General features: G+C 47.8%; 1 protein-coding gene across 1 annotated transcript; it reads right to left on the bottom strand.

The window, feature by feature from the left end:
* Positions 1-31171: 31171 nt before the first annotated feature.
* Positions 31172-138184, bottom strand: LOC138473467 (deleted in malignant brain tumors 1 protein-like). Its single transcript, XM_069612113.1, has 5 exons — positions 138109-138184; positions 127958-128287; positions 127239-127267; positions 34951-35230; positions 31172-31284 (listed from the first exon to the last, which is right to left on the bottom strand). The coding sequence occupies exons 1-5, from the start codon at positions 138182-138184 to the stop codon at positions 31172-31174; spliced, it is 828 nt and encodes a 275-aa protein (XP_069468214.1).
* Positions 138185-144179: the final 5995 nt, after the last annotated feature.

Here is a 144179-nt window from a genome sequence, read left to right as displayed (position 1 = left end):
AGTCTATCTCCTGACACAGTGGGTTCTTCAGAGAAGCGGCCAAAATTCACTTGAAACTGTCTGCAATCGTTACCAGTAAGACCAGTACTTGACATAGGCTTATGATGTGCCACCAATGACTGATCAACAGGGTGGTGTAACTGGCATGCTCATGAGGCCGCCTATTGATTCCGATGATGGAATAGGTGACCAGACTTGGTGGAAGCTGAATGTATCACAATTTAGGATTGGAAAGAACCATGTAAGAGGGGGGCATTATGAAGCACCTCCCGATAATCGCAAGAAAGGATAAAATATCCATGTTGTAGGGGAGGACAGAGATTGCCACTAGCAACTGCTTTGTGTTCATATGTCTGTGTTAGAATAAGTCTTATTTATGCATCCTGTTGTTGTCGTTCTACCTTTTCCAGTGCAGAGGCGGATAGAACCTGATCTTTGCGTGCATGTGAAGGGTAGTGGCTCTTACTCGGTGTATTGACGTGGGTGTAACAGGCACAGAAAGGGGCCCCAGCACCTAGAGGGGTCAGACAACAAGAGTGTCATTCTGCTTGTTTCTGGGACCCTGCAGTGGGCTAGGCCAGCCAACCCTTGTTGGATGGAAGCGACATGGTCACTGAGTATAGTGCTCTAACTGTCAGCCCTTGGGAGCCCCATGCCGTGTGATGTGACGTCATCTCTTGTAGAAAAGTTATAAAGTGTTTCAACAGGAGATGTGCTTAGTGGGAAATTAGTGGAATGTCCCACACTACCATTATTTGAGTGTCAGATGATCACTGGGGGAAGCAGTAACGACATGGCTGGATTTGTCAGAGCAAATTTTGGGATATTAAAAAATTAACATCTTGAACTTGGGCCATCTAATTTTCTTGAAATTGAAATATTAAAATATGTGTCCTGTTTCTTTTGGGACTAAGGAAAAACCAATACAAAAACCCCTGCTTTCCAACATGGAAATTGCCATGAAACTTGAAATTTAACATAGTGAACGGATCAGTTTCTCGTCACATTTTGTGATCTTTGATCAGCGACATCAAAGGTTACTGAGAAAAACGTTTTCTGAATGTCAGCGCCATATGTCTTGGACTATAGCATAGCTACCGTGACACTTTCAGATGCACATTAAGAGAGAGGAGAGGAATCTGTACATACCTATCTTCTAATACATGGGAGTCTGGTCTCTCTAGAAAAGCCTGCAGTGTATTTTATATTATGAGCCAGTTGTGATGTCCTTCATGAAAACATGCATCCATCATCAGCCCATCAAATACCCGCTGATTAATTCACCCCAAAGTCTTCCTCGCGTGTACTTCTCTCAAAGCTTCAAATCTTTCCGTTTTCTTTACTCTTTGAAGATGCTTCGGAAATACATTATTTTGTACAATAGGAGAAATCAAAATGTGATGTACCTGAACAGACAACCCCAGCATCATTACTATGGAGACAGTTGTTGACATTCCACCCTCGGTTGGGGCAGTCCCACAGGTGCACCTCTTGTCCTTTGCAGAGAACATCGTCCAGAAGAATGCTTCCAGTGCCCTGACCAAAGAAGGCCCCACCACGAGAAGCCACGGCAGTTCCACATCCCATTTGTCTGCACACGACCTGCGAATTCACCAAAGTCCAGAAATGGTCACACACCGTCCCCCAGGCTCCTCCATAGTAAACCTCAATGCGCCCGGTACAAAACTGCCCGCTGCCAGCAAGGCGCAAAGCCAGGGTTTGGGTGTCTGGAGGGGGTAAGGAGACAAAAATAACATGTTTTTGTTATCAATTGCAAAAGATCATGCAAAACTCTTGAATCAATAGGAAACATGCATGTTTATTCACTCATTATGTCAGCATTTAGTGCAAGAGTTGCTTTAAGGAAGTTAGTTAGGAACACAAAGGAGTACGTGTGGCATTAGCCACTCTTAGACCAGCAAAAGTAGGTGTCCCAAAGGATGTGTCTAAGAGTTGCCAAGACTGTGTATAGTTAACACAAACATTCCTTAAGGTGCAGCTTGACTTTTGTTCAGGAAAGTTAAAAGGTACATTAGAAAAGTCAGGGAATGTACTTAATTTTAACCCAGACGTTCTAGCTATAAGTGACGCATGAGGGGCATCAAAGTGAAGATGTAAATGTGTGAGGTAAGTGGAGTAGGGGCAATTACTTACCGGTCATTTTCCTTCTACAGATTATCTGCCAACAGCTTCCTCATCTGACGCTACGGATGGTGCGGATGCTACGGATGGCCCAGATGCTACGGATGGTACGACGATGTGGATGCTGCAGACGGTGCGGATGCTGCGGCAGATGGTACAAGCTGTATCTCCTATATATGCTATGTACCTGTATCACCGTGTTATCTTTATCACATGTTTACCCTATCCATCCTGTCGCTTTATATATGTATGTCACTATGTACGCCCCACTGTCCTGTTCTCGTACGTGGTCGCAGGTGCTTTACTGATAACCACCATATCACACTACTACGCTTACTCTCCCCTATACACCATCACTCAACTAGAATACAGCTAAACCATGGTAAATTCGGGCTAGCTGTTCTCATACTAACATGACCCCACGAACACCTCATCATCCTAATGAAACACAGCTAGTTGAGCACATTCTGGGTAGCTTAGGCGTCTCCTCAGGCGAAACGCAGCCAGAACTCAGTCTGGGTGTCCACCCTCCAGACTGAACACATCCAAGTGATTTCCTCAGCACCACACCTACCGCTATGAAGCAGCTATCATGCAACAACCACCCCAGCTGCACACATATCCGGTGCGCCCACACACCATACAACACTCTCTCTCTGACTTGAACTGCGGTTCCGGAGGGCGTTCAACCTACCAGCGCTTTGAGGTCATACCAGTGATATATAAGGCGCTATATAAATGCCAAGTAACATAACATAACATCTGGATAGATATCCACCAACGTCAGCTGTTCTCGGAAAAACAGAGGGCATAGTGCAACTTGACTCATTCACGTTGGCTCTCATGCTCCTCGACTCCAGACGTGATGTCGGCTTTCATACATAAAGTACACACTATGCCCCGTACCTCATTGTCTCACCTTTTTCCTCTGTGCTCAGAAGCCAAGGGAATCGATTCCCTTGTTAAGAAAACACATATACAAAATGGGACCCCTTTTTTTAGTGTGGAACTATAACCAAGAATAACAAATGTACCTTATCCTGGCTCAATTTTTGCACCTGGACACTTTCCCTTTTTATTTTTAAACTCATCTTAGAACTCACCCACAAGAAAACTTTCAGAAGTGGGGAAGGCTTGGAGAGTGATGAGGAATCTGTGGGGGGAGAATCCATAGAATGAACATTACTGGTAAGAGATTTTCCCTTCAATGCATTGCAGCCTCACACAGATTCCTCATCAGGATAGACTCCCACAGCAGTAGATGAGGAGGAGGCGGGCTGAACGCTTTGCAAAACAGCCATGCCAAAGCGGGTATCTCTGCCCCTAGACAGATATAAACTGCAGTGCTTTGTGAAAGTCTGAAAGGATGCCCACATGGCAGCCTTCAGATGTCCTTCAATGGCACCCCTCTTTTCAGAGAAGAGGAATCAGCCACCCTCCTTGTGGAGTGGGCCTACAGACTCCTATGGTCCTCCCTGCCCACCTTTTTATAACACTAATCTGTACACAGCATGATCTAGCGAGATAAAGTCTGTTTGGTCACTGTAGGCCCTTAGACAACCACACCTGCATCTTACTTACACATTCGGCCGATGTAATTGCCACTAGAAACATTTTCTTCAATGTGAGAGACCTGATCGACACATAGTGAAACGGATCAAAGGGACCTGTCGTCAAGTGGAGAGAGAGTGCTTGATAAAGATCCCAGGTTAGGACTAAAAACTGAACTGGGGTTAACACATTCACATGCCCTTAAGGAATTGGGAACGATAGGCCCTGAAAAAAAGAACCCCGGACCAGTAGTCTCTTAAAAAGAGAAATAGAAGCCAGGCTACCCAAGGTACCCTTTCCCTCTGCCCAGCTGTAGCCCTGCATGTCCAGGGACACCAGAAACTCCCAGACCACCCAGAAGGGGCACGATATCGGGTCATGTGCCTCTCTCCCTACACAATGACACAAACTTTCTCCATCTGCACGCATGGATGGGGCCCGTAGAAGGTCTGTGCGTAGACGGCAACACCTCCAATACATCATGCCTCAAGTCCAAGCCATCTTATCTTAGTCTCTCAAGAAGGATCAGGCAAGCCAAAACTTCCTGAAATTCCTAAGAACCAATGAGATGACTGGAATTTAATGCATAGTGAAGTAAAATTCAAATGTCAAAAGGCGCGCACCGTGGGAAGTACGAGGAATTACTGTTTACTGGCGTGCCGTGCTGTGTTGGACCTGCATTGTACATCGAGCATCTTTTGCTCACACAGAGCTTCGTGTCTAACTGGCATTTTGGCCGGAGGAAGTCTTTGTGGTGAACACCCTGGACTGCCTGACCTAGCGGCATTAGAAGAAGTTGACTTTTCAATTACCTGTGCGCATAGCGGGCACGTTTGGTGTTCCTTCGTGCACGCGGGAAGCACGTCTACACAGTTTATACTGTGCTTATAGTTTAGCGTGTACGCCTAGCATTTCCATCGAGCACGCGTGAAGCGCTCTAACTTGGCTGTGTGTGGAGCGAAATTCTATGATATTCATTGCTTGTTTTTTCTGTTTCATCTTTTTTTCCTTAAAGGTCTGTTTGGCTGGGCTCCGCCCTGGTGTACTGTGACTACCCCCTTTTCTTGGCAACCTCCTACTTATACCCAGCAGCCAGCGCCCTCGCGCGTGCACCGTGGGAAGTACAAGGAAGTACTTTTTACTGGCGTGCCGTGCTGTGTTGGACCTGCGTTGTACATCGAGCATCTTTTGCTCACACGGAACTTCGTGTCTAACTGGCATTTTGGCCGGAGGAAGTCTTTGTGGTGAACACCGTGGACTGCCTGACCTAGCGGCATTAGAAGAAGGTGACTTTTCAATTACCTGTGCGCATAGCGGGCACGTTTGGTGTTCCTTCGTGCACGCGGGAAGCACGTCTACACAGTTTATACTGTACTTATAGTTTAGCGTGTACGCCTAGTATTTCCATCGAGCACGCAGGAAGCGCGCTAACTTGGCTGTGTGTGGAGCGAAATTCTATGATATTGATTGCTTGTTTTTTCTGTTTCGTCTTTTTTTCCTTAAAGGTCTGTTTGGCTGGGCTCCGCCCTGGTGTACTGTGACGCCCCCTTTTCTTGGCAACCTCCTACTTATACCCAGCAGCCAGCGCACTCGCGCGTGCACCGTGGGAAGTACAAGGAAATACTGTTTACTGGCGTGCCGTGCTGTGGTGGACCTGCGTTGTATATCAAGCATCTTTTGCTCACATGGAGCTTCGTGTCTAACTGGCATTTTGGCCGGAGGAAGTCTTTGTGGTGAACACCGTGGACTGCCTGACCTAGCGGCATTAGAAGAAGGTGACTTTTCAATTACCTGTGCGCATAGCGGGTACGTTTGGTGTTCCTTCGTGCACGCGGGAAGCACGTCTACACAGTTTATACTGTGCTTATAGTTTAGCGTGTACGCCTAGTATTTCCATCGAGCACGCGGGATGCGCGCTAACTTGGCTGTGTGTGGAGCGAAATTCTATGATATTGATTGGTTGTTTTTTCTGTTTCGTCTTTTTTTCCTTAAAGGTCTGTTTGGCTGGACTCCGCCCTGGTGTACTGTGACGCCCCCTTTTCTTGGCAACCTCCTACTTATGCCCAGCAGCTAGCGCACTCGCGCGCACACCGTGGGAAGTACGAGGAAGTACTGTTTACTGTTCACTGTGCAGTGTGTGGTGGGCTGGCTGCTGGGAAGTAAGGTGGGTTGAGTGCATTAATAGCAATAACTAAGGTGTTGAACTGTCTAACTAAGCTTTGGGTAGTCACCAAACTCCTTGCTGATATATCATGGTGAATGGTCTCCGTAGCGGGCGAAAAATCTATGTTAAGATGAGTAATGATATGAATGATCCCATGGTAACACACGCAGATAATGAGGAAATGGGGGACTCTGAGAGCGAGGAGAATAATTTATCTAATTAGAAACCCAGGGGGATATGTGTAGAAACCCAGGGGGATATGACCTGCAAAATAACGCCGCCCGAGACATCAGTGGAAAGCATTCCCGAGATTAATTCTGAGTTGACACTAGAGACCTTTAGGCTTAAAGCAATGAACCATGATTGTGATAATGGGGTCCTGGGTGCAAGCTTAGGAGAATATCGGAAAGGTGACTTATTAACGAAAATGGGTGTCACTACCACGAAACCGAGATTCTCCGATGTCTCGATTATTGCTCCAGCAATTGAGGCACTTTTGGATAGGAGGATGCGATTTTCTAGTGGGCCCTCCACCCCAATCAAAGTGAATAAGTACAGCATGGAGGATGTACATGTGCATATCGATTCTGATCAAGTAGTCAGTACGAAGGCCCAGATGCATGCTTTTTTTGATGGCCAAATTGGTAATAATGATGTGAATAAGGAAGAGAGAGTGCTTGATAAAGATCCCAGGTTAGGACTAAAAACTGAACTGGGGTTAACACATTCACAAGCCCTTAAGGAATTGGGAACAATAGGCCCCGAAACAAAGAACCCCGGACCAGTAGTCTCTTAAAAAGAGAAATAGAAGCCAGGCTACCCAAGGTACCCTTTCCCTCTGCCCAGCTGTAGACCCTGCATGTCCAGGGACACCAGAAACTCCCAGACCACCCAGAAGGGGCACAATATCAGGTCATGTGCCTCTCTCCCTACACAATGACACAAACTTTCTCCATCTGCACGCATGGATGGGGCCCGTAGAAGGTCTGTGCGTAGACAGCAACACCTCCAATACATCATGCCTCAAGTCCAAGCCATCTTATCTTAGTCTCTCAAGAAGGATCAGGCAAGCCAAAACTTCCTGAAATTCCTGAGAACCAATGAGATGACTGGAATTTAATGCATAGTGAAGTAAAATGCAAATGTCAAAAGGCGCGCACCGTGGGAAGTACGAGGAAGTACTGTTTACTGGCGTGCCGTGCTGTGTTGGACCTGCGTTGTACATCGAACATCTTTTGCTCACACAGAGCTTCGTGTCTAACTGGCATTTTGGCCGGAGGAAGTCTTTGTGGTGAACACCGTGGACTGCCTGACCTAGCGGCATTAGAAGAAGGTGACTTTTCAATTACCTGTGCGCATAGCGGGCACGTTTGGTGTTCCTTCGTGCACGCGGGAAGCACGTCTACACAGTTTATACTGTGCTTATAGTTTAGCGTGTATGCCTAGTATTTCCATCGAGCACGCGGGAAGCGCTCTAACTTGGCTGTGTGTGGAGCGAAATTTTATGATATTGATTGGTTGTTTTTTCTGTTTCATCTTTTTTCCCTTAAAGGTCTGTTTGGCTGGGCTCCGCCCTGGTGTACTGTGACGCCCCCTTTTCTTGGCAACCTCCTACTTATACCCAGCAGCCAGCGCACTCACGCGCGCATCGTGGGAAGTACGAGGAAGTACTGTTTACTGGCGTGCCGTGCTGTGTTGGACCTGCGTTGTACATCGAGCATCTTTTGCTAACACGGAACTTCGTGTCTAACTGGCATTTTGGCCGGGGGAAGTCTTTGTGGTGAACACCGTGGACTGCCTGACCTAGCGGCATTAGAAGAAGGTGACTTTTCAATTACCTGTGCGCATAGAGGGCACGTTTGGTGTTCCTTCGTGCACACGGGAAGCACGTCTACACAGTTTATACTGTGCTTATAGTTTAGCGTGTACGCCTAGTATTTCCATCGAGCACGTAAGAAGCGCGCTAACTTGGCTGTGTGTGGAGTGAAATTCTATGATATTGATTGGTTGTTTTTTCTGTTTCGTCTTTTTTTCCTTAAAGGTCTGTTTGGCTGGGCTCCGCCCTGGTGTACTATGACGCCCCCTTTTCTTGGCAACCTCCTACTTATACCCAGCAGCCAGCGCACTCGCGCGCGCACCGTGGGAAGTACGAGGAAGTACTGTTTACTGGCGTGCCGTGCTGTGGTGGACCTGCGTTGTACATCAAGCATCTTTTGCTCACACGGAGCTTCGTGTCTAACTGGCATTTTGGCCGTTGGAAGTCTTTGTGGTGAACACCGTGGACTGCCTGACCTAGCGGCATTAGAAGAAGGTGACTTTTCAATTACCTGTGCGCATAGCGGGTTCGTTTGGTGTTCCTTTGTGCACACGGGAAGCACGTCTACACAGTTTATACTGTGCTTATAGTTTAGCGTGTACGCCTAGTATTTCCATCGAGCACGCGGGAAGCGCTCTAACTTGGCTGTGTGTGGAGCGAAATTCTATGATATTGATTGGTTGTTTTTTCTGTTTTGTCTTTTTTTCCTTAAAGGTCTGTTTGGCTGGGCTCCGCCCTGGTGTACTGTGACGCCCCCTTTTCTTGGCAACCTCCTACTTATGCCCAGCAGCCAGCGCACTCGCGCGCACACCGTGGGAAGTACGAGGAAGTACTGTTTACTGTTCACTGTGCAGTGTGTGGTGGGCTGGCTGCTGGGAAGTAAGGTGGGTTGAGTGCATTAATAGCAATAACTAAGGTGTTGAACTGTCTAACTAAGCTTTGGGTAGTCACCAAACTCCTTGCTGATATATCATGGTGAATGGTCTCCGTAGCGGGCGAAAAATCTATGTTAAGATGAGTAATGATATGAATGATCCCATGGTAACACACGCAGATAATGAGGAAATGGGGGACTCTGAGAGCGAGGAGAATAATTTATCTAATTAGAAACCCAGGGGGATATGTGTAGAAACCCAGGGGGATATGACCTGCAAAATAACGCCGCCCGAGACATCAGTGGAAAGCATTCCCGAGATTAATTCTGAGTTGACACTAGAGACCTTTAGGCTTAAAGCAATGAACCATGATTGTGATAATGGGGTCCTGGGTGCAAGCTTAGGAGAATATCGGAAAGGTGACTTATTAACGAAAATGGGTGTCACTACCACGAAACCGAGATTCTCCGATGTCTCGATTATTGCTCCAGCAATTGAGGCACTTTTGGATAGGAGGATGCGATTTTCTAGTGGGCCCTCCACCCCAATCAAAGTGAATAAGTACAGCATGGAGGATGTACATGTGCATATCGATTCTGATCAAGTAGTCAGTACGAAGGCCCAGATGCATGCTTTTTTTGATGACCAAATTGGTAATAATGATGTGAATAAGGAAGAGAGAGTGCTTGATAAAGATCCCAGGTTAGGACTAAAAACTGAACTGGGGTTAACACATTCACAAGCCCTTAAGGAATTGGGAACAATAGGCCCCGAAACAAAGAACCCCGGACCAGTAGTCTCTTAAAAAGAGAAATAGAAGCCAGGCTACCCAAGGTACCCTTTCCCTCTGCCCAGCTGTAGACCCTGCATGTCCAGGGACACCAGAAACTCCCAGACCACCCAGAAGGGGCACAATATCGGGTCATGTGCCTCTCTCCCTACACAATGACACAAACTTTCTCCATCTGCACGCATGGATGGGGCCCGTAGAAGGTCTGTGCGTAGACAGCAACACCTCCAATACATCATGCCTCAAGTCCAAGCCATCTTATCTTAGTCTCTCAAGAAGGATCAGGCAAGCCAAAACTTCCTGAAATTCCTGAGAACCAATGAGATGACTGGAATTTAATGCATAGTGAAGTAAAATGCAAATGTCAAAAGGCGCGCACCGTGGGAAGTACGAGGAAGTACTGTTTACTGGCGTGCCGTGCTGTGTTGGACCTGCGTTGTACATCGAACATCTTTTGCTCACACAGAGCTTCGTGTCTAACTGGCATTTTGGCCGGAGGAAGTCTTTGTGGTGAACACCGTGGACTGCCTGACCTAGCGGCATTAGAAGAAGGTGACTTTTCAATTACCTGTGCGCATAGCGGGCACGTTTGGTGTTCCTTCGTGCACGCGGGAAGCACGTCTACACAGTTTATACTGTGCTTATAGTTTAGCGTGTATGCCTAGTATTTCCATCGAACACGCGGGAAGCGCTCTAACTTGGCTGTGTGTGGAGCGAAATTTTATCATATTGATTGGTTGTTTTTTCTGTTTCATCTTTTTTTCCTTAAAGGTCTGTTTGGCTGGGCTCCGCCCTGGTGTACTGTGACGCCCCCTTTTCTTGGCAACCTCCTACTTATACCCAGCAGCCAGCGCACTCACGCGCGCATCGTGGGAAGTACGAGGAAGTACTGTTTACTGGCGTGCCGTGCTGTGTTGGACCTGCGTTGTACATCGAGCATCTTTTGCTAACACGGAACTTCGTGTCTAACTGGCATTTTGGCCGGAGGAAGTCTTTGTGGTGAACACCGTGGACTGCCTGACCTAGCGGCATTAGAAGAAGGTGACTTTTCAATTACCTGTGCGCATAGCGGGCACGTTTGGTGTTCCTTCGTGCACACGGGAAGCACGTCTACACAGTTTATACTGTGCTTATAGTTTAGCGTGTACGCCTAGTATTTCCATCGAGCACGTGGGAAGCGCGCTAACTTGGCTGTGTGTGGAGTGAAATTCTATGATATTGATTGGTTGTTTTTTCTGTTTCGTCTTTTTTTCCTTAAAGGTCTGTTTGGCTGGGCTCCGCCCTGGTGTACTATGACGCCCCCTTTTCTTGGCAACCTCCTACTTATACCCAGCAGCCAGCGCACTCGCGCGCGCACCGTGGGAAGTACGAGGAAGTACTGTTTACTGGCGTGCCGTGCTGTGGTGGACCTGCGTTGTACATCAAGCATCTTTTGCTCACACGGAGCTTCGTGTCTAACTGGCATTTTGGCCGTTGGAAGTCTTTGTGGTGAACACCGTGGACTGCCTGACCTAGCGGCATTAGAAGAAGGTGACTTTTCAATTACCTGTGCGCATAGCGGGTTCGTTTGGTGTTCCTTTGTGCACACGGGAAGCACGTCTACACAGTTTATACTGTGCTTATAGTTTAGCGTGTACGCCTAGTATTTCCATCGAGCACGCGGGAAGCGCTCTAACTTGGCTGTGTGTGGAGCGAAATTCTATGATATTGATTGGTTGTTTTTTCTGTTTCGTCTTTTTTTCCTTAAAGGTCTGTTTGGCTGGGCTCCGCCCTGGTGTACTGTGACGCCCCCTTTTCTTGGCAACCTCCTACTTATGCCCAGCAGCCAGCGCACTCGCGCGCACACCGTGGGAAGTACGAGGAAGTACTGTTTACTGTTCACTGTGCAGTGTGTGGTGGGCTGGCTGCTGGGAAGTAAGGTGGGTTGAGTGCATTAATAGCAATAACTAAGGTGTTGAACTGTCTAACTAAGCTTTGGGTAGTCACCAAACTCCTTGCTGATATATCATGGTGAATGGTCTCCGTAGCGGGCGAAAAATCTATGTTAAGATGAGTAATGATATGAATGATCCCATGGTAACACACGCAGATAATGAGGAAATGGGGGACTCTGAGAGCGAGGAGAATAATTTATCTAACAAGGTGGGAACGTCTGCGTGTGTAGAAACCCAGGGGGATATGACCTGCAGAATAACGCCGCCCGAGACATCAATGGAAAGCATTCCCGAGATTAATTCTGAGTTGACACTAGAGACCTTTAGGCTTAAAGCAATGAACCATGATTGTGATAATGGGGTCCTGGGTGCAAGCTTAGGAGAATATCGGAAAGGTGACTTATTAACGAAAATGGGTGTCACTACCACGAAACCGAGATTCTCAGATGTCTCGATTATTGCTCCAGCAATTGAGGCACTTTTGGATAGGAGGATGCGATTTTCTAGAGGGCCCTCCACCCCAATCAAAGTGAATAAGTACAGCATGGAGGATGTACATGTGCATATCGATTCTGATCAAGTAGTCAGTACGAAGGCCCAGATGCATACTTTTTTTGATGACCAAATTGGTAATAATGATGTGAATAAGGAATTCAAAGGTTCAGAGACTAGTTCTCCTTCAGAAGTAGAAATTCCTCCTGAAGTGTCTTCTGGGATGTCTGGATTTATTCCAGTGCTGGTACCCTCCCCTGTTGAACCACAAATAACTTTGTCTGTCCTAGAAGGTGAGGTAGAACGCAACCTAATTGATTCCTCTGATATTGGAGCTGAGTTTCCGGTATTGTCCAGGATCCTGAATTTACTGGATAAAGGACATGACCAGACCCATGTCCAACTTGGATACTCACACAGTATGCTAACAGAGCTTCTTACAAAGGTCAACAGAATAGAGGGGTTATTATTTACTTGTGACATTATAGCGGCCCTCTCTAGTGGTAAACAAAGGGAGTGCCCTTCACTGAATAATAAAGCTTCTCAAACTCCTGCTGACCCACGATTGGGCCCTAATGCGACAACTACCTTTGCAGCAGTCACTGCTGGTGATCCTACCAAAAATGACATACCAGCCGCAGTAGAAATTAAACATCTCACTGAGATGGTATCGGCTAACGCAGCGGCCATACAACAGATACTAGTCAGTATAACAAGGGGCAGTCCGAGTGAACAACTATTGGATGCTCAGACGACTGATGCTGAGGTGATGGCCGCTCCGGTCCCATCAACACCAAATTTAACAAAAGAGGAACTCTTGGATAGCCCTACAGTACTAACTAATTTGATTGACTTGGAAGACGAGGCTCAGTTAGGTCAGCAGGACTTGAGAACGCTGAAAGCCAAAATGATTTAGGAACAGGTATATGAACCTGTCTTGTCAAGAAAACAGAAAAAAATGCTGCTGAGAGCCACAAAACGCAAGATCAATCAAGCAAAAAACATAAAATCAAAGAAAAATCAAATTCTCCCTAAAGTCACTTTAGACTCATTGAAAGTCGATTCTAAGAACTTGTCACATGAAGAAGAGAGGATTGACCTTTTGCAACTTAATAAAGAGTCAAGGGCAGTATTGAATATTGATGCAACACAAAGTCCTGTCGACTTACTGAAGTCGCTGATTAAAAATAACAGAGGAAGTGACCTGGGGGGCATTGCTGTAGGAGAGCATGGATGTTCTCCCAAAAAAAAACAAACGGACTTGATAAAGTTCTTTCCTGCTTTATATATGAAGAAGGCCTCTAATAAAATCAAGGTTGCAGTGACGAATAAAACCACGAAAAAAACAGTTGCGAATAAATCTACTCTAAGTAAATCCAAGATATGCATAAATGGACAGGCAGACCAAGATCGGCCATTGATTAATTATTCCCCCCCCCAAGGTGGGACCCTCTAATAGTGGCATCAAAGAACTTGTAACTAAAGTAGTCACTGATGATGGGGATGTAGTTGAAGAGCTGGGTGCGTCACGTGGTAAGCATAATGTAAATATGGACCTCAATAGGTCTAAATTAGAACCCCCAAGCCAAACTGATGAGGTATACTCTGAATGCTATCCTAATGACCAAATGGTAAAAAAAAGAGGGAATGTTCCTAACTCCAGAGATGCCACCTATTATGGGATGGGAAACCAAACAACTAAACTCTGCAAAAACGAGTCTAAATCGCTCTGCAATGTTGAAGGCCTTTCAAGAAATACCGGCGCTACGTACCATCAGAAGCAATGATATTGACTGGGTTCGTTTGGTACACAATAATCCCACGCGGATGATATGTGGTTATCAGTCACATATCATCACAAGATTGATTTGGGCGCAGCGAGAAGATCTGGAATTATTGGGACTCTATCCTTGTCTCTTTATTACCAGCAAACTCGCTGAAATGTTCATTGCGACTGTTCCTGAACCTCCGCAAATCGCTAATTCAGTGGGTACTCAACCACTGATTAATGAGGAGGTTCTGAAGCAATTTATAAACTTGGCAGCTTCCCTAACGGGTATGATGAGTATGGGGGCGTTGACTCCTTCTGCCCCGAACATAAAAATGGGTGGCAAATAGGATGAAAATCTAGGAATTAAGATCTTTTCCTGGAACTCTTGTGGAAGTGCCAATTTAAGGTTATGGAATGCAACCTTAGATAGGGACAGTCGCCCAGGGATCTGTTTGATACAGGAGACTATGTCCATTGGCAATCTAGTGCTAGAAGGGTTCGATACTTATCACCAGCCCGCGAGAAGAGGTGATGAAGGCCGCCCTGTTGGAGGCCTTGCAATATTGATTGATAAGCAGTTAAAACTAGAATCCTCTATTGTGTGGGCTGATGAAGCTTTATTGGTGGTGGAAATTGCATGCAAAGATCCAGTGTGTCGAGAGTTTTTGATTGTTGATTTATACTGGAATGAGGTCACGGTGTCTTTTGAAATAAGTATAAATCGACTGAACCTTATCTTTGAACAGGTATTGATGCATAAACTAACTTTGAATGTAATAATTGGTGGCGATTTCAATTCCATTTGTGTGGCCATAGATCATAATGGGAAATATGCCATGCATGACTTGAAAAAAAAATCTCATGTTAATGGCTTAAAGTGGTTGGAATTCCTTCTATCATGGGACATCCAATGTGTCCCGTTCGAAATGGGAAGCTGCCAGTATACCTGGGCAAGAGGTACTTGTGCGTCTCTCATTGATTACATCTTTGTATCAACGGGGCTGCTAAAACTAATTGACCCTATAGCAATTCACAATCTTGGGAGTGGGGATCATCTAGCTTTAAATTGCAAGCTTAGAGTAAATACCACGATTTTTGATAGTATCCCTATGCTAACTGCTATTGAATTTGATTGTGTAGGAGCTACAATCAAGTGGACTTCTAGCAGTTGCAATGAAGTTACCATCAAAATGGAAAATGATACCTTGATTAATAAGAGTTCTGTGTCTAGTGGAATCTCGTGTGTCATCGCTGAGATCCAGAACTCCATAAGAGTTGCACTCCATATGGTACGTCTGATGAAATCGAAGGCCGACAAGCCTCCGATCACGCATCGTCATCAGTTCAACTTTAAAGTAGTTGCTTTAAGGAAAGAGAAACGCCTATTGCTCAAACAATTTACCAAAGCTAATTTTACCATCAATGAATTCAATGAGAGCAAAGCTCAAATCATCATGACCTATAAAAGACAACTACAACTGATGAGGTATGAACTGATTAATATGGATAATCAGAACCTAATTACTCTATTATTAAAGAATAACACCAGACAGGTGTGGGCCACCATGCGTACCCTGTTTGATAATACTGAGTCGATCGGAGAATCAGCAATATCTGCAGTAGTTTGGATGACGTACATCAGGGCTAAATTTACCAAGCCAACTGCTTTTTGTGTCTATGGGGATACTTTAACATTTAAGCCTACCTTGTGGGGTTGTCCATGGACGATAGAAGATATAATTACGACCATCAAGAAATCAAAAGGATCTAGAGCCCCAGGTCCTGATGGTATTCCTCCTCGCCTGATCAAACTCAACCCGTATTTGTGGGCAAGAATTTTTAAAATAAAATGTGATGCTATTTATTCATTGGGCTACATTCCGAACTCGTGGTGTATGGCTAATATTATCCCCATTTATAAAAAGGGCCAATTGAATGAACCGGCGAATTATAGACCGATAGCATTGATGGATGCTGCAGCGAAGATCTTTACTGGCTTATAACTCCAACATATTAATCAGCATATCATAAAGTTCCATCTGCTCTCGAAATATCAGACTGGTTTTCGTCATCATATGGGATGTCAACTTAATGCAACGCTCATTGCTCACGTATATCAGCAGACTAGATCTTACAAGGCAGGGCCGGTATATATGGCGTCACTGGATCTTACTGCTGCATTCGATTCTGTAATTAGACAAATTTTATGGACACAATTGATTAAATTTGGTTTTCCGGTGCAGCTTGTTTCAATCATTGCTGCTCTTCATAGACAAACCACTTATCAAATTCGTTTGACAAGAAATGGGGCATTTACTGATACAATTCCCACTGAGATTGGCCTCAAACAGGGATGTAACCTTGCTGCGGTACTATTTAACTTATATTTATTAGATTTAGACAAGCAATGGAATGACGCCATCATTTTTCCTGTCAAACTGGGGGGAACTGCGATTAATTGGCTGAGTTTTGCAGATGATTTGTTATTTTTTGATAGGACCCCATTTGGGTTACAGACAAAACTGGCTTTGTTTCATTCCTTTGCCAGTAACCATAATCTAGAGATCAATCTAAAAAAATCCTTCATAATTACGTTCATTGAAGTTCGGAAAAAAGCTATTACATTTTCCTGGGGTCTGAATGGTATTGCTATTCCTACATCTACTGCCATCCGCTATTTAGGCTACCATCTAGCAAGCTCATATTCCAGTGAGGGGTGGAAGATAATTTTGTCTAATAAGGCAAAAATGCTGACAATCCAGATGAAAATGATTTATCATCGCCTGGGGGAATACTCAATGATCCCTATAATTAAATGTTATGCTCAAAAGATCGAACCAATTCTATTGTACTCTCTAGATATATGTTTGCATGATGTGGAACAAACTCTTGACGTGATCCAAGGTAAAATGTTGAAAACTGTATTGGGTCTGGCTTACTCCACCCCGAATGCTATCGTGTGTCATGAGCTGGGTTTACTACCATTATCGGTGAAGTGGCACTGGCGACTACTTAGATATTATGGAAAAATGCTAGCGCCCCCTAAAGATTCCCTTTATGAAGATCTTGAAACTATGATAAAGAAAGGGTACCCTCCCTCAATTCTAAAATTTAGGAATAAGATGGAGGAGTTGCTAGCTAGCGCTATGATTCCTCAGGATGATTTGGTACTGGGTTTGCCTTCTTGCAAACTTAAATATTGTAGATACCATTGGTGCCTATTGACTGACAAAATCAATGAATATCAAACCTTCTGTGAATATGCAAAATTTACAAAGCAGTGGGGATGTCGACCTAAGTACCAGGTCATTTTTCCTTGTGATCGAGCCAGGAACACGTATTTGAGATTTCGCTTGAATCAGCTACTTACTAATGAAAAATTGATGTCGTGGAAATGCTATAATAACATACTTAATAATGGTCAATGTAGATTCTGTAAAGGGAATAGTACAATGGAAACACTGAAACATCTTACAGTTTACTGTTCATATTTTGAATCCACCAGAACTCATATATTTGGTAAATACCTCTACACAGTATTGAGCCTCAGTAGAGAGTCTCTTTGGCAAAGATGTATGGTAGGTACAAACCAAAGCCTCATTATAGGTTTAATAAATTTTTTATTAATTCTTGAAAAAAAACTGTCTGAAAACTACTAATTGTATCTGATGAATTATCACGAATCATACAATAAGATTGCCTCAATGAGGAGTGTGGCGACTCTTACAAATTTCATATCAGCTTGTGTAGCGCCTTTCTATGCTAGAATTTGTATGTGAGTGTTGTGTTTATCCTATTGGGTTTAGTAAAGTGATTTGACAAATGAAATACCAAAAGAAATGAAGATTTTATATTCCTATTAAGTTCCATGGATGGAATCTTATGGTTTTTATTTATGTGAAATAGTGATTTCTAAATACAGACTAAGACATGTTGTCTGTTATTTGTGATGTCAATGTGTAATTTATCGTTTTATATTCTGAAAAATTATATTATGCAGAGAGGTTATCTAATTTTATTATGTGATGGATTGTGTTTGTTATGATTCAATTGTATTATGTGAGATATTGTTTTTGTTCGTCATGATTGGAAAGAATTTTTGTAAAGATTGAAAAAAAAAACATAAACAATAAATTAAAATAAAATAGTGAAGTCAAAGGCCCCATCCGACTGAAAAGGCATCCCCCAGAGCTCCCCTTTGGGGAAATTTTCTCAATTAGAACAGTTAGCACTAGTTACCCAGAACGGTTCCCCTGCCATTTCATTCCCCTGGCTGCACCATCAGGACAGAATGTTGTCCACTGTCCTTGAAACCCTGAGAACATCCAATAGTTCACTGGAAAACCGTGCTCTTTTTTTGTCTTGTGGTGGCTTGAAGCACTATTTGATGTATAGGTGCTTTATAAATACACAATGAATAAATCAATAAATATATCTTTAGTTTTACTATGCCATATTCTAGGTAGTTATACAATGTATTGATTGGCTGTGGGCTTTAGATTCCTAGTAATAAGTAGGAAAAAAATAGAGTGTTCAAATAATATCTCTCCATAGAATTAATATACATAAAGGGTAGAGTTAATAGTGCAAGCATTCTTTATGTGTTTCTATTTATAAGTATAATGATGCAGTATTTTGTTATTTTAGTGATAATACTGGTTTTGGAAGGTCTTGATGACTTATGATGTCAATCATTCATACACTGGTAATAATAGTTGGTTCCTAGAGGCTTTGGGGATAGGCCCATGGAAATAATGGAAAAAATGCTGCCTAACAGTGTGTGTTTCGGGTAGAGGATTGGGGAGGCAGGTGGCAGGGTGTGGTGGTGGAGGTAGGTTAGAGATGGGTTGAAAAAAGAAATTTGTCGAAGTGGGCCCTCAGTGAAAAAAACATGGTGAACATGCAAACGTTCAATATAGCTGGGATGAAAACACAGGAAGCCCTTGTGTGCTAAGCACTATACCTTACTCCAGAGCCTTGTGTCATGTATATCAATATTCCCTACTGCAAAACCTGCTTTGGTGGGCATTTGGTGGGCATTTTGACCTCGTCTGGGTTACAAACTAGAGTCTAACAAGTGGGTTATGATGAAAATGAGATGGCATGATCCAAGGATCTGAAATGTTAAAAGTATAATTTAAACAAAATACATACTTTTTATGATAAAAACGAATCATTGCAAAGTTAATGATCAAATGATTGAGGAAAATCAACGTTTTTTTGTCTCATTGATCATCATTGTGCAGTGTGTGAGGCTGCAGTTACCTGGATTTAGTGTTGTTGATGTAGGTACTATAACTGCCCCTAGAATACAAAGAAAGAAAACAATGTTTTAATAGCATATAAACTGTAGAAGTTTTTGAAGGCATAACAGAGCACCAAAGAGCTGTTATATATCGTGGAACTCTTTATTCCATGACTCACATGTCATTACCAAACATTGCCCTCTCTTACCCTTATCACGCGGTCCTCAGGTTTTTTTATACAAAACGCATGACTAACATATTTGAAGATATTACAAGCAACAATATCACTAAAACTTTGGTGCCAATGGAGGAATAGTGAATCAGAACCTCTCGAAGTGCAAAGCAACCCCATCATCAGCTAAGGAGTTACAGTCAGAGTGGCAGTAATGGGAAGGGATTCTAGAGTGCATCTAGAGATCATTTCACAGAATTGCCGCAAATTATCACCTAACTTGTGATGAGGCTGTACGTAAAGATGTCACCTAAAACCCCTCAAAGCCTGGCACACTAACACAACACTGTGTATTGTCAAGGATTTACCGATGGAAAGGTTGGTGCTAGAACCATCACATTTGCACCAGCGAGGGATGTGGGGATACTAGACTAGGGAGCAGACTCCAATTGGGCAGCCATGACCTGCGGGTAGTCACAAGGGACCTAGAGACGTATCTGACAGAGATAAATCACACCCTTCTGCTGAATGCATTCCAAACCAGCATTATATGAAAATATATGAGGTTGCATTTACAGTGACAAAGATGCAGACGATACATAGAATACTGATAATAGAAGTGTTATGGTGTAGCTTTATTGGATGTTTAATTATAGCTTAAATGTGTATTAGGATATTCAACAGTACTGGAATGTAGACATGTCATGGATGGAGTGTAGCTAAGTCATCTGATGGCATGGCTGGAGTGTAGCTATGTCATTTTATGAGGTAGCATTACAGATATCTATGAGGTAGATGTTTACTTTCACAAATGTTCCAATTTAGTCAGTTGCTGCTTTCCAGTGTGCCTTGATGTAATGTTATGAGGCTGGAGGTCTTTGTTTGAGATATTAACTTAAATAAACAGATAATTTTATATTACGTGCATCCAGGCCTATCAATTTAACATTGACGACGAGGATTCAAGAAAGAAGAAAGACCAGGCCTCAGCCGCGTGCCTGCCTCCCTGTTGTGACACTGCGGTCTGAAGCGGTGCTGCTCCGTGTCGCACTACGGCCGCTCCATTCCGTGGAACATTGTAGCGGCCCACAAGTTAGTGCTACGCCCCCCTGCTCTCCACCTTACCCGTTTTCACTTGTGTGCGTACGTAAGCCCCTGCCTCACCTCACCCAACGCGGCTCCCACCCCACTCATTCCTACGCAACGCGCTAACTGCGAAGCTGCCGCTGCTCCTCCCCTCGTCGTCTTTGCTACCATATTACACGGTATAGCGGCGTAACATGAAGGGAAGGGTGCCATTGAGTTAAGAATGGAAGTTTAAAGTGAAGGACATTGTGAAGTGAGGTGTGGGGTGAGGAGGGGTGAAGATTAATGATAAGGAGGCCCTTGGGAAATAGGGTCAAAGGTGCCAAGGAAGTTTTGGATTAAAGCACCAGTGGCTGAAGTGCAGGAGGGGCAGGAAATACCAATAAGCAGCAATAAAATGTCAGTGGCCCACCTATGTTTATGGCAACTCCAGGACCAGTGAAGATCAAGTGGGCACAGTGGAAGAAAGGCTTTATGCATTATTTGAAAGCGGCTGGTGGGAATTCCTTTTCCATTGACAGAAAACTTGCCCTACTGATGCATCATTTAGGATACGAAGGACAGAGGATTTTTGAGACCCTTCCACAAATTGCAAGTGATGGTGAGGGAGATACTATGTCTGTACTTGATGGTGCTGCACTATACTTGAAAGGTATAATTTTTGCATTAGACTGCAGGAACCAGGAGAATCAGTAGAAGAGTATGTTACTGCACTCCGCGAATTGGCATCTTCATGCAAGTTTTAAGGATCCTATGATGAACATTTATGTGACCAGTTCAAGACACATTGCAGCTCTGACCGGATACATGAGGAATTATGGCTCAAGGATGAGCCTACGTTGGATGAGGTTTTTGCCATTGCTCGCAGGTTTAAACATTCATTAGCTTGCATTGCTAATTTTGTGAAGCGAGACACTAATGAGATGAAGGCAGAGGTGTTGAATGTCAATGAACAAAAGAGCAAGAAAAAGACTAAGGACAAGGAAAAACAGTCATATTGGGGTGGAAAGGAGACCAAAAACACAAGCAGAAGGGAGAGAGGAGAAAAAGAGGAACGCTTATGTTATCGTTGTGCTAGTAACACACATTTTGCTGCCTCAGTAGTATGTCCAGGAAGAAGAGCAGTATGCTCAAAATTCAAGAGGAGGGGACATTTAGCAAATTGTTGCAAAAATTACCAGAACAGTCAGAAGAAGGTCTTATATGTCACCGAGGAGGAAGGACGAAAATCATCAGATGATGAAAATGAGTTCCCTGTGAAGAATGTTATTGTTAACACTATAAATGCTGTAGGTGATGTGAACGATGAAGATGATGAGTGTGAGAGTCCCTATGCGAGTGTTAAAGTGAATGGGAAAGAAGTATGGATGATGGCTGATTCGGGATCAAAAATCACTCTCATGTCAAGAAAGGTATTTGAAAGGGTCGTAAAAAGGTGATGTACCAAAAATCTTGAAGCCCGACATTAGACCTGGTGGTTATAATCAAGACCCAATTGATCTTTTGGTATACAGAATGAATCGGTTCGAATTTAAGGATCGGAATGTGAAGGAAAAATATATGTAACCAAGAGAGGGCTTACTTTGTTGGGGTGGAGGGAGCAGAAAAAGTTGAAAATCAAATTAGACCCCAACGGACCTGAGCAGGCGTTGCAAGTAGGCAAAACAGTCATTAGTAGACATCTCATGGTATTTAAGAAAGGTATTGGCAAATTAAAAGGTGTACAACATCAAATTGTTTTAAGTAAGGGAAGTGTGCCTGTAGCAGTAAAATTGAGGCCTGTGCCTTTGGCAGTGAGAGAAGGGGTCAAGGAGGAGCTTACAAAACTGTTGAAATTGGGTTTTATTGAAAGAGCGGGAAGGGTGGACTGGACTTCTCCACTGGTAGTTTCCAAGAAAAGCTCGGGAGAACTCCGTTTGTGTGTGGATTTACGTCAACTTAATAAGTGTGTGATGGTGGATCGTCACCCCCTCCCGAATATGTCAGATATGCTTTCAAGGATTGGCCAAGGGAAGGTATTTTCCAAATTGGACATGGCGTCCGCTTATCACCAGGTGGAACTGGAGGAGCGGTGCTGCAAATTGGTGGCATTTTTCACTCATGAAGTGGTGTTTCAGTTTAAACGCATGCCTTTTGGACTTGTCTACGCTTCAGCGGTTTTTCAAAAGGTCAGGTTAGTTTGTTGAATCAGAGCTGTATATTGTTTTCAGGATGATGTGCTAGTTTGTGGGAAGAATGAGGAGGAACATGACATCCTTGATAGGGTGCTAGTTGTATTTGAGAAGAATGGCATCGTGTTAAGGGAGGAGAAATGTAAGTTTGGAGTTTCTAAAGTTGAATATTTATGGCATGAAATATCGATCAGTGGAGTAAGACCAAAAGAGAGTTTGGTGAGTGCCATAAAGGATACAAAAGCCCAGAAGACAAAACAAAGTTCAGGTCGTTCCTAGGGATGACCGAGTTTTATCAAATGTTTGTGTACAATTATGCCAGTAAGTTAATTGAACTAAGAAAATTGCTAAAGAAGGGGAGTGATTTTGTGTGGTCTGCTAAGTGTGAAGATGAATTTGTTAGATTAAAGAAGGAGATTGATTTAGCACAACCTTTAGGTCATTTTGATACTTGTCAGAGCAGAGTCACGGTGGATGCATCAGAAATGGGGATTGGAGCAGTGGTATCGCAAGTGGATGACGACGGCAAGGAAGTAATCATAGCGCATGCGTCTCGAGGTTTAAGGGATGCTGAGTTTCGAGACTCAGTGCTGGAAAAAGAGGCATTGGCTTGTTATTGGGCCATGAAGAAATTTAGAAATTTCATTTGGGGGACGTGTTTTGTGTTATGTACAGATCCTAAACGCTTGAAAACATTTTTGGAAAATAAAGGTTTAGATAAAGTGTCCAGAAGGGTTGCTGGATGGATTACCCGCATGCAGTGCCATCGTTTTTCAGTTAAAGTAATTCCAGGCAAGGAGAATGTACTAGCGGATAAATTGTCAAGATTGAGGAGAAATGAAGTTGCTGATTTATGTGTTGAGAACATGGAGATGGAAATGGTGTTAGTATACCATCAGTATTTACAATCAAAGGAAGAATAGTTGGAGGAGATTGGCAAAGATGAATGTTTAAATTTGGTTAATGTGTATGTGGAATCGGGTGTATGGCCCAGGAAAGCCGATTTGGAACAAGATATGGTACCATTTGATGGCATCTTATTCAGATGCTGTGGTACCCAGAATGTTATGAAATAGAGTAGTTGATTTAGCTCATACAGGACACATTGGCATTACCAAGACAAAGAGTGTTTTGCGAAATGACTACTGGTGGCCTGGATTTGATAGTGATATAGAGAGAAGGTTGCTGGAGTGTTCTATGTGTAAGAAAATTGGGAAGGGAGAAGTTGCAAAACAACAACCCCTGGTAGAGGTAGATGTACCGGGTGGGATTTGGGGAGATTTGGCGATGGATATTCTAGGTCCAGTCGATCTAGGGTATGGAAGGGGAAAATATGTGGTTGTAATGATTGATCTGTTTACGCGCTGGTGTGAATTTAGTATTGTAAGAGAGATTTCTGGAGAGGTCATGGTGAAGGAATTGCAACAAGTGTTTGCTAGGGAAGGTATTCCAGAGAGCATTCTTACAGACAATGGTCCTCAATTTACTGGTGGCTGTTTCATCAAATATGTCAAAGAATGTGGGATCAAACACAAGAAGACAGCTTTATATCATCCGGAAACAAATGGATGTGTAGAAAGGGTGAATAGATGCATCATGGAGAGTATTCGAATGGCGACTGAAACAGGATGAGACAGGAAGGTCGCTATTCAGGACAGAATATTTGGTTTGCGTAGTTCACCTCATTCGATCACGGGGATAACCCCATTTGAATTGATGAGAGGCCGTAAACCCAATACTGCAGTTAGCCCACAGTGCTTGGGAAGAAGTAGGGATAGTGACTATGTGGTGGATGGTGTGAAGAGAGACTTGAAGAGGAAGAAAGAGGAATGGGTGGCACGTGAGAATGCAAGGAGAGGCAAGAAGACATTGAGGATTGAGTGTGGAGACATGGTGAGGATAAAGAAGGGAGTGTTAAGAAGAAAAGGAGAAGCGCTATCCTCTGATCCCGTGAGAGTGGTGGCTGTGTTGCGTGGAGCGATTCGTGTGGTGGGAGGACAGGTGTGGAACATGAATCATGTTGCTCTGTTGAGGAAAGGTTGACACTGTGTGTGTGGCTGAATAAAGCAGGAAGATGTGTTATGGTGTAGCTTTATTGAATGTTTAATTATAGCTTAAATGTTTATTAGGATATTCAACAGTACTGGAATGTAGACATGTCACGGATGGAGTGTAGCTAGGTCATCTGATGGAATGGCTGGAGTGTAGCTATGTCATCTTATGAGGTAGCATTCCAGATATCTATGAGGTAGATGTTTATTTTCACAAATGTTCCAATTTAGTCAGTTGCTGCTTTCCAGTGTGCCTTGATGTAATGTCATGCGGCTGGAGGTCTTTGTTTGAGATATTAACTTAAATAAAAAGTTAACTTTATATTACGTGCATCCAGGCCTATCAATCTAACAAGAAGCACAGGTACTTATAGCTGAGGTGCATGCTATATATAAAAAGGCACAAATGGATGCCATTATAACATGTGTTGGTGCACTTATTTTACCAAATAGCCCTTATATATTAGCAGCATTATGGTTGGTGTTCATTTGCTTATATGTACTACACATTATCACATTCGAACAATGTGTTATTAATCTGGCTGTGTTAGAAAGGCATGGTATCAAGCGAGACACAGACTCGAGGATGTTAGTTTCAAAACCTGTATTTACTACGTTTCCTGGGTTAGTGTAATGCTTACCTGGCCCTAACTCTAAAGGTATGGTTCCCTTAACTGATGTTCCTAAATACTGTCGATGTCTGATAGTCCAAAATAAAAGTCTGTCAGTATCTAAACCTTTGCTTGCCCTCACTCTCTACAAAAATGTGATACAAAATCTTTAAAAAAGAAGAAAACAGTGGTTCAACAAAAATATTGCAAACCAAGGTTGGTTTCAGGTGGTCTTCCCAAAAGGTGTAGTTTGGTCAATGTCACAAAAATGAATTCAATCAAAAAGGGATATTCTTAAGACCTTCTCCACAAAGACCTTGCAATATTCTCAAATACTTTCAGTGTCAGATCTATGAACTCCTCATATGGTCTCTGTGCACTGCCCTATCTCCTCCTCTCCCATTAATGGTGGCACTCGCTTGGATGTCTCATGGCTTCCTTCGACTCATCTAAAGTCATCATTAATTTCTACCTAAATGGCACTGTCATGGTCCAACTCCCTCAGGCCAATCTCCTCCTCTTTGATAGGCACTTCCCTCGCCTCATCAATTTCCTCTCATCTCCTGCTGTCCCCTTCTCTCCCCCCTTGGCTACCTTGCCCTCTCTCTCCTCCTCCTCCTCTGCCCCTTCTAAGGCTCTTTCTTGTCCGCGGGGCGTACCTCTGATCTGTACCCCTCCTGGGAAGGTCTTTAAGGCTGGCAACCTTCTTCATATTGCCACTCTCAACTCTCGCTCTGCTGTCAAACACTCCTGTGACATCTGCCACCTCCTTGAAGAACTAGACCTTGATGTCCTTGGTCTTACTGAGACATGGTTCACGGCCAGCTCTGTCACAAGCTTTGACACTCTCTTCCCTGATGGCTACAAGATCCTCTCAGCACCCAGATCCTCCCGGTCCCGTGGGGGGGGAGGGGTAGCCTTGATCTTTCCTGAGTGGATTCCTGCCTCTATCATTCCCACTCAGACCTACTCCTCTTTTGAATTCCGTGTCTGTAGGCTTCCTCTCGCCTACCCATTCTCTTACTGTGGTTACCATCTACCGGCCTCCTGGTCATATCACCTCATTTCTGTCTGAGTGGTCACACCTCTCCTCCTCCCTCCTGGCCTCTACCACTCAACTCTCCTCCTCGGTGACCTCAATATACATTTAGACTCTCCTTGCTCCTCCTCTTTACTCTTCAGTGACCTCAGCGACTCCCTCTCCCTGTCCATCTTGCCCCGTGGCCTGACTCACTCTGCAGGGCACACACTCGATGACTTGATCTCCTCTGACCTCCCCCTCTCCATCCCTCTGACCACTCCTCTCCCCTGGAGCGATCCCTCCCTCATCTCCTCTCATCTCTTCCTCTCTTCCTCCCAAGCCAAGCCTACCCCAAACCTGCCACCTACCTTCTCGGACATCCGGCCCATGAAGCGTGTGTCAGTTGAGGCTTTTGCCGCCACTTTCTCCCCCCCCCCCTCCACCTTTGGCTGTCTCACATCCTGACACAGCCCTGTCTCTGCTCTACTCTTCAATTTCTGATACGCTTGATGCACTTGCCCCTGTCATGAGGATCCGTTTGAAGTCCAAAGCCAAGTGCAATTCCTGGTATGACTCTGACCTAGCTACACTTAAACGTAAGTGTAGGGCGACTGAGAGGAAATGGAGGACTTCTTGTTCATCCTCTGACAAACTAGCCTGTCGCCTGCTACAAAGGCAATACCGACTCTCTGTCCTCACCAAGAAGAGAGTCCACATTGAAGCTCATGTCTCTGCGGTATCTAACAACTCGGCCAAACTCTTTAAAACCTGCAAGGAGCTGGCCAACCCTGCTGAAGTCTCAACCCCTCCTGTTGCCTCCCAGGCTCTTTGCAATGTCCTTGCCTCTAACTTCATTTAAAAATCCCAGGACATCCTGTCCACTCTCTCCACCCACCCCCCTCCTCTCCCTCTCAATCTGTGCTTGCTGACCCTCCTTTAGCCACCCCCCACCATCCTTCTCGTCCTTTCCTCTTTTCTCCCCTGACAAGGTTGCTAGACAAGTCACGATCTATGAAAGAATCGTCAAAAAAGGTTCATCCCTGTTCTTCTAAAACCATCAAGGACCACATTGACACCCTCGCTCCGGCCCTTGCTGATTTTTGCAACCACTTTTTTACCTCGGGATCCTTCACCTGCCCTCTGAAGCACTCCTTTGTGCATCCTCTTCTCAAGAAACCCACAGCTGATCCGTCTTGTCCAGATAACTATTGCCCAATTTCCATTACTGTAACGCTCACCTGGTATCCACAGGGACGCCACCCAGACGGGTTACTCGCTGGTATGCTTCTCAGCTTTGCCTTGATGTGGTCTGCGGGGAAGGTTCTGCCTTGTGGTAGAATTAGGCGTGCTCTCCGTCCTGCTTTCTTTGCAGGGGCACGTTGTCTTTCATGGGCGAGTGCGGTCCAGTTACTTCACTGACGCCGGCCCGTTTGATATTGTTCAGGTAGGTCTTATTGCTGTTCTTTAGTTTTGTTGCTATCCTGCATGCCTTTCTTTGTTTAAAATTTCTCTTTTTTCTCCCTTAGGTATGCAGAGCTTCAGCGCGGCGAACTGGCTTGGTTGAGCCCCGCTGGTAAATGATGGCGCATTAAGAGCGCTATCATGTGGTAAGTAAGCGCTATGCGCAGCGCTGCGAAGTCTTGCCTTTGCTAACCTGTGTTTTCCTTCCTTGTAGGTCGTGGTGTTCTTCGGGGCAAGTGGAATGTCCGGAGTGGTGCCAGCCGAGAGGCGACCAGCCAGGAAAGCCTTTTGAGCAGTTTGTAATTTGTAAATGTCTCTACAGCTTTCTTTAATGTTGCCTCTATCTTCCTCTTTCAGGTCGTTCTGTCCGGGAGGCGTGCAGATTCGAGGAAGCTGTTCTCAGTAGCTGCGAGTGTTTAAAGATGAAGACTGCAGGTAAGATGCTGCTGCTAATGATGTTCCTTTTGTCTCCTTGTAGTTTCTGCTTCTCCGAGGTTCGAGGGAATAGCTGGACACAGTGAGCGTCACGTTGCAAGCTGGAAAATAACTTGAAGCAGATTCTGCATTCAGGGTGTGGTTTATATAGCCCAGGTAAAGTAGTACCAGGGAAAGTAGTTCCAGGCCTGCCACACCCAAAACACTAGACCGCATAGCTTGGTTCTTAGGGAACAAAGCTATGTGGATGCCTCCATGTTGGCTGACAACACAATAAAGTCGTTCCCAAGCACATTGTTGTTCATGGTGTATGAGCCTGGCGCCATGGGCGCCAGGATTGGCCCCATGAGGGCTTTTGAAGAGGATGCCAGGCTCTAGAGGCCCGAGTCCTGACTCCACCTGGCCAATGGGTTTGCCAGAGGGGGTTTTGGGCGAGGGTTGTGACATTTACTCCCTTTCTGGGCAAACTCTTGGTAAAGTTGGCCATCTCTCAGCATAACCTTCATTCCAATTCTGTTGGCTGTCTCCATGACCACCAGTCTGGCTTCAGAGCTGCCAGAAGCACGGACACTGCTCTCCTGAACATCTGTGAAGATCTGCTCTCCAACCTTGACTCTAACATTAACTCTGTCCTCATCCTCCTCGATCTCTCTTCTGCCTTCGACGCGGTCAACCATACCATCCTGCTCAACCGTCTCCGTGAAACCCTGGGTATCACTGATCAGGCTCTGGCCTGGCTGACCTCTTTCCTCTCAGATCATCCCTCCCAGGTCCAACTTGGGTCCTTCCTTTCATCTATCTTCCTCTCTACCTGTGGTGTTCTCCAGAGGTCTAACCTCTCGCCCTGGCTTTTCAACCAATACCTGGCAACTCTCGCCCACTGCATTGCCACTTTCTGCTCATATTTCCAGTGCTACGCTGACGACACAACTCATTTTCAGGCTGCCCTCGGCCACCTCCTCTCCCTCTCTGATTGCCTAACTGCCATACAAGATTGGTGATCTTTGTCTGAATGCCAGCAAGACAGAGATCCTCCTCATCGGCACACCTTCACCATCCTTTCCCCTCACTATCTGGCCGGCTTCCCTTTGCCCTCCTCCTACCCACACATGCGAGGCTAAGAACCTCAGGGTCATCTTTGACTCCACCCTTTCCTTCTCATCCCACATCTCTGAGGTCTCTAAAAAGTAAAATTTCCTACTGCACCTCCTCAGAGGTACTCTACCTTTCCTCTCCTTCCCCCAGAAGCTCATGGTATCCCAAGCTCTGGTTCTCTCTAGATTGGACTATTGTAACAGCCTCTTTCGAAATCTACCTGCCTCTACTCTCCGCCCTCTGCAACTAATCCAGAACAGGACTGCGAGTCTTGTCCTTGGCTTCAAGCCCTGGGATCGTATCTCTACAGCTCTGAAATCTCTCCATTGGCTACCAGTGGATGCAAGGATTAAATTCAAAACCCTCTGCATTGTCCACAAGGCTGCTTGCTGGGCCTGGGTCCAAAATACCTTCAGCTATCCCTCCGCAAATACCTCTCCTCTCGAGCTCTTCTCTCCTCTACCTCCAACTCCCTCAGGGTCAGCCGTTTTTCAAACAAACGAGCTGGGGGTAGATCTCTGTCTTCGGCTGGGGCCTCCCTCTGGAACAGCCTCCCTGCCACTCTAAAACTTGAGGAGAACCATCTCCGGTTCCGGAAGCACCTCAAGACCTTCCTCTTTTCTTCTGCCTTTGCTCCCCCTCTCCCCTGCTGATCTGTTCACTTGGCATTGTGCACCTGGCCACCCACTGTCTTCCGGGCCCAGGTACCTGCTCACCCTGCCACCCTTCGGCACTGCCTCCTGGCCACCCCTGGGGTCTGTATCTGTACCCATACAGCCTCCCCTTTTTCTTCCTGCACTTATCAGACCTACCATGTCTGCTGCCTTAAACCAAGCACTTGCAAATTGCTGGCTGCACTACCACTGTTTGTTGCCTTTAATATTTATTTATTGTTATTTATCTGTTTCTCTTCTGCTTCGCACTTTCCACTTCTCCCCCCTTCCATGCACTTTTCCCCTCCCCCTCTCCCATGCACTTGCGCATTCTCAATGTCACCAGGCCTAGTAAGATCGCTGTTTTGTTCTCCCCTGTTCCCCGCCCTTGCCTTGTCGCGCTCTGAAACACTTGTGTACTGGCGCGATAGAAATAAAATATCAATATCTTTGGCTCCTTGGGGTTCCCTTGTCCAATCTTTAACTTGTTCAAGTTCCAAACACCACAAAAGAAATACCTGGGTCCATTTGAAGCTTCTCAGGGTTCCCTTCCCCAAGCTTCAATCCGTTCAACAATACAACTTGGCTAGGCCTCTCAGAGTTCCCTTCCCCAATCTCAGGCGCCTTTCAATTTCCAATACAAATTCAGTTTTGTCAGGATGTACTTTGCTTTTCCTTCAATATCATGACATCATAGGTATTCCACTGTGTTAGGGCTCTCTGGGTTCCATTCCCCAAGCTTATGCCCCTTTTGGTTTCAAACACAGGTTCATTTTGTCAGGATGTACCTTTCCTTTCAGTTATAGTTCTTGCACACACACTTTTCTTGTGGGGGTACAATCAGAGACTTTCAAAACCGCCTGGTTCTTTGCTCCTCCTAGGCATGACCACTCTGATCTGTAACAACTCTCTTTATCCCTTGCTCCTCCTTTTAAACCTTTCATCTTTGCGTGCCCCCTGTACCCTTTCTTGTTCTTCGCTTCTTCCTCTGCACACTTGCACCTTCCCTTTGCTGTTCCATTTTTCCACTGTGCACTCTTGCCCCTTACTTTGCTTTCTTATCGGGCCTCTTGCGCAACGTACATACTTTCTTTTCCCTTAACGTGCACACTTGCACTTGTCAGTTTCTTTCTCTTTCTTCCTGCACACTTAACAGACTGTCCTCTCTTTACGGTGCACACTTTGCACTCTTTAAAAGTCTTTATTCCACTTTTCGTTATTTGCACGGTTCAAATGTCTGCCTTTCACTTTACTTTTCTTGCGTGCCTCCAGGGCAACTTCCTTCTTTCTATTTCTCATATTCTGATTATCTCTTATACTTTTCTGTCCTTCGTACTCTTTATTTCTCTTTCCACTCTGTGACGCTTTAAAACTGTGTCTTTCTCCTGTTTCGCTTCAGTCAAACGCACATTCCCGAGTTTCTCTCTCTCACTCACCAGGCAGCGTCGCCTTAACAAGCGTTTCCTCTGGATACACAGGGTTGAGGTCAGGGTCTCACCACCTGACCCTCAGACACACTTGGGACAAGCACACATCCCTAGGGAACGAGCACTCCACTGAACGCACCCAGCAGGATCCAGGGTGCCTTACTCCGGCTCCTTGGAGGCAGAGCTCCGAAGCCATGCTGCGGCCCCTCACAAAACCCGGCCAGCGTCTCGGTACACTGTGCTCCTCCAGGTTTCCATTTCTGCTGCTCTCTGTTCCTTGGCTTCTCGGGTCCGGACAGCATCCTCAGCTTGCTCTACTCCTTGTGAAAAACCACACAGTAAAGTGAGTCAGGTTTGAGTGGTCATTATTAAATGCCTGACCCTGCCTGACTTTACTAGTGGGACAACTTGTATTCTTTCTATACTATGTTCCCCTTACTTTCCCCGTGTTGTTTCTATGGGTATCTTTACTGCTCTTAGTTGCCTCTACCTTGTCTCGGTATTTGATGCAAATGGGGAGGGGGAGAAGGGGTAGATTGAAAATACCCCATGAAGGCTGAGGGAGAGTGGGTTGCGGTAATATTGGGACTGAGGGAATACCATGTCTCGCCCTTGGGCATCCTCCTCCCAATCCCTCGTGACCCTCCACTTAGGTGATCCTCGCTCGCTTGTCCACCCCCAGGGTCCGGAGTGATGGCGCTTCCCTGGCCACCTGAATGGAAGATCCTGAGGGAGTAGGTGGGTGAATACCATTAGGTTTCTCGTGGCTGCCTGAAGAAACTGTTTAGCTTGCTAAAAGCTAATCAGCTAAAAGAAAGATTGGAATGTTTAAATAAAATAATGGAAAACACAAGAGAACAATTGTGATGCCTTAATTCCTAGATGAACTTGGTGATGACGTGTTGTTTCATTGCAGTAGCAGTTGGAGGAAACAGATGTGGGTCCAACACTTGTGATGCAGACAAATGATTGTTGTATGTGTGTCTCTGCTTGTGTCTATGTGTTTGTATTACAAAAGTAATATGAACCTTTCAAAATGTTAGGAGTGAAGTTCTCCAAGACATGAAGTATATCAGAAGATGTAACATGATGTGCATGTTAAATTGTTGTCACTCCATATGGATAGCATGGGTAGAACCTGGGATACAATAGAAAATGTGAATGTTTGCTGAAGTTTGATAAAGGGTCCTGGCTACCTGGTTAGGTGCCACAGGAGATTGGGGAAGCTTGGGGACACCACGTTGGATCACGCGATCCATGAAGCTGGGAAAGTGTAGAACAACTCGCAAGTGCTTTTTACTCATCATACACCAGGTTCCAGGCTGGAGGATTTCCCCGACAGAGAAGAAACCATTTATGATTCCAGATTAATGTACATCTGGAATACCACTGGCTGACAGCCTAGAATGGTGAACTGGGGGATACTGTTCTTAGAAACCAGCATAGTAGAGAGAATGAATAGGAGTTAGCAAAAATAACCTTATAAGGTAGACATTTTTCACCTCATTGGCCCCAAGATCAACTGTTTGACGGCCACCGCCCACCAAATCCAATCGCTGGAGCATCAAACATCGACCCCTCACAGTGGCAAAAGCCTGACTCGGCCTGGCCCACCTGCAAAGAGATCCTGGGACCCTGGGACCGAACCGACCTGCATCGTTGAGAGCCCCCCTTCGACCGCGCAGAGCGACAGCATTCGCTCCCATCCGTTGCTCCCGCTTGCTGCCTGGGCTTACACAATCAAATGTTCGGCACTGGGTCTGACTTTGTCAACCCGCCAAGAACAAAATCCAGATCCTGTTTACCACAACTGCCTCCTCGGTACACTTTGGCACTAGAGACTGGTTAGGTCACAATCACAGCTGTTTTCTGAAACAACATATCCTTTTCTTCCTAGTAACCTACCTACCACCCCCAGAACCATGCTCGGAGTGCCACTTTTCTCAGTCTGTCGCATCTTCTCTGTTCTCCCTTCAGGATGGGTTTTTGTACAATATTCTCTACCCTTTCTACTGCAGATGGTGTGTTTAATTAGTATATATATTTTCATAGAACCTTGATTGAACGTTCCCTTTTTTTTGGAATGTGTTACTGTGTTGTTGGGATCACTACTGGTTCACCTTCACACCCCTTTTAAGAGTATACCCTTCCCCCAGCCCACGTTACCACAAAAGGCGAAAGAGGAATATCGCTTAACTGTGAGGGCTGAGTGCGCCATTTTACCCCCACTCGCCCTTTTACTCCTGCTGAGCAGAATCCAATTTGTCACACCCTGCTTTGCGTTAGTTGTCACCTTGGCATTGATACCCAACCACCTCATCCTTCCTTCCTTCAGTTTCCCCTTTGGTACTGTGCCTTCCACCTGTTCTGCAGTCCTTCTTCTGCCGTTCTTCTGACTGCTAATGTCTTGCTGCTTACCTTACTTTTCAGGACTTTCCATATCGATGGCTACTCAGACTCCCAATCTTCAGGCTTCTATTCCTCAATCCTGGGTTCTTCTACATGAAAGATCTACCTACCATTGTTACAATAGAGGGTTATCCCTTCTGGGTTTTCCCATCTTTATGAGTAAACGGGCTGGCAGTCTATCTCCTGACACAGTGGGTTCTTCAGAGAAGCGGCCAAAATTCACTCGAAACTGTCTGCAGTCGTTCCCAGTAAGACCAGTACTTGACATAGGCTTATGATGTGCCACCCTTGACTGGTCAACAGGGTGGTGTAACTAGCACGCTCATGAGGCCGCCTATTGATTCTGACGATGGAATAGGTGACCAGACTTGGTGGAAGCTGAATGTATCACAATTTAGGTTCGGAAAGAACCATGTAAGAGGGGGGCATTATGAAGCACCTCCCGATAATCGCAAGAAAGGATAAAATATCCATGTTGTAGGGGAGGACAGAGATTGCCACTAGCAACTGCTTTGTGTTCATATGTCTGTGTTAGAATAAGTCTTATTTATGCATCCTGTTGTTGTGGTTCTACCTTTTCCAGTGCAGAGGTGGATTGAACCTGATCTTTGCGTGCATGTGAAGGGTAGTGGCTCTTACTCGGTGTATTGACGTGGGTGTAACAGGCACAGAAAGGGGCCCCAGCACCTAGAGGGGTCAGACAACAAGAGTGTCATTCTGCTTGTTTCTGGGACCCTGCAGTGGGGTAGGCCAGCCAAACCTTGTTGGATGGAAGCGACATGGTCACTGAGTACAGTGCTCTAACTGTCAGCCCTTGGGATCCCCATGCCGTGTGATGTGACGTCATCCCTTGTAGAAAAGTTATAAAGTGTTTCAACAGGAGATGTGCTTAGTGGGAAATTAGTGAAAATGTCCCACACTACCATTATTTGAGTGTCAGATGATCACTGGGGGAAGCAGTAACGACATCGCTGGATTTGTCAGAGCAAATTTTGGGATATTAAAAAATTAACATCTTGAACTTGGGCCATCTAATTTTCTTGAAATTGAAATATTAAAATATGTGTCCTGTTTCTTTTTGGGAAAAACCAATACAAAAACCCCTGCTTTCCAACATGGAAATTGCCATGAAACTTGAAATTTAACATAGTGAACGGATCAGTTTCTCGTCACATTTTGTGATCTTTGATCAGCGACATCAAAGGTTACTGAGAAAAACGTTTTCTGAATGTCAGCGCCATATGTCTTGGACTATAGCGTAGCTACCGTGACACTTTCAGATGCACATTAAGAGAGAGGAGGAGAGGAATCTGTACATACCTATCTTCTAATACATGGGAGTCTGGTCTCTCTAGAAAAGCCTGCAGTGTATTTTATATTATGAGCCAGTTGTGATGTCCTTCATGAAAACATGTATCCATCATCAGCCCATCAAATACCCGCTGATTAATTCACCCCAAAGTCTTCCTCGCGTGTACTTCTCTCAAAGCTTCAAATCTTTCCGTTTTCTTTACTCTTTGAAGATGCTTCGGAAATACATTATTTTGTACAATAGGAGAAATCAAAATGTGATGTACCTGAACAGACAACCCCAGCATCATTACTATGGAGACAGTTGTTTACGTTCCACCCTCGGTTGGGGCAGTCCCATAGGTGCACCTCTTGTCCTTTGCAGAGAACATCGTCCAGAAGAATGCTTCCAGTGCCCTGACCAAAGAAGGCCCCACCACGAGAAGCCACGGCAGTTCCACATCCCATCTGTCTGCACACGACCTGCGAATTCACCAAAGTCCAGAAATTATCACACACCGTCCCCCAGGCTCCTCCATAGTAAACCTCAATGCGCCCGGTACAAAACTGCCCGCTGCCAACGAGACGTAATGCCAGGGTTTCGGTATCTTGAGCGGCTGTGGAGACAACAATAACATGTATTTGTTATCAAGTGCAAAAGATCATGCAAAACCGCGGAACCAATAGAAACCATGCTTGTTAAATCACTCAGTATGCCAGCATTTAATGCAAGAGTTGCTTTAAGGAAGTCAGTTAGGAACACAAAGGAGTAAGTGTGGCATTAGCCGCTGCTAGACCAGCAAAAGTAGGTGTTCCAATGGATGTGTCTAAGAGTTGTCAAGACAGTGTATAGAAAACACAAACATGCTTTAAGGTGCAGCTTAACATTTGTTAAGGGAACGCACTTCATTTGCACACGGACAGTCTAGCTATAAGTGACACACGAGGGGCCTTAAAGTGAAGGTGTAAATGTCTGAGGTAAGTGGAGTAGAGACAATTACTTAACGGTAATGTTCTTCCTATGGATTCTCTGCCAACAGGCTCATCATCTGGATAGAAAACCACCAGCATCAGCTGTTCTCAGAAAACCTCACCAGGGGGCACATTGCAGCTCGACTCTCATGCACCTTGGCTCTCATGCTCCTCGACTCCAGACATGATGTCGGCTTTCATACTTAAAGTACACACTATGCCCCCAAGCTCGTTGTGTCACCTTTTTCCTCCGTGCTCAGAAGCCGAGGGAATCGATTCCCTTGTTAAGAAAATGCACATAAAAATAATGGGATTACTTTTTTTAGTCAGGAACTATAACCAAGAATCAATGTGTTCACCGGGACACTTTCCTTTTTTTTTAAACTCCTCTTAGAACTCACCCACAAGAAAACTTTCAGAAGTGGGGAAGGCTATGAGAGTGATGATGAATCTGTGGGAGGACAAACCATAGAATGAACATTACTGGTAAGAAATTCTCCCTTCAGTGCATTGCACCCTCACACAGATTCCTCATCTGAATAGACTCTGATAGCAGTAGATGCGAAGGAGGCGGGCTGAAAGCTTTGCAAAACGGCCCTGCCAAAGCGGGTATCTCTGCCACTAGACAGATAAAAGCTGCTGTGCTCTGTGAAAGTCAGAAGGGATGCCCACATGGTAGCCTTCTGTTGGGGATAACTCCCAAGTATGCCAGAGCGATACTGCAAGTTTACGGACTTCGAGGGCCGAACACCTTCTCCCAGATACACAGAGGACTCAGTCAACGGCAAAGTTCAAACTGCGGTTTATTACAGCCAAAACCACAGGGATCGATACAAGAATTCCAGCATGTCACACAGTAGAAGGCGCGCAGGCCATTTTTGTCTAGAAAACACGTCACTGCTCCGTCAGTACTTGGGCATCTCTCCAAAAACCTATTGCGGCGTGGGATTGGCCGTCGGGAGCACAATAACCTATATGGGTATATATACATGTGATTCTACTGGCTAGTCCATGCCAGGTGGCTGGCCTGTTCCATCCCAGTTTACTAACTATACCATTGTTGCAGAGATATGGGTTTACCATTGGTTCTTGCCCATTGCTACCCAACCATAAAGTACTAAACTGTGATTGGCTGGAGCTGACGTCCCCAGGCCTGGGAGCCGGAGTGGTTCTCAGCTCACTGTGCACCTTTTCAAGGTGATGTGAACAATTACGTGTCTGTATTGTAAGTTTTGTGCACCACCTTTGCCTTATGAGGAATATTCCCCTGTTCGGCGCAACACTTGTTGCATACGTGTTGCATACTTGTTGCATTTTGTGTCTGGCTGCCTGGGATTGGGTCTCCTTTCTCCCCTCTGATCAGCTGCATCACGTGTTTGGAGACCACGAAATTGAGCTCTGCAGCTCAGAATTTTATGGATTTATTCCCTTTTTCTGCAGCCGGTCCCTTTGTCGTCTCGGGTTTGGAATGTCTTCCATATCTCTTGACCTTGGTTGCGGGTCCTGTCTCACACATTGTGCTCTCTGTCCAGCCTGAATCAGCTCAGCTCGCCCCTTGCTCAGTGGTCTGAGGACTGCTGTCATTTTCCTAAACAATGCGGTTTCTACATTGTCCACGCTATATTATATTCTCCATAGGTTAGTCACACTTGGCTCTGTCAGGTCGTTCCATAGGGTTATTTGCGTTTAAGCATCTACAAGCTTTGCTCAGGATCTCTTATGCTTTGCGGTTTTTGCGTTGCTGCATTTGGCTAATGGAAAAAATAATGAAAGCAATGACAGTGTGTATATGTAGTTGTCCTCTGACAATTTATTTTTTATTTGTGTCAATTGTACAAATGGTACATTTACACAACCTTTTATAACAATTCATAACAAAAATCTATGTACATCATCACATTTTATCATACAATTGAAGCAGGACAGTATACTATTCAACATGACACTCATAAATAATGAATTTAAAAAGCAAAATAAAGAAAGAAAAAAGAAATTAGGAATTTAAAGTAGAAACCTTTCAGAAAGCGGAGTCACGATGCTAATCCTCCTTAATTCAATTGATCACCTTCACATTAACACACATTATTTAAGTCAGAGATTCCTTGCTCCGTCACTTTGTTGTTCTCAATGAAGATGTCGATTAACATTTTTACTAATGCAATTAATAATGACAATTGAGATGTCATTAATCCATGCCATAGATCATTAGTCAAAACTGTACCTGTTGAGTGAACAAATCATTCAAAGTAGTAGTTCTCTGATGTTGAATTTGGGAAACAACATCACCAAATGGAAAAGAAACTCAGTCTAGTTCTCTGATGTTGAATTAGGGAAATAACATCACCAAATGGAACAGAAACTCAGTCATATTCGAATCACACATTCTGCATCGTCTCAGCTCACGTGTTACTCCCAGCTTGGGGCCTACAACCTACAGGGTTGGAAGGCAGTTAAACCGAAATTTCAAATACCAGTCACTGTACTTTGAGCTAGGACATTTTGCCAAATAGGGTCTTAACTCAATGGGAGGTAAATACAGTAATTTGTTTCCCTCGTAAAGATTTAGTCAGCTCAGATCCAATAGATCACAATGTTGATCCCATTGTTTAATTTTGTTTTTAAATTTTGTTTCAGACTCTGAGCCGTCCAGACCCAGCATGTTTGTGAACTTATCGCCTCTCATTTTAAGTTTTTTCATGAATGGATTTGTATTTTTCAAAAAGAGAATATTTAGGTGGTACCACAATGTGTTCTCTCCTGAACTAACCAAGGAATAAATTAGAAACAGAGACTTACTAACAAATTGTGACCACCAGGATGTTAGGCCTAGCTCAAGTCTGATGACACTTATGGGCACCAAAATGGGGAGCCCCACCACTTGTTTCAGGATTTTCCCTTCCAAAACATCGAAGAATTTCCTATCAGTGATGTGCATCAGTTTGCATCCGTAAAGAATCATGGGCAAAACTTTGACACAATTTAATTTGTATTCTTTTCATCAAGGAAAGACAAGAAGAGATTGTTTCATCTATTTTGGCTAGGTCCTTCTCCCTTTGTTACTTCACCCCAATCTCGTAGCCTACATATCATATGGAGTCAACTCGCTGCATGGTGGCATTGTTCAATTTCCACATATATTCCCTACAAATTTTCTTGTTGGCACTAACCATTACATACGATTTAGTGATGTTTATTTGTAGAGAATTCTCTGTGAAGTACTGATTGACCCCGTCAAGTTGACGCGGGAGGCCGGCAGGAGTATAGTCCATTAAAAGGAAATTGTCCACACACGCGATAATATTTAATTTAAATCCTGATCACGTCAGCATGTATCCTCCCAACTCTTTACTAGCACCACAAAGGTCTGCTAAATAGTAATTGAAAAGAGTGGGGGCGACTACACACCCCTGCCGGACTCCTTTGGTCAACAAAGTTTTACCTTGATAGATCTCCCAGAGCATTAAGTCCAACCCTAGTAGAATTTTTGGAGTAGAGTAATTGAATCATAGCCAATAGGGCCGGATCAATACTGTTTTTCAACATTTTAGAGCACAGTCTATTGATGTAATCATTATCAAATGCGGAGGTAAGATCAATTGCCACTACATATAATGTTCTCCCTGAATAAGATACATCGTAAAGGCAGGTTTTAAGGCCTAAGCCACTCATAATTGTTCCAACCTCCTTCCTATATCCTGTCTGTAGTGGGCTGAGAAGATGAATTTTTTCTGCCCATTGTTGTAATTCCTTTAGCACCAGATAAAATCTGCAGTGCTCTGAGGGATCAGCGTGATTGCCTTTTTAAAATATTGGTACTAAAATTGAACCCGACCGAGACATGGGAGAGATGTGGTCACTCATGATGTGCGTAAACAAGTTGAAGAGGATGTCTGCCCAAAGTACAGGATTGTTCTTAAAAATCCTGTTAGTTATTCCATTAGGTCCACATCGAATTTAGTTGTTTAGTTTACTGATGATAATTTCAATATCGAGCCGTTCAAAGGTGAGCGGATGATTTTTAGAAGCAAGTTGGTGTACTTCTAAGATCTATGTGTGTACATTCCTGCTCTATATTTAATATAAAAGAAATCGACCCAATCTCCCTCGCTTACACTAGTTGATTGAACCACGTTTTGCACCATTTCTTTGCTGTTCAGTGTCCACCATATTGCCTGAGTGTCTTTCTTAATTATGTTGTTCAAGAGCACTTGGCTGATTCCAACATATATTTCAATTGGATGTAATTTGCACCAAAGCCTGTATCGTTGTTTAATTTTTTATTCTGTTTCTCTTTCTCCATAGGTACAAGGTCAATACGTTTTCGCAAATGTCTTATTTCTTTGCGCATTGCACATTTGCGCTTCTGGATTTCAGGATCATGTTTTTCCCTGCTAAGAAGGAAAGGCGCATTTATTGGTTTGCACAGCGTTTTCTGCTTTGGTTTCTCAAGTCGCGCTAATATATTAGGGATATTTCCTGGCATAGATTGTGCGATTTTCTCATTGACACTTAGTCCAAGCCGCCACTTATTCATCCCTGAGTTTATTATACTAGAATCTATGCTATATTGAGCTACTTTGTTACTTGAGTTGGACACAACCAATGATTTTTCTAACATGTGTTCTCTAAACCTTCAAAAGTAAATGAAATATTTAGAATACAATGATCACCTTTTTTAGATTTAAAAATATCTAGGGGACCAATTAAATCATCATCAAATTTCTTAACAAAAATATAATCTATGATCAAGATCGCCCCAGTCAGAAGTCCTTAACAAAGCACTGGCAATTAAAATTGCCCACAATTAATGTACCAGCATGTGGGTGGTCATTTGACCAGGTTACCAGTACCTCTTCAATTTCATCGAGCTTCTCCACAAGTGTGGTTCGCCCGTGTAATTGACACACTTGCCTCCCTGTTTAAGACTGAATTATGACCACGAGAATTCCAATTTAGAATATGCCATACACTAATTAAAACCTTGTCAGCCTCGAGCTGAGGTTGGGAAAACTGAGGAAAGCCAACCCTAGCTTGATGCGTCACAGTTTGAAGGGAGTTCCTGCCACCTATCTGAATCGAAATGACGTGCTATCTTCATCCTTGGTCTGACAGGTGCAGGCTCACTGCAATTACCCTGGCGGCCATAGTAAGATTCGAAGCTGCTGTTCTATGACTAGTGTTCTATGACGAATTTTCCACCATTTCTTAGTGGAAAAAAACTGCACATTTCCCCAATCATTCATGATCAAACAGGTGAACAAACTTTAGGTCCTCATATGTGATTGAACTACTGAGTTGATCAATAGAAGTCAAGAGTATAAAAGATTGTAGCACCATTTTAAAGCAGCCAGCCAAGTTGAGTCTCCTTCCTTCGAGTCATTACAGGTTGAATCACTGCCTTGAAAAGGAAGTGAAGTGCGGTCTAATGATGACGCTGGCCCCGTTATCCCACTTCTTCCAGATATTAGGGTGCCAGAAATCACCTCGTTAGAGGTGTCCTGTGAGATGAATAGTCCTGGAGACACACTTAATCGTTCCTGCAGGCTTTCCTGCATGTTCTCAATTGCTTTTATTTAATTTTCGAGACTAACACAGGTATCAAAAATATTAGTGTTAGCCTGATGTTCCACATTAGTCACCTTGCAAGGGGCATTGGGATTCAATTGTGTGTCAGTAACAGTTATTAAAGTATTATCCGATATCAGACACTCCTCTTTAGTAACCTGACTAAAGAGTTTAGGTGGTTGATGAGGAACACACTCTGAGATCTTTCCTTTTTTTAAATTCCTGGTGACTCCATTTGTTGTGCATGGTTGGCTTCAATGGTAATGCCAATAGTTTTCTCTGTAGATTTCTCGGCTGCACTGCGCAGCAGATAGCGTTTCGATTTTCCCTTCACCGTGAAAGCCGGTGTTTCGGGGGTCAAAGCGTCTTGCCCCACAGTCTACCCGCACTCTACACGCTCTCACAATAGAAGGTTTCTAAGTTGCATTGGTAAAAACATTGATGGAAAAGAGGGAGGGGGTCGCATATGCGATTTTCTACACAGTCGCTTAATCCACTTTTCACTGTTTCTCCACTCATCACTTCGCACAATTTCACTTAGCTTCCCTTCCCCCAATACTCAACTGTGAGCTCTCACCCACCCAGGGCTTCAATAATCTTGTGTGCCCACAAACACTATTAATAGAGAATAAGCGTGGGAGCGCAGGAGTTTACAAAATCGTTAAGCTAATCTTCAAGCCCGGAGCCCTCGAGCAGCCCTCTGCTGTGAAAAGAGGATCTGGTGTGGCTGCATTGACTACTTGCCCCACTAACCTCCAAGTCTAGGCCAAGGCTCTCTGGAAAGCTCTTACCAGTCGGAGTGGGGGTGAGGGTGGGCATGGGGGAGTCAATGAACTCAGAATTAAGGCACTTTGTTTGGTGTCTCTGACGCGTCTCTGCGGATCTGCTTGCAGCAGCGTGTTTGTGCTGTTCGTTCATGCTCATTGTCAGTTAGAGGAAAGGACCTCAAGTCTCTTGCGTTTCTCGTCTCTCGCTGTCAAGCCGCACTGCTTCTCCAATGCTCAACAACTCAACAACAGCAGCCGCTTCCGACAGCTTCTGAGAGTTAAAAATTGATAGCATGTCTGACTATAGAATGGTACGCTTGTGTTCTTCATGTATTCGAATGTGCGTTTGTGTCCAGAAGTGCGGATGGTACATGTGCTTCACATGTGTTTCATGTCTAACGCTGCTATGTTGTGGTGTCTCTAATGACGTCAGCACCATGGCTCCTTGGTGCTTAGTCAAGGCTATCCATATAGGTCTCTCTGACCATGGCCTCCAGTTCTTCATTCACACATGGGTAGATCTGCACTGTGACAAGTCGGTAGGGCTGACTGAGAGGATACCTCTCAACATATTTATCGATCATTGGTCCGTTAGGAATTCGTCCGAAATAGTATGGATGTTACAGTGTTTTATGGCCTTTCATCTCGCCATTAAATTTGGTGGGGGAGAGGGTGGCAAGAACCCAACTCACTCTTCACTTCGAATGTCCTTCAATGACACCCCTCTTTTCAGAGCAAAGAAATCAGCCACCCTCCTTGTGGAGTGGGCTCACTGTCTCTAATGTTTCTCCATGCCCGCTTTTTTGTAACACTAAGCTGTGCACAGGATGGTCCAGCGAGAAAAAGTCTGTTTGGTCACTGCATGGCCCTTCGATGACCGTACCTGCATTATACTTACATGTCCGGCCGATGTAATTGCCACTAGAAACATAGTTTTCAATGTGAGACCTGATCGACACAAAGTGTAAAGTATCAAAGGGACCTACCATCCAGTAGGAAAGTGCTTGATAGAGATACCAGGTTAGGACTAAAAACTGAACTGGGGGAAACAAATTGACAAGCCCCTTCAGCATTTGGGCAACCATAGACCCTGAAAAGAAAGAAACCTGGTCCAGTAGTCTTTTAAAAAGAGAAAGAGAAGTCAGGTTACCCCAGGTACCCTTTATCTGTGCCCAGCTGTAGACCTTGCTTGGCCAGGGACAAGAGAAACTCCCGGGCCACCCAGAAGGGTCACGCGCCTCTCACACATAATGCACAAACCTTCTCAATCTGCACGCATAGATTGGGCCCGTAGAAGGCCTTTGTGTAGCCAGCAACATTTCTAATACATCATCCTTCAAGTCTCAGCCATCATATCTTAGCCTCTCAAGAAGCATCAGGCGAGCTGAAACTTCCTGAAATTCCTGAGAACCAACGGTATGACCGGAATAGGGGGTAAGGCATAGTGAAGTCGAAGGCCCCACCCTACTGAAAAGGCATCCCCCAGAGCTCCCCTCTGGGGAAATTTCCACAAGCAGAACAGTTTGCACTAGTTACCACGAACGGTTCCCCCACCATCATATTCCCCTGGTCACACCACCACAACAGAACGTTGACCACTGTCCTTGAAACCCTGAGGACATCCAACATTTCACCAGAAAACCGCGACCATTGACCACAGAGTAGCCACTGTAGGCAACACATCATCAGACTTGCCTCTGACGTCAGAAAAATGAAGGTGGCCATGAGGTCCAGGAGGAATCTGAGTCTGATAGATTGTGCAAGTTCCGGAACAGTGTGACCATTTGACCAATGCTGGTGCTTCTTTCTTTGGCGGGAAAAGCCATTCCCACCTGTGTATCCTGGACTCCCCTGATGAATTGCATCCTCTGTGCAGGTGTTGTGTGTGATTTCTGGAAATTCATGGAGAAGCCACAACTTTGAAGCAAGTGTCCTCGAAGGTGCCTCGATACCTGCTTCAGAGAGCAGCCCCAGATGAGCCCGTCGTCCAGATACAGGAGGACAAAGACTTGGTCCCTCCTGTGATGGGCCACCACCACTGCCATCAGCTTGGTGAACACTCTGGGTGCATAGGTCATCCAAAGGGAAGCACTTTGAATCGGAAATGCTTCTTCCTGATGTTGAACCTCAGGAATCTCTTATGCCTCTGGTGCATCGGCACATGGAAGTAGGCGTCCTATAGGTCCAACAACACCAACCAGTCCTGGCTTTGCAGAGCCTGGAGAACTTCTCACAACGTCGCCATCCTGAATTTTCCTTCCTCGAGAACATGTTTAAGCCCCTGACCAAGTCCTTACCCCTACCCAAAAGCACCAATTCATTCCTCCGGTGGTCAGTCATAATTTCGAAAAAATAATGTCGAATGACAAAAATGTCGAAAAAAAAATGTCGAATTCCGTTTTTTTAAATTATATATTTATTTTGGGGTCCGGGAGTAAAAAAAAAGGGTAAAACAAAAAAAAAAATTAAAAAAGGGGGATTGGGGGAACCGCCCCATTTAAAAAAAAAAAGTATTGAAAATAAATTCGACATTTTTATTTTGACATTTTTTTTCGAAAAAATGACTTTAGACATTATTATTTTCGAAATTATCACAATAAACCCATTCCTCCCTCTTGAGCTGGGACCTCCTCCACTGCTCCCTTTGCTAACAATGAAGCTAACTTTCCTTCAGCTCTGGCTCTGAGTCTGAGGAGGCCTGGCTGGAGTTCTGCGCAGGAATAGAAGACAGTAACCTCAGTCGACCAACTGAAACACCTGAGCTTCAGAGGTGATCTCCAGCCACCTGTTTGAATGCTTGGACTCTCTTCACTTAATCAGCATAGTGTGGGGGGAAACCTCAAAGAGGTTTCGAGGCATGTGCCAGCACTGACGCTGAAGTCACCTGACTTCCATCTGACCTTGGGCATAAACATCTCTTCTGTGTCCTCCTCATAAAAGGGGCATAGCAACAACAAACCCTTCCTCTTGCACCAAAGGTGAAGGAGAACAATGGGGTAGGCTGTTATAGCGCCAGTCCTAAAGATGTAGCTGTGATTTGGGACTCTTTACATTTTTTCAGAGACGCATCAGCTTTCGGGACCAAAAAGATGCTCCCTGTTGAAAGCCATGTCCAAGCATCTTGTTTGAAGGACCCTCACCATCAGAGGCAAGCTTCCCTGTGGAGAACCGCTGACGTCCCCAAAGACTGGGCAAAACAATCTGCTGTGTTCAAAGCAGACTAAAGGAACTGGCAGGCCGCCTCCTTACCCTCTTTGATGATGTCCAAAAAACCATCTGTGAGTCCTCCCTCTGGTAAATGTGCCAACACATCACTCCACAAAGCATGAGATATCTAGAAGAGAGCTGGAGGCATTCACCTTCAGCACAATGTTCAGGGACACAACGATTTTCTCGGCAAAGACATCTGTCTTTTTTGAGCCTCTGTCCATTCGAAGAGTCGATGTCGACGTCCTCAAGTTGACCGTCACAACCTGGACTAATAATCCCTTGCGACACCAGTGCATGGAAATGAAAGACTGGTCGCCATGTGCTTGTATTTCTTGGTGATCTTCATGTCAACGACCACTGTCGAGCACAGGTGTTTCCACAATGCCATAACCAGATCTGTGATGGTCGCGTTAAATGGAAGGGCCATATGAAACTGCGACACTTTTTGTAGGGTATTTGTCATTTCGTATTGTATCAACGGCTTTGAGGGGCGCGCAGAGGTCTACAGCCCACCACCTTCTCAACAATTTTACCAAATTGTACATTTAGATGCATGTGTGGTGCTGCCTGGTGAATGTCGACATTGGGAGATGTGTCCAAACCGCTCACATCATGAAGGCTGGGGGCCAACTGTAAGTCAAAAAAGCAGACACAGAGTTGATCCCTCTAACCCAGCATGCAGTTCAAAGCTGAAGGTGTCAGGATTCCCCTCTTCATCGAAGATCGAGTGCATCAACTAAAAATACTCAGTCCTCATTTCAGGGACATAACCCTGGGTCTGCAGAGTGGCCAGAGCTGAAGCCATGGTCCTAGTGGTTGACACTGGCACACTGGTGCCCCCAGAAGTAATGGTTGAACTCGAAGGACTAACCCTCTTTGACTTCAAAGGGGCTGAGCTTGGGAGCGTGTCTCCCATCTCTGATGCATTCTTACTGGCTCCCTTGTGCACAGTAGTTAGCAATAGCGCTGACGACATCAAGGCTGAATCCATACCAGTCACAGACTTGGTGACCAGATCAAGCATTTCCTGCTCTAATTTTCCCCATTCTCCCAACATTAAGATATGCGCCCAGATGCCCTTGGGCCCGGCACGCTATATAAATAAACAAAATAAATAAATAAATGCCCCCATGGACAGGTATGACTTACCCCCCTCGGTTGATGAGTAGCTGTTGTCTCGTCTGTGCCTACGCTTATTTGTTCTTGTGGGAAGAGGAAGAAGAGGAATGATGTGAGTTACTGAAGGAGTGGGATCTCTTCATCGACTTTCTATGGTGACTGCCTTACCTCTCACCCTTCATTTAAAGGGTCGGCCCATCAGTGTGGACATGCAAAGACTTAGTGGTCGGGCATGCCGATGACTTCGATGGGGGCCGACCTATTACCAACTTCACTGAGCATTATTCCCTTGAGGCGTTCGGGTACCTGGACTAAATCGAGGCACAATGCTCCATGTGATGGTCTACTAGCTGCAGTGGTTGAAGTGAGCGGGAGCGGTCGGGAGCGGTGCTCCTCAACTTTATTAAATTAACTTTTACAGCTCCTATACTTTTATTTTAAAAAGAAACCATTCCGGAATGGTTTCGTTTTAAAATAAAAGTGTAGGAAGACGTTGCAGATTGCACTTTCAATGCATTGCATTGAAAGTTCCCTTAAACAGCAGGCGCACGAGTTTGGGGTTTGTATTGTGTGTGGGAGGGGGTGTGGTGATGGGGTTTGTGGGGAGTGGGTGAAGGCCAGCAGAGAACATAGTTCCACTACTTCTTTTTGTACACTTCGACTACTGACTAGCTGACATCATACACAGATGTTGTGTGGGTAGGTGATGGACATTTTGGAGCTGCAGTCTCGCCTGTGTTAAAAATCTGACAGTTTGGGCGCCGACATAGTGGCATCCGAAAAATATTTTGACATCCTATTCTGACACAGCATGCTGAGCATACAGACAGAAAATAGGAACTGAGGCTGGGAAGCATAGTGAGTACTATAAGTATGGACACCAAAGTCATGTCCGGAGTCATGGAGCATGAGATCCGAGGTGCATGAGAGCTGAGGATGATGTTGTCGAGCTGCACTACGCCACCTGTCGAAATTTCAGAACTAATTTTAAATAATTACTTTGCAATGGGGGGGCGTGGCTTCGAGTCATGGTGGTCGGTTTGGCTCTGTGAGAGCTCCCAGCTGGCGCCACGCTACCAGACACAATGCCCGGTCTGACCTGCTGAGAAGCAATGCTGTGCGGAGCAAAGGCTGGTGCACGTCCTGGAAGTCTCCCGACGCGAAACCGTGGGGGCTAACGGTTGTTCCTCCGGGCTCTGAAGCACGCAGATCCCTCCTGCAGATCGAGAGGAAAATGGCAGTCTCCACCTAATCGCGGCGCGGCAGTTGGAGGTGCGGCCCGATCTGAGCCCGTGACACGAGTTGGGTGCTGTGGGGCTTCGGGACCTGCCCCCGACGCATCGGACCATCAGCAGCCGCCGGCAGAGCGGTGAGCCGAGCAGGGCTCCCCTGGCAAGCGGCGCCTTCTTCTTTCCCTGTGCCTGGCAGCCTCCCCCCACCCCCGCTGTACGAACCACCAGAGTGCTGATTCCCGCCGCACTTCTGCGGGGGTGGGGCCTCGGTCTGGGGACCTCGTCCAGCGGGCCAGACTCCTAGAGCTTTCGTCCCCCCCGCCGGAGAGCGGATCTCAGCCTCAGCCAGGAGCGACTCACTGGGTGCCTGATCTCGAGCCCACGCCGGGGCTCCTGGACGCTTCTGGGCGGGAGCTGCTGGAGTCGCGGTGGGCCATCGGGCTCAACTGCGGAGAGGAGCCCGGCTCCTGCCTGGGGTGAGTGCCCCCCCCTCGGGAGTGCGGCGACGGAGGGGGACCTGAGCCATCCGGACCGGAGCAGCCCAGTTGCGTCCCGGCCCAGGTCGCAGAGGCTTTGCTGGGGACACTTCGCGCCCTCGGGCAGAGAGCGGAGTCCGGCCTCAACTTCAACCTCAGAGGTGGGGCCTCCTCGGGAGCGACACTCCAGGATCCTGCGCCCGACCCTCCCCCGGAGCTCCTGGACATTCCTCGGCGGGTTCCGTAGGGGCCGCTGCGACACCTGCCCGAGGCACAAATACCCCCCCCCTCCGGCACACAGCCATGGAGTGGGTCCTGATCCACCCGGACCGGAGCATCCCATCGACACCGTGGCCCTGGTTGCAGGGGCCTACTGCTGCGGGGGCCCGGGCACCCTCTCCAGCTAGCTAGATACTCTCTGTGTGCCTGCCGGGCCCTCCCCCCCCGACATCACTAGCTGACCCCCGGGATCCTGGGGGGTCCCCCTTCACGAACAGCTCCTGTGGCAGCCTGACATCACCCCCATTCCTGAACATTTCTGCCTGGAAATCTGACAAGCCTCCACTCCCTCTCCGACCCCCTGGACGGAAGCCAGACAGGCGAATAGGACCGTGCCCAGTACAGACTTGGCGGCTGGGGCCCCACTCTACATCCGGACCATCCTCTGCATCACTGGAGGATCCCTGCCACGGCCCCCCCACCTCGCAGGGGGTGAACGGGGCCGAGCACAGCACTGAGGGGGAGCCTGCCTGGGGGCTCCCCATGCCTGGGTCCCACATCCATCGTAGATCAAGGTAAGGCGGCACCTGCCGTACCACGCCCGTTGGGACTCCACCCATGTGCTCCGGGAACTGGGGAGTCACCCACGGGGCACCCTCCAGAGGCTGGTCCGGCTCCTGCACTTTACCATCTGAGCCCGGGGCTGTGAGCTTCTACCAAGTTTTGTCCTGGCCTTTAAGTGGGATCCGACTCTCCTAGACGCTCTGGAGCTTTATGTGACTAGATGGGGGTCAGGGGCCCGAGGCCGCCTCCGAGAAATTCTCCCTAAAGCAAGATTCCAGGGTGCGATCCATACCTCCCAAGCTAACTGGCCCTCCACCTCGAGGTACAAAGCAGAGCGAAAGATTCTCCTTCCCTCTGGGTGCGGGGTCCCCATGCATAGTTATGTCCAGAGCTAACAAAGCAACAAAGCAAACGGACATCTCCACGCTGCTAAACATGCCTGCAAGGGGGGAGAAAAACAAGAAGAATGAGCGCAGTGAGGGGGGAATGGGAAATGCCCCACCCGAGTGCCAGGCATCCATGGCCTCCCAGTCTGTCACAAAAGCTGATTTGCATGATCTCTTATCAGCCCTAACCAGGGAATTCCAAAAGGGGACGGAAGAAGTAAAAACCCAAATTGCTTGCCTGGACAAGAGAGTGGGGGAGATTGAGTCAAGAACTGAGGAAATTAAAACAACGCTCTGCGAACAGAACTTTGAGATCGGAGAGGGAGCTGATAGAATTAGGGCCCTGGAGTGCAGATGTGAGGCACTCGAAGCCAAGCAAGAAGATGCTGAAAACTGCTCTAGGCGGAACAATATCAGGATTTGAGGCATTCCACTAGCGATCCCGGAGAAAGACCTCCCATCTTACGTAGCCGATCTCCTCCGCCACATCATCACCCTTCCAGATGACGCCCCCCTAGAGCTTGACAGGGTGCAAAGAACCAGATCTAGACAAAATCCTAATGGCTCAGCTGATGTGCTGGTCAGAGTCCACTTTTACAAGCTAAAGGAGGAGATAATGCAAGAAGCCAGAGCCATGGAACACATCCACTTCCGGGACTCAGAGATATCCCTTTTCCAAGACTTGGCAGCAGCGACATTAGCAAAACGAAGAGCTCTCAAACCCATGGCTGACTGGCTATGTGAACGCAAGATAACCTACCGCTGGAGCTTCCCCTCTGGCCTCGCCTTCATATGGGAGGGGAAAACTCGACAAATCCCTTCCTCGCAAGAAGCGGAACTGTTCATGAACCCGGAGGCGGGAGGGGAGGCCCCTGGGAGCTCGAGCCACTCACCCGAGGGAACTAACAGAGAATCTCTCCGCTCATGGTCCCAAGTGGAGGGTCGTTGCAGGCTGCGCAGCCCACCCTCCAAGGGTAAGAACAGCAACAACCGCTGAGGCCGCCCCCTCTTTAACCACCCATAACTCTGCCTCGGCGGATGGTACTCATGGAATGAGGGGTTTCAAGCCTGCCTGGGCCCTTGGCGGAAACGACTATCTATACTCCATCCCGCACTTTTATATTTTCACCGACAATGCACAAGGCCCTAGGGTCTCCCATCTAGCTGGTAGCTACGGCCCAGCCGACAGCCCCGTTTGTAGAAGGCTGGTCTGGATACCGATACCTGTTTCTGTTTTAGGTTTTGTTCTAGTTTCTTTTGTTTGATCACCATGGTCAGAGGGAAGGGGGGGAGCTAGATCTAAGAAGATAACTGAAGGAAAGGGTGAACCAGGGGTCAGGACGCTAGCTGCAGGGGGGTTTCTCCCCCCATACTAGTCCTCCGCAACATGCACAGCCCTGCCCACAGGGGAAGGGGAGTCTTTAACCCCGCACTCGGTCTGAAGCAGGGGAAACCCACTAACTGACACACCGACGAATGGCCCTGCCGGATAGAGAGCTTTCGGTGTTAACCTGGAACGTCCAGGACCTGAATGCCCCTTGGAAGAGGAAGTCTGTAGAGCACAGGCTTTCCCAGCTGGCACCTGATATTATATGCCTACAGGAGACACACCTCCTCAGGACAGACGAGCGCCGCATCGCCTTCCAACACTACACAAAACGCTTCTTCGCCTCTGCGGGCCTCAAGAAAAGAGGGGTGGCCATCTTGATAAGCCGAGACGTCCCTTTAACGAATATCACGATCAAAAGAGATCCAGATGGGCGGTATATTCTCCTGAAAGGCCGACTAGTAGAGCTTCCCATCACCATAGCAGCTATATACTGCCCAAACACAGCGCAAAGCCTATTCCTGCGTAACCTCCTTCCCGTACTTACAACCTTCACTGAAGGCCAGCTGCTCATAGGGGAAGATTTCAACCTGACTCCAGACCCGAACCTGGATAAGACACTCCCTCCATCCAAGGAGGACTTCGGCAAAGCCCTCGCCGTGGCAGAATTCCTGAGGGAAACCGACTCCATAGACGTTTGGAGATGGGCCAACATGGGGGCTAGGGATTACATTTTCTTCTCCCACGCTCACCTGGGGCATTCAAGGATCGATCTGCTGCTTCTCTCTAATTCTCTCATCCCCTGCGTTGAAACCATCCAAAGAGGACACAGAGCCCTTTTGGACCACGCTCCAGTCGTAATGAAACTGAGGGGACAGAGCTTTCCCGAGCCGATCCAGCGACAATGGAAACTTCAAGACCAGATCTTGGCAGACATAGCGATCAGAACAGAAATGGCTGAGCCCTCAAGAACTACTTCAAGGAAACCACCACCAAAGACACATTGATTTCCACGATCTGGGATGCCATGAAACCAGTGATCAGGGGCACGGCTAAAGATTGCACCGCCAGGCTCTGACGTCCGCGCAAACTACAGCAGGACAAACTCGAATCGGAGGTGTCCGAGGCGGAACGTATCCTGGAACAGGGTCAGAACAGGATAGCGAGCCGCGCACTCCAGAAAGCAAAACGATCTCTAGAAATGCACCTAGCAGACAAGGCAGCCAGAGCACTAACATACACCAAACAATTCTACTATGTGCATAGCAACAAAGCAAACCGCCTCCTGGTCCACAAAGTGAAAAAGCTGCACTCGCGGAACACATCCAATGTCTCCAGGACACTCAGGGAACGCCGCGCTACGCCGACAGAGAGAAAATAGACATTATGACTGCACACCATAGAGCAATCATGTCGGGTTCCCCCACGGCAGCAGACGCACATTCGAAATACCTAGCTAGGATACAGCCGTGCGACCCACACCCCCAACTGGCAGCCCTAGAAGCCCCCATCTCTATAGAAGAAGTGAGTGAGGTCATACCAAAATTGAAAAACTCAACGCCTGGTCCGGATGGGCTCACAGCTCCATTTTATAAAAAGTTCTCATACATACTCGCCCCCCAGCTGGCGGCCCTCTTCAACTCCAGTCCCGATAAACTCACTACCACATATGAAACGCTCCATCGACCTTGCGGACAGGGGGCCTCTCTCAGCAACCGAAAACACAGTGGCGAACTGGAAGAAGGCGGCGCGGCTATGGAAAGTCCGCAGCACAACAGGCCCACTCACCCGATCTGGATGAATCCGGAATTTTCGCCAGGCATCAACCACAAGGACTTCTTGAGGTGGAGAGAGGGAGGGCTGGAAAGAGTGCAAGACTTTTTCGAGGAGGGAAATCCTCTGGACTTCGAGGCCTGCAAGGCGAAATTCAAGGTTCCCGAAAGCGAGAGGTTCAGATACACCCAACTTCGGCATTGGCTCTCAAACAGGAGCATGAGAAACCTGGGAAGCAGAGACCTTACAGCCCTGGAGCAGACCCTCACATCGCCTCCCCCTAAGGGCAAGATCTCCACCCTCTACAAGATCCTAGGCCGAACTGACCCGACCCACAAGGAACCATACATGCTCAAATGGGAGACCCATTGAGCCAGAGGAATGGGACCAGATCTGGACTAGAGCAAATAGAAGCTCGAAATGTGTATCCAATAAGGAGGGGGCATTCAAGGTATGCTACAGGTGGTACTGAACCCCAGAATCTCTCAATAAATGCAACCCGGCGATCCCACCGACGTGCTGGAGAGGATGCCAGGGAATAGGCACACTATACCATCTGCTCTGGACATGCCCCAAGTCGACGCAATTTTGGAAAGCAGTGTTAGATCACATTAACACGATCACAGGCTTATCAATCCCATGGGACCCAGGTATCATACTGCTCGGAGCAAGCGACGAAGGCCAATTCCCTCGATCAGGACACAGAGCAGAACTTTGCTCCCACCTGCTGACGGCTGCCAAGATTTCAGTGGCAAGGCTTTGGAAAAACCCAGAGGGCCCGTCGGTCCAAATGTGGTGGACTAAATGTTGGGACATAATAGCGGCGGAAAAAATCACCGCTCTCAGGTTTGGGAACAGAGACAAATTCCTCCATACTTGGTCTCCCTTCCGGGACTACGCACAAACATTCCCAGGCCTGGCCCGATAGCCTCCCTCTCTACGTTGGATGGACAAATATGACTGAACCAAAAGACGGAAGAGTAGCCGGGGATACACACCTGGGAAGGTCAGCTCCTGCTAGCAAAATCAGAGTCGAAACATTGAAGGCCTTGAACTAAGGGATGCCTTCTCCCCTCCCCCCCAGCAGGATCCTGAAGCATGATCTACCTCCAGTAGCCCTGAATCCGACGAGAGGCCTCGAGAGGCTCACCCCCACCGAACTCTGGCCTCCCCATGAAGTTACTCCATCGCTGACCTACAATTATTGTTTGTTTTCTGTTGTTTCTTTGATTTGTATTCTCAAGCGAGACTTTACCAATTGAAACACCCTCTTTTCACATGTCATAATGCATAACTTGCTTGCTTAAAACCAATAAAAACATGTTGGGAAAAAAGAAAAATTACTCTGCATATTAGGGTTGGCTGTCAGGAAATATGTGGGTTTTTATAAGCTTCAATTCACCCTTTAATGCCAGCCCTATAGGTGGGTAGTTACAGAGAGGTTCCTGAGTTTCCTGGTGAGCATATCTCATGTGGGATGGCAGAGTTGGCAGGTAGAACTAATTCACAGAGAGGAAGGATTGACTCTCTCGGGTAATATGAAGCAACAGGTATTCTTTTATACTTACCAGAGCAGTGTAACTCTGCTTTCCAGTCCGGAACAATAGACACTTTGCCAATATTTTAAAGTTCTAATGTTATGCTTGCTTCTATATTTAGAGGGCTGGATTAAGAATTTACCAATTTACATCACATATGTTCTATCTTTAAAACATGGTTTCATTTCCATGACCATTGAAAACCAAGAGGTGTAGTTATGTGTGTTTGTTAAGGTTTTTCCCAACTGTTCTCTGGTGTGTGGAGGAACACTGTGCCATGATTCAACAAGAACGGCAAAAGCAACTTTGAAAACCTCTGCTTCTCTTTGTAGTTCTCCGGCCAGGATAAGTGGGCCTACATATGCACTAGTGGAGGGAAGGGAGAAAGCCAGCTGTTGGATTTCAACTGTTTACCTTTATTTTTAATCCAGGGCTTTAGATTGTTTATAAGTAAATGCCCTTAGAAGACAATGGGCCTCATTACGACTTTGGCGGTTGCCATGCCCTTAATAAGGGCATGGCTGCCACCAAAACCGGGTCCAGATTCCCTGAATGGGGAATTACCAGGCCATTGCATGTTTGGAGGACCCTGTAATTTCTCCTTCAAGGAGCCCGGGCCCGGACCTTCCCCATTCCCATTTGAGACCCCATAGGGCTCAAATGGGAATGGGTGCAGGGAGCTAACAACGGGCCGATTACGACCGGCCCGTTGTTAGCTCCCTGGACCCCTCGCAATCAGGTGGAATGGGTTTAACGGGTCCGCATCCATTAGGCCATTCTGCCAGGGTCGTAATGAGGCCCAATGGCTTTTCATACAGTTGTTTAGCCTTTTCTGTTTAAGGGGTTTACAGTGGTTGGAATAACATCACCTGTCTACTGGCTCACCATTCCTGGCAGCACTAGTGTGAGTATATGCCACATTTTAGGTGGGTTCATAATTGATTGATTGGCTGTGGGCTTTAGATTCCTAGTAATAAGTGGGAAAAAAGCAGCAAGTGCTCAAATAATGTCTTTACAAGAGGATACATATACATTAAGAGTAAATTGAACAGTGCAAGCATTCTTTATGTGTTTCTATTTAGAAGTATAATGATGCAATATTTTGCATATGTTAAGGCTTGTTATTTCAGTGATACAGCTGGTTTTGGAAGGTCTTGATGACTTATAATGTCAATCATTCATATACTAGCATTAATGGTTGGTTCCTAGATGTTTTGGGGATAGGCCCATGGAAATAATGCTGCCTAGGAGTAAAACAGTCAGGTGCTCTGGAGTAGAGGTTCCTTGTGTGCGCTTACCGTGTTTTCATCGCACCAGTTTTAAGCGTTGTCATTTTCACTGTGGTGTTTTCTCTGCAGCCATTTTCACAGCATTTTCTAAACATATTTGTATGTGTTGTGTGTTTGGGGTAGAGGATTGGAGAGGTGGGTGGCAGAGAGAGGTGGTGCAGGTAGGTTAGACGTGGGTTGGCCGGAAACCACCCACTTAAAAATAAATGCAACGAAATGGACCCTCAGTGAAAAAACCATGGTGAACATGCAAATGTTCAATATAGCCAAGATGAAAACGCAGAGATCCACCTTACACGAGAGCCTAATGTCAGGCATATCACTATTCTATATATATATTTTTTTTAGCATTTTTAGAGCGCTCACACAGCCCACGGGCATCGACGCGTAATTGTTTCTTTTGTCTTAGTTTCGTTATCTATTCTCTACTGGAAATCCTGCATTGGTGGGCCTGTTACCACAGCTGGGTTATACACTGGAGTCTAACTAGTGGGTTATGATGACAATCACGGCATGGCATGATCCAAGGATCTGAAACGTTTACAAGTATAATTTTAACAAAATACCTACTTTTTATGATAAAAACCAGTAATTGCAAAGTTAGTGATCAAATAATTCACGGAAATATGATTGATTGTTTTACAGAAAATCAACGTTTTTTTCTGTTTCATGGATCATCATTTTGCAGTGTGTGAGGCTGCAGTTACCTGGATTTAGTGTTGTTGATGTAGGTACTATAACTGCCCCTAGAATACAAAGAAAGAATACAATGTTTTAATAGCATATAAACTGTAAAGGTTTTTGAAGGAATAACACAGCATCAAGGAGCTGTAACACATGGTGGAGCTCTTCATTCCATGACTCACATGTCATTATCAAACATTGCCCTCACTTACCCTTATCACGCAGTTCTCAAGGTTTTTTTTAATAAATCGCAGGACTAACATATTTGAAGATATTACAAGCAACAATATCACTCAAACTTGTGCCAATGGAAGCACCAGAAGTTACAGGGAATGGTGCATTGTGCTCCAAAAAAGAAAAACAGAGACACAAATAAACCAAAATTGTACTAAAAAAAAGGTTGCATTGCAATGGCAATGCAGCTATCCAGATGACATTTTAAAAACATATCATCCTAAAATATCAAACAGGCAGCTAAAGCAATAATGCGCGTCTAATGCGGCAGGAACAGTGAATCATAGTCTCTCTAAGTGCAAAGCAACTCCCCTCATCAGCTGAGGAGTTACAGTCCGAGTGGCAGTAATGGGAAGGGATTCTAGAGTGAATCTAGAGATCATTTCACAGAATTGCAGCAGAATTACCACCCAACTTGTTTTGAGGCTGCATATTATGATGTCACCTAAAACCCCTCAAAGCCTGGCACACTAACACAACACTGTGTACTGTCAAGGATTTACCGATGGAAAGGTTGGTGCTAGAACCATCACATTTGCACCAGCGAGGGATGTGGGGATACTAGACTAGGGAGCAGACTCCAATTGGGCAGCCATGACCTGCGGGTTGTCACAAGGGACCTGGAGACGTATCTGACTGAGATAAATCACACCCTTCTGTTGAATGCATTCCAAACCAGCATTATATGAAACTATATGAAGTTGCATTTACAGTGACAAAGATGCAGACGATACATAGAATTCTGATGAGAGATGCGCAGGATAATGAATGCATGCGAGATATAGAAGGGCACAAAAGGATGCCACTAGACATGCGATGGTGCACTTATTTTAACAAATAAACACCATTGATGGTTGGTGTCCATTTGCTTATCTGTACTACACATTATCACATTCATACATATGTGTTATTAATTTATGCTGTCTGTAGAAACTATTTAGCTTGAAACATCACATTTATGATATGCTATATGATATTGTATTTATATCACACCCATACACAAGTATTTCTTAGCGCAACGAGGCAAGGGAGGGGTACAAGGGAGGACAAAACAACGATCTTACTAGGCAAAGTGATACTGAGAATGCGCAAGTGCTGGGGAGAGGGAAGGGGGAATGTGCAGTGGGCAAGGGAGGATTGGAAAGTGCTGAATACCTGATCAAAACAACACCAGGTAGTGCAGCCAGCATGTGGTAAGTGCAAGAATAAGGCGCAGACAACGGGAGTCTAATAAGTGCAGGAAGGGGACTGTAGGGTTGCAGATACAGACCCAAGTGCAAGGGTTTCCAGGAGGCAGTGCGGCATGCGGCTCGGTGGGCAGGGAACTGGGCACAAAATCAGTGGTCGAAGTGAGCGGCAGCGGTTGGGAGCGGTGCTCCTCTACTTTTATAAATTACCTTTTACAGCTCCTATACTTTTATTTTAAAAAGAAACCGTTCCGGAATGGTTTCATTTTAAAATAACATTGTAAGAAGAAGTTGAAACTTGCATTTTCAGTGCACTGCACTGAACATTCCCTTAAACAGCAGGCAAATGTGTTTTGGGGTTTGTATTGTGTGTGGGAGGGGGCAGGGCAATGCGAGTTGTGAGAAGCGGGGCAGGCTAGCAGGGAACATAGTTCCACTACTTCTTTTCTTACACTTCGACCACTGACAAAATCAGAGGGTAGCTAGGTGCCCAATGCCGAAGGAGACAGAGATCAGCAGGGGAGAGAAAGAGCGAACGCAGAAGCAAAGAGGAAGGTCTTGAGGGGCTTTAGGAACCGAAGATGGTTCTCCTCAAGTTTCAGAGAGGTAGGGAGGCTGTTCCAGAGGGAGGCCCCAGCTGAAGAAATAGATCTACCCCCAACTCGTTTCTTGGAGAATCAAATGACCCTGAGGGAGTTAGAGGGGAGGAGCGAAGAGCTTGAGTAGGAAGGTATTTCCGAAGGGATAGTTAAAGGTATTGCAGACCCAGGCCCCAGAAGGCCTTGTGGACAATGCAAAGGGTATTGTACTTAATCCTTGCAGCAGCTGGGAGCCAATGAAGAGATTTCACTCCTAGAGAGATACAATCCCTGGGCTTGAGGCCAAAGATAAGTCCTGCAGTCCTATTCTGGATGAGTTGCAAAGGACGGAGAGTAGATGCAGCCAGATTTAGAAAGAGGCTGTTGCAATAGTCCAGCCTAGAGAGAACCAGAGCTCTGGAGACAATGAGCTTCTACGGGAAGGAGAGGAAAGGCAGAATGCCTCTGAGCAGGTGCAGTTGGTAGTTTGACTTTTTAGAGACCTCAGAGATGTGTGGAGAAAAGGAAAGCATGGAGTCAAAGATGACCCCAAGGTTGTTAACCTCACAGATGGGAGTAGGGAGAGGGCCAAGGGAGGCCAGCCAGAGAGTGATAGGAAAGGAAGGTGCGGGTGTGATGATGAGGAGGATCTCTGTCTTACTGGCATTAAGGCAGAGGTCATTGGTGGCACACCACTCCTGGATTGCAGATAAACAGTCAGAGATGAGAGATGGAGAAGATGTGGCAGAGGGGAGCCTAAAACGAGCTGAGTGTAATCCACAGCAGCACTAAAAACTGGAGCAGAGAGCAGCAATGTGGTGGACGAGGGGTGCCAGGTATTGGTTGAAAAGCCAGGGATAGAGGTTAGACCCCTAGGAACACCACAAATAGAGAGTAAGATAGAGGAAAGGAAGGACCCAAGTTTGACCTGGGAGGGTCGGTTGGAGAGGAAGGAGGTCAGCCAGGCCAGGGCCTGATGAGTGATACCCAGGTTATCAAGGAGGCGGTTGAGCAGGATGGCATGGTTGACCGTGTCAAAAGGGAGTAGAGAGATTGAGTAGGATGAGGACAGATGGGATTTTAGAATCATGGTTGGAGAGCAGCAGCGAGTGACATGGGGATACTGGACTAGGCAGCAGACTAAAATTTTGCAGTCATTAACTACGAGTTGTCACAAGGGACCTAGGGACGTATCTGATTGAGATCAATGAGACACTTCTGATGGATGCATTCCAAACCAGCATTTTTCATAAACTATATGAGGTTGCATTTACAGTGACAAAGATGCAGACGATAACTAGAATACTGATGATAGAAGCGCACATACTTATAGCTGAAGTGCAAGCTAGAGATAAAAAGGCACAAAAGGATGACACTATGACATGTGTTGGTAAACTTATTTGACCAACTAACCCTTATGAATTAGCAATATGATGGTTGGTGTCCATTTGATTATCTGTACTACACATTATCACATTTGTACAATGTGTTATTAATCTATGCTGTGTGAAGAAACTGTTTAGCTTTCTAAAAGCTAATCAGCTAAGAGAAAGATTGGAATGTTTAAATAAAATAATAATTGAAACATAGGCTTTGTTGGAGACTGGTCATGTTGGCAACACCTTTCTCTTTGTAACTGATCCAAACGATACTCCAAATGTGTGAAATCTGTTTTGCAAAGATCTATTGAAGCTGTTGCGTCCGGTTGAGTGATGCGGTCACAAAGCCTAAGGCCCGCCAAGAACTATAAGCCAACAAAAAACACTCAGATAGATCTGCGGCAGCTTGTTTTACACATAAGTAATTTAATGAACAAAAAGTAGGAAACATGCCCTTTGTGATGACATGTGTTTCGGCATCAGCCGCCTTTTTCAAATCAGGCCATTTAATATCTGTCTAGTACTATTCAACAGTGAATTCTATATTCAGCAGTAATTAATAAAAACAATATTCATATTACATATCATATGAATCACAAACATAATAATATAATTGGCAGTTAATTGTAAGACAGAAAGTTAGGATTGGTATGGGGAGGATTGGGAGGAAGTGAGACAGGAGACACAAGAGATGATAAATTCTCATTTGTGTGTCTACTTCTAATAGAGTGCTCATAGGTTAAATACTACCGGTATTGCGATATCAGTTCACAAAAATAATTTGATCTCAATGCAGATACAAATACACACCCTCAATCATATCTTCATTAACCTAGTCAAGGATCGTCATTAACTGGTCAATACAAATTAGATGGTTCTTACTTCCTTATTGATATTAAATAATCACCTACATAGTTGTTCTCTCCAAATTATTTGTCAATTATATAACATTCTATAATGTACACATACGGAGGACTGACCTCCTCACAGTCCTTTGTATTGTTATTGTTGGGCGTAATCTACATATACTGTTAAAGGTAAAAGATTCCCCTTATCCGTCAGTTTAAAAGTCACATCTGTCCGTTGGTTGAATTTAATGGGTTAGATCCCTGCGGAGACCAATAAGGTGACATGCTTAAAGCAACTAGTTTGAGCCAAAAATCAGAGTTAATCATTGTTTTTTAGTCTTGTGTATGGATTTAATCTGAGGTGCACAGTGGTAAATTGTATTTAGTTGGGTTTGTGCAACTTGAGTTTTCCCGTTACTTTCAACCGGTCCCTTTTCAATTACAACGACCGGGCGGGAGCCGGTAGCACTCACAAGCAGCTCCTGTCCTAAAAGTTAGTTTAAAACTGTAATTTTCCACGTGTTGTTAATGTATGTTACATCCTGAGTGTTTCCGATCTGCGCGCTCTCGCAGACAGCGATTCCGACTGTATAATACTGTCTACTGATGTGCAGTTATACAAAATTTGTGGACGATCTATTACCGTTCGTTCGTGCGCTTGTCACCCACATCAGCTTATTATCAAGACGCAGGGCGCTGTCTCCATTAGACATTTGTCAGTTTGTATTCCTATGGAAATGCTGGTGATTGGTCCCTTCTCTATATCTTGCAATGCGCTTGATGCAATTCCTGTTCAGGCTTGTGTGAGCCATCTTTTGGGATTGGTATTGGCATAGTGTCTATCTAGATAGATACTAGAATTCCAAATTTAGGTTTTTAAGGCATACGGGTGCTCATATTTGTTAGGATTACAGTTCCTAATAACATACTTAGTTGAATCCTTGTTCCAATTTCATTGAAGTTATTCCATACCTTTGTGGATGACTAATTGTGCATATGTAATCTAATTGTAATACAATATGTGTTTTTCACAGTCCTGGACTGAGGTAATCTTTCTTCCACACTAACTACTACGTATCTGTCAGTTTACATGTTTCCACCTTAAAGTGCAATATATGTGAGACTTAACACGTTACTCATATGTCAATCGGGTACATATTGTAGGGCACCTGGCGGGGTCCTGATTTACCCAGGTGGGTATACGTATAATAGACAAAAAATCAGGATGACGAGATCCGACAGAAAACAGAACACTTCTGTGTGTGTGTATTTATTTTGCATCAACACAGGAAGTTTCAGGTGACTAGACAATTTATTTCACAGTTCTTTCGATAAGCACGAAAGGTAAGTGAAATATAAACGGACAAGGTTGGTGATGGATAGTAGTAACACATATAGGTGTCGGCCTCAGAACTGTTGAGGTCAAAACTTCAATCAGATGCACGTTTCCCACAGATGGAGGGGGTATACCAACCCTAGAAAGCAGGGAAAAGTGCGCCTCAGACTTGCATGGGTCCAAGGCATAGCTTACACATGGTGCACACAACAATATTTACATATAACATACACAAGGGGGGTGGAGTTGTGTCACAAGGATCGACACAGGGTGTGTTTCGGCCAAAAAAGGGGGCTTGGTTAGCGCCTGTCTTTGTGCTGGCCTTCGTCAGGAGAGGCACCTGTGGCGGTGCTGTCCGTTGTATCTGTGGATTTAAACAGACTAGTGAGGATCTCGGGTATAGATTGACTAAGTACTAAAAAGTATTCAATACAGGCAAAGTAGTGCCAAGGTGATACACCATGTGGTGTATCTGGAGAACAGCATACCTACTGCTGTGGTGGCAGGAGGTTGCTGTTTGGGTAATCCTTAGAAGATGCAGGATTGCCGGTGCATTAATGGCACTTGGTGAGTCGGCTGTCGAATTGGACGGGCCGACGTCTCTCAGGGTCCCGTGCGACTGGTATAGGCCAGGACTGGTCCCATATCTGAGAGGGGACAGAAAAACGGGTAATGTATCCCGAACTGAGCGTGATGGACAGAATACCGTTGGTGATGGTGGTCCAAGAGTGCTTATGAGTGCTGTAAGAAGCACGCCTATTGATTGATGTAGGGGCCGTGTCCTCGAGGTATTGCGTGCACTATCAGTGCTGTTGTATCCAGGATGGAACTCGGTAAGTGATGGGTGGCCGAGAGCATCAGGTGGCTCAAGAATTTCTAGGGTGACAATGGTGCTCACGAGGGAGTATAACCTAGGGGCCTCGCTGCCCACAAGAAGGTGGACACTGCAAGTGCAAATGCCGTGCCGGGCAATATAGTGCTATAGTGGGCTACGTGACGGTGCCTGGAATAGAAACGTTAATTAGAGTGGAGAGAACGTGGTGCATTAGTGTTGCATTGAAAAATGCCCAGTCCTCTAGCCGAGGGCAAAGTGCTCGTACCGGTAACTTACCGCAGTAATCTCGCAGGTGCTTGGCTGATCGAGGACCTCTGAACGCCGTGGTTGCTGTATGGAAGGCGGAGTGGTAGTGCCTAACAAGCTATTCTGGGGCTTGCAACCAGCCAATCTGGGGGCGCTGTGACACTGAGGCTGGACGCGGGAGCCAATCGCGTAGAGCTAGGCATGATGGCCAATGGAGTAGAATGGAGCAGGGCCGCACAGCATGATGGGCAATGTGGTTCCTGTGGGCCAAGTCGTGTTAGCGCGGCGCTATGTGCTCCAAACTGTGGGGTGGGTCAACGTGTATCCAACCAGTTTGTGCCGCTTACTGGAGTGGTCATGGAGTCACACACGGGGTAATGGGGATGTGGCGCCCCTCTTGTGTTGTTATATATAATTGAAAACATATAGAGACCTTTATAGTAGAAAAGACTGAGACAAAATCCACCCGGTCTATACAGCTATAGTGCATTAAACATTGGGACCTGCTGGCAGCAAGAGGTGTTTGTCAAATACTGTCTGGCCCTGGTCCCTCGCCGTGTGGATGCAGGCTGGTTGTGTTCATAGTGCTAGCGTATGGGCATGACTTGTTGGTAGATGATGGTGGATCTACAAAGCCCCTCGTATGAGTGGGTGTCTGCGTGGTGACATGCTAGAGGTGTTAGTGTTTCAGAAATGTTTCCATTTGACGGTTATGTTTAAGCCATTTCGTACTGAGTCCAATTTGTGAACCCACTTTTGCTCAAGTCTTGTGAGGGCCAAATTAATGTCGCCTCCACGTCGTTGTGGCTGGAGTTGCTGAACCACCGTCCAGGAGAATTGTTCGTGGGTGTGTTTTTCCTTGATGAAATGTTCAACCAAAGGCTTGTCTTCAACTGGGTTCTTAATGCAGGACCTGTGCTCGTTAATCCTCTGTTTGATGGGTCTAATGGTTTTGCCTATGTATACCAAGTGACAGGGACACTTGATGGCGTAGATGACAAATCTACTTTCGCAATTCGTGTGGCTGTTCAATTTCCAAGTGAGATTGTTGTGGGTGAATGTTTTGCTGTTTGTGGTGAAACGGCATGCGACACATTGTCCACAGCTAAAGTGTCCCACCACTGGTGGGAGATTCCACAAGGTAGAAGCAGGTTTGGTATGTTCCAGGAACGTGTGTACCAATGAGTCTCTTAAATTGTTGTTCTTTTTGAATGCGAACAAAGGTTTTTTGGCTAGGCTCCCGTCGTTTTTAATCAGATGCCAGTGTTTATTAATGGTGTTTTTTATGAGATTGCTGACGGGGTTGTATGTGGTGACGCAGACGGTTCTGTTGATAGGACCTATGTAAATATTGTTGTGTGCACCATGTGTAAGCTATGCCTTGGACCCATGAAAGTCTGAGGCGCACTTTTCCCTGCTTTCTAGGGTTGTTATACCCCCTCCATCTGTGGGAAACGTGCATCTGATTGAAGTTTTGACCTCAACAGTTCTGAGGCCGACACCTATATGTGTTACTACTATCCATCACCAACCTTGTCGTTTATATTTCACTTACCTTTCGTGCTTATCGAAAGAACTGTAAAATAAATTGTCTAGTCACCTGAAACTTCCTGTGTTGATGCAAAATAAATACACACACACAGAAGTGTTCTGTTTTCTGTCGGATCTCGTCATCCTGATTTTTTGTCTATCATATGTCAATCGTACTTGGGTGAATACTTGTTCCAATCTCATTGTAGTTATTCCATACCTTGGCGGATGTCTGACTGTACACATATAATCTCATTGTAATACGATATATGTTTCCACAGTCCTGGACTGAGGTGATCTTTCTTCCACACTAACTACTGTGGATCTGTCGGTTTGCATGTTTCTAACTTGCACCGGAATGTATGTGAGACTTATCACGTTACTCATATGTCAATGTATTCGGTTATCGGGTTGTAGCTGATAATATAATTAGGTCCCTAGTGGCACTGCCCAAGTTTAATTGGCAACCATTTCCCGTCTATTTGAAAGTACAGTGCTTTGAGCTCATCTACCATGTATGATAATTTGAATTAACAAATGTTAATGATACCAAATATAGGTTTTTGTGGTTTATATGGCACCATTTTCTCGTCCATTTGATAGTACAGTGCTTTTGTGTAGATCTACCATGTTTGATAATATCGGTTAACACCTGTTAGTGATACCAAATATAAACAAGCTTTTTCTTATAAGAAGGAAATCATCTTATTGTCGGAGTTCAGTCCTGTCACAGTCGTTTTCAGTTTACATATAAGTCTATCCTCATTTTGTCTGAGTATCTTTCCTTTGTTTCCATCTCTTCTTCCTAGAGTGATTCTTTGGAGGCCTACACATCTTATTTCCGATTTGCTGTGTCTTGGGAGTCTTCGGAGTCTGAGGAGGTGTAAGGACTTGCACCTTCCTTTTAGAAAGATCATGAAGGCGGTCCTCTCTCCCAAGAGTCGGGCGCAGCGAAAGACTGAAGCTGCCTCAATGGAAGTATCGGCTGTGAGAAAACGAGGCAAGGTTGATGTGGCGGTCTGTGCCGAAAGTGCGAGCATTGAATTGGAGGGGCCGGCTGTCCTGACGCCCAGTTTAACCAGTGCCTCTACGGAATTATCTCCCGCTGCTCTCCAACAAGTAAGTGCTAACATGGACGCTTGTGTGCAACTTGCCACGCATGAATCCTCATTTGCATTTAAAGTTCCAAGTCGTGTACTTGCTGATCAGCACACACAGCAAATTTTGTCAAGCCCTTTGTCTGGTTTGTCCGATAAGCCTCGTGGTTCGTTTTCTGCTGGGACTGATGTGAATGACGAGCCCTCGATGTGCGCGGCTGAACTAACGGTTGGTGCAAGGCCGGCTTGTGTGCCGAATGAGACCGATTTGTGCTTGACCCGCTCTTGTGTTGTAAACCAGAGAAACTGTATAGGCAAGATGTCAGTGGCCGGCCGCTTGTCTGAGACCTGGCTCGAAAGGCCCAGTTCATCAACTCTCCACTACTGCTTCTCAATGGACTACTAAGAAACTTAATGTAATAGCAGAGCCGGCTGACCCGATTCCAAGCGAGTACTGCCAACGGTCGCCTGATTACGGCACTCGGAATAGCAACAGCAAGAGTGTTTTTTGTGAGATAGAGTATCCTAAAGAGTCGACGCAGTGTTGCGATTTGGGGTCTGTGGATTCTGTACGGTCTACTGTTGTGCATACACTGGGTGTTCCACGTCACTCTACAGATAGTGCTGATGACAACGCTGTGTTTCGGAGATCTTTAAGAAACTGTGAAATAAGGCGGTTGAGTTCCGCTGTAGACCCTCAGCCTAAAGTTTCAGGGAATATTCATCCCATCTCTGATACTGTAATAGCACACGGTAGTGAGCGAAGAAATTCACTGGAGGTGGTCAACAAATTACTGGCTGATCTCACTCGTTTAAATCAACAAAGAATACCCAAGGATAAAATTGGCAAAAACCTTGATGTTTCTACAACGGTTGACGTGGAAAGTGAGTGCTTGCAAGTTGACAGTGGGTCACAACCTTTAATCAAGAAGCATCGACTTAATTGAGCTGGCTACTTGACGAAGCGTACGAGACTTGATGAAAGCCTTTCACCCAGTCTGAGATGCTCTCAGAACAAAAAGGCTAAAAGACTTGTGTACAGTATTTCACCTCACTGCACTCTTCCCCTAGAAATAGAACAACACTCTTATAATTCGGATGAAGCACCAAGCGGCGTCCTTGCTGGCCAAGTGTCTTCGGACTCCTCGTTGATGGAGCGGCCGTATCCTAAGATTAGACGTCCTGTTTATCACAAGAAGAAAGGTGCGCCTAGTAAAGCAACCGAGCCTGAAACTGTAAGAACCATGCCAACAACGCAAGATTTGCAGGCCTTGATAATGTCCTCTTTAAACATATCGATTGCTCCTTTTCTCAAATTATACGAAAGTCTAAATGACACGATTAAAGACCTGTCTGCAGGGGTCTGTAGGTTGTCCAATAATTCAGCAAACTTTGGAAAGGAAATGTCTGAACATAAGAATATGGTTGAAGAGATGATTAGGAAGTCAGATATAACAGAGGCCGCTCTTCTAAATCAAATTTCAAATGCAAATATTGATAAAAAACTACTGGCAGAGGTTGCTAAGGAAGCCTTGAAAATATTCCACAAAAATAAGGGCTGTGATGTGCAAACAGGAGACTCTTATTGTTCAAAGTGTCAAGCTCCAAGAATTTCAAACGGTGTACAGATGTCAACAGTGGTTGCCTCTGACCAACAGACGTGTGCCAAGGCGAATGTGCTTGTGGAACATCCTATTGCCATCTTGGATGTAAATAACGACTGCCGTGTGGATACATCTAAGGTTCAAACTCCGATTAGTAGTGAAGTAACTAGTTCTAAATCTGGTTTCGCCAAAGTGGTAACGGAGGCCCAAGATGTGGCAAACTTGGCCCTACAAGATCCACAAAGACCATCGACGTCTAAAGAGGTCATCACTCAGGAGTTACACTCTTCCGTATTGCCTCAGGTAGTGATGAACGTTGAGGCGGAACCCATAGGGTTATATTCTATATTCAAACCTGCTGGTGAATTACAGAAGACGTGTATACCAACCGACTCCGTAAATGGTGCCCTAGGAATGAAGACTAAAAACCAACCGAAAAAGAAAGTAAAGAGACGTAATAACAACTCGCTTAAGTTTCTGAGGAACATTAAAAATGTGGACATAACTGTGAATGGTGCGCTCACAAAATTAGCGCAACCAGCTCGTAAGCAAACTGCCACAAGCAGCACAAAATCGGCTATGGATCCTGATGGCTCTTACACTCGTATCAGTGATATATCTGATACTTTGATAAATGTCTCAACTTACGAGGATGTGGACCTACGCGCCAGTGAAATAAAAGTAGTTCATGAACGGCCATCGTCTGTTCTCAAAGAACTAACAGCAGATGAGAATTTGCCACCCATGGCTACAAAAGCGGGTCAATCGGTTGTCCCGGTACAGCTGCAGAATAACCAACAGTCGGCAGCGAACCAGGCCGTAGGGGATGGTAAGCTGCCCTCAACGCTGTTACCTAATGCACATAACAATGGAACGAAAGCCTTAGATGAACTACAGACTTTATCCAGAACATGTCAACTGATTCCACTAACAACTAGCTCTTCGCCTGAAAAAGAGGTGTTGAATTCGCAATTCTTAACGCTTGAGGACAAAAGGACAAAAGAAAGATGCTTGATGCAAGGACGAGAGTCTCTAGTGCCTTGCCGCTCAATAATGTTGGTATTGTGGGACGCAATGGACAGGACAAGCTGTCGGCGGCTGGCGGGACGGTGCTTCCTGATCTAGCTGGTGTATCTTGTGACCCTGGAAGGGTTCCTAGGGGTCCGGTAACTAGCTCTCAGTTCAAGCCTCAACAAGACTCGCGAAAATTACCAAAGGTGAAACAAAATGTGAATAAGGAGAGAGAGACCCACCCAGCGAAGCAAGATCCTCATGGTCTGCAACGATTGATACTCGAGCGTATCGAATCCTCGGATGACCTAATTTTAAATCGGCATAACGTACTCTGGTTGTGTCATCTGATTCCAAGCTTAAGAGCTATCGAATCTGATGACCTCAGAATTGTAGAAATTTATGGCGAGAACAAAAACGACACTGTCATTTTACACCTCCAGTCAAAATTGATTGCTGAAGCATTGCTTGATGCTGGGCCAGTCCTAATGTCCTTGGGATTTGATATATCAAGAGCAGATGGCTGCTTGCAATTGCAAACTCCTAAAAGAGACCCCTGCAGCACAGTAGATGATGTGACGAGTCGAGTTTGCACGCAGCAGCCTGGAACACGACTATCTGCTGTATTGTCTGAAAGTCCAGTTCTGAAGTCTATCGCTGTGGCAAAAATCATCTAAACCAATGCTGACAGGAGAGCGCATAAGAATCACTTGAATGGACCCATATGCGGCCCCATGACGATTGCTGAAGGTACAAGTGAGACTGCTTTAACTCAAGAAGAACCTGACTGGTCTTGGCTTGCAGGCTCTCTAAATAAAAGTGGGAACAAATAACGCCAGGCGTCCGAGACGCAAAATTCCTGCCGACTGGCTTCCTGGAACACTAGAGGCTTTAGCCATTTGTTTCAAACATCATGGGCAACTAATTTGGATTTGCTATGCCTACAGGAAACTTGGCTAAGCACAAGTCCTCTTTTAGAGGGTTTTGAAATTGCTTGTAATCCGGCGATTCGCCAAGCCATGTCTGGCTTGTTGACAGCAGTGAGAAAGGCGGCTGGATTCAGGATTATAGACTCCCAGAACCTGTCTCCTTTCATTCAATTTTCAACAATTGGCATAACTCAATCTAACGAAAGGAACATCGACCGCTTATACATTATTAATGTATACTGGAACCATCGAAACAAATATGCATCGTCTTTTCTTGACACTGTGACAACTGTGATAGATGACCTCCTTGGGACAGAATCTCTGTTAGATTTGATTGTTTGTGGCGACCTGAATTTGGTCTGCCTGAATGGGAAATCTCAACTAGAACCTAAGGCGGTTCAATGGTGCGGTGAAATGGACTTGCGTGCCATGCATATGCTAAACGGCAACACTATAGGCGATATGCCGGCGCAGCCAACCTGGAGAAGAGAGGAGTCAACATCAGTACTTGACTATATCTTTGTAACGGGAAATCTTCTTAAGAGAGTCCTGCATTTAAATGTCCAAAAATGGCTCATAGTGATCATGAAATGGTGCAATTGACACTTAATAAAAAATGTGTCTGCCTACAGCCAGTATGGCCTTTCACGGTAAATACAGGCTCAAGCAGGATTCGACTTAATCTTTTGGTCTTTTGGTTACTGAAGTAGAGTCTATAAAATCAAAATTCAAAAGAAATACTGAGGCTCTCGAATACCAACATCTTTTAGTCCAATTCGAAGAAAGAAGATCTAAATTGAGCCATGTCGAATTGCATCATAAACACAAATTTGATCTTCGTGTGTTGCAGCATAAACGCCTGATGAGACAGGAATTAAGGAAAATCAAAAACATTTCCAATATAAATGCAAAACAAATTCGAAGAATGGTTAAACAGAAATACAAACATTGGCTTAAGTCACACGCGGCTATTATGTTTCAAAATGATTCTGACAAGATGATGGCAAAAATGGAGGGGCGCAATTCAGCTGAATTCTGGAGTATATTAAACAACTGTGTAACACCCCAATATGCGTTACAGGTTAACGATGTCAGTGAGCAAGCCTGGGTAGAATTTTATTCTGCATTATTTAGCAAAGACTATCCAGCAAGTGCCCGTGTCCTTTTGCCTGAATCCAAATGGGACCTGCAATTTGAAAGAGGCGAAATTCTATCAATAATCAATGGATTGAGTGAATCCAGAGCGCCAGGCCCTGATGGACTAACTAATTACACAATCAAACGTAATCCAGAATTATGGGCAGACTTTTGTGTCACTCTATTCAATCGTATTGCAATGAGTGGCTCAACCCCCAACTCATGGAAAAGTGCTATTGTGGTTCCCATCTTTAAAAAAGGCGACCGAAGTAATCCTAAAAACTATCGCCCGATAGCGCTTCTTGACGTTGTGGGGAAGATTTATGCAACTCTGCTTCAACGCAAACTTGTGAGGTGGGCAAAAGATTCTAATCACATAGACCAGAGACAAGCTGGATTTGTAAGAGGTGTAGGTTGTGGCCTCAACTTGTTGCTACTAAATCTGCTAAAGATGGAGGCACTCAGAACTAATACAAAAATCTATTTGGCTCTGATTGACCTCTCGCAGGCCTTCGACAGTATCAACAGAGAGAGGATGTGGGAAAAATTGGTTAAATGGAACTGTCCGCCTAGTTTATTGAGCGCAATTCAGGAATTACACTCAGAAACGTCCATTAGAGTTCGGCTGGACTTGAAGGGCACTCTGTCTGCAAAAATAAACACACTTAAGGGTGTGAAGCAGGGCTGTCCCTTGGCAGCAACTATATTCAACCTGTTTATATCCGATGTGAACAAGATCTTCTGCGGCAACAGTCTGTTTCCCCCAAAAATCCACGGAGTACCCATTAACTACCTGCTATACGCTGACGATCTTGTCTTAATAGACCAGACGCCAATAGGTCTTCAGCGAAAAATGAATCTTATAGATACCTACATAACATCAAATGGGTTGCAAATTAACAGACTAAAAACAGAAATTTTGACATTGGGGAATCTTCAAGGAGTGCTTGGTAAGGGGTCGAAAGAGAATTGGTATATCGCCAATGAGCGCATCCAGTTCGTAAAACATACGAAATATCTAGGCATGACCATCAGTGCAAGCAGAAACGATGCACCGTGGACAGAAGTCGTGAAAAGCAAGTGTCGACAACTGGCAAGCCAAGCATGTCTGATTAACAACAAATATGGCAAATTTTCGCTGAAGCCGACAATTATGTTTTTTCAACAGAAAGTGGTGCCGAGTCTAATTTACGGAGGTGAAAATGCCTTCGGCTGTTCAAATGAACTATGGAACTCATTAGAAAACATCTTCTGGTCCCTTGTACTTCATTTACCGAGGGGTATCGCAACTGCTTGTATACGGTACAAGCTTGGTTTAATCTCAATACACGCAAGAGTTCTATGGAACTTGTTGAGCCTTTACCGTAAAACGATGCTAAAGACTCCGGCACCCCAATTCCTAATTGTGCACATGCCTGATACTGCGAAAGACTACACGATCCTCACCAAGGGGAATCAGCTATGTCAAGATCTGTTAGGCGAGTATGATATCACTACTGCTATGCTATTGGAAAATCCGGTGGCAGCAAAGATGAAGATCTGGCGGCTGGATTGGATTAAGACCTGTGACCTAAGAGCTAAGTGTAAAATAATGCACGAAGTCCCAGGGGAGGCGAAAGCTTTCAATCAATGCCATTTCTATCTAACGTGTCTGCCAACTCAGCACGCAAGAGCCTTGTATATGAGATTTAGGCTAAATGCATTAAGTACAAAAGAACGTTTAAGTTCTTGGCCAAAGTACACAAACATTGATCAAATGTGCCGCTTCTGTAATCTTGCTAGAGAAACTCTAAAGCATTTGATTATGTCATGCCCGAGTTTTGAGAAAGAAAGAGGACAGATTTTTTTCCCCACTCATTTATAATATTAGCTCAAGGAGCTTGGAAGAATGGTGGGAAATTTTCTTCTAAGGCTCAAACAGAACAGTGCTATTCAATCTGATAACCTTGCTTCCGGTCGTAAAAACTCGGCTGGATATGCAGGAACCAATTCAGGAGCCTAGAGCTGAATGAATCCTTGTAGTGCAAATGGCCTAGACACCCAGATTGATGTGATTGGTGAAAATTGTGTGTAGAAGGGCGGCGAGGGAAATGGACACTAACAAAGGATAAGGATATGTTGTTGTTGTTTGTGTTTTTTCTTCATTTTTTTAAAGGTTGAATAAACCAATATAAAAAAAAAATAAAAAAAAATAAAGGAAGTTTAAGTGTAGCTCTTATATCTTTCCTGTAGGTACGTCTTACTTGTTGCAGTGTTTGATCATATTGGTGCTTATGGGTCAGGGCATTGAGAGATCTGCCAGTATATAAGGAGCCTAAAGACGGAATGATGTCAGCATAAAAGTCACGCTGCGAAAGGACTAACCCTTGAGTGGCGAGATTGAGAGCGTGTAAAGAGGCATCAGTCCATTTAAAACGCATTCTAGCAGCATTCACACTTAGAACCTGCTTTGACCAGCGTTGTAGTGTGTGATCATGACATCCCTGCCATTCAAAGACCAGCATGTGGTGATCACTGATAGATTGAGTCAGGACTTCCAATTTGATGGCCCTATGGAAGAGGTTATCCGAGACAAACATGTAATCAATGATTGAGTCGGAATTGCCTCTTTTCCATGTCACCTTCGTGGGGATGTCACCTACAATTGCCCCATTGGTCATGTGTAAATTATGGTCTTTAACAAAATTTAGCCATCTCACACTCTCACGCTTTTGGCAGATTGTTTTAGGTCTAATACAATTAAGATTTAAGTCCCCAACCATGATTGTGGCATTGATACACTGATCACAAGATATCAGTTCTAATATCATAGTTAGATCTTTATAAAATGTGTCATCGGTCAACCTCAACGGATTCCGATATAGATATATTAATGTAAGGGATTGAGTGACTTTGACCAATTGAATAAAATTGTTAGGTGAGGCCCATTTAGTGATGCTTAGTCCTTTACTGGTTCTTACCGCCACCAAAAGGCCGGATGCTGGTCTCCCTCTAGAGGCTTTTAAGGCCGGGACCAAGATGATGTCATGGTCATCCCATACTGGAGTTGAAACAAGCCAAGTTTCCTGCAGCGCTACGATATCATACTTGTTAATATTTGAGGGTGAGGACCATTGGAGATGAGAGTGGCCTCTAGTGTTCCAAGAAACCAAAGAATAAGTTTCTTGAGGACACTCTGTTAATGGTTATGCTTGGGGAGTGCCAGATGTGGACTTGGAAGGAATTATTACTGGCCCACAGTAAGAACATGTACACACTGCAGGGCCTTGAGGTACAGGGCTTGAGAGATGAGATAAGTCACACACTTTAGCCTCCACTATTAGACGTTCGGGATCCTGGGTAATCAAGAAACCCATTTTAAATAGTTCCATTTTCTCCTTCCAAATCGAGTTCAAGGCTAGCCCAGATTTGATCCACAAACGAACAATTGCAAGGTTTTGGTCACACACAAATTCGACTTGGTCGATATCACTTGAAGCAATATCCTGCAAATTGCTCACATCCCCAAAAATGTTTAAAATACTTGCCCTACATAGATCATATTGTTCGTAGGGAGCCTCTCTACATTTGAGGATCAGAGAGTGACAATTAGCAAAGGAATTGTTACACGTCTGTTTGCGATTTTGTACACCCGTCTTTTTAATTGCAGGTGTTGATGATTAGTTGTCTTTTTCAATTCAGGGGCAAAACTGACTTTCTTCCAAGCACTAGGCAGCTCATTCGATGGATTATGATTAGGCCCCATTTTGTTAATGTTAGAAAAAACTGATGGCGTGTTTACCTGAGAGCTAGGATTTGACCCACTTAGGACATTGGCAGTAGGGCAAGATGCAGCACGCTCAGTTAAATAGGCCTCTACAGCCGCCTTTATAGAAATTAGTCGCTCTTGAAAGTCAAGTTCGGTTGAAGAAAGCCCCGACACCGGACAACCCAAGGCGACTTGTCCATGTCTGATATCCGTTACAGTAGTCGCAGTGGTCTGAGGAATTTGAGGAAAAGAATGATTCCTAAGCATAGGCCCATCAATTAAATCTATGATCTCTGTTAAAGGGGCATACTCGATTGGATGGCTAGATGGAACTAAGCTTATAGTGGAGATCGGCCTATCAATAGGAATAGTGGGGGGATTGAGTGGAATTCTTACTGAGGAGGGTAGAGACATACTTGTTGGAATGAGAGGGGGGCACGATGGTGCTGGAATTTGCAGTGCCGCCTGCTGTTGGCGTGCCACACCAACCTTCTTTCTGGGCACAATTTTAGCCTTTGATTTGATCACTCTTGCACCCCGAACTTTTGATGCTCTTTGCTGGTCAGTAATAGTAATAATAGACTATCTGGCAGCATGGGTACTTTTTTTTGGGCTGCTTTCTAGATTAATCCAAGAATCATTGATAGTCATGACATCAAGAAGGGGGGACGTAACAGGACGAATAATGTTAGAAAAAGCAGGTAATACTGGGTTTAAAATGAGCGGGCCCTTGCCCCCATGTATTTCAATAATAGGGGGGTGAGAGCCCACCGCAACATCTACCTTACAAATGGACTTTGGTATACTCAAAGAGGTGTCAGGCAACTTCACAAACCCTTCAGCCAATTGTTTTATTTGGGAAGCTTGTAATGATATTTTTTGATCAAGAGACTCAAATAATTTATATAAGCTGGATAGAGTTGTATTTACGGCTGCTAAAGTAATTTCAATTAGTGCCAGGTTTTCCATTGGGTTTGCAGAGGTGTCAATCAGCAAACAGCGCCGAGGTGTAGGTAATAAGAAGGAATCATGAATGGAGCGGATGGTAGGACCCATGATACTTTGAATTGCTTCTTCACACGGATGATCCTCATGAGATCTACTTAAGTTCCCATCACTTGCATGTATAGAAATATTAGAAACATCAGACACATCAGACACCTGAGCAGAATCTTCAATCACTGTAGCTAGAGAACGTACATTAGGCAAGACAATTCTTACTTCCTGACACACAGAATCAGATTGAACATTAGCCAAAATAGTGGAATCCGATACAATGGGATGGCAGCTCGAATTTCCTGTACCTGTACTCACAGAAATAGGCATTGTTGGGTCAGAGATCTGCGGCATGGTGGAAGATTCACCTGGCATACATTCCTTGCGTTTAGCGCAGAAGGTACGAATGTCTTTGTTAGCCAGGGGGGTTCTTAGAATCGGAGTCAAAGTGATTGATTTCTTTGAAATACGGGATAGTTTCTATTGTTTAGGAGTTGTTAAGGAAGTGATGAGCGAGGCGCTCAGAGCATCGGGCATGTTGGTTTTTAGAGTATAAGGGCAAAAGTGCATACATATTCCTTTCTTAGTAATTACGACGGAGAACCAAGCGAGCCCCCAGTCACAATTGCTCAATAAATTGCTCTCCCACTCTTAGCTCGCAGCGCCGCGGCGAAGTAGCACTTTACCGTGACTTTCTCCGGTGCGTGAGCGTGGTGCACGCGCGTTCACAGATTTATAGTACTGCCCACACTTCTCACAGTGCTGCCTGAAGAAAGGAAAATAATGTTAAAATAAGTCCGTACATACTCGTTGTAAACGTAGTATGTAAACGTTGGTGCTTGTGCACAAGTTCACCCTCTGGTAGCTGTAGTATAGTCCACAGAGAATTCAAAAGCACCACAGTAAAGTTGAATCCACAGGAACAGGAGTGCAGCGTATAGCGGCAAAGCGGGACTTTACCGGGACTGTCTCCGGTGCGCGTGCGCGGTACGCGCGCGTTCACAGATTTATAGTACCGCCCACACTTCTCACAGTGCTGCCTTCTGGTAGCTGTAGTATAGTCCACAGAGAATTCAAAAGCACTGCAGTAAAGTTGAATCCACAGGAACAGGAGTGCAACGTATAGCAGCAAAGCGGGACTTTACCGGCACTTTCTAAGGATAGACTTATATGTAAACTGAATACGACTGTGACAGGACTGAACTCCGACAATAAGATGATTTCCTTCTTATAAGAAAAAGCTTGTTAATATTTGGTATTACTACCAGGCGTTCACCGATATTATGAAACATGGTAGATCTACACAAAAGCACTGTACTATAAAATGTACGAGAAAATATTGCCAAAAAACCACAAAACCTATATTTGGTATCATTAACAGGTGTTAATTCACATAATCATACATGGCAGATGAGCTGAAAGCACTGTACTGTACTATCAAATAGACAGGAAATGGTTGCCAAATAAACTTGGGCAGTGTCACTATGGACCTCATCATATTATCAGCTACAACCCAATAACCGAATAGATTGACATATGAGTAACATGATAAGTCTCACATACATTCTGGTGCAAGTCCGAAACATGCAAACCGACAGATCCACAGTAGTTAGTTAGTTAGTTAGTTAGTTAGTGTGGAAGAAAGACTGTGGAAACATATATTGTATTACATTACATTATTATATATGTACGGTCAGACATCCGCAAAGGTATGCAATAACTACAATGAGATTGGAACAAGTATTCACCCAAGTACGAATAACATATGAGTAACGTGTTAGTTCTCACATACATTGCACTGTAAGGTGGAAACATGTAAACTACATATGCGTAGTAGTTATTGTGGAAGAAAGATTACCTCAGTCCAGGACTGTGACAAACACATATTGTATTAGAATTAGAATATATATGCATGGTTAGCCATCCAAAAAGGTGTTCATGTAAGTACATTTATTAGGAATTGCACTCCTAACAAATATGAGCACCTGTATGCCTTAAAAAACTTAATTCGGGAATTCTAGTATCTATCTAGATAGACACTATGTCAATACCAACCCCAAAGGATGGCCTGCACAACCCTAAACAGGAATCGCATCAAGCGCATTGCAAGAAATAGAGAAGGGACCAACCACCAGCATTTGCATAGCAACACAAAATAACAAATGTCTAATGGAGACGGCACACCGCCTTTTGATAATAAGCCGACGTGGGTGACGAGCGCACAAATGAACGGTAAGAGACCGTCCACAAATTTTGTATAACTGCACATCAGTAGACAGTATTATACAGTCAGAAGTGCTGTCTGCGAGATAGCCAGTAGATTGGAAACCATCAGGATGTAACATGCATTAACAACACGTGTAAAATTATAGTTTTAAACTAACTTTTAGGACAGGAGCTGCTTGTGATTGCTACCGGCTCCCGCCCCGTCACTGTAATTGAAAAGGGAGCGGCTGAAAGTAACAGCAAAACTCAAGTAGCACAAACCCAACTAAATACAATTTAAAACTGTGCGCATCAGATTAAATCCATACACAAGACTAAAAAACAATGATTAACTCTGGTTTTGCGCTCAAACGAGTTGCTTTAAGCATGTCACCTTATTGGTCTCCACAGGGATCTAACCCATTAAATTCAACCAACGGACAGATGTGACTTTTAAACTGACGGATAAGGGGAATCTTTTACCTTTAAGAGTATGTGTAGATTACGCCCAACAATAACAATACAAAGAACTGTGAGGAGGTCAGTCCTCCGTACGTGTACATTTTAGAATGTTATATAATCGACAAATAATTTGGAGAGAACGACTATCTTAGTAGGTGATTATTTAATATGAATAATGGAGTAAGAACCGTCTAATTTGTATTGACCAGTTAATGATGATCCTTCACTAGGTTAATGAAGATATGATTGAGGGTGTGTATTTGTATCTGCATTGAGACCAAATTATTTTTATGAACTGATATCGCAATACCGGTAGTATTTAACCTGGGAGCATTGTATTAGAAGTAGACACACAAATGAGAATTGATCATCTCTTGTGTCCCTTATACCAATCCTAACTTTCTGTCTTGCAATTAACTGCCAATTATATTATTATGTTTGAGAGTCATATGATGTGTAATAAGAATATCGCTTTTATTAATTACTGTACGAATATAGAATTCACTGTTGAATAGCACTAGACGGATATTAAATGCCCTGATTTGAAAAAGGCGGCTGACGCTGAACCACGTGTCATCACAAAGGGCAGTTTTCCTATTGTTTGTTCATTAAATGAAATAATGTATAGCACAAGAGAAAAATTGTGATACCTTAATTCGTAGATGAACTTAGTAATGACGTGTTGTTTCAATGCAGTAGCAGTTGGAGGAAACACTTGCGGGTCCAATACCTGTGATGCAGACGAATGATTGTTGTTTGTGTGTATGTCTTTGTATTGCAAAATTAACATGAACCGTACAACATTTTAGGACTAAAGTTCTCTAAGACATGAAGTATATCAGAAGATGTAACATGATGTGTTTGTTAGATTGCTTTTTACTCCCTATTGATAGCATAGGTAGAACCTGGGATACAATAGAAAATGTGAATGTACGCTGAAGTTTGATAAAGGTTCCTGGCTACCTCTTTATGTGCCAAAGGAGATTGGGGAAGCTTGGGAACGCCACGTTAGATCACACGATACATGAAGCTGGGAAAGTGTAGAACAACTAGGAAGAGCTTTTAACTGATCATACACCAAGTTCCAGTTTTAGTCATTTTCCAGACAGAGAAGACAACCTGTATGAATCCAGATTAAGGGACACCTTGGCCCTCATTACGACCCTGGCGGAAAGGGGAAAACGATGGCGGAAATGCAATACCGCCATCGAATAGCGCTCGGTGCGACTATGACCCGTCACCGCAAAGTACGAAGCCATTAGCGACACCGTAGTGAACGCCAACGCTAACTGCACCAAGCACGCGCGCGCGCGCCATGCCAAACCGCAAACACCACCATGGCGCAAGGGTACGCCAATTCCGACCCTAGCGGACATGTACCTAACGCCATCAGGCATGGCGTAATGTACCATTCCGCCATGGCGAGAAGTACGGCATCGCGAATCAACCGTAAACGGCCCCACTGAGTGCCTGTACACCGCTCCCTGCCCACAAAGTACAACTCCCCGTAGGTGCAATGAAGTCACAATGCAACCATTGAAATGTACAAGTCACCCATGCATGGCAACGAACAAAAGAAACACAAGAGGGGCCAATGGGAGCTGCAGGGCACAGATGGCACGAATACAGAAGCCATCCCAATGGACATGACCACAGTCCCCCACCAAGAAACGCACGCAAACACAGGCACCTGTGACCAGCAATATTCCGAAAATCACATCATTCCACCAGTCCACCTGGCTGACCGGCATCTGTCACACAAAACCCAATCCCCCGCCCCTGAGCATGACAACATTCAAACAGTCATATTGGCAGCCCCCATCCCTGACCTCACTGGGCTTCGTAGGCAAACGCGCCCAGCACAGTACCACGCAACTAAACCCCGAAGCTGGAACCCAATGCAGATCTCCTCACAATACATCGCCCCCCAAATAGGCATATGCCACATCACTTGCAAAGAAAAACGCTACACGGGCCAAATCAGAATAGAAATTTTATGCACATCAAAGTCACCAAGCCCATACAGCCATCAGGCCATGAACTCCAAAACACTAATCACCATTGTGGGCTGCATCCGCAAGAAATGACCAGCCACCACCTGTGTGTCGCCCTGTTCCCCCATGGTACACAGAGCCACATTCACGTACGAAAAGGCAACATGGAAGCGCACAGAACCGCAGGGCCGACCCAATGGGGAGGCACTAGTCCAGCTGAAAGGCCGAAATGTTGCTCCGAGCCACCAGTACTGCGTAAGGGCATGTGGGCCATTGGCTATCGTCCCATAAGATCGTAATGCTGCTCCACTGATTAACACGAAGCAGCAGGTGTCGGGAGTAAAATCCATCTGCAGGAGTGGCATACAGATGGCAGTGGCAAAAGGGGAGGAGATACCTGTCAACCAAAAGAAAAGAACAAGAACAGAATGGCCATCAGAACTACATTCGAACAACTCACTTCAATGATCACACGAAATCCACAGCCATATGCATGCTAGCCCACTCAAAAGGATCATCACCACCCCAAAACCACTTGCGACTCATAACCATCTATATCGAGGTGCAAACACCATCACAAACGAGTGTACCTGTGCATGCGTCTGTCAAAACAGAATCCATCAGATGGGAATGTTAACGTGCATGGACACAAGTGTCTGAGGGCGCGTCGAGACAGGGAGGGCTCAACAAGGCCAGATAGACGATGGTCCCACTATGGCAGCCCTGCATCACATAGCGTTGGGGAGGCGGATAGATCCCAAGAAGCCCTGTACATGGCAAACTCTGTATCAAATCACCTGCCCATGCATCCATTCATCATTCCCTCATCCCGGGATCAAAACGCCTGAATAATTACTCACATAACATTAGAAACATCCATTGAGTCTGTGCGTTATGCAGCCTGCTAAATCCACAGTGCCCCAGCCCGTAATTCCAGTGTTGTGAAGTAACATGTATTTGGGAACGGCCGGCCTCATCGCCCACGTAGCTATTGCGCATCCCAAACTATTCATATCAATCATTGCTCCCTCGCCATGGGCCCTGTCTCAAGGACATTGAACAATAGAACGTTACATTTGCAGTCAGACCTGTGGGCATCTCCTCGCCGCTAGCTGGAAACCGAAAGCGCCGCCCTTCGAATTCCTCATTTGCAACATCACGTCGAAAAGGCATCTGTGGCCGTTTGAAATCACTAATTATTCCATCGAGTGCGGCTGTGTGTGAAAATGGCAACTGCCTTCACCCACAAATGGGACGCCCCGCCCGTCGTTGCAACTCGGTACAGTGATGCATGAGGGCCCACCGTTACTCGAGTACTACGTTCCACTGACCCTTCACAAGTCTGTTCGCGACTGCACAGATAGTATGGGAAACAATGGGACCACAGCAGAATGAACATATCAACCAATCTTACACGGCCATCGGGTACAAATACATGATTGCAATAGCAAGATACCATTCCCCGAATTGCAGCGTTGTGCGCGGGACGTGCTCGGCCAAAGGGGAGAGCAGTTTGCACAGGTGGAATTAATCACCACAGGTGGAGGCCATACAGCCTGGAAACACATAAATTGCACAGCCAGTCTCCTCCCACAACCACACCGAAATGCTACCGGCAGGACTCGCGATGTTGGCCCTGGGGGACCTGATAGCACTGCAAGTGCTCCGACTCCAAGAAGAAGACGAACACCAACTACAACCAGCCGCACGGAGGAGACGCAGGAGGAGGAGGAGGCCAAGGCAGGGCCAGCAAGGCCCACCAGCACAGCCACTACCACCACGCAGGCAGCCCGCAATACCACGCCTCCGAGCACATCCGTTCAACCTCACTGATGAGCAGATCCACACCCTCTACCGTCTGGACCGGGACACCATAGCCGCCATTGTGGACATGACACAGGCTGACCTTGTCAGCATGATAGATAGCCCAACCGCCATCCCACCCCTACTGAAGGTGGTGTCTGTACTACACTTCCTGGCCACAGGCACCTACCAGCACACAGTCGGACAGTTGCATGGCATTTCTCAGCCACTGTTCTCACGGACACTATTGCAAGTGCTCGATGCCCTCCTGCAGCACGCAGACGACTACATCTCTCTACCACGCTCGGAGCAGGAAATTACCAACACAAAAGTGGGATTCCATGCACTTGCCGGCATACCGGGTTGCATTGGTGCCATCGACTGCACCCATGTTGAATTGGTCGTCCCACATGCCATGGAGGCCCAGTACCGCAACCGAAAACAATTTCATTCCCTGAATGTACAAATGGTGTGTGACTCCAACAGGATCATTACACATTGTTGTGCCCGATTCCCTGGATCAACCCATGATTCTATGGTCTTGAGGAACTCTACAATACCACGCTACATGGAGCGACACGCAGGGAACAGATCCTGGCTACTCGGTGAGTCTCATTACATGCATGATGATGTGGGGTATGTGAATTGGCAATGACCTGGCAGGAAGGGGGGGGGGTGTGCGTACGTATCAATGGCATTCCACATCATACGTTTCTCGTCCACATACAGCTGATGCTGGATATCCACTGAAGAGATGGCTCCTCACACCAGTCCGGAACCCACGGGACCAGCATGAGGAGGACTACAACCATGCCCACTCACGTACCCGTGTAGTCATAGAACAGGCATTCGGCCTACTGAAGGGCCGTTTCCGCTGCCTCAGCAGGTCTGGCGGGGCACTCCTGTACCGCCATGAGAAGGTTGCAAAGATGGTGATGGCATGTGTCATGCTCCACAACATGTGCGTACGTAGAAATGTGCCCATGCCCCCTGACGCAGAACTGCAAGCACCTGATGATGGTCATGATGAGGGTGGGGATGTGGCAGCACCTCATGGAGTCTGCGAGGCACCGGAGGCCCGTGACATTCGTCAGCATCTCATTGATGTATGCTTCTAGCACTCACGCCTGGTGGCTGATACATGGACACGGGACTCGTGGCACTGCGTGTGTCTGGGACATGCACAATATGGACTCTACGCCTATGATGGCCTAGTACACAAAGATCAATGTCCACACATCTCATTGGTTGATCGTGCACTTTTTATGGCATATGTGATGTCATGTTGAACACCCTATCGACCCGCCACCCAAGTGAGCCCAACACACCCCCTCCACCCTCCTACCTCCCCCCCGAACACCAGTGTCCAAAGATGCTCATTGTCAGTGGGCTGTCGCTATTGCAAGCCCCCTCTGCGGGTATCAGGGGCACCCCTGCCTGTGGAGCGCAGGTTCCTTCCAGATCTACGTTGGGGGCTGCCCTGGACGGAACTTGCAACGGATGATGTGTCTGCCTGCTCACGTCCATGCATGTCCCTAAGGGTTTGCGAGAGCTCAGTGAGCACACGGCGCACTGCGGCAAGTTCGGCACATACGTCTTTGGACGTCGCATGCAGTTCCCCCCTCAGGCTCTCGGTGCTTCTCTCAATTTGTGCCCTTAGCGTCTCTGTACCTCTCTCCATTTCTGCCCTAAGTGTCTCAGTTGATGTTTCTATGTCTGCCTTAGTGCCCCCACATTCATCGGCATGGTCCTTGAGGAGTGTGGCCAGTTGCTGCTGTTGTTCGATCAACTGGTCGAGGGACTGTTGCCTCTGCTGGGCCATGGCCATTTGCGGGGGTGTCACAGAGGGGCTGTTGTCCTCATGTTGCCTTGCCACAGGGCTTGTGGGGGATGGCCAGTCGTCGTCTTGTGGGTGCCCCTGCGTGGTATCCTCATGTTGTACGGGATGGGACAGACAGGGGGATTGGGACAGGTCATGGATGGATCTGACTTCGGCATCCCCGTTTTCTGTGTCGGAGCATGCTGCCATCAATGGGGTGTCACCTATGGTGCTGCTGCCACCAGAGGCAGTGCCTTCTGTGGCATCCATTGGGGGGACCTGTGGTGGTGGTGTTGTGGGCATGCTGGCTGCTGGGGTGCCTGTTGATGTTCCCTCCTCTGTGCTGCCACCTGATTTGTGCTGCTGCCGTGTCTTGATGCGTGCAGCTGAGGTGGAGGGTCTCTGGCCGTTGGTCTTGGCCCTCTTTGCAGGTGTGCTGGTAGGGGTGTCCTGTAGCTCGTCGTTTGGATCGGACCCTGTGGTGGAGTAAAGGAGGGCGAGGGTTATTGATGGGTCTGTGGGAATTGGAATGGCATTGTATCACATGCTTTGGGGTGGTACCTGAGGGTGATTTGGGTCGGGGCCTTGGAGGTGCTTTGATTTGTGTGTGGAGTGAGGGTGCAGTTGTTTGGCAGCCTGCAGTTAGGGTGTGCCTGCTGCACGTGTAGTGCGTGTATTAGGGGTTTTTAATTATTTATGTATTTATTGTGGGTTTTAACGTGCGCTATCAGGCCGATGTGTGTGGACGTTCTCCTGGACATGTGTTTCTGTTGCACTATGTGGACGCATGGTACTTCACATGGATGGACTGTGTGGATTTGGCATTGTTTTATCTGGCCCACCTACCTGAATCTTCGGATGTCTGCACTCCTTTCTCCATCCCTCCGACTCCCTCTATGCTCTCCATTCCGATGGTGGAGGCACAGATTTCTTCCCAGGGGGTCAACTTGATGGGTGATTCAGGACCTCCCCCGGTGGCTGTGGCAATGTTGCGGTTGGCAGAGAGTATGCTGCGGACGCGTATCCGCAGGTCGTCCCATCGCTTGCGGCATTGCTGTGGGGTGCGGGGTGCGGTCCCCACCGCACTTACCCGCTGTGCCACCAGAGCCCATATGGCCTTCTTGTTTGCAAGTGCCGTCCTGGTCATTTGCGTGCAGAAGACGACGGCAGCATTCTCCTGGAGGGTCTCTGTTAGCACGGTGAGTTCCTCACGGGAGAAGTGGACCTGCCGCTTGCGGTCGCACGCTTTCTTCGCTACTTTTCCCATTTTTGTTGGTTTCGCTAGGGTGGTTGACGGGTTGGGGTGTGTTTCACGGTAGTGATTTTAGTGGTTGTGTGGTTTTAGTGTTTTTATAGGTGTACGCCGGGATGTTTCCCGTTCCGGGCCCGTGTTTTAACTTCCGTTTCCGTATATTTCCGGTCACCGTACTTTCCGGTAGGCGCACACTGCGGTGACCGCTGAGAGGGGTGGCGGTATTGCACCTAGGGCGCCGTACGGCGGCGGTGTGGGCCGTTTTGGGGTCATTTCCGCCATCGCAGACTTTGCACTTCCGCCGTGGCGTGGTGCTCGTGCCCGATGGGTCGGAATGGGCCGCACTTTGCTCCTTCGTGCAATGGCGGAAACGCTATTTACGCTGTGGCGCTCCGGTCAGTCGCTTTCCGCCAGGGTCGTAATGAGGGCCCTTGTATGCTACTGACAGCCTAGAATGGAGAACTATGGGATAGTCTTCTTAGAAACCAGCACAGTAGAGAGAAAGAATAGGAGTTAGCAAAAAATAACTTTATAATGTCCACGTTTTTCACCTCACCGACCTCCACATCGGCGACCCCAAGATCAACTCTTCGACCGCCACCCACCGACTCGAACTGCTGTAGTGTCCCGCACCGACCCCTCGCAGTGCCAAGAGTCTGACTCAGCCTGGCCAACCTGCGAAGACATCCTGGGACCACACCAACCTGCATCATTGAGAGCCCCACTTTGACCATGCAGAGTGGCAGCATTCGCTCCTATTCGATGCACCCGCTTGCTGCCTGGGCCCAAAAAATCCAATGTTCGACAATGGGTCTTCGTCATCCAATGGGATTTCGTCAACCAAATCCAGGTACTGTTGACCACAAACTGCCCACTCAGTCCACTTAGGCCCTAGAGACTGGTTAGGTCACAATCCCACCTATTTTCAGCAACAACATATCCTTTTCGTGTTTTGTAACCTACCTACCACCCCCAGAGACACGCTCGGACTGCTACTTTTCTGTTGCATCTTCTCTGTTCTTCCTTCGGGGTGGGTTTAAGTACAATATTCTCTATTCTTTTTTATTGCAAATGGTATGTTTAATGAAAGTATATATATTTTTATAGAACCTTGATTTCACATTTCCTTTATTTTGGACTGTTACTGTATTGTTTGGGTCACTACTGATTCACCTTCACACTCCTCTTAGGAGCATAGACTTCCCTCCGCCCATGTTATCACGAAAGGCGAAAGAGGCATATCGCTTAGCTGTCCCTGTTTTTTTATCTTTATGATTGCGTTGAGTTTTGGGTTGTAGAAGTGTGAGGGCTGAGTGGGCCATTTTACCCCTACTCGACCTTTTACTCCTGCCGAGCATAATCCAATTTGTCACATCCTGATTGGCATTAGTTGTCAGCTTGGCATTGATTAGCAACCTTGTCCTTGTATCTCACTGTCTCCTTTGGTACTGTGCCTTACACCTGTTCTGCAGCCCTTAATGCACCGTTCTTCTGGCAGTGCACTTCTGTCCTGCCATCCTAACGTCTCGCTGCTTACTTTACTTCCAGACTTTTCATCTCGATGGCTACACAGGCTTCCAAGCTTCACGCTTCCATTTCCTGATTCCAGGATTCTTCTACAAGAATGATCTACCTACCATTGTTACAAGGGAGGTTTTTCCCTCTGGATTTTGACAATGAGGGCTGGGTCCTCTTTTGGGGAGTTATCAGGCTGGCAGTCTATCTGCTGACACGATGGGTTCTTAAGAGGAGTGACCAAAATTCACTGGAAACTCTCTGCAGCAATTACCGTTAAGACCAGCTCTGGACATAGACTTATAAAGTGCCACTCTTGACTGCTCAACAGAGTGGTGTTACTGGCACGCTCATGATGCTGCCCATTGATTATGATGATGAAATAGGTGACCAGACTTTCTGGAAGCGGAATGTATCAACTTCGGATGGGAAAGAACCACATCTGCGGGGGGCATGTAGAAGCACCTCCTGGTGATCACTGTAAAGGATAGAATATCCATGTTGGAGGGGTGGGCAGAGATTCTCACTAGCAACTGCTTTTTGTTCAGATCTCTGTCTTTGAATACGCCGTATTGTATGCATCCAGTTGTTGCCAGTCTACCTTTTCCAGTGTTGAGGTCCAGAGAACCTGATCTTTGCATGCATGTAAGGGGTAGTGGCTCCTACTGCGTGCATTGATGTGGATGTACCAGGAACAGAAAGGGCCCATGGACCTGAGGGGTCAGACGACAAGAGGGGTTATTCTGCTTGTTTCAGGGAACCCTACAAAGGGCTAGTCCCGCCAACGTGTGTTGGGTGGAAGAGACATGGATACTGAGTACGGTGCTCTAACTGTCAGCACTTGGGTGCCCTGTGCCGTGTGCTCTGCAGTCATCCCTTCTAGAAAAGGTATATAAAGTGTTTCAACAGGAGATGTGCTTAGTGGGAAACAAGTGAAAAAGCCCCACACTACCATTATCAGCCTCAGAAACGGTTTCCTTATAATTCAATTCATAAGGAACAATTGCCTCTCCTCAGGGCTTGGTTTACTAATTCACAAACAGAGGGAAAACTAACGCACATTGTGCACACCTCACCTGGGGGAAGAACCCTTACGAACACACAAACACATAACAGCAAAATGGTGAAACAAAACCACCAATCCCCACTCTCATTCCAACAATTACTGCTCAATCCAAACAATAAAAAGATGATGAAATCACCTCTGAAGGAGTGAAGAGTGGCATTCCAAAATGATGGCGTGAGAGCAGTAAGAAAATGGAGAGAAGCAGGAAGAAGAAGACGGCTAAGCCAGTTAGTCCATACTGTAAGAAAGCTCCAGATTGGAGGAGAAAGAAAGCCTGGTAAGTATCAGAGGATTCGGAAGAGTGAGAGAGTCGCCTGCTGGGGGTGCTGTCCCTGAACTAGGTAGTTTCTACAAAGCCACCAGTGCAGAAGAGAAGCTTTTGATTCTGAGAATCGAATCAGAGCCTATAGCAGGCTATCGCCCAGTAGGCCTATTAGAGATGGGCATATGCATATTACAAGCATGTGTGTCATGCATGTGTGCATTACCAATGTAATGTGTGTATGTGTTTATATTGTTATTTGCCTCCCTGTATGTACATAAAATGAATATTAGGTGTGTGTTTTTAGGTGGCGTTTGTTTGGAGTATATTTTATGTGAGTATGCATAGCCAGTGGGATGCTTGTGGGTTTCGGGGGGTCAGGGTGTGGGAGTGTACGTTTGTCTGCTTTATGTCACTTTGTGGGTGGGCATGTTTATTCTTCCCATGTTGCGTGTGCCCATTGTGCTCTGCCAAGTTCTGCATGGATTGTGGGTGCGTAAGTGTATTCCACGTGTGATGTTTCAGATGGTTGTTTGTGTTTGCATCTGAGACTGTCGGTATCAGTGGTACTCTAGACCTACTGCTGCGGCCCCTATTATAGGTACTGTAAGGGATGCAGAGTAAGACTCAGACACAGTGGCATTATGGTGATCGTTAAAGACTTTTATTGATAAAATGAAAGAGAGGTTTGGGGAAATCCTACCTACCCCCAACTCTAGGAGGGGGGCACCGTGCCTCAACAAAACTAAGGAACGTCCATGTCAGAATGTCTAAAATAACAAGTTCTCCGTTGTGTGTTCAAAATCCTAACCAGACCCTCACACAGGAAACTCAATATAACATCAAGGGGAAAATGTCTTTTGGCAGATCACCTGCAGCTCCTTTGCAAAGTCCCAACATAAAGCTCCAAAGTGTGAAAGAAACCAACAAAGTCCGACCAGTTAAATGGGGTCTTCTCTTCCCCTGGATTGCTCTATGTTTTCAATGTTCTTCACTTTTACATTACCATACTCCACAATCTCCAGGGGGATGACACAGTTTCTCAACTCGAGACATGCGATTTCTCTCTTGATCTCCTTTTGGGTTATACCATTCCACAATCTAAAGGGGGTTGACCCTTCCCTTGAGATTTTCATAGTTCCACCCTTCACAGGCTCAATGAGTATGCCTCTGCTCCTGAGTTTTCTTGGCTTTTCCACTATTCACAGGTTGCATAATTCACAAGCTCAAGGGATGTACTTCTTCCCCTGAGCTTTCTTGACTTGCACAGTTTACAGACTTCACAGTTTCACACATTTGAGAAACTGCTTCCCCCCTTTTCCAAGTTTAGTATTCTTCATTGGCTGCAGGTCCCCGAATCGCTGTAGGACTGGTTTAGCCTCCTGACAGGACTTTCTTAATTGGTTCAGTATTTGGGTGCACATCCCAGACTCGCATTATACTATATTTATTTATTTATTTTAACAAAGCGCCCCATGCCTGTGGGCCTCAGAGTGCACAAAAAACGTGAGAAGACAAACAAAAATCACGGGAAAGCGAATCATAACCAGGGCAGTCAACAGTAGAGAATGACTAGATTACTCAGGACTAAGGTTGAAAGGATGAATTTTAATCACTTTCATGAAAGAGATGAGATTGCTGGTTAGACGCATAGAGGCAGGAAGAGAATTCCACAAAAGGGGTGCATGAACGTCAAATGTGGTCCCTCCAAAACGGGCCAGAAAGAATCTTGGGTGGAAGAAGGTAGGCACCATAGAGGAACAAAGGTTTGTGGTATTGGGATTAGGCTTTACTCGATCTGGGCAGTAAACTGGGCATGATTGAGACACTTAAAAGTCAATGTAAGAATGTGTGAGTGATCCTTTGCTTAACAAGAAGCCAATGCAATGCTTCTCTGGCGATGGAAACATGTGCGTGTTGAGAGAGACCCAAAGTCGCTCGGATTGCATTATTTTGGGTGACTTGTGGGGCCCAAATGTTAAGAGCTGTGTTACCTGCCAGCAGACTATTGCAATAGTCAAGTCTCAAATTGACAAGAGCAGTGGATAGCAGGGCACAGTTTTCAACAGTGATGAAAGGACGAATATAATTTAAACGTTTGGTGATGAAACCACATGTAGAACGGATGAAAGAAACATGAGACCTCATAGATAGTTCCTCATCAAGAACTACCCCCAAAGTTTTTACTTTCTTTAAAACAGCAATAATATTGCCCGCAATTTGAAAGCTGGAATAATCGGGCGCCAATTTACCCACACCAGCTTTAGAAGCAACAATCAAAGGTTCTGTCTTCTTACAGTTGAGTGCTAATGAGTTACATGCCATCCAGGCCTGGATGGCATTGTAGATGATATTTATAGCATGATGGTCTTGCTCATACTGACCACTGAGCTGCAGAAAAACCTGAGTATCATCGGCATAGTTGGTATACCGGACACCCAGGTCCTCTAACAGGTCAAGCAAGGGCCGGATGTATATGTTAAATAGAAACAGCGACAAACAGGACCCCGGGGGGACACAACAAGTTTGGATGCCAGGTGACGAGTGATCATACCCAGCGAAAACCTGGACAGTCCGAGGTCCCAAGAAGGAGTATATCCAACTGGATGCTGAAGTAGAACAATGGGGGACTCCCCCAAGCCTCGTCACCAGCAGAGCGTGGTCTACTAGATCGAAGGCAACGGAGAGGTCTAGAAGCATAACAGGGCAGGATGACCTTTGTACGCCATGACGGCCAGGGTGGACTAATGGTCGAGCATGCCGGTTTCTGTCCTGTGCTGTGCCCTGTAGCCACTGTTGCAGGCCCATGATCTTGTGTTCCTCAATATGTTTTTGAAGTTGAAGATATGCCAATTTATCTAAGATTTTAAGGATAAATGGCACATTAGTGATGGGCCTGTAATTGTCAGTAACCAATGGATCCAGATTGGCATTCTTGAGCAAAGGTGTGACCCAAGCAACTTTGAGTGAAGATGGAACTACACCCTCATCAAACGAGAGGGTGATACGTTTTTTCATATATTGGGTAAGCAACCGCTCGTCATTCGTCTTAGTCTCTTTGCTCAATCGTCACAGTGTCCCTGCTCCCTTGTTTGGGTTTACTAGGTTCATCAACGGTTAGCAGCATCTGCCATGAAGCCCCACGGCATCCCAACTTTGCTCTCTGGGCTCACTAGTTTGCGTCGGCTCCTTCGGTGTCCTTAAACATCACACCGTTCTCGCTGCGGCTTGCTTGCCGATTCCCGCCTTGCCTCTTTATTCACCTCACAGCTCCTACTGTCTGTGGCACAAGCGCAGATAAACCTTCCGCCTCTAGGCATCCCCGCAAAGCACCTCCCGCAGCTTCTCTGCTTTGCACGGGAGCCTGCTCTCCTTCGATGTCCCGACCGAAGTCAGGAGAAGTGACTCTCTCTTTCTCTCCAGGTCTGGTATGTTTAAATGTCCCGGCAGTTGTTTACCTTTTCCAACAACTAGAGCGCAGCGTTTGCTTTGTGGTTCTAGTGATCTTCATTACTCCAGTCCTCTTCCTCGTCTCAGTGCTATCAAGCAAAGAGAATGTAAATATAGTTGGTGGTTGGTCATGACCCTAGGTTCGACACCCACACTACAGTATGCCATACAGGAATGGGGAGGCAAGTGGGTGTTAAAAGAAGCTTAAGAGTAAGAGTCAGATAGCTTCTGCCTTTCCCTGGCCACATGAGGGAAGATTCCCTGCATGGTAGCAGTGACGACATCGCTGGATTCGTCAGAGAAAATTTTGGGATATTAAAAAATGAACATCTTGATCTTGGGCCATACAATTTTCTTGAAATTAAAATATTAAAATATGTGTCATGTTTCTTTTGGGACTAAGGAAAAACCAATACAAAACCCCCTGCTTTCCAACATGGAAATTGCAATGAAACATGAAATTTAACATCTGACTGATCGCACCTTCTATGGTAAGTGCTTACATGGCGCCCAGCCAAGCATCATAGCGTGCTACTTGAACAGAATTTCGTAATGATTATATGCGTGTAGGTCGATCGTTTGACCTGCCCACTGCCACTCCCACACCAAACGTTTCCCTGGCAACAACTTTTCGGCTACATTGACTAGCTCCTTTTTATACTCTGTCGGATGTCCCACCATCTTGTATACTATGGCAACTTAACTAATACTATACTCGTCCCACTGCATTGCACCAACCTTGCGCCTGATCCGGTACATCTATCCTGAAATAATCCAAAGTCGCAACTTACCCACGGTCGACTCTGCTCTGTCAGCACTGTATATTATATTGTCATGTATAACTCACGCTACTACAAATGCAACTGAAACTGCATGATAAGCTTACCTAGGTGAATTCTAGGCCATGCATGTGAACCGCTGCTTTTAGCCTTATTACTAAAATTTGAACCTTGATGGGTTACTGTCCTGGTATTTGAGTTATTGCCTCTTTAGCCCCATTGCTAAACCGAACCCAGATGTGCTGCTACCTCTGTACTGGACTATTACCTGTTAGACCTCAGTGCTAAACCTGCCTCTATGTGTGTTACTACACATGTAACAAACTACGGATTGTAAGACCTTTAATGTTAAAACTGAATCTAGGAGTGCTACTGCCGCTGTAGCTGAACTGCTGCCTCTCAGACCCTAGTGATAAATCGAATCTAGGTGTGCTAATACCCATGTATTTAACTGCTGTTTATCAGACTTTAGTGATAAATCGAATCTAGGTATGCTAATGCCCATGTATTTAACTGCTCTTTATCAGACTTTAGTGATAAATCGAATCTAGGTGTGCCAATGCCCATGTATTTAACTGCTGTTTATCTGACTTTAGGGATATAACTGAATTTAGGTGTGCTACTGCCCTGCATTTGAACTGCTGCCTCCTCCGACCCAGGTGTTATACGATTGCATGCCAACCGCCAATAACTACCCTGCACTAACCTTATCCTGCCCACGCATACAATGTATTTCCATATGCTCTACACTAGGCGTGCACAACTGATTTTGACAGAGGGCCGAAAAAGTACCTTACATGAGGGCTATAGTGGGCCGAAAAGTAAAAGCGGGCGGGGCGGTAGGCGGGACATGTCAGGAGGCTTTTTCAACCCCCAATTTGTATTAAACACATGGAAAAAGAATATGTTTTTGAAGGGTAATGATTTTTATTGCATTTCAAACTTACATTTTGTACTACACATTTTCCATTGTTATCATTTATTTCTATTTAGTTATTGTATATCGTATGTTTAATTAAATTATATATATTTTATTGACCCTTGATTGGACATTCCGTTATTTTGGACTGCTATAGTTTGCTGTTTGGGTTGCCCAAGAGGAGTATGGCCTTCGTTGAGTCAGGTGTCCTCAAAAAAGCAAAGGATGTACATCTCCTAACTGTGCCTGTTTTAGCTTTATTATTGGGTTCACTCTTGGAGTGCAACACTATGCCCCATGGCTCCCACCCCCAACCAAACACTATGCCCCATGGCCCCCTCACCCCCAACCAAACACTATGCCCCATGGCCCCCTCACCCCCAACCAAACACTATGCCCCATGACTCCCACCCCCAACCAAACACTATGCCCCCTGTCCCTCACCCCCCAAGCAAACACTATGCCCCCTGGCCCTCACCCCCAACCAAACACTATGCCCCATTGCCCCCTCACCCCCAACCAAACACTATGCCCCATGGCCCCCTCACCCCCAACCAAACACTATGTCCCATGGCCCCCACGCCTCAAGCAAACACTATGCCCCCTGTCCCTCAGCCCCAACCAAACACTATGCCCCATGGCTCCCACCCCCAACCAAACACTATGCCCCATTGCCTCCTCACCCCCAACCAAACACTATGCCCCATGGCTCCCAACCCCAACCAAACACTATGCCCCCTGTCCCTCACCCCCCAAGCAAACACTATGCCCCCTGTCCCTCACCCCCAACCAAACACTATGCCCCATGGCTCCCACCCCCCAACCAAACACTATGCCCCCTGTCCCTCACCCCCCAAGCAAAAATTAAGATCACTTCTCTATACCATGAATATCCAATACCCGATCTCGCCAGTTAACTCAATCGCACAGGAGGCCCCACCTAATTCTAACAAACCTACTGATAGGACCACCGCACCCTGCACTGTCCTCCAGAGGAACCTCAAACTATGTGCAAGGCTCCCAAGGGTATATGACCCTTTAACCAAAGTAGCTCACAGTAGGGCTACCACTAGCCCGCATAGCCCCTCCCAGCACCCGCTCCAACTAAACAGTAGACTCTATCGCGAGTCCATTCGTGCCCAGAAAAGCACGCATAAATCCCTGGTACCACTCTCGAAATCAGCACAACTTGGGACCAAGGGAGCACTGATAAATGCCCGCTCTATGGTAGCCCACGCAACAGACATTGCCGACCTAATCCACAATGAAGACCTGGACTTCTTAGCGGTTACTGAATCCCGGCTACACCCAACAGCAGGCCCTGCAATTATGCCAGCCATTCCAGAAGACTATACTCTACTACGACTTGATCGTACCTCCTCTCGAGGCGGAGGTCTTGCCATTATAGCTAAAACTAAATTCCCCCTGATTATTGAGACACCATCCAATGCAGGATCTTGTGAATCCTTAACTGCAAAACTAACCATATCCAACACGCAATCCATCTCCATCAACCTTATTTACCGACCTCCGGGCCCCTTAGGGTCATTTGAAGAAGACCTTACAAATATCCTATCTAATAATCTCAAGAACTCCTCACAAAGCATTTTATTAGGAGACTTTAACCTGGGTTTTAGCGACCCCGCAGAAGCTAATGCTACAATAATTAATAATACCTTAGAAGAACTGGGTTTTACCCAGAAGATTACGGAGCCTACTCACACCAAAGGTAGAACTTTGGGCTGGCTAGCTACACACAATTGCCCAGTCCTGATCTCTTCTATACTTCCTCAGCCTTGGACAGACCACTACTTGATCTCGTTTACCCTAGAGGCGACACCAGCGCAAATTGACAGCATAGCTCCAGCTGTCCAGACCAGAAATAAAAAGAACATTACCCCTGAAAATCTGATCCCATTGATCGCACCGACATTGAACGCCATCCCGGACCACACAGATCCCCACATGATGGTAGACATATACAACAAAGTCATGCTCTCATCTCTTGATGTCATAGCCCCATTGCAGCTAAAAAAGAGCAAACCTCGAAAACATATCAACTCTTGGTTCTCTCCCCATCTTAAAGCCCTCAAACAGGAAAAGCGACGGTATGAAAAAATCTGGAGATCACAGCCCTCAGAAAAAAATAAGAATAACGTGAGTAGACTAGCCTCCCAATACAAAAAAGAAATTATCCTGGCCAAACAAATGTCCTACAGCACCCGAATCCTACAAGCCAAATCTAACACCAGAGAGCTCTTTACTATACTAAAAGAAGTTGAATCTCCTATCCAAGCTCCTGATTCGTGCCTCAAGGATAAAAACTGGTGAACGGGGATACAAAATGCCTTAGCCAACAAAATCTCCTCCCTCAAGACAAAGATAAACATTAAAAAAGATTCCCTTCTCTCTTCTACTAAACCTAGTGGACTCATCCCCAAAAAGACTCACCCCACTCAGGCGCACCCCCATACGCATAATTCCCACTTTAACTTCCACAAGGTATCTACTAAAGAGGTAGAAAAGGTCATTCTCTTCTCACTCAAACCTTCGAACTGCCACAGGGACCTATGCCCCGCACAATTGATTAAGGACGCGGCTCGTGATCTTGCACCATTTATTACCAAACTAATAAATGCGTCATTCACTACAGGCACCGTACCTAATAATTTGAAACAATCTTGGGTCCTCCCCTGCTCAAAAAACCGAATCTAGACTCCTCTACTCCCACTAATTACCGCCCCATTACCACAGTACCATTCCTTCTTAAAATCCTCGACAAAATAGCATACCAACAAATCCAACATCACCTCGAGCACTTCTAGCTCTTAGGAGTCAGACAATCAGGCTTCAGGCCACAACATGGCACCAAAACTGCACTCATAGACCTCAAGGCACAGATAGATGAGCTGAGAGATCAGGGCATGACTGCACTACTGCTACTTCTTGATCTCTCAGCTGCCTTCGACCTGATTGAAAACAAGATCTTATGTGACCACCTTCAAAAAGCAGCCCACTTCTCCCAAGAGGCTACTGACTGGATCTAATCCTTTCTAAATAAACCGTACGATGAGTGTCTTCTCCCTACTAGCAGCAGCCGACCCAACGCCCATCACATGTGGCGTGCCCCAGGGGTCATGCGTTTCCCCGACACTGTACAACATATTCACAAAGCCCCTTTTTGATGATCTAGATGGTCTGGGTATCACCTACGCTAATTATGCCGATGATCCCAGATCCTCATCCCGTTGACGGGGGATTACGACAAGGATTTGGCCTTTCATCAATAGAGTGTACCTCATCATTCAGGCATGGATGGCCTCACACGGTCTATGCCTGAATGATGACAAAACAGAACTCCTCATTCTAGGATCCTCACATAACCGTAGCAAATTAAACCAAAATTACTCCTCTTTCATAATTGATAACAATAAGATTATGGTAGCCAAGGAGGTCAAAACCCTCGGCTTCTATTTAGATTCCACTCTTACCTTCAAAAAACAAGTTAATGCTATGGCTTCCGCCACATCCTACACATGCAAACTTATCAGAGCAGCTAAACCTTTTCTCTCTGCATCCAATTGCATCACACTAGCCAGGGCGTTGATCTTGTCCAAGCTGGACTATTGCAACGCACTATATGTAGGCTGCAACAAATATATCACTAATAAAATACAGATACTTCAAAACAAGGCCCTCAGAGCGGCCCTCAATATCCCGAAGAAAGCCCACATTTCTGACTCTAGAAGATCCGTCAACTGGCTATCCACTAAAGACAAAATACAAAATATTCCTCAAATCGGTCTCCATGATTCACAAATACCTCCACCAAGCAGCCCTCAATACCTTATCACCAGATTCACCAGACCAACTTCCTCTCGCCCCTCTAGAATGGCCAACTCCGATCTCCTCCTGGTACCTAGGTTTAAACGTACAATGTCTGGAGGGAACAGCTTTCCGGTAAAAGCAGCACAATTCTGGAACTCCCTTCCTCCTACCTGCAGGGAGGACCTCCCCTACCGCCAATTTAGATCTAAGACCATCCATTGGCTCAAGGCTCACGACACATAATGACCGCCTGCTCCCTCGCTGCCCTGATGTCCTACACCACTAAGGGGGTAATTCATAGAATTCAGCGCACAAGTGGCGCACGCGGCTGGCGCACAGTGTGCGCGTGCGAATCCCTGAGCCAGCCGCGTGCGCTAAAATCCATTTCCGCGCACAGCATATTCATGGATTCCAGCCACCAAAACCAGCCGTGGTGCACGGTGGCGCAGCGACCCTGCAGCAGCGCCAGTTACGCCCCCAAGAACGCCTCTCGCGCAGGGAAAAGCCATCAATATACCCAATCCAGCGCAAAGGGCTGCGCTAACCCTGTACCAGCACGGCAAGCGGGCTACGTGTATCACTGGGGTGCGCGGGAAGTACCTCACGCGATTGGCCCCGTGCGAGCAGGGTACGCGTATTTCAGGGGTGCGCGGGAAGTTCCACACGCGATTTCCACAGGGTACGCATATCTCAGGGGTGCGCGGGAAGTGCCCCACGTGATTTCAGCAGGGTACGTGTATTTCAGGGGTGCGCAGGAATTTCGACACGCGATTGGGCCCGTGTGAGCAGGGTACGCGTATCTCAGGGGTGCGTGGGAAGTGCCACACGCGATTTCAGCAGGGTACGTGTATTTCAGGGGTGCGCGGGAATTTCCACACGCGATTGGGGGTACGCGTATCTCAGGGGTGTGCGGGAAGTGCCACACGCGATTTCAGCAGGGTACGTGTATTTCAAGGGTGCGCGGGAAATTCCACACGCAATTTCATCATGGTACGTGTCTTTTGGGGTGCGGAGGAAGTTTCACACGCGACATCAGCAGGGCACGTGTATTTCAGGGGTGCGCGGGAAGTTCCACACGCGATCTCATCAGGGTACGTGTATTTCGTGGTGCGGGGGAAGTTTCACACGCGACATCAGCAGGGTACGTGTATTCCAGGGGTGCGCGGGAAGTTCCAAACGCGATTCCATCAGGGTACGTGTATTCCAGGGGTGCGCGGGAAGTTCCACAGGCGATTGGGCCCGTGCGAGCAGGGTACGCGCATTTCAGGGGTGCGCCGGAAGTTCCACACGCGATTGGACCCGTGCGAGCAGGGTACGTGCATTTCAGGGGTGCGCGGGAAGTTCCACACGCGATTCCATCAGGGTACGTGTATTACAGGGGTGCGCGGGGAGCACCACACGTGAATTGCACGTGTGGGTCCTCCCAGGTGTTCCCTCTACACCCTCCACGGCCCCTGCAGGTGGCTCACACCACAGGGGTCTACCCTGCACATGTCCTGCAGGCACACCATCCACCATGGCCATGACCCCCAGCCAACCCACATGTCAACTTGCACTACTGCCCACCAACGCATGTCCCCCTGCACCCCCAGCCACCAGGGGCACCCTCCACCAGGCCCCCACCCATGTCTCCCAGCACCCCCACCCCCCAGCCACCAGGGGCCGCCTCCATCAGGCCCCCACCCATGTCTCCCACCACCCCCACCCCCCAGCACTGTGGGGCACCCACCACCAGGCCCCCACCCATGTCTCCCAGCACCCCCACCCTCCAGCAGTGCAGGGGCAGCCTCCACCAGGCCCCCACCCATGTCTCCCAGCACCCCCACCCCCCAGCCACCAGGGGCAGCCTCCACCAGGCCCCCACCCATGTCTCCCACCACCCCCACCCCCCAGCACTGTGGGGCACCTGCCAGCAGGCCCCCACCCATGTCCAACTCATGTTCCCCACCACCCCCACCCACCAGCACTGTGGGGCACCTGCCAGCAGGCCCCCACCCATGTCCAACTCATGTTCCCCACCACCCCCACCCCCCAGCACTGTGGGGCACCTGCCAGCAGGCCCCCACCCATGTCCAACTCATGTTCCCCAACACCCCCACCCCCCAGCACTGTGGGGCACCTGCCAGCAGGCCCCCACCCATGTCTCCCAGCACCCCCACCCCCCAGCCACCAGGGGCAGCCTCCACCAGGCCCCCACCCATGTCTCCCACCACCCCCACCCCCCAGCACTGTGGGGCACCTGCCAGCAGGCCCCCACCCATGTCTCCCACCACCCCCACCCCCCAGCACTGTGGGGTACCTGCCAGCAGGCCCCCACCCATGTCCAACTCATGTTCCCCACCACCCCCACCCCCCAGCACTGTGGGGCACCTGCCAGCAGGCCCCCACCCATGTCCAACTCATGTTCCACACCACCCCCACCCCCCAGCACTGTGGGGCACCTTCCAGCAGGCCCCCACCCATGTCCAACTCATGTTCCCCACCACCCCCACCCCCCAGCACTGTGGGGCACCTGCCAGCAGGCCCTCACCCATGTCCAACTCATGTTCCCCACCACCCCCACCCCCAGCACTGTGGGGCACCTGCCAGCAGGCCCCCACCCATGTGCAACTCATGTTCCCCAGCCAACATGTCATCACAATCTAGATCCCTGGTCCCTATGGTCAGCCTCCAAATGCAAAACACCCACCCGAGTATTGCATCCACCCACTCATAATTTGCAATTACATCACAGAACACCAATTGCAAGTTCCGAAACAAACACATTTCCCTCACATACACCCAATGGGTGTCAGTGAATCTCAAAACACATATCATGAAATGCATGAAACCAATGAGATACCACACATTGAAGTTCACCAAAAAAAATATGTATTAAAGGAAACATAAATAGAATCAAAAATGAAGAAACAGAAATGTGAATGTACAAAAATCAAAAGAAGCATGTCCGTGAAAAAAAGCAAAACCAAAAATAAAATTCCAAAGTAATGTTGTCCAAAGTCAATGTCCACAAAACAAAATCCAATGGGAAATAAAAAAGAAAGCCATTGCTCCATGGTTAAAATGTGAAAAAGAAAATACAATCCAACAGTGAACTATGTACATGGGAACAAGCCAGGGTCCATTATCCCAACAAAAGAAAGGAAACCTATCTAACTACACTAACTAATAAAATAAACTATATACAACAATGTGGCCAATGTCTGAAAGGTCCAAATAAAATCAAAACAAAAATGAAACCTAACACTACCTACATAACTATGTACAAGGGCAGCGGGCTAGTTTCACGGCTCACTTGTGGATGTCCCGGGCCAGGGCATCATCGAACTCCTGCTCAATGTCCCGGAGGCGGTCCTCCTCCATGGCCCTGAGGGTCCGCAGGGCCGTCGACGTGTCCACCTCCATACCCCTGCGGATTGCCTCGAGGCACTCGGCCCACCTCAGGGCCCACGGCATGGAGTTCTCCGCCCTGACCATTGTGAGCCGTGCCTCTTCCGCCCGCTGCCGCTCCGCATCTATGGCGTGCCCCAACCGCTGTCACACGGAAGACACTCTCTGTCCTGGGTCCTCCTGCCCTTCGGCCGATGCCTGCCCCTCCGATGTTGAAGGCCCCGAGCCTTCATGGCTCCCACCAAGTTGCTGCTGCTGCTGTGCCTCTGCCCGTGCACTGCCTCCTGCTGCCTGCGCATCCTCCGCCGGCTGGGGTGCAGTCGTAGATGTGGCCACCCCTGCTGGACGTCCGACTCCCGACTGTGGCAGGGATGCCTCCTCCACCAGCCTGGCCGCACCGTCAGAGGCAGCTCCACAGGGCACCCAGGTGACTGATGGGTGGGAAGATGGCACGGAGGACGACTGGCGCGTAGGGGGTCCAGTTGAGGAGGGGGTCGTAGCAAGCCCCATCAGACGGAGGAATCTGGCCTGGGTGACCTGTCCCAGCAGGCTGACGTGGTCAACTAGCCATTCGAGATGACGTGCAGTCTCCTCATGAAAAGACTGCAGGTCACCTCGCATGGCCCGTTGACGCAACGCCACACCAGCCAGGACAGGCTCAACCCGGACCCGGATAGCCACGTCCGCAGGCAGAGGAAGGCCAGTTGACGTGAGCTCATCCTCTGCCTGAAAACGGGTCTGGACGTAGGCATCCCTGCTGGTGCAAGATGATGCAGGGACAGGATCAGGGACAGGATTGCACACAGGCACCTCTGCGGAGGCCTGTGCTGCCTCCTGTCCCTGGTCCTGCACTGCACCACTAGCACCAGTGGGATCCCCACCTCCAGACCCCGTCTCTGGTGCTTGCACAGCCTCCTCCTCCACCAAACCCCCCACCAACCTGGATGACTCCGTGCCATCTTCCCCTGTTGGGCCCTGTGGGGTCCCAGCTGCCCCTTCTGCTGCCGAGGAGTCCAACTCCAACCTCCGCCTCTTGGACCTCCCCCCGGCAGCTGCGGCCTGGGACGCGGCACCGGACTCCTCACTCCCCGACGAGATCACAACATGGGAGGGGAGCCGGGCCTTGCGTCTCCGGCTGGCGGTGGGATCCCCGCCGCTGTGCTCCACAGCACCTTCTCCGCCCTCTTCATCAGTTGACGCTGCAGACAGGGAGAAACTAAACACAGGCATCAGGGCACTGTACAATGGACACATACACATGACAGTTGTACATGAGTGGCATTGGCAAACCTCAGACAGGTCATCACAATCCCCAACACACATGTCATTACAACTCGCACACATGAGCCATACCACAGCCATATCGCAACTGCCACCACCATCCATACACATACAACAGCATGAGCAGCCAAAGGTGAGCCAGACATCACATGCAACACAGGAAGTGCACCACACATGTACACACACCACCACACTTGCATGCATGTGTACACCTCTGCCAAGTGTCGCAGTGTTCAGACGGGCATCCATGTCACATCTGCCAATCAGGCTTCCACATACCGCTGTCACATGCATCCATGTTGCATCACTGTTGCACCCTTGTCAAATACACACACATGCACATGTACACAGTGCTGATACATGCAGCCGAAAACAACATACATGCGTGACATCACGGACATGTCTACTTACATACACATTTATCCAAACATGTGTGCCCACACAACTGCATTTGGCATGCAAGCCTACACACACAAGCACCATCCATGTCTCACACATTCCAGCCCTCGCATGTGTTAGCCCCACGGCCCTGTACACCCCCACCCATACTCGACCCCATACAAACAGATGTGCAACCTGCACACTACTGAATAATCACCACACGCACTGCTCACAATCAGGATGCATGTACACTCACCGCTCGACTCCAGACGGGTCTGCCTCTCAAGGACCTGGACGTGGAGCACTGGGGATATGCGTTCCAGGACCCTCATCTGTTCTTCCGACAAGTGGCCCGGGCACCCCTTGGCATCCGCTGCCTTCAAGAGGCGCCGGGCCTTGTTCAGAGTCCTGGACCTGAAGTCCTCCCAGCGCTTCTTGACATGTTGTAAGTCGCGGACTGCCACCCCCTCCACGTTGATGGCAGTCACGATGTCAGTCCAGATCCGAGTCCGTCCTTCCTTGTCGGCGCGGGAACTTCCGAAGAGGGCATCATACTGCCCCAGGACTTGCTCCACCAGGACACCAACTTCGGTGCCACTGAAGCTGGTGCCCCTCTGCCTCTCTGGCCGGGGGTTGTCAGTGGTCTCAGATGGTGTTTGACCCCACATGACAACCCCAGAGGCAGGAGTGGGTGGGCAACTGGGTCCTGGGGCTGGGCTGTGGAGCGATGGAATCCCAGTCGGGAGTCTTCGGTTCCAGCAGGGGTGGTCACAGCAACAGCACCCCTGGCTGATGTGCAGGCAGCAAATGGCAAGGCACGTGGGCAGCAGGCAGTCAGGCAGCAGCAGATGGCAGGTGGGAGCGTGCTCGGGGCTCTGGGGGGCAGTAGTTCGGCCTTCTGGGCAGGAGCGTGGTCTTCCGTGTGCTTACGCGTGGCCAGCTTGATACGGAGTGATTTGGCACGTGAAAAATCTGCACGTCAGCGTGTAATTCGAGGAAAGGCCCTTAGCGCGTAAGCGCGTCTGCACGCATACGCATTTTCATTGGACAGAAGGCCCCTCAAGCGCAAGCGCCCCTGTGACGTGACGCATACAGACGTGCATGGGCATTTCAGCGCGCGTGAAAAAATGCACGTCCGCGTGTAATACGAGGAAAGGGCCCATGCGCGTAAGCGCGCGTGGAAAACTGCACGTCCGCGTGCAATACGAGGAAAGGGCCCATGCGCGTAAGCGCGTGTAGAAAACTGCACGTCCGCGTGTAATACGAGGAAAGGGCCCATGCGCGTAAGTGACGTGACGCGCGCGTGCGTTTCCCTCAGCACGGGTTAAAGGTGAGCGGGCCCAGCAGTTCGCTGTACGTGCCTTTCGTGGAGACCGACGTGTGTTGCTGCTTCCTGTTGTTTCACGCGCCATCACAACTTCACAGCTATCAAGGACATATCTCTTCTTTTGGCGGGGGTATTGGCTACGCGTGTTTTTCTGCATCGCGCTAGTCAGACGGTGAGTCGCACACGCTCTTTTTCCCACTGCGGGTGCCCCTGTGTATCGCACCCATTTTCGATGTCATAGTAGCCTGCGTGTCCCCCGCGTACGCGTTATTCGTGTTACTGGGTGCCACCGCGTACTGCGGGAGGTTGAATCCACGCACGTAGGCTGCAGGGTTGCGTGCACGGTTTTACTGCAGTTTTGGGGTGCCTGAGCGTTGCGTGACCCGTCACCACATCACCGGGGTCACATACAGCCTTGCAGGTGCAGGGGGACTGTTAACATCTTGCTTCCCACCCCCTTCACCCCAATTGCCCAGGTCAATTGTGGTGTACACCTCCCATTGGCACCACTCCATCTGTGCCAGCACTACTACATCTGTGCCATGGTTGGGAGGCCACCAAAGGTGAGGGGCGCCTCAGCTGGGCGTACTCCTCGTGGCGGGCGTGGTCGGGGACGTGGCCGTGGTGACCAGGGAGTAGGGGGACTCCAGGGTGTCCAGGGCAGCCACAGAGGGGGAAGAGGCAGGGGTGCGCCACTTGAGCACAATGTTGTGCCATGTGTCGGTGCAGCCATGCCACCACCCCCTGTGGTTCCGGGGGAAGCAGCTCCTGCATCTGGCACTGGCACCCGTATGACCCGGCAGTCCGTTCCATCGACTGCCACGGGCCCAAGGGTAGTGGTAGCTGCAGGTGCAGCTGTGGACACCGCCACCCAGGCTCAGGGTCTGCCAGCGCAGGCTGCGTTGGCACTTGAAGAGCCCTTGGTAGATCTCCAACAGGCCAGGGGGGAAACCATAGGGGCAGGACGGGCTGCTCAGACCAAGACATGTGTCCCTGGGGCAGTCATGTCATCTGCTGCCCCGAACAGCCGGGTGTCGGCAAGTGCAGGGGCAGATGCACCCAACAGCACCCCGGTTGTGAGTCTGCCAACCAGGACCGTTGCGGTCAATGACCCTGCCACAGCTGATGTTGCTGCGCAGGGTCCATTAATGGGCACCCAGCTGCCACTGACACAAGTCAGGCCTTTGGTCATCCCTCCACCTGCCACTCCCTTGGCTCAATCCACGGAACCCACTGGCCATACTGGTCAGGGCGGCATTAGCCAGCCAGGGTCTGCGCCACAGTCCAAGAGGAGGAAGGTTGCACCTGCAGCACAGGCTGGGACCCCACACACAGCCACGACCTCCTGCACGTCGAGGAAGAAGCCTTTCTGTAAGCAGGAACTGGACTTCCTCGTGGACTACGTGCGGGGCCACAGCCGTGACATGCTAGTGGGTGCCAATAGTCAGACTACGGCTGCCCAACGTGACATCCACTGGAAGCATGTTGCGGAACATGTCAGTTCATTCGGCCATGAGGTGCGCACGGCGCAGGAGTGCAAAAAGCGTTGGAATGACATCAAGCGCAGCACTAAGGCCAAGCGTGCCTCAAATTACAACTTGACTCTGGTGACTGGCGGTGGGCCTGCACCAGAGGAGGAAGAACTCACTCCGCATGAGGCTCTCGTTGCGGAGTTCATACCACCTGAATTGGTCGAAGGAGTGGGAGAGATGCTGGACTTTGATGCCCAGTCCAGTGAGTGTTGATGCGTGTTTGTTGAGGACGTGTGTGCTTCACTTGTGGGATGTGTTGTGCATGATTGCTGCTACATGTGACGTGTACATGGTTCTGATGTGTAAGTAATGCAATGCTACCGTCATGCATGTCTCCTCTGCCTGAATGCGGGATTCCATGTGGGCAGGCTCCCTTGCCCCTCCTCCGCCACTCTGCACTCCAGTTCCACCTTTGCACTGGTCTGCTTCAATCTTGCCAATGTGTAGTTTCTTGTTCATGTGTCCTGTGTAGATGCTAACTTCCAGCGTAGAAACTGCCAGACATATGCCGTGTGGTACAGCCTTAGTACTCGATGCAGGGTATCTCACTTGTACTGTGCATGGGTCAGATGTCCCGCAGGGACATGAGTGCCCATTCATGCTCCATGTAACGCTCACCTGGTTCCCCCGGAGGCGCGGGTCTTGATCTGGCGAGGATACTGTCTTCAGTGTTAGGCGCAGGGTTCGTTTTGCTCCCGGACTGGGCCCCCTTCCCACCGACAGTTTAAGCTGAAGAGAGAGATGTCTGCAAGGGTAAACCAAGGTATTAGTGTTTGGAAGGTTCGGAAAGTTCCTAGCCCCTCTCGCCCTTTCTTTCCCCGTGGAACTGGGTTGATATTGCGCTTACCTTATATAGGTAAATGCCGGGCTCTCCATCCTGCGTCTTATGCAGGGGCGCTGGATCCAGTTGCTTCACTGGATGCGAGCTCTGCCTCTTGATAGCAGAGGATTTGCTGAGAGCGAAGACACCGTTAATGCACGAGCGTGCCTTGTAAGTATTAAAGTTCCTTTTGCCTTGTTTTCTTCTCTTTCAGAAGTCTTAAAAGTCTATGTCTTTCCCTTTTCAGATGCTGTGACGATGAAGATTATCCTTCTAATGGCACGTAAGTAGAAAGACTGCACTAGCGCTGGAGAATGCTCCGTAATGTCTCTTTTGTCTTTGCAGGTGCTGAGGTGCAGCGCGAACAGATTGAAAGCGAGCATAACACAGGTAAGCAGTCTTGTAACTAAGCGTTACTAACCGATGTATCTTGCCTTGCAGGTGCCGGAATGCAGCGCGAGCTGAGTTGGAACGGGCGTAACACAGGTAAGCAGAACTTGTAGTTGAATATTACTAACCGATGTTCTCTCTCTTTGCAGATGTCGGATGCCGGAAGAGAAAGGCAGAAAAAGGCGCCTTGGATGCTGCCGTTGGATTAGGTAAGTAGATTCACTGCCTTTACTTAACCTAACCTGTGCCTTTGTTTTGCAGGAGCTGCAGAAGACTGAAGAAGACTGCAGATTGGATTCCAGCAGGTTATTTCGTGTTCACAGGATCTGGAGCTGGAGGTTTCCTGGAGCTGACACGGTGAGCGTCCTGCTGCAGATGCAGAATAACGCGAAGCACGTGAAACCAATCGGGTGTGGTTTAAATAGCCTTCTGTAGTGCTTAGGCGTCTCCTTCCACGGCCCCACCCAGGTAAGAAAAGAGTTCCAGATTTCTAAAAGAGTTCCTGTGTTCTGCTTCCAGGGAGTGGCTCCTGCTCCACCCAGACAGAAAAAGTAGTTCCAGGCAGAGAAGGATCAGGAGACCAGTTAGCTGGTAAGTAAGCAGCATGGTCTGCTACAGGTAGGTCCACCAAGCACTCTTATCCAATATGAGCCCGGCGCTTCCTGTGCCGGGACCAGTCACCATCATGAGCCTGGCGCCACTGGCGCCAGGACAAGGTCCAGAGGGTCCCTATAGGGACTGGCTGGTTCCTGGGATCAGAGTCATGGGCCTGCTTCCAAGGTCGTGGGGCAAGTCCTGACCCCTTGGAAGCAGGGATCATGACAGCACCCCCCCTCAAGGCCCCTCCCAAGGTTGACTTCTCCGGAGGTCTTGGTTTGTTAGGAAATGTCCGATGAAATTTCCTGATTAGTCGGGGAGCGTGTACATGTTCTGCAGGTTCCCAAGATCTTTCTTGGGGGCCGTAGCCTTTCCAGTCAATTAGGTAGTGTAGTTTTGATTTGGCGATCTTGGAATCCAGGATATTTTTGATTTCAAACTCAAGTTCTCCGTCAACTAGGATAGGTTCAGGAGATTTAGTCAATCGGGTTTCTGGTTGAACAGGTTTTAGTAGTGAAACATGGAAGACTGGGTGCATTTTCATGCGAGGGGGTAAATCCAACTTGACCGCTACTGGATTTATTATGGCAGTAACAGAGTAGGGTCCCAGGTATCTTGGGTTAAAGGTGCGTGGTCCCTTTAGGGGTAAATATTTGGTGGATAACCAGACTTGATCTCCTATTTGGTATTGAGGGGCTTCCTTTCGATGTTGATCTGCTCCTTTCTTGTATTGTTCCTTGGCCCTTTGAAGGTGGGTAGTAGCTTCCTTGAAGGCTTGGGTGATGGTTGAATGTAGGTGGTCCACTGCTGGTGTTCCAAGATCCTGAGGTGGATCCAGGTTAGAGGTTCGAGGATGATTACCATACAAAAGAAAAAACGGGGTCTTTCCGGTTCCAGAGTGGACTGAGTTATTGTAAGCGTACTCGGCTATCCAAAGGATGTCCTTCCAAGTTCCTCCTGTCTGTTGCAGCATGCAGCGTAGGTACTGTTCTAAAGTCTGATTGGTCCTTTCGGTCTGACCATCGGTTTGTGGGTGGTGACTGGTGGAAAGCCTCACATCAATTTGAGCTAACCGACAGCAACTCCGCCAGAAGTGGGAGATGAATTGACTTCCTCTGTCTGAGATTAAAACTGAAGGAAAGCCGTGCAACCGAACGATGTTTTCAAGAAATTCTCGAGCCAGGATTGCTGCTGACGGTAACCCCTTTAGTGGGATGAAATGTGCCATTTTTGAAAATAAGTCTACGATCACCAGGATTGTATTGTATCTGGAACAGGGAGGTAAGTCGGTGATAAAGTCCATGGAAAGGGTATGCCAGGGATGAGGTGGAGTTTCAAGTGGTTGTAAGAGGCCTGCTGGTTTTTCCTTAGGACTCTTGTTCTGGGCGCACACTCCACAGGACATGACAAAGTTTCTGATGTCTTTTCTCCAAGATGGCCACCAAAAGTGACGCTTGACCTTTTCCGAGGTCTTGGCCATACCCGGGTGTCCTTCCATTAAGGAGTCGTGATAACAAGAGATGACTTGAGTTTGTAAGCTGGTACAGGGCAGATAAAGTCGTTCCTTGAAGTATAATAAGTCGTCCTTTACTGTGAAGTCTTCCCCCCGAAGTTGCCATTTTTGTATGTCCGTTGGAGTTACAAGTTGTTTAACCTGGGTTTCAATTTCTTCAATGGATTGCATGCTGATCAAACCCAGGATTCTTTGTTCAGGAATAATAGGTACGAGCTCGGGGTTAACCATGTGTTCCTCTACTCCGATTCGAGAGAGGGCATCCGCTTTACCATTCTTATTGCCTGGTCGGTAGGTGATTATAAAATCAAATTCGGCAAAAAATAATGCCCAGCGAAGTTGTCTGGAGGATTGAGCTTTGGCTGATTTAAGATACTGTAGATTACGATGGTCAGTAATGACAGTGACTGTGTGTCGGGCTCCTAAGAGATAATGCCGCCAGGCCTTAAAGGCGGACTTAATAGCCAACAGTTCCTTATCGGTAATGGTGTAATTGATTTCTGGGGCTGATAATTTGCGAGACCAAAACGCCACGGGGTGCAACTGGTTGGTTTTTGGATCTCTTTGTGAAAGCACTGCTCCCATAGCAAGGCTGGAGGCATCGGTCTCTACGATGTAAGGTAGTTCCGGGCGGGGATGTTTTAAAATCGGGGCGGAGGTAAATTTAGTCTTTAGCTCCTGAAAGGCTTGTTCTGCCTCGGTAGACCATTCAAAACGTTTGTTTTTTCTGAGGAGAGCTGTAATGGGTTGGACTACCCGAGAAAAGTCTGGAATAAACCTGCGATAGAAGTTGGCGAAGCCCAACATACTTTGAACCCCTTTTACAGATGATGGTGAGGGCCACTTGATTATTGCATCTACTTTCCTCGAGTCCAAGTGAACTCCGTTAGGTGACAAAATAAATCCCAGAAATTCGACCTCAGTAAAGACGCACTTCTCTAATTTTGCAAAAAGTTTGTGTTTGCGGAGCCTCTCCAGTACTGCGGTTACATGTTTTCGGTGTTCTGCCTCAGAGGACGAATAAACCAGAATGTCGTCAATGTATACAACTACACACACATCAATGAGTTCACGGAGCACGTCATTCATAAAGAACTGGAATGCGGCCGGTGCGTTACACAACCCGAAGGGCATCACTTGATACTCGAACAGTCCATACTTGGTACGAAAGGCCGTCTTCCATTCATCGCCCTCCTTTATTCGCACCAAATGGTAGGCTCCTCTGAGGTGTTCAGGGGACGGTAGTCTATACACGTTCTTAAGTCTCCCTCCTTTTTTGGCACGAAGAACAGAGCTGAGGAGGCCGGGGACTTCGATGGACGGATGAATCCGTTAGCCAGGTACTGGTCCAAATATTGCCTTAGGTGGAGATTTTCAGGTTCAGTAAGGGCATAAATCCGACTACACGGAGGAGTGGATCCGGGAATCAGGTCTATCTGACAGTCGTATGATCTGTGGGGAGGCAAAGAATTAGCTTGGTCTTTCCGAAAGACATCTTGGAATTCCTGGTATTCAGGAGGCAGTTGCGGACTCTCAGAAACAGTTGCAGCTAGTTTGGTGGAGAGCTGAGGGTAGCAGGTAGAAGCGCATTCTGGAAACCGGATTGTCTTTGCTCGCCAATCAATTTGAGGATTGTGTTTCTCCAACCAAGGAACTCCCAAGATGACTTGAAACTGAGGGGCCTTGATCACATCAAACACGATCTTCTCTTGATGCCCATCTTGGCTTACTAACGTTACTTCCATGGTGGTGTGAGTTACGGGTCCGGAAGCTATTTCCGTCCCATCCACGGTGGTAATGACGTCTTTCACCGTCTTTGGACAAAGAGATAGATTCATCCTGGCGGCCAGCTCACAGTCCAAGTAATTCCCGATTGCGCCACTATCAATGTATGCTTTAATGGCATGCATACGATTAGGTTGTTCAGGACTCACGAGGACCATGGGCATGATGAAATGCGAGGTCAAAGAACTGGTTTTAACGCTCGGCAAGCGGACCTCTACACTTGCCGGGCGAGGTCGTTTCCCGGCTCAGAATTCTCAGTACCTTTATCAGACGCCCCTACTATCTTCTTCTTGGGCTTCACTGGACAATCTCGAAGAAAGTGCCCTGAGTTTCCGCAATAGAGGCATCATTGCAGTTGTCTCCTCCTTTCCCTCTCCTTTTGGGTTAAAGGTCCTTTTACACCCCCTATTTGCATGGGTTCCACGGAATCAGTTCCTTTCGTAGAACTTTGCGGCCTTGAAAAAGGTCGGGTTTCAAATCTGGATCGATCGGCTTTCCGATTCTGTAGTCGATGATCCAATTGCACTACCAGATCGATATATTCGGAACAGTCTTGTGGAGGATTTACCACTTGAGCCAGAACGTCTTTTAATTCCCCACGCAGACCTCTGTAAAACAGTGTGATCCTCTTATCCTCCGGCCATCCGGTTTCCACCACTAGTCTGTTAAATGATGCAATATAAGTCAGAAGATCTTGATTGCCCTGTCCTAGTGAAAGAAGTTCATTGTCCAAGGCCTGTCCCTGATAGTGCCTTGCGAACAGTTTCTCCATACTGGCTTGGAAGTCCTGGAAGTTATGGAGAATGGGGTTATCTTGAGACACTAAAGGAACAGACCAATCTGCGGCACTGCCACTGAGATAAGAGAGCACGAAGGCCACTTTAGCCTGGTCCGTTGGAAAAGCGGCGGGTCTGCACAAAAAGTGCAAGCGACATTGATTGAAGAACACAGCAAACCTTTTTGAATCACCTGAAAAGCGTTCGGGCGGAGCCAAAGGTATATTTCCTGGTAGATTGATTTGTACCGGATTCGAGGAAGCTGGAGGAGCGTGGCCCCCACTTGGGGTTGGTAGAGGAGTTTGTCCAGCTTGGGCTTGCAGCAATTGTCTAGCCAAATCGTCTGTTCGCTCTTTGGAGACCACTAACTCCCTCCTTAGGGCATTTGTTTCCTGACGTGCAGCGTGTACTTCCGCCCTCAACTCCCCGAGTAATTGGGCCAACTGGTCTGTGTCTGAAGTTTCCATTGCGCCTGGGCGGGAATTTTGTGGTATGGCTTCGCGTTCTGTAACGCTCACCTGGTTCCCCCGGAGGCGCGGGTCTTGATCTGGTGAGGATACTGTCTTCAGTGTTAGGCGCAGGGTTCGTTTTGCTCCCGGACTGGGCCCCCTTCCCACCGACAGTTTAAGCTGAAGAGAGAGATGTCTGCAAGGGTAAACCAAGGTATTAGTGTTTGGAAGGTTCGGAAAGTTCCTAGCCCCTCTCGCCCTTTCTTTCCCCGTGGAACTGGGTTGATATTGCGCTTACCTTATATAGGTAAATGCCGGGCTCTCCATCCTGCGTCTTATGCAGGGGCGCTGGATCCAGTTGCTTCACTGGATGCGAGCTCTGCCTCTTGATAGCAGAGGATTTGCTGAGAGCGAAGACGCCGTTAATGCACGAGCGTGCCTTGTAAGTATTAAAGTTCCTTTTGCCTTGTTTTCTTCTCTTTCAGAAGTCTTAAAAGTCTATGTCTTTCCCTTTTCAGATGCTGTGACGATGAAGATTATCCTTCTAATGGCACGTAAGTAGAAAGACTGCACTAGCGCTGGAGAATGCTCCGTAATGTCTCTTTTGTCTTTGCAGGTGCTGAGGTGCAGCGCAAACAGATTGAAAGCGAGCATAACACAGGTAAGCAGTCTTGTAACTAAGCGTTACTAACCGATGTATCTTGCCTTGCAGGTGCCGGAATGCAGCGCGAGCTGAGTTGGAACGGGCGTAACACAGGTAAGCAGAACTTGTAGTTGAATATTACTAACCGATGTTCTCTCTCTTTGCAGATGTCGGATGCCGGAAGAGAAAGGCAGAAAAAGGCGCCTTGGATGCTGCCGTTGGATTAGGTAAGTAGATTCACTGCCTTTACTTAACCTAACCTGTGCCTTTGTTTTGCAGGAGCTGCAGAAGACTGAAGAAGACTGCAGATTGGATTCCAGCAGGTTATTTCGTGTTCACAGGATCTGGAGCTGGAGGTTTCCTGGAGCTGACACGGTGAGCGTCCTGCTGCAGATGCAGAATAACGCGAAGCACGTGAAACCAATCGGGTGTGGTTTAAATAGCCTTCTCTAGTGCTTAGGCGTCTCCTTCCACGGCCCCACCCAGGTAAGAAAAGAGTTCCAGATTTCTAAAAGAGTTCCTGTGTTCTGCTTCCAGGGAGTGGCTCCTGCTCCACCCAGACAGAAAAAGTAGTTCCAGGCAGAGAAGGATCAGAAGACCAGTTAGCTGGTAAGTAAGCAGCATGGTCTGCTACAGGTAGGTCCACCAAGCACTCTTATCCAATATGAGCCCGGCGCTTCCTGTGCCGGGACCAGTCACCATCATGAGCCTGGCGCCACTGGCGCCAGGACAAGGTCCAGAGGGTCCCTATAGGGACTGGCTGGTTCCTGGGATCAGAGTCATGGGCCTGCTTCCAAGGTCGTGGGGCAAGTCCTGACCCCTTGGAAGCAGGGATCATGACACTCCATGTGCATTGCACGCATGCCCCTATGTGTCCTTGACTGGATGATCACTGTAATATGAGTCCTTGGTTACATACATTGCCTGCCATCTCATCGGTCTCCCCATGTCAACTGTGGCTCGGTCCTGCGTTGCACACATGTTTAGGCCCTGACAATCTGTGTGGCTCACAGGCCTCAGCCTGTTCAATGGCCAATGACTCTGTCCAACTCTTGTGTCTTCTTCACACGTGGGCGGCCTCCGGAGTTTTCATCATGTGTCCTGCCCACTGTCCCAGCATCATTTGCAGTGTTGTAATTTGAATCACATTAAGCTGTTGATGCCAGTCAACACTGCCTGTCAATACACAGGTGTATGGTCAGCCTTTTGATACCATGCTAGGCATCCCTGCTTTGGTACTGGGGTGGAGGGGTGCTTGGCTTCTAGACATGGTACACATTGAATGCACAATGCACGTGATGTCTGAATTTGACATTGCACTGCCTTCACATTTCCTGGCACACACCATGGAGTGCTTGTACATGTAGGTAGTGAGTGGCGTACACATTTTCTGCACTGCATAGACCCACTTCCATGGAAACTGCCACCTTTCAACAGGTCTGATCACAGAAGCTATTCAAAGTAGACACAGCATACATGCCAGGTCATATGTTGTGTGTCACATGTCTGCCGGATGCCTTTGCTGTCGGTGTGTGTGTGTGTCGTGTGCTTCTGACATGTGTAGTGACCTTTTTCTCTCTATTTTTCAGGTGATGACGCAATGGAGGCGGAGGATGGTGTTGTCATGCCAGACACAGGGTTGGTAACACCACATCAACCCGGCACTAGTGGGGGTCGTGGGGTGGTAGGCCACGAAAACCCCCAAGTGCTGCAGTCCATCTTGTCTCTGGCTGCCTATGAGTCCAGCCTTGATGACGACTCTGACGTCCATGTTGAGTTGGATGAGCATCAAGTCCATGTGTCAGGGGTGAGTGATTCTGATGTGGACACTCCTCTGTCTGTGACACCTGCACTGAGGGATCAGACAGTCTTGGTTCCTCCGCCCGTGGTGGATCGGGACGCAGGGTCACCCTCCACACCAGTCACTGATGTGCCTGGGACATCACGTCGACGGGGCATGTAGTCGTGCAGCCGCAGGCGGTGCCAACACAGCGAGGACCCCCGGTCCTTGGGTCCCGCAGGGGTCAAGCCCGGCAATGCGGTCGCCGCGCGCAACCGCTGTATACTGAGTGGGAGCAAGACATGACTGGCAATTCCGAACGGCAGGGGGCAGCAATGGAGAACATCGCTGAGAGCATGGAGCGTGTGGCCCGATCTGTGCTCCCCCCTGCTAGGCAGGTGCTTCTCCAGCAGCAGGCAGCACGGTCCACGGCCCGCTCGCTCAGGCTGGGCATGGCGGCCTCAGACAGGGCACGCCAGGCTGAAATGTCGTCTCTGCGTCAAGCAATTGCTGCTCACGCAGAGGCGCACATGGATGCCCTGAGGGAGGAGTATGCTTCCCTCAGATCCACTCTGGGTGTCCTTATGATGTCCCAGAGGCAGCAGGCAGAGGAGAGGTTTGCACAGCTTGAGCGTACCATCTCGGCTGAGCTACAGGCTTGCCGGGAGGTGCAGCGGTTGTCCAGCCAGGCCTTGCAGGAGGAACTCCGTGTTACACGTGCTACCTTGCAAGAGGAAGCACGTGTATCACGTGAGGTCCTGCATGCAGACCTATGTCACATCGCCACACAGAACCAGGCTCACCCGTCCAGCAGACTTGCTGCCGACGAGGGGCAAGCTGCGGCTAGGCGTGGCCAGGCTACTGTGCCACGTCCTCCTTTCCAGGATGAGCCAGACTCGGACGACCATCTATCTCCCACATAGGTCGTGCTGTGCAGGCGTTGAGCCCATGGAGGATTTTTTTTTTGGCTCAGCATCATCGCATGTGGATGTTGAGCAGCAGCCTGTACCTCCCCCGTCCTGGGTGCCTCCCCTCCCCCCTGGGTCGTATGAGGCCATTTTTGATTTTTCTTTTAGTTTAGTTAGTTAAGTTTCTGTTTGATAGTTAGTTTAAATAGGTAATGTAGGTTTTCCATAGTTAGTGTAATTAGTTAATAGTTGAGTTAGTTTAAAATTGCTAGTCTATTGTGCTTTCATGTGATGGTGCGGTGCTTTGTGGTTTTTGAAGGCAACCACTGTCTGTTCCAGCTGGGCCCTTCATGCTTGTCTTGTGTATGTGTTTGCTGCTTGGGGTCCTTGACTCACATATGCCACTCCTGCCTCCCTTATCCATGGGCTCGCAAGGATGGTTCGGTGTTACAGAATATTACACAAGGGCTTTGGACTGTCATATCTGTGGCATGTCTGGTGCTGTGTGACTTGTGTTGACACCCCTAGTGGGGATGATTTAGGTGTCATTGTCCACTGTTCAGCTTTTGCTAGATGGGGTGTGTCATGATTAATGTGGACATTGATTGCTATGCATTGTGTAGTATGTTTCATATCTTTCCTGTACACGTGCTTGTTGCAATTCATGCTGTAGATAGTGTTCCACACTTTGGAGGTGAAAGACGGACTGATGGTGTGATTTGTGATGTGACTCTCTGACATGGTCAAGTAATGAGATGCCTGATGAGACACACACAGATGACTTTGAAGCATGAATCATGTGTTTCATGCCCTTTCTGCAGGGGGATGAGCCTCCAGAGCACCTTTGCCAGCAGACATGGCCCATTGGACGACGGAATTCTGGACCCGTTTGTTGGTGCCCACATGCACATGTGTGCACAAGCAGAGGCACAGTGATTGCAGACCCACATCCTAGAACTGGTGACATGTTCCAAGGAACTCCAGGCAAGGTGAGCATCACAGGGGGGCCACGACACAGCAAAGCTTGCACCAGGCGAGTTGCACATGCAGGCTTAGTCACAGCACTGAGGGTGAGCTTAGACGAATATTGGTGTTGAAGCACACAATGCAGCTCAGATGTGTTTGTGGACTGATGGCTGTTGATAGTAGGGTTGTCTGGGACACATGCAAGGGCAGTGGCACATACCCTCCGGTACACCAAGGTCCATTGAGGCACTTGTATCAACCATGTAGCCTTCCGAGACATGGAAAGGGGCAGCTCACAGGGACATACAGCAAGGGACATACTCGGGTGCAGTGCATGTCTTTTCCACGTACTTCATGATAAATGCACTGCCAACTTTGTTTCGGTCATGGTGGTACGCAACTTGCTCTGTAGTCATGGCTTGCTATATGGGTCTGTCTGCTTACCCAGGGAACATTGCATGTTGTGTGAATTGTGACACATTGGTGTTCCATTTGCCATGCACCCACCAGCGGCTGACTTACTGCATTGACTGTGTATGACCCGTCACAGGGGTGATGTTATATATGGGTACGAAGCATCGAGCACAGATTGTCTGTTTGTAGAGTAGTTTGTTGCTATGGGGCATGTTTGGTGTTGTGTTTTTGTGTAATTGGCACGTACAGGTTGTTGACTGTGGCTCTCTTTGCAGCATTGCAGTGCTCCTGTAACCGGACCTGAGAGTGCGCAGGCAGGTGGCCAGCACTCAAAACCAGAGCTAAGTGTCTTGTTGTTTTTCTTTCTAACTGCTCTGCATAGGCTTGCTGGGGAGTGTACTGATGCATGGATGTATGTGTGGTTCAATTTGGTATGTTTTTTCTCCCTAATCACCCGTGATCCTATGCAATTTTGAAACCTGTACCCTCTACCCGGTGTTCCTGCTTCCCGTGCCTATCCAAGCAACGTTCCCTGACCCTCTTTCCCCACTGGGGTTGCGGATGCCTGTGTAAGCCCCGAACTTGCAGGCGCCAAAACCCTAGAGGGGGTGGTTGGTTCGTACCACTCCTGAGCCTGGACTACAGAAGGCCATGACAATGATGTCCAAGTTTGTTTGGATTGTGTATGTGTTCATGCAGGTTGTACATTTTCGTGCATTCCCTAGTTTCATGTGTCATTCCTCCTCCCCTCTCCTGCCACTCATTCCAGTCATCCAGTGTGTCAACACCTGTCCCGACTGCATATCCCTGAACCTCATTCCCCACCAGGGTCTCAGGGGCCTGTGTGAGTTTGACCTTGCAGGCACCCGGGACATGGTGGGGGTGGTTGTTTCGTGACACTCCCGCGCCTGTACAGGGGACCTGTGACAGTACACATCCATTCATGGTGCATCATCCTATGTCATGTACCACACATGTCTCACATCCTGTCGTGACATTGTTTTGCTGTGCTACCTTGGTTGTTGCATCATTGTGGTAGTACTTGGCCTTTGTGAGGTACTGCTACGTCAAGTCATCTACTGGATGGTGCTCGGGTTCGTTTTTATGCCTTGGATTTTGTGATTTTGGAAATGAGTGTGGATTCTGAGGGTTCAGGCATCTTTTTACACACAAGGTGGGAGATGGTGACGAAGGGTAAAGGTGATCCTGTGGCCAGGTGGAATTGAGGTTTGGAGGCTCCATGACCCAGGTGCAGTTGTTCAGTGGGTCATGGTCATTTGTGAGGGGGGGGGGGGGTTGTTGTTGATAGTTGCCTTGCCCTGCAGTGTGATGGGAACTCTGACATAGTAATGGTGGTATCCTATGTACATGTTGTGTTCTGCTGATCAATGCCTGTTCATGTGTTGTGTTTTCCTTTCAGGTGCGAGGGGATAGTTGTGGTTTGACATGCTGGGGTGTACACATGGTGGATGTTCACATGTGATGTGTAGGGAACACTGATGGTCACTTGAGTGCACATGCATATGTGGAGTGCATGTCCTTGCAGAACCACACACTTGCACTCTGATGCACTACATGTACTCCCACCCTTGCATATCCACGTGTACACTGTTTGCCTTCTGGTGCCCACTGTGTCCCGGCAGCACATGTTCTGTGACCGATTATGGATCCAGTACATGCCTAATTTGATGTTTGATGTGGTCTGTCACTTAGATGTGATGCTCAGGGTGTGCATCACACACAATGGCTGTTCAAGAGTGCTGTGCGCTGAGCAGTGTGATGCAGGAGTAGGACACTGCACACATGAGCTGCAGTGTTGATTTTGCAATACATAATGTGCATGTAGACAGGCATTCATTGTGAAGTTACGTCTACGACTGTTGTAATGCATTTGGAAACGACTTATTTTGGGTGGGAGATTTTGTTGGTCTGTCATTTCATCTGATTCCGGGTCAGGCATCATTGTCCGATGCCACTGTACATTTAGGACATGGCAATGTGTACCTTATCATTACTGCGTTGGTGTATGGGTATTGCTTGCCATGTCATGTTGATGTTTGGGAGGGTTTGAGTGACATGACAGTGATGGCCATGGCCTGTTTTGCAGGTGTGTGTGATGCACACCTTGCATGTCCGGGTCATCCGCTTCTCAGAGCAACTAGCTGGGGGTAGATTTCTCTCCGCAGCAGGGCCCTCCCCCTGGAACAGACTTCCTGCCTGACTTGAACTTGAGGGGAACCATCTCCAGTTCTGGAAGCACCTCAAGACCTTCCTCTTTGCTTCTGCTTACTCTCTGCCTCTCCCTTGCAGAATTCTTCACTGGAACTGCACAGGAGCTGCAACTGGGCCACTCTCACCGACCTCGGTCCCTGGCCCAGCCACTCTCCACTTGCACTGCCTCCCTGGCAACCCCTGCACTGCAGTACTGTCTCTCTATCCCTACAGCCCTCCCTCCCCAGCACTTGTCTGCACTTACCTTTGTAGTTGCCACCAGGCGACCTATGTATTATTTTTTTGGCCTACTTCCCCTGTACTGGTCTCCCCCCCACCCTTCCCCTTGCACTTTTCCCTTCCCCCTACCCCTGCACTTGCACGATCTCAATGACACCTGGCCCAGTAGTACCGTTCTCTGTGTTCCCTTGTTCCCCCCTCCCTGCCTCATTGCGCCTTGGAATACTTGTGTATGGCCCATATCATGTCATATGTCATATGTGTGCCTTTTGGTCACACAGGATAGCTTGTGTTGAAGTAGCTAGGGATGCAGACGATGTGGCACTTCCATGGCAACTATCTCAGGGTGGTAGGGTTGTGACAGTTGACTGTCTCTTTGTCATCATCGATTGTCACCTGGTATGTGCCAGGCCTGTGCGCACTCCGCAGGGGTGGGAGTTTAGGTGAAAAATGTGGCCACAAGCTGGGTCCGGGCTTCCTTGCCACGTGCCCTGTCCCCTCCCATGGGCAGCGCCTGTGCCTGTGGTTGGAGATGTGGGGGCACCACCATGTCCACCGGGACGCCCTGCCGTGTTGCAACATTGTGCAGGACACATGCTGCCACAATGATCCTGCACACTACTGGTGGTGCATAGAGTAGTTGCCCACCAGAGCGGTCAAGGGAGCGGAAACGTGACTTGATCACTCCGAATGTGCGCTCCACTATGCCCCTGGTTGCAATATGGGCGGCGTTGTATCTTATCTGGGGTGGTGTGGTGGGGTTCCAGATTGGCGTCATCATGTGGTTGCTCAGAGGGTAGGCACTGTCCCCTGGGGAGGTGATAATAGTTGAGATTATTAGGGTTTGGATATTTGTCTGTGTGTGACTTGCATGCATGTGCAAGGGCATTTGTACTGACCTAGGAGCCATGTGTCGCCATGCTGCCCAGCTTCCAGGGCCCGGCTCAGGGCGGACATTATGTATATGAAACTGTCATGGGTGGAGCCAGGGTAGTTTGCATAGACAGAGGTGATGATTCCCTTTGCATCACATACCACCTGTACATTGATGGAATGCCAGTGCTTGCGGTTTCGGTAGATGTGCTCAATGGCCCTAGGTGGACGTAGGGCCACATGGGTGCAATCTATGGCACCGAGCACTTTGGGGAAGTGTGCCACCCTGAAAAAATCCAGGACAACGGTCTGCCTTTCTGCGGGTGTTCTGGGCATGTATATGTGCCTGCGGACTGAGGGGCGCGCTGTCATGATTGCCAGTACCTGGTGTAGGCAGCGTGACTGCGTGGCCTGTGAGACCCCCCCCACTATGGCAGTGGTCCGCTGAAATGACCCAGTGGCCAAAAAATGCAGGACATTGAGCAGCTTCTCCAAAGGGCTCAATGCTTAGGAGCAAAGGGTGGGGGGTTTGAGGTCATCTTCCCACTCCCTGACCAGGTCTAGGATGATATGGGGTGTAAACCTATACCTGCCGTAGACCTGGTCGTCAGGCATCCCAAAAAGGCTTGTCCGTGGTGCGAAAATGCGTGCCCTGGGTATTCTCCTCCTCCTGCAGTGTCCCACGATCAGTGCAGCGACAAATGGGGCATTCATCGTAGCTGTATATACGCGTTTGTTGTTTGCGCGCACTTTTATGCTGTGCGCGGGGACGCCTCCGCCTGCCTTCTTGTGGGCAGACGCGTTGACGCCTGTGCACGTCTTTTGCCGTGCGCGGGTTTCCCGTATTCGGATACGTGGTAAGACTGTAGGTTCGAGTGTCATCGCGTGTGATCGGAGGGGAGTGAGCGTACACGCAATTGGCCTGGGTACGTGTGTTTCGGGGTGCGCGGGAAGTTTCACACGCGATTAGCCTGGGTACGTGTGTTCCGGGGTGCCGGGAACTTTCACACGCGATTGGTGGAAATCCACGTGTGTTCTGTCATCACGTGCAATGAGGGAAACACCTGTGCGCGTCACGTCACAGACGCGCTCACGCGCTAAGAGCCTTTGGTCCAATGAAATCGCATATGCGTGCTGCCGTGCATACGCGCTAAGGGCCTTTCCTCGTATTACACGCGGACGTGCAGTTTTCCACGCGCGCTTACGCGCATGGGCCCTTTCCTCGTATTACACGCGGACGTGCATTTTTTCACGCGCGCTGAAATGCCCATGCACGTCTGTACGCGTCACGTCACAGGGGCGCTTGCGCTTGAGGGGCCTTCTGTCCAATGAAAATGCGTATGCGTGCAGATGCGCTTACGCGCTAAGGGCCTTTCCTCGAATTACACGCTGACGTGCAGATTTTTCACGTGCCAAATCACTCCGTATCAAGCTGGCCACGCGTAAGCACACGGAAGACCACGCTCCTGCCCAGAAGGCCGAACTACTGCCCCCAGAGCCCTGAGCACGCTCCCACCTGCCATCTGGTGCTGCCTGACTGCCTGCTGCCCACGTGCCCTGCCATTTGCTGCCTGCACATCAGCCAGGGGTGCTGTTGCTGTGACCACCCCTGCTGGAACCGAAGACTCCCGACTGGGATTCCATCGCTCCACAGCCCAGCCCCAGGACCCAGTTGCCCACCCACTCCTGCCTCTGGGGTTGTCATGTCCGGGCAAACACCATCTGAGACCACTGACAACCCCCGGCCAGAGAGGCAGAGGGGCACCAGCTTCAGTGCCACCGAAGTTGGTGTCCTGGTGGAGCAAGTCCTGGGGCAGTATGATGCCCTCTTCGGAAGTTCCCGCGCCGACAAGAAAGGACGGACTCGGATCTGGACTGGATCTGGACTGACATTATGACTGCCATCAACGCGGAGGGGGTGGCAGTCCGCGACTTACAACATGTCAAGAAGCACTGGGAGGACTTCAGGTCCAGGACTCTGAACAAGGCCCGGCACCTCTTGAAGGCAGCGGATGCCAAGGGGCGCCGGGGCCACTTGTCAGAAGAACAGATGAGGGTCCTGGAACGCATATCCCCAGCGCTCCACGTCCAGGTCCTTGAGAGGCAGACCTGTCTGGAGTCGAGCAGTGAGTGTACATGCATCCTGATTGTGAGCAGTGCATGTGGTGATTATTCAGTAGTGTGCAGGTTGCACATCTGTTTGTATGGGGTCGAGTATGGGTGGGGGTGTACAGGGCCGTGGGGCTAACACATGCGAGGGCTGGAATGTGTGAGACATGGATGGTGCTTGTGTGTGTAGGCTTGCATGCCAAATGCAGTTGTGTGGGCACACATGTTTGGATGAATGTGTATGTAAGTAGACATGTCCGTGATGTCACGCATGTATGTTGTTTTCGGCTGCATGTATCAGCACTGTGTACATGTGCATGTGTGTGTATTTGACAAGGGTGCAACAGTGATGCAACATGGATGCATGTGACAGCGGTATGTGGAAGCCTGATTGGCAGATGTGACATGGGTGCCCGTCTGAACACTGCGACACTTGGCAGAGGTGTACACATGCATGCAAGTGTGGTGGTGTGTGTACATGTGTGGTGCACTTCCTGTGTTGCATGTGATGTCTGGCTCACCTTTGGCTGCTCATGCTGTTGTATGTGTATGGATGGTGGTGGCAGTTGCGATATGGCTGTGGTATGGCTCATGTGTGCGAGTTGTAATGACATGTGTGTTGGGGATTGTGATGACATGTCTGAGGTTTGCCAATGCCACTCATGTACAACTGTCATGTGTGTATGTGTCCATTGTACAGTGCCCTGATGCCTGTGTTTTGTTTCTCCCTGTCTGCAGCGTCAACTGATGAAGAGGGCGGAGAAGGTGCTGTGAAGGCCCGGCTCCCCTCCCATGTTGTGATCTCGTCGGGGAGTGAGGAGTCCGGTGCCGCGTCCCAGGCCGCAGCTGCCGGGGGGAGGTCCAAGAGGCGGAGGTTGGAGTTGGACTCCTCGGCAGCAGAAGGGGCAGCTGGGACCCCACAGGGCCCAACAGGGGAAGATGGCACGGAGCCATCCAGGTTGGTGGGGGGTTTGGTGGAGGAGGAGGCCGTGCAAGCACCAGAGACGGGTTCTGGAGGTGGGGATCCCACTGGTGCTAGTGGTGCAGTGCAGGACCAGGGACAGGAGGCAGCACAGGCCGCCGCGGAGGTGCCTGTGTGCAATCCTGTCCCTGATCCTGTCCCTGCATCATCTTGCACCAGCAGGGATGCCTACGTCCAGACCCGTTTTCAGGCAGGGGATGAGCTCACGTCAACTGGCCTTCGTCTGCCTGCGGACGTGGCTATCCAGGTCCGGGTTGAGCCTGTCCTGGCTGGTGTGGCGTTGCGTCAACGGGCCATGCGAGGTGACCTGCAGTCTTTTCATGAGGAGACTGCACGTCATCTCGAATGGCTCGTTGACCACGTCAGCCTGCTGGGACAGGTCACCCAGGCTGGATTCCTCCGTCTGATGGGGCTTGCTACGACCCCCTACTCAACTGGACCCCCTACGCGCCAGTCGTCCTCCGTGCCATCTTCCCACCCATCAGTCACCTGGGTGCCCTGTGGAGCTGCCTCTGACGGTGCGGCCAGGCTGGTGGAGGAGGCATCCCTGCCACAGTCGGGAGTCGGACGTCCAGCAGGGGTGGCCACATCTACGACTGCACCCCAGCCGGCGGAGGATGTGCAGGCAGCAGGAGGCAGTGCACGGGCAGAGGCACAGCAGCAGCAGCAACGTGGTGGGAGCCATGAAGGCTCGGGGCCTTCAACATCGGAGGGGCAGGCATCGGCCGGAGGGCAGGAGGACCCAGGACAGAGAGTGTCTTCCGTGTGGCAGCGGTTGGGCCACGCCATAGATGCGGAGCGGCAGCGGGCGGAAGAGGCACGGCTCACAATGGTCAGGGCGGAGAACTCCATGCGGAGGGCCCTGAGGCGGGCCGAGTGCTTTGAGGCAATCCGCAGGGGTTTGGAGGTGGACACGTCGACGGCCCTGCGGACCGGCGGGGCCATGGAGGAGGACCGCCTCCGGGACATTGAGCAGGAGTTCGATGATGCCCTGGCCCGGGACATCCACAAGTGAGCCGTGAAACTAGCCAGCTGCCCTTGTACATAGTTATGTAGGTAGTGTTAGGTTTCATTTTTGTTTTGATTTTATTTGGACCTTTCGGACATTGGCCACATTTTTGTATATAGTTTATTTTATTAGTTAGTGTAGTTAGATAGGTTTCCTTTCTTTTGTTGGGATAATGGACCCTGGCTTGTTCCCATGTACATAGTTCACTGTTGGATTGTATTTTCTTTTTCACATTTTAACCATGGAGCAATGGCTTTCTTTTTTATTTCCCATTGGATTTTGTTTTGTGGACATTGACTTTGGACAACATTACTTTGGAATTTTATTTTTGGTTTTGCTTTTTTTCACGGACATGCTTCTTTTAATTTTTGTACATTCACATTTCTGTTTCTTCATTTTTGATTCTATTTATGTTTCCTTTAATACATATTTTTTTTGGTGAATTTCAATGTGTGGTATCTCATTGGTTTCATGCATTTCATGATATGTGTTTTGAGATTCACTGACACCCATTGGGTGTATGTGAGGGAAATGTGTTTGTTTCGGAACTTGCAATTGGTGTTCTGTGATGTAATTGCAAATTATGAGTGGGTGGATGCAATACTCGGGTGGGTGTTTTGCATTTGGAGGCTGACCATAGGGACCAGGGATCTAGATTGTGATGACATGTTGGCTGGGGAACATGAGTTGCACATGGGTGGGGGCTTGCTGGCAGGTGCCCCACAGTGCTGGGGGTGGGGGTGGTGGGGAACATGAGTTGGACATGGGTGGGGGCCTGCTGGCAGGTGCCCCACAGTGCTGGTGGGTGGGGGTGCTGGGGAACATGAGTTGGACATGGGTGGGGGCCTGCTGGCAGGTGCCCCACAGTGCTGGGGGGTGGGGGTGGTGGGGAACATGAGTTGGACATGGGTGGGGGCCTGCTGGCAGGTGCCCCACAGTGCTGGGGGTGGGGGTGGTGGGGAACATGAGTTGGACATGGGTGGGGGCCTGCTGGCAGTTGCCCCACAGTGCTGGGGGTGGGGGTGGTGGGAGACATGGGTGGGGGCCTGGTGGAGGCTGTCCCTGGTGGCTGGGGGGTGGGGGTGCTGGGAGACATGGGTGGGAGCCTGGTGGAGGCTGCCCCTGCACTGCTGGGGGGTGGGGGTGCTGGGAGACATGGGTGGGGGCCTGGTGGTGGGTGCCCCTGGTGGCTGGGGGTGCTGGGAGACATGGGTGGGGGCCTGGTGGTGGGTGCCCCTGGTGGCTGGGGGGTGGGGGTGCTGGGAGACATGGGTGGGGGCCTGGTGGAGGCTGCCCCTGGTGGCTGGGGGGTGGGGGTGCTGGGAGACATGGGTGGGGGCCTGGTGGAGGCTGCCCCTGCACTGCTGGGGGGTGGGGTGGTGGGAGACATGGGTGGGGGCCTGGTGGAGGCTGCCCCTGGTGGCTGGGGGGTGGGGGTGCTGTGAGACATGTGTGGGGGCCTGGTGGGGGGTGCCCCTGGTGGCCGGGGATGTGGGGGTGCTGGGAGACATGGGTGGGGGCCTGGTGGTGGGTGCCCCTGGTGGCTGGGGGGTGGGGGTGCTGGGAGACATGGGTGGGGGCCTGGTGGTGGGTGCCCCTGCACTGCTGGGGGGTTGGGGTGGTGGGAGACATGGGTGGGGGCCTGGTGGAGGCTGCCCCTGGTGGCTGGGGGGTGGGGGTGGTGGGGAACATGAGTTGGACATGGGTGGGGGCCTGCTGGCAGGTGCCCCACAGTGCTGGGGGGGTGGGGGTGGTGGGAGACATGGGTGGGGGCCTGGTGGAGGCTGCCCCTGGTGACTGGGGGGTGGGGGTGGTGGGAGACATGGGTGGGGGCCTGGTGGAGGCTGCCCCTGGTGGCTGGGGGGTGGGGGTGGTGGGAGACATGGGTGGGGGCCTGGTGGAGGCTGCCCCTGGTGGCTGGGGGGTTGGGGTGCTGGGAGACATGGATGGGGGCCTGGTGGAGGCTGCTCCTGCACTGCTGGGGGGTGGGGGTGGTGGGAGACATGGGTGGGGGCCTGGTGGAGGCTGCCCCTGGTGGCTGGGGGGTGGGGGTGGTGGGAGACATGGGTGGGGGCCTGGTGGAGGCTGCCCCTGGTGGCTGGGGGGTTGGGGTGCTGGGAGACATGGGTGGGGGCCTGGTGGAGGCTGCCCCTGGTGGCTGGGGGGTGGGGGTGGTGGGGAACATGAGTTGGACATGGGTGGGGGCCTGCTGGCAGGTGCCCCACAGTGCTGGGGGGTGGGGGTGGTGGGAGACATGGGTGGGGGCCTGGTGGAGGCTGCCCCTGGTGACTGGGGGTGGGGGTGGTGAGAGACATGGGTGGGGGCCTGGTGGAGGCTGCCCCTGGTGGCTGGGTGTGGGGGTGGTGGGAGACATGGGTGGGGGCCTGGTGGTGGGTGCCCCTGGTTGCTGGCGTGTGGGGGTGCTGGGAGACATGGGTGGGGGCCTGGTGGAGGCTGCCCCTGGTGGCTGGGGAGTGGGGGTGCTGGGAGACATGGGTGGGGGCCTGGTGGAGGCTGCCCCTGGTGGCTGGGGGGTGGGGGTGGTGGGGAACATGAGTTGGACATGGGTGGGGGCCTGCTGGCAGGTGCCCCACAGTGCTGGTGGGTGGGGGTGCTGGGGAACATGAGTTGGACATGGGTGGGGGCCTGCTGGCAGGTGCCCCACAGTGCTGGGGGGGTGGGGGTGGTGGGAGACATGGGTGGGGGCCTGATGGTGGGTGCCCCTGGTGGCTGGGGGTGCTGGGAGACATGGGTGGGGGCCTGGTGGTGGGTGCCCCTGGTGGCTGGGGGTGGGGGTGCTGGGAGACATGGGTGGGGGCCTGGTGGAGGCTGCTCCTGCACTGCTGGGGGTGGGGGTGCTGGGAGACATGGGTGGGGGCCTGGTGGAGGCTGCCCCTGGTGGCTGGGGGGTGGGGGTGGTGGGGAACATGAGTTAGACATGGGTGGGGGCCTGCTGGCAGGTGCCCCACAGTGCTGGGGGGTGGGGTGGTGGGAGACATGGGTGGAGGCTGCCCCTGGTGACTGGGGGGTGGGGGTGGTGGGAGACATGGGTGGGGGCCTGGTGGAGGCTGCCCCTGGTGGCTGGGGGTGGGGGTGGTGGGAGACATGGGTGGGGGCCTGGTGGTGGGTGCCCCTGGTGGCTGGGGGATGGTGGTGCTGGGAGACATGGGTGGGGGCCTGGTGGAGGCTGCCCCTGGTGGCTGGGGGGTGGGGGTGCTGGGAGACATGGGTGGGGGCCTGGTGGAGGCTGCCCCTGGTGGCTGGGGGGTGGGGGTGGTGGGGAACATGAGTTGGACATGGGTGGGGGCCTGCTGGCAGGTGCCCCACAGTGCTGGGGGGTGGGGGTGGTGGGAGACATTGGTGGGGGCCTGGTGGAGGCTGCCCCTGGTGACTGGGGGGTGGGAGACATGGGTGGGGGCCTGGTGGAGGCTGCCCCTGGTGGCTGGGGGTAGGGGTGGTGGGAGACATGGGTGGGGGCCTGGTGGTGGGTGCCCCTGGTGGCTGGGGGGTGGGGGTGCTGGGAGACATGGGTGGGAGCCTGGTGGTGGGTGCCCCTGCACTGCTGGGGGGTGGGGGTGGTGGGAGACATGGGTGCGGGCCTGGTGGAGGCTGCCCCTGGTGGCTGGGGGGTGGGGGTGGTGGGGAACATGAGTTGGACATGGGTGGGGGCCTGCTGGTAGGTGCCCCACAGTGCTGGGGGGTGGGGGTGGTGGGAGACATGGGTGGGGGCCTGGTGGAGGCTGCCCCTGGTGACTGGGGGTGGTGGGAGACATGGGTGGGGGCCTGGTGGAGGCTGCCCCTGTTGGCTGGGGGGTGGGGGTGCTGGGAGACATGGGTGGGGACCTGGTGGTGGGTGCCCCTGCACTGCTGGGGGGTGGGGGTGGTGGGAGACATGGGTGGGGGCCTGGTGGAGGGTGCCCCTGGTGGCTGGGGGTGCAGGGGGACATGCGTTGGTGGGCAGTAGTGCACGTTGACATGTGGGTTGGCTGGTGGGCATGGCCATGGTGGATGGGGTGCCTGCAGGACATGTGCTGGGTAGGCCCCTGTGGTGTGAGCCACCTGCAGGGGCCGTGGAGGTTGTAGAGGGAACACCTGGGAGGACCCACACGTGCAATTCACGTGTGCTGCTCCCCGCGCACCCCTGTAATACACGTACCCTGATGAGATCGCATGTGGAACTTCCCGCGCACCCCTGTAATACACGTACCCTGATGGAATTGCGTGTGGAACTTCCCGCGCACCCCTGGAATACACGTACCCTGCTGATGTTGCGTGGGATACTTCCCCCGCACCCTGAAATACACGTACCCTGATGAGATCGCGTGTATGACTTCCCGCAAACCCCTGAAATACACGTACCCCGCTCAATCGCGTGTGTAACTTCCCGCGCACCCCCGAAATACACGTACCCCGCTCAATCGCGTGTGTAACTTCCCGCGCACCCCCGAAATACACGTACCCCGCTCAATCGCGTGTGTAACTTCCCACGCGCCCCCGAAATACACGTACCCCGCTTGATCGCGTGTGTTGCTTCCCGCGCACCCCTGCAATACACGTGCCCCGCTCGCACAGGCCCAATTGCTGTATGTTGCCACTTTTGTGATGCGCTGGGACTCTACCGCCTGCCTTCGTGTGGCGGACGTGTTTCAGCTTGTGCGTGTCTTTGGCTGTGCGTGGCTTTGCCCTATTCGATTCCATGAATACGTGTGGTTCGAGTGCGTGTGGGCGTTCCGTCTGCTTCCCTGCAGTACATCCCCAGTTACGCCCTTATTTTCGTGCGTTGTTCCCCATTCCGCGCGTTACGCCCCATGTCCTGCCCACTTTCTGGTGTATGCGCCGAGGTTGTGCGCTTTCACTGTGTGCGTCGCGCACGCCTTTCAGGATGTTGCAGTGACTTGTGCGCCATGCACGGGTTTGGCGCACATCCCGAGGTGTACACGCGCAGGGACTTCCATGAATCGCACGCGTGCGCCTGTTTTTTTCCGCTTGCGCCTGCTTGCGCCTGCTTGTGCGAAGATTTTCGGCGCACGTTTGTTCCATGAATCGGCCCCTCAGTTTGTAAATATGTACATTTAGGTGTCAACTGTTAGGCATGGATACCTCTCATGAGACAACCGGCATCTTGTATATAATGTTTATACTGTTTTTTTGCTTTATCCTATGCCTTTGCGGCGTGCATTGTCTATTCTTGACGCGTCTAGCACTATAACCATAGCTGGGCCTCACACCTCTGTATGTAATCAAGCTTTGCAATCCTCTTGATGCCTCTGCGCCTTGCTACCTCTGGGTTAGGTGCGCAATATAAATAAATCAATACTAAATACTAAACATAGTGATCAGATCAGTTTCTTGTCAAATTTTGTGATCTTTGATCAGCGACGTCAAAGGTCAATGAGAAAAATGTTTTCTGAATGTGAGTGCCATATGTCTTTGACAATAGCGTAGCTATCGTGACACTTTAAGATACAAATTAAGAGAGAGAAGGAGAGGAATCTGTACATATCTATCTTCTAATACATGGTCTGGTCTCTCTAGAGAAGCCTGCAGTGTATTTTTTATTATGAGGCAGTTGTGATGTCCTTCATGAAAACATGCATCCATCATCTGCCCAACAAATACCCGCTGATTCATTCAACCCAAAGTCTTCCTCTCGTTTATTTCTCTCCAAGCTTCATATTTTTCCGTTTTCTTTACTCTTTGAAGACGCTTCGGAACTACATAATTTTGTATAATAGGAGAAATCAAAATGTGATGTACCTGAACAGACAACCCCAGCATCGTTACTATGGAGACAGTTGTTTACATTCCATCCTCTGTTGGGGCAGTCCCACAGGTGCACCTCTTGTCCTTTGCAGAGAACATCGTCCAGAAGAATGCTTCCAGTGCCCTGACCAAAGAAGGCCCCACCACGAGAAGCCACGGCAGTTCCACATCCCATCTGTCTGCACACGACCTGCGAATTCACCAAAGTCCAGAAATGGTCACACACCGTCCCCCAGGCTCCTCCATAGTAAACCTCAATGCGCCCGGTACAAAACTGCCCGCTGCCAGCAAGGCGCAAGGCCAGTGTTTGGGTATCTGGAGGGGTAAGGAGACAAAAATAACATGTATTTGTTATCAAGTGCAAAAGATCATACACAATTCTTGAATCAATAGGAAACATGCATGTTTATTCACTCAGTATGTCAGCATTTAGTGCAAGAGTTGCTTTAGGGAAGTCAGTTAGGAACACAAAGGAGTAAGTGTGGCATTAGCCACTCTTAGACCAGCAAAAGTAGGTGTTCCAAAGGATGTGTCTAAGAGTTGTCAAGACAGTGTATAGAAAACACAAACATGCTGTAAGGTGCAGCTTGACTTGTGTGCACAAAAATTAAAAGGTATATTTGAAAAGCCAGGGAATGCACTTAATTTAGGCCTAGACGTTCTAGCTGTAAGTGACGCATGAGGGGCATCAAAGTGAAGATGTCAATGTGCGAGGTAAGTGGAGTAGGGGCAATTACTTACTGATAATGTTCTTTCTACAGATTCTCTGCCAACAGACTTGTCTGGATAGATATCCACCAGCGTCAGCTGTTCTCGGAAAAACAGAGGGCATAGTGCAGCTTGACTCATGCACCTTGACTCTCAAGCTCCTCGACTCTAGACATGATGTCGGCTTTCATACTTAAAGTACACACTATGCCCCCTACCTCATTGTGTCACCTTTTCCTTCTGTGCTCAAAAGCTGAGGGAATCGATTCCCTTGTTAAGAAAACATATAAACAAAATGGGACTACTTTTTTTTAGTGAGGAACTATAGCCAACAACAACAAATTAACGTAGCTTTTCGGAATCAATATTTGTTAAATATAGAAAACTCAAATGAGCAGACTGAATTAACAGTGGTCCTCTTTTTGGATAGGGGCTCGTGGGGGAGGACTGAATACCAGGAAGGAGACCAGGAGGGGTCCCACCGAGCTACCGCAAGATGTAGGCACTGGAGGTGACAGAACTATGTAACAACTTCAATGTGCTTATAGCCGCATCTTTATCAACAAATGTAAAAAGATGGGGAGAAAAATGGTTCAAAAAATATAATCTTATTTTATTTACTAGTTACTCATACGTTAAAACAAGACCGACAGGTCACATTTGCAAATTTAGACAACATAAAACAAAATTAATAGGAAGACAATTCATTTAACATTTTTTGTCCTAATGTTCACTCCTTGAATACATTAAATTTCAAAGTGATGTTAGTAACACATGGGTGACTTTGCAAGATGCAATTCCTATCCGACTATTTGCAGGGTCCCCATGTACATTGTGTCAATATTTGTTAAGCACTTGGCAACTTTCTCGGTACTCAATAATGTCCATCTTGACATTCACTAAATGCATTTATTTGTTCAGCAACTTTCTTGGCCCATATAAAGACCATGGAGCGCCCCGATATGAGTGCCCTCTCCCTGTCACTCACCAGTATACAGAAGCTCTTCTGGGTGCTTGAGCAATACTCTTCTGCTTTCGCTCGCTCTCCTCGCTCACAACGGGAGCACCGACGAGCCGCGCTTGCTGCTTCTGGACATTCTTGCTGGCTCCTGCAGCGTAGTGGAGATTTCTGTGTCCCCTGGCTCCAGCTGGGGACACACGGCTCAGAGCTCTGGAGGGCTCTTGACTCTCTCGAGGCTCTCTCCTGCATCAGCGTCCTTCTCGCTCTCCTGCAAACCCGGCATCCTTTTCACTGGCTCCTCCTCTCCAGCCTGCCTCACGGTACCATGGCTTCCCAGGCGGTTCTCTTACTGAATGTGGGTCACTCCTTTTTATATGCACCTGTAGCCTCTTAAGGCGTTGCGGTGCAAGTCCTTTGCCTGACTACAATTACCTCTATCACTAAGATATGCCTGACCTTTAGAATGGTATTCTACAGTCCACTTCCTAATACTGAAGTGGTGTTCACAGGTGGAAGTGTGCATTACTCCTAGTCGCATCTTCCTCGTCCCAGTCTTGAAGGGACCTGAATGGGATACAGTCGGAGTGTGTGACAGTGGGGAAGAGTGTTAATTACCTATGAAGGTTGGGATGTATTTTGACAGTTTCTAGATTTTATTAGAGGGGATAAGAGTGGGTTTAGTATGTCCAGACTAGGAGGTGTTCTCCTTCTTGTTTTCTTCCTTGTCCCTCTATAGGTATGATTTATCGGAGGTCCATTTTTCCAGGAGTGAAGGGAGGAGGTTTGACAATAACCTATGAAGGCTTCCTGGACGGAAGGCTCATTGTAGAAGAGAAATGGGGTATACTGCGTCTTTCTGAAAGACACCCTCACTCCATTCCCCACATTTCCTCCACCCAGGTGATCCTCCCTCGCGTATCCACCCCCAGGGTCGGGATCCACAAGCGATGGCCCTTCCCAGGTCAAATGAGCAGATGATTCTGGGGAGAAGGAAGTGAGTATACGTTCAGGTTTCTCACAGTGCATAAGAATCTTTTCTGTACTTGCTTAGCCTGGGGCCACTATGCCTTCCTCATAAAAGGGGCATAGCAAAAACGAACCCCTTCCTCTTGCACCAAAGTTGACGGATGAAAACAGGGAAGGCTGTTATACCGCCATTCCTAAAGATTTTGCCATGATTTTTGACTCTTTACATTTCTTCAGAGACTCATATGCTTTGGGGGCCAAAAAGATGCTCCTTGTTGAAAGCCATGTCCAAGCATCTTGTTTAAATTTCCAGGAACAACCCTCACCGTCAAAGGTAATCGGCCCTGCAGAGAACCGCTGACGTCCACACAGATTGTGGAAAGCAATCAAAGCAGCCTGAAGAACCTGGTAGGCCGCCTCCTTAACATCATTTATGATGTCCAAAAAAACATATGTAACCTCTCCCTTCGGAAAATGAGCTAACACCTCACTCCACAGCACATTTCAGAATTTCAGAAGAGCGCAGGAGGAATTCACTGCCTTTAGCACAATGATTCGGGACTCAAAAGATTTTGTCTAAGACGGAATTTGTAATTTTCAAGTCTCTGTCCATCGGAAGAGTCGATGTCCTTAAGTTGACCATCACAACCTGGACTAATAAGCCCTCGGGACTCCAGTGCATGGAAAGGAAAGACTGGTCACCAAGTGCTTGCATTGTAGGCTTGTATTTCTTGGTGATCTCCTTGTCGATGGCCACGGTCGTGCACAGGTGTTTCCACAATGCAATAACCAGATCTGTGATGGCCGCGTTAAATGGAAGAGCCGTATCCGACTACGACCCCTTGTGTAGGATATCTGTCAATTTGTATTGTTCCAACAGCTTTGAGGGGGCACAAAGGCCTAGAGCCCACCACCTTCTCAACAGTTTTACCAAATTGTACATTCAGGTGCATGTATGGCACCACCTGTGTCATACTAATGTCAGTAGATGTGTCCAAACCATCGTGAAGGCCGGAGGGCAACTCCTAAGAGCACCGCCTGAACTGTCAAAAAACCTGACAGAGGGTGGATCCGCCCCCCCCCGTCAAGCAGTTCAAAGCTGAAGGGGCCTGGATCCTCCTCTTCGTTGAAGATCGAGTGCCTCAACTTAAAATACTCAGTCCTCATTTCAGGGACGAAACTCAGGGTCTGCAGAGTGACCGGAGCCAAAGCTACCGTCACAATGGTTGACACTGAAGCACTGGGGCCCCCGGCAGTAATGGTCGAACTCGACGTACTAACCTTCTTTGACTTCAAAGGTGCTCAGCTCGAGAGCATGTGTCCCATCTCTGATGCATTTTTACTGGCTCCCCTGTTCACAGTAGTTGGCAATAACGCTGACGATGTCAAGGCTGAAGCCATACCAGTCTCAAAATTTGTGAACAGATCAAGCATTTGCTGCTCTTATTTTCCCCACTCTCCTGACATGCCCCCATGGACAGGTATGACTTACCCCCTTCGGTTGATGAGTTGCTGTCATCTCGTCTGTGCCTAGGCTTCTTTTTCTTGTGGGAAAACGAAGAAGAGGAGTGATGGGACTCACTAAAGGAGTGAGTTCTCGGTATCAACTTTTTATGGTGACTGCAGAGATTCCTGAGTTTCCTGCTGAGCATATTTCATGTGGGATGGCAGAGTTGGCAAGTCACAGACCGGAAGGATTGACTCCCTTGGGTAATATGAAGCAGCAGGTATTCTTTTATATTTAGCAGAGCAGTGTAACTCTGCTTTCCAGTCCGGAACAATTGACACTTTGCCAATTTTAAAAGCTCTAATTTGATGCTTGCTTCGATATTTTGAGGGCTGGATTAAGTATTTTAACGCATTTACATCACATATATCCTTTATAAAAACATATTTTTCTTTTTCATGACAGTTGAAAACAATGAGTTGTGGTGATGTGTCTTTGTTACCAATTGTTCTCTGGTGTGTGGAGGAACACTGCGCCTTGTTGCAGGAGGATCACCTGGGAGCACGGACTTCGGGAGTGGGACACCGGATGGCGAGACACGATATCCCTCGCCCTGCAATACCTTTGCCCCATCCTACCATGTAGGATATGTGAGAACCTTACTCCACCCCCCTTTCCCTTCTCCAACACTTTCCCATGGACAGCCCGCTGTGGGAGAAAACAGACTCACATCCACGCAGTGTACCTGGCATATCCCGCTACTATGGTCAGGTGAAGTCAGGCAATTACTCACAATCACTCACACCTAACTTCCATTAAATTTCCCCACACGGATAAGAGGCGGAGCACGAGAGCACACTCTGAGTGAGGCAAAGTATATGAAGGAACATCAGTTTTGAGTCGGCAGCTGAATGAGGGGAGAAAGATGGCAAACCAAGAGGGGTTCGCAAGGAGGGAAATACCCTTGACCTTTTCGGAAAGAAACTGTTACTTTCAAGAAACCTTTGATTCTGGAAGCATAAGGCTATGAAACCAGACTGAAGAATCCTGCATTGTGTGTTGGAGATACCGAAGGCCCTCACGCGTAACCGACCAAGGAGGGGTGGAGCAGCAGACACTGGGGTATCGTCCTTGGCTCCAAGAACAAAGAAGTGCAAGAGAGATCAATGCAGCCGATGAGTTGGGGAGAATAATGCAAGACCGGTCTGTGTCGAAGTCAAGGTTGTAAGCAGCAGCATTGTATAAAGAGCACTGGAACGAGAATTGTTAAACGTGTGTGACGAAAGACGCCATTAAACCTAAACTGCTGATGAATGTTTGAACTTGAGAAGAAAAGATACGATACCGTTGAAAGAGGGGTCCGGCATCATGAATGTGCTCAATTGAAGGTCTCTAAGGTATCCCCGGCCAAGAGATACGAAAGTAGAAGATTGATGAGAACATTGTGAAAAGTAAATCAAAGTGGTCCTACGACGGTTTAGCAAAACCCATTGCACATTCGAAAGTCTTCGATTTTGATATCAAGAGGATACGAGCCTGAATGATGGAGGTCCATGGTCCGAGCCAGAATGAGGGAGACCAAGAGTAAACATTGTGGTAAAAAAGTGTCTCCAAGCCTGAAGGAGGGAGACACATGATAAACACTGAAAGCGAGAACTTGTGCATGTGAAGATCTTGATATGAATGAAACTTTGATACCTGTTTGTTACGACAGGCCCTCTGCAGTAAGAGACTGGTGAAGGAAAAGAGACTTTGGCAGAAAGGCCCTGATATTTATGTTTTGAACTGTGTCCTCATGGCAGAGAAGACAGAGTGCGTGCAAAGCTCGAACGTGCCGCCTTGCCCCGTGCTGAAAATGTGGTGAAGGATATTATTTCTTCAATACTTTTCCTTTTTGCATACATTATTGTCCCACACCCTTTTGTATTTCAAAGTAAGGATTGGCAATAGGTTTATTAGTATAGGCCCTTTGATTTTGACAGAGACTGCATTATTATTATTTGATGGTCGTAGCTTGCTCCCATCCTTAGATTTAGGTTACACAGGCATTCAACCAACCCACTGATGTTCAATAAACACCATTGAAGTGTGATAACTTGTGTCTGTTTTCATTGTTTGATACCATACCTTCCTTACATCTCCCAACTGATCGATCACACTGAATCTGTTGGTTGCCCCCACGACCACCAGTCTGGCATCAGAGCAGCCAGAGGCACAGAAAAATCTCTCCCGAAGACCTGTGAAGGCTTGCTCTCAAATCTTGATTCAAATTCTCCCTCCGTTCTCATCCTTCTCAATATTTCCTCTGCCTTTGATACAGGCAATCATGTTACCTTGATAAATTGGCTCTGGCACTGGAATGGTTGACCTACTTCCTGTCTGACCAACCTTCTCAGGTTCAATTGGGCCCTTTCCTCTCCACCACACTCTCCACCTGCGGTGTCCCTCAGGGCTCTATCCTCTTGCCGTGGCTCTTCAACATCTACCTTGCCCTTCTGGCCCACTTGATCTCCACCTTCTCTCCTCATTCCCAGTGATATGCGGACGACATGCAGCTCTCCTTCAAGTTTCCCTCCACTTCCTACTCTCTCATTCCTGACAATCTGACCAATATTCAGGCACTGTGCGCTGCTAAAGTTCTCTGCCTTAATGCCAGTAAGACTGAGATCCTTCTCATTGGAACCCCTGCCCATCCCTCCTATTCTCTGGCTGCCCTCCATGGGTCCCCTCACCCTCTTGTGAGGCTAAGGACCTTGGCATCATCATTGACTCCTCGTCCTCAGAGGCATTCTCCCTTTCCTCGCCTTCCCCCAGAAACCCAATGTCTCCAGAGCTCTTGTCCTCGCTAAGATGGACTAATGAAACAGCCTCTTCCTCAATCTACCTTTATCCTCTCTTTTCCCCTTCATCTAATCAGAATAGGATTGCGAGGCTTATCCTTGGTTCAAGACCAGGACTGCACCTCTCCATCCCTAGAATCTCTCCACTGGCTCCCAATGGCTGTGAGGATCAAGTTCAAGACCCTTTGCATCAATCACAAGGCTTTCTGGGGTCTGGGAGCCCACTACATCCAACTCTATCTCCCTATGTACCTCCTTGCTAGAACCCTTTGTTCTTCTAGCTCCAACACTTTGCAGATCAGACACTTTTCCAAGAAGAGAGTGTGGGGTAGATCTCTGTCTTCAGCAGGAGCCTCCCTCTGGAATGGCCTTCCTCTCTGACTCTGGCTTGGCTGACCTCTTTCCTCTCAGATCGACCCTCCCAGGTCCAACTTGGGTCCTTCCTTTCAACTATCTTCCTCTCTACCTGTGGTGTTCCCCAGGGGTCTAAACTCTCGCCCTGGCTTTTCAACCAATACCTGGCAACTCTCGCCCACTACATTGCCATTTTCTGCTCAAAATTTTAGTGCTACGCTGACGACACTCAACTCATTTTCAGGCTGCTCTCTGCCACCTCCTATCCCTCTCTCATCTCTGATTGCCTAACTGCCATTCAAGATTGGTGTGCCGCCAATGATATTTGTCTGAATGCAGCAAGACGGAGATCCTCCTCATCGGCACACCTTCACCATCCTTTCCCCTCACTCTCTGGCCGCCTCCCTTGGCCCTCCTCCTACCCCCACCTGCGAGGCTAAGAACCTCGGGGTCATCTTTGACTCCACCCTTTCCTTCTTCGCCCCATCTCTGAGGTCTCTAAAAAGTCAAATTTCCGACTGCACCTCCTCAGAGGTACTCTGCCTTTCCTCTCCTTCCCTCAGAAGCTAATGGTATCTCAAGCTGTGGTTCTCTCTAGCTTGGACTATTGTAACAGCCTCTTTCGAAATCTACCTGCCTCTACTCTCCGCCCTCTGCAACTAATCCAGAACAGGACTGCGAGTCTTGTCCTTGGCCTCAAGCCCTGGGATCGTATCTCTCCAGCTCTGAAATCTCTCCACTGGCTACCAGTGGATGCAAGCATTAAATTCAAAACCCTCCGCATTGTCCACAAGGCTTTCCGGGGCCTGTGTCCAAAATACCTTCAGCTATCCCTCCGCAAATACCTCCCCTCTCGAGCTCTTCGCTCCTCTACCTCCAACTCACTCAGGGTCAGTCGTTTTTCTAAGAAACGAGCTGGGGGTAGATCTCTGTCTTCGGCTGGGGCCTCCCTCTGGAACAGCCTCCCTGCCATTCTAAAACTTGAGGCGAACCATCTCTGGTTCCGGTAGCACCTCAAGACCTTCCTCTTTTCTTCTGCCTTCGCTCCCCCTCTACCCTGCTGATCTGTTCTCTCTTGGCACCGTGCACCTGGCCACCCTCTGTCTTTTGGGCCCAGGTACCTGCTCATCCTGCCACCCTCCCGCACTGCCTCCGGGCCACCCCTTGCACTCGGGTCTGTATCTGTACCCATACAGACCCCCCTTTTTCTTCCTGCACTTATCAGACCTACCCTGTCTGCTGCCTTAAACCTAGCACTTGCAAATTGCTGGCTGCATTACCACTGTTTGTTGCCTTTATTATTTATTTATTGTTATTTATCTGTTTCTCCTCTGCTTCGCACTTTCCACCTCTCCCCCCTTCCATGCACTTTCCCCCTCCCCCCTCTCCCATGCACTTGCGCGTTCTCAATGTCACTGGGCCTAGTACGATCGCTGTTTTGTTCTCCCCTGTTCCCCTCCCTTGCCTTGTCGCGCTCTGAAACACTTGAGTACGAGCGCGATAGAAATAAAATCTCAATCAATCAATAAATCTCAGGCTTGAGCTGCATCTCCATAACTTCTGAAAGCTTCTCAAGATCTTCCTTTTCTCTTTTTCCTTCCCTTTCCCTCTCTCCTGCTAATGCCCCCCTCTGCTGCACTGACTGGCTGCCTGCTCCCTTCTGAGACCTACATGGTGCCAGACCCTCCTCACCCAGTCTACACCCGAAACCCGGACTCCCTGACCTAACCACCTCCCCTAACCTGCACTTCCCCTGACTAGCCTGGTGGGGTGTGCATCCCTACTGAGCCTGATCCACCCCGGTCCTCGCACTTACCGTATTTTCTTTTTGGTTGTTGTTTTGTATTTTATTTGGTTTGTTACAAACCTTTAAAATATTTCATTTACACTAAACAGGTAATGTAAATAAAAAGGAGAAAAAAGAAAAAGCACGAAGCCGGAGGGCAAAAGAGAATCTTCACTACATATGGCGTTGCAGTTTCATTCAGTTCACAGTCCTCATTTATCCTTGAAGTGTTGCATCAGCTTCTGCCAGTCTTTTTATCAATTTTTCCTAGAAAAAATGTCAATTGAATAGTTAGTTTTCGATCTGAATCAGTAAAGAGTTCTTTCCACCAGTCTTCTACATCTAGGAGCAGTCTTCCGGCCATAATGCTTCCCATGTGGTTTGTTCGTTCTTGCCTCAAGTCTGAGCAGAATAGGGTCAGATTTTTTAATGTCTCTGCATGTTTTCCACAAAGACGACACAGAGTCGGAATTTCCTCTTTTAACGAGGGACTTGCAGTTTCTCTTGTTTGGATTTGATTCAGTCGAAAGTTCATAAAAATGGCCCTTCGAGGTCTTCCCGGAAATTTTTCTAAGTAGGTCTGGATACTATTGTACTTTCTTTCTTCACTCTGGACCAAACACATAACTCTGTGTTTGCATCATGTGTCTCCTGTTTCAATCCAATCTAGTGTCCATAGCAATGTTTTCACTTTATCCAGGTTATTTTGTAAGGTGCAGCACTTAAAGTTTTTTCACAGCAGTTAGCCCACAAGGTGAGGATGTTTTCAGTATTTCCACTTGCAGGATCTTTGAAGATGAGAAATTGGGGAATCACTTGTTCAATAGTCATTTTCCGGTATAAGGTGAGTGTGTTGCAGGTTACTCTCGCGTTGATGGATATCAGGCTAAGGTCCTGTTTTATGCATGCTGTCGGGACAACCCTTGGGAGCCAAAGCACCTTAGACCAAAATGAGTGTTCCAGGGAAGACCAAAATTCCGCCGGGCATCCAAATGCACACTCTGCTCCATGTATCAAAGCCGGAAACCACCTTCTGCTTATAAAAATTCAGGGCTGGTTTTAAGGAGAATTTACCGAATTGTTTATTCGGAATGCTGGCTTGAATCGCTAGCTTTTTGCATTTAGCTTTTGTTTTTTCAGCCGGGGGCATCATTGATGCTGTAACTGACACACATTCACAGGTAAGTGGTTTGCTTTACAGTTTCAATAGATTCACTCCCCATTTTCCACACAAGGTTTTTTTCCCCCCTTGGCATAGTTTCCCTTTTGCAGGTTCTGTAATACAAGTATTTCAGATTTCTTTGTGTTGACGCATAGGCCTTTTTGTTGGATATACTGATCTAGTGCATTTAGTTTGCGCTGGAGACCTATTGGTGTTAGGTTTAAAAGGACTAGGTCATCTGCGTACAATATCCAATTAATAGCCTTTCCATTGATGTTCGGAGGGAACGCATTTGTTTCTGCAAATGCCTCCTCGATGTCGGAGATGAATAGGTTGAATATGATTGATGCTAAAGGGCATCCCTGTTTTACCCCTCAACATGTTTTTATGGGTTTGATAACCCTTTTGGTCCAACCTCACTCTTATCTCTGTATCTCTATGCAGATCTTTTATTGCCAAAAGCAAGCTTAGTGGGCACTTCCCTGCACTCATTTTTGTCCATAATCGCTACCTTTCGATGCTGTCAAAAGCTTGAGATAGGTCAACAAATGCCAGGTAGATCTTTTTATTTGTTTTGATTGCTTCCATTTTCAAAATGTTGAGTATCATCAGGTTCAAACTACAGCCTACTCCTTTCACGAACCCAGTCTGTCTGCTATCCAGGTGGCCATTTGATGTTATCCACCTTAAGAGTTGTTTCTGTAGTTGTGTTACATAAACTTTTCCGAGAACGTCCAACAGTGCAATGGGTCTACAGTCTTTAAGTTCGGCTCAGTTCCCCTTTTTGAAAATGGGCACCACTGTTGCACTCTTCCAGCTTGTCGGTGTTGTACCCTCAGTGGCCACATTCGCAAACAGCATTGCACAAAAGGAGGCCCGCTCTTCTGGATTTTGTTTTATGATGTAATTTGTTAAGCCATCTGGCCATGGTGCTCGCGGTGCGCTGCTATGTTTGATGGTTTGCAAAATGTCCTCTACGTCAAAGTGAAGATCCCATTGTGTTAGATGGGGCATCATGGGTTCAGTTGTCTTCTCCTTCTCATACAATTTTTCAAAATGAGTCATCCACTGTGCTTCGTTGACCATGTTAGTTTGAATAGCTTGTTGTTGGCAACTAATATTGTTTATTAATTTCCAAAAGTCCTGTGAGTTTTTATTCATCAGACTTTTCATCATTGCTTCTGCATCTTGTTGTTGTACAAGAGATCAATGAGATATTATCCAATTTTTATATTTTTGTCTGCTGGCTTTTTTTGCTGTTAATTGATCGGACTGGCTTAAGGTACTATGGAGTCTAAGCTCTTGACGTAGTTTAACGTCATATGCATGTTTCGGCCTTGATTTAGGCACACAAATTGTTGTAACAAATGCTTATATTCCACTCTATTTTTTGTTGTTGCAACATTCGCCTCTGCAAAATATGTGTCTGTAATTGCCTTGATGTCATCTGTTTTTATTTTTAGTCGTATTCTAAATGATTCTACCTGAACACTCTGCTGCCACATTTGTGCCTTTTTTGTTTTTGGATGAAGCAAATTTAGTTTCAGTTGGCTATGGTCACTAGAAGAAGCGGTGGAGGTGAAAAAATTATCTATGATGGAATCTTGATTTTTGCACTTCCAAGTGGGCTGGGCTGGGATGTCACCTTTAATATTTCCATTCAACATCCTTAGGTTTCTTTCATCAAGGGCTGTGCACCATCTTAGTGCCGTTTTCACGCTCCCTTGTCTTCTCCATTACTGCTTTTGCTCAGTTTTATGCAGTTTAAGTTTAAGTCTCCACACAGTATTATATTTGGTACTTCTTGTGCACCATTGATATCAATTAATTTGCACACTGTGTTCATGAATTTGGTTGTACCTGCCATTTTATGATGCCAGTAAACATTGATCAAGTCAAGTCGAAGTATAATCTCTGATAGACACTTGTTGATTCCGCCCTATATGTTGTATGAAGTTTGTGTGGTTTGTTGTACTGCTAATTTTCAATCCTGAATTTTTCCTTACTAAAGTAAGGAGACCTGCTGACGGGCGCCCTTTTGGTCTTGTTATAGCTGGATTCATTGCTAGCTGGAAGTCATCAGATACAGGGCAGTTAGACATCCAAGTTTCCTGTGAACATATGATGTCAGTGTCAATTGGCCATTTAAGTCTTCCTTAAACAGATGATTGAAGCACCTTCTATTCCATGTTATGATGTTAAGACTTTGATGTGCATGTCCTTGTTGGCATTAGCTGTTTGGCTTGTTAGGGCTCCTGCAAGCCAATTCCAATGATCGAATGTTGATTCTCCTAGTGTGTTATCAGTGAAGGAGTTAGATCTCCTCTGAGGTTGGTGGATACACTGGAACGTGATTTTGATCTTTTCACCCTGAAGTACTTCTTCTTGACTGTCCACTTTTGTGACGATGGTCAGGGATTCTCTACTCTCTATTTAGTTGTGGCATCGCTGTCTGATTTCCTTACCACATTCGGAATTGTGATTGCTCTGTTGCAGTTGTCCCGGAAGGTGTAATTCTCATTGCTCACGTCCTTAAAGGATTTGGTCGTAGTTTGGCCTTCTTTATCTTCATATATATCAAAGCCCATTGTCAAGATGATGGAGACAACATTCGGTAAGAGGTCACAAATTAATCTTGAGTTTATATGTAGACGTACTCTGTCATTGTTGGGTTCATCAAAGAATTTGACTGTTTGTAGATCATTGGAATCAATTGCTCTTAAGCTTGGTACATGATGCATTAGTCTCAACACGTTATTTCTGTTGTTCCAAAATCAGTTGATATTTTGCAGTCTTAACATGAGATTCTGGAGTTTTATTTCGTGTTGAAGACTTCTTCCACTTGCCCGCATTTTCAGTTAGCTGTTTTCCCTTTTGTGTGTTCTCAGAACAGGGGAAGGGGCTAATATCTAACCTTCCGGCCGAATTTCTCACCTGCTCCTTGCATTCACTAGTCTTCAATTCTCCATTCCCTCCTTTTGCTCTTGTGCTCACGCTCTTCAAGTTATTTATGGTTACGAAGCGTTTCCTTTTGTCATCCATGGTCATGAACTTTGGTTCTTCTTTTGAAGGCTTTATGTGTTTTGTATTCGCAAGTTGTTAGGCAGAAACCTGTGCAGTTCCCTCTGGGACCTCTGCAAAAGATTTAGGACTACATGTGTTTGGCAGTAAACCCACTTGGTAGCAGTCTGTACCACACAGATTCACTTGGTAGCTGTGGCTGAGCAGTCAGACTTCCCTCAAGAAGAGTTAGGCAGTATACAGAGTATTCACAATAGGTCAAGAGAACACAGTAGAACAAGCAAGCACTGACCAGGGCTTGGTGTAAAAGAGATATAATTATTTATTTAAAACCACATCTAGAAAAACACACAGGCACTAATTGTAAGCAATTCAAAAACACGGTCACTAAAAGATATACACTCCCTTAAAAGAATATTAGACAAGTCTTAATTAAAGCCCCACTTATTTTCAGACAGCGGTGAGCGCTTAACATAGATGGCACTCTAATAATTTGTTTTAAAAAAAAGGGAGAGAAAAGCAGAGGATAAACTGAAACAGATCCCAACACTTTTTCACGAACACACAAGAGGGAAAGGCAAAGTAACACCGTGAATTCAGAGTCAATAGGCGGGATCCACTTTAAGAGGATCAAAACGAAATGTGTCCAAGGTCACACGGTTGCAGTGCACAAACGTCTCGTAACGGTTCAAAAAGGAGTTGGACCAAGAAAGGGACCAGTTAGAGGGTCAAGGCGGCCAGCCCAGTCCAGAAGGTTAAGGAGTTATTATTACCTTGTTGCAATCTTTAGAAAGGGAGGCCTGGCGGACACGGTACCTTAAAGTGGTGAGAACACTCCAGCGGAGGCAGTTGTTCCTGGCAGCGGGTGCAAGTCGGTGCTTCGTCTGGGGGAAGAGAAGATCTCGTTGTGGAGGAAGACAGGAGTCCGTTGCACTGCCAGGGAAGAAACCAGCCGTAGAGTTTCTCAGGTACAAGGAGCGGTCCGGTGATTCGCGGTTCAGTGGTGAGTGGCTATCCGGCTGCCGGGGTGCTTGGCACGGGCAGTTCGACCACAAACTGGGCTGGGATGCGAAGAAAGAAAGGTAAACTGGTTGTGCCCACCAGTCAGGGGAAGAAGCCTCTCCAGCCGGGAGATCTTCTCTGTCGTCGGGAAGTGGTGAGTCAGTTCCGCAGGGCGCCACCGGTGGTGTCATCATGGTAGGTCGGCTCAGCTTCTCCCTCGTCGGATTCTCAGGTCCTGTGGCGACTTCTGAAGTTCCAGTCCCCAAAGCCCTGCTTTTATGCAGAGAACCCCCATTCACTCAGCCTAGCTGTCACTCAAACATGCTAAGTGGTGAGCTGGCCGGCTCACCACTTGGGCCAATCACACAAGAGTGCGACCTGATTTACCAAGGTAACTCGGCCCGGGGTGCCTAAACCCCCTCCCACACCCCCTGTGGTACCCAGACAGAGTGGCACCACTTTTGGAGGCTTCTGTGGAGAAGCCCGCCAAAAAGTGGAACAAAGGGCTCGACTTGGGTTGGAGTCACAGAAGAGAACACAAACGCCATTTTAGAATCGAGTCTTGGCAAAAAATACCAACCGGAGAATTAATATTAATTAAATAAACCGGCGGTATGTTCGAGGCTATGAGAATTAAATAATTAAAGTTGGTAGCCTCGAACAATGGGAAAATCCCATAGGAAAATATTTGCGGTCGAATATAAAAAGTAGTTTCCACTGCCACCAGCCAAAACTCGATCAGGGGGGACGGAGACGTGCCCCCTCGACTAACAGACCCCGGGGCAATCGAATTGCCCCGACCAGTATGTCCACAATATGATGGTTTGTACTTGTTTCTGTTAATAATTTGGGACTAGTAAAGCCAATGGTGACTTTACATGCCCTGGGAGACAGTAGTCAGTCCCACGGTATGGAGTCTATGGTGGGGGGTCACTATGACACCCCTGTGTTACTGCACGGAGGGTGGTGTGTAACACACATAGTAAAAACACATGAGACCCTATGGAGTAAAGGACCCCATAGCCCATAAAACACATTACCAGTCAAAGGAATACCATAAATCATGCCCAAGAGTGGGAGAAAAAGAGTCTCACTCTTGGCAGGAGGAAAAAAACAAACTCCAGAAATCCAGCAAAGCTGCTGGGGCACTCACTAGGTTAGGAAATTCAGCCTAAAGAGAGAATTCTCCCTAACACAAGTGGCAAGAACAATTGATATACTCTGATCGGCACCTGGATGGATGCTTCATCATGGATCCCAGTTACCGGGATCTCAAGACCAGACATCATAGCTGGCTTCTCAATGTTTCCATCTCCCTGCACATCTTTCACAGCTTCGCAGTCTTCTTCATCATCTTATGTGGAGAGATTCATTAATTCACTTGGAATGGACTCTGCGCTCATGTCCACATCCACCACCTCATGTACATTCAACTCTTCGGTGGATTTCAGTGTTTTTTCCTCTTTATTACGAGTGATGTTAATTGGCTCTGAGTTGACAAACACATTTACTGATTTGAGATTTCTCAAAAATTTCCTTGAACCATTATTATTTTGTTTCTTCTTTATCGTTTGATTTTTCAATTTTTTCATTTTCTTTTTTTTTTTAATTGTTTTTAGTCAAACTTTGATTTTTTACAATATTTTTCTGTTTCATTGTATCTCTTGTTTGTCTCTCAGGCAAAATTCAAGCCGACTGAAGTTTGTTTACTGTATGAAGCTCGGACTCTGTGGGTCGCTCCTTGCGCTCCTTGTCTTTTAATAGATGATCGCTATGAATTCTAGTATTTTGGCTGTTATTATTTGCCAGCTGGTTTTGTCAACACCAATGAGTCTGCAACACCATGTCGGTTCTTCCATCAGTTGATCGTTTGTTGCTATGTGCGCAAAATACCTTTGTCTCAATGAGCGCGTCGCGGGACAGGTCATTAAAAGGTGCCGAATTGTTTCTTGTGGCGGCA

This window comes from Ambystoma mexicanum, chromosome 8 (assembly GCF_040938575.1).
Source record: "Ambystoma mexicanum isolate Mex_15411 chromosome 8, UKY_AmexF1_1, whole genome shotgun sequence".
Taxonomy (NCBI): Eukaryota; Metazoa; Chordata; class Amphibia; order Caudata; family Ambystomatidae; genus Ambystoma; species Ambystoma mexicanum.
The sequence above is the reverse complement of the archived record's forward strand: the minus strand, read 5'-3'. Positions and strand labels throughout refer to the sequence as shown.

Coding starts and splice junctions, on each gene's coding strand:
- LOC138473467 (XM_069612113.1), bottom strand. CDS start 138,184: ATGCCCCCGGCTGAAAAAACAAAAGCTAAATGCAAAAAGCTAGCGATT. Junction 127,268..127,957: donor TGTCTGTTCAGGTACATCAC/ATTTTGATTTCT, acceptor GTACATATTTAC/AAACTGAGGGGCCGATTCAT. Junction 31,285..34,950: donor TGCTGGGGTTGTCTGTTCAG/GTACATCACATT, acceptor GTTTTTCACAAG/GAGTAGAGCAAGCTGAGGAT.